At 42.8% G+C, this 142,531-nt stretch overlaps 5 protein-coding genes across 7 annotated transcripts; 2 read left to right on the forward strand and 3 right to left on the reverse strand.

The window, feature by feature from the left end:
- The first annotated feature begins 2,251 nt into the window (after nt 1-2,251).
- Nucleotides 2,252-6,017, forward strand: LOC134417931 (dynein axonemal intermediate chain 7-like). Its single transcript, XM_063155801.1, has 6 exons — nt 2,252-2,760; nt 3,414-3,548; nt 3,841-4,055; nt 4,650-4,817; nt 4,993-5,100; nt 5,673-6,017. The coding sequence occupies exons 1-6, from the start codon at nt 2,541-2,543 to the stop codon at nt 6,015-6,017; spliced, it is 1,191 nt and encodes a 396-aa protein (XP_063011871.1). The 5' UTR covers nt 2,252-2,540.
- IRAG2 (inositol 1,4,5-triphosphate receptor associated 2) lies at nt 5,948-40,191 on the reverse strand. Its single transcript, XM_063155802.1, has 39 exons — nt 39,468-40,191; nt 38,580-38,690; nt 37,794-37,974; nt 37,520-37,596; nt 37,362-37,440; nt 36,188-36,346; nt 35,639-35,756; nt 35,305-35,355; nt 34,145-34,222; nt 33,517-33,573; nt 31,641-31,700; nt 31,496-31,560; nt 31,307-31,406; nt 29,275-29,388; nt 28,915-29,016; nt 26,105-26,268; nt 24,544-24,664; nt 23,931-24,093; nt 22,083-22,144; nt 21,098-21,163; nt 20,208-20,316; nt 18,962-19,109; nt 18,070-18,151; nt 14,581-14,627; nt 14,433-14,497; nt 14,230-14,334; nt 12,707-12,789; nt 12,510-12,582; nt 11,748-11,802; nt 11,635-11,662; nt 10,963-11,103; nt 10,438-10,572; nt 9,573-9,720; nt 8,662-8,705; nt 7,972-8,049; nt 7,799-7,863; nt 7,266-7,367; nt 7,023-7,127; nt 5,948-6,635 (listed from the first exon to the last, which is right to left on the reverse strand). The coding sequence occupies exons 1-39, from the start codon at nt 40,189-40,191 to the stop codon at nt 6,392-6,394; spliced, it is 4,509 nt and encodes a 1,502-aa protein (XP_063011872.1). The 3' UTR covers nt 5,948-6,391.
- A 6,709-nt stretch (nt 40,192-46,900) lies between these two features.
- On the forward strand, nt 46,901-51,935 carry SPX (spexin hormone). The gene is made up of 7 exons (XM_063155803.1): nt 46,901-46,906; nt 47,785-47,865; nt 48,004-48,061; nt 48,951-49,013; nt 49,654-49,737; nt 51,109-51,224; nt 51,676-51,935. The coding sequence occupies exons 1-6, from the start codon at nt 46,901-46,903 to the stop codon at nt 51,165-51,167; spliced, it is 351 nt and encodes a 116-aa protein (XP_063011873.1). The 3' UTR covers nt 51,168-51,224; nt 51,676-51,935.
- A 2,336-nt stretch (nt 51,936-54,271) lies between these two features.
- Nucleotides 54,272-95,396, reverse strand: GYS2 (glycogen synthase 2). Of its 2 annotated transcripts, none has more exons than XM_063154220.1 (17): nt 95,373-95,396; nt 94,739-94,963; nt 86,140-86,321; nt 83,418-83,609; nt 82,773-82,958; nt 74,679-74,823; nt 70,518-70,635; nt 69,992-70,112; nt 67,241-67,347; nt 65,151-65,210; nt 64,436-64,514; nt 63,796-63,909; nt 61,332-61,458; nt 59,968-60,063; nt 58,035-58,198; nt 56,816-56,896; nt 54,272-55,175 (listed from the first exon to the last, which is right to left on the reverse strand). In XM_063154220.1, the coding sequence occupies exons 2-17, from the start codon at nt 94,857-94,859 to the stop codon at nt 54,954-54,956; spliced, it is 2,115 nt and encodes a 704-aa protein (XP_063010290.1). In that variant the 5' UTR covers nt 94,860-94,963; nt 95,373-95,396; the 3' UTR covers nt 54,272-54,953. The 2 variants fall into 2 exon arrangements, with proteins under 2 accessions (XP_063010290.1, XP_063010288.1); XM_063154218.1 differs by lacking the exon at nt 95,373-95,396 and adding an exon at nt 95,104-95,271.
- A 10,013-nt stretch (nt 95,397-105,409) lies between these two features.
- On the reverse strand, nt 105,410-116,038 carry LDHB (lactate dehydrogenase B). Of its 2 annotated transcripts, none has more exons than XM_063154221.1 (8): nt 115,856-116,038; nt 114,290-114,421; nt 111,392-111,509; nt 110,740-110,913; nt 108,778-108,951; nt 107,409-107,526; nt 106,442-106,565; nt 105,410-105,763 (listed from the first exon to the last, which is right to left on the reverse strand). In XM_063154221.1, the coding sequence occupies exons 2-8, from the start codon at nt 114,413-114,415 to the stop codon at nt 105,596-105,598; spliced, it is 1,002 nt and encodes a 333-aa protein (XP_063010291.1). In that variant the 5' UTR covers nt 114,416-114,421; nt 115,856-116,038; the 3' UTR covers nt 105,410-105,595. The 2 variants fall into 2 exon arrangements, with proteins under 2 accessions (XP_063010291.1, XP_063010292.1); XM_063154222.1 differs by lacking the exon at nt 115,856-116,038 and adding an exon at nt 115,215-115,343.
- Between the last annotated feature and the right edge of the window lie 26,493 nt (nt 116,039-142,531).

Consider the following 142,531-nt stretch of genomic DNA (forward strand, 5'->3'; position numbering starts at 1 on the left):
TTGTAAAACCAAATATCCTTTTCCATTCATCAATCAGTGGAATCCTTCAGATTGTTTCTTTTATCTCCCAGTGCTAGTTTTATCTACCAGCAGACCCACAGCTTGTTAGTAAAGACAAATCTGCCATTCCTCTCACCCTGTTGCTCTGTCCTGCTCCCTGTGCCATTGTTTTTCACTGGATCCTTCTGTCCCGTTCCCCATTCCTATTCTTTTTTAACCCCTCTCCATCCTGCTGCCCATCCCAGCGGTTTTTATTTCATCTCCATTCTGCCCCCTGTTCTTCCTTTTCTTCCTGTGTCCTGTCTGATCTCACTCCTGGAGAGTGGTTTGTCTGTCCCCGGCGCTCCCAGGGAGCACCAGACAACAACCAGGCAACAACAGACAGAACAAGAGGACACAGTCTCAAGCCGCACCAAGGGAGATACAGGCTAGAATTAAGGAGGAAGTATTTCACAGAAAGAGTGGTCAAATACTGGAATCATCTACCCAGGGAGGTGGTGGAGTCACCATCCCTCGATGTGTTTAAAAAAAGACTGGATGTGGCACTTGGTGCCATGATCTAGTTGAGGTGTTAGAACATGGGCTGGACTCGATGATCTTAAAGCTCTCTTCCAACCTAGAATTTCTGTGATTCTGTGATCGCACTGCTGGATGGGTCCGTTAGTGCAGGTTGGGATCCTGGGGCTCCAGCCCCGGCGGGGTCCTGCAGTGGCAGGGATGGGAGGATGTCACAGACGTCTTTTATGAAAAATCCTTTCCTTGGGATTTTTTCTCCTGGGAAGCTGGGAGGCCTCAGGAACAAAATGTAAACAATGGTTATCTGCTGCTGTGGAATGCAACAGGTGCATCTGTGATTGGTCTCATGTGGTTGTTTCTAATTAATGGCCAATCACAGTCAACTGGCTCAGACTCTGTCCAAGCCACAAGCCTTTGTTATCGTTTTTTCTTATTCTATTCTTAGCTAGCCTTCTGATGAAATCCTTTCTTCTATTCTTTTAGTATATTTTTAATATAATATATGTAATAAAATAATAAATCAAGCCTTCTGAAACATGGAGTCAGATCCTCATCTCTTCCCTCATCCTGGGACCCCTGTGAGCACGGTCACAGGAGGAGGCAGCTCCAGCTGCTGCCCGAGCACGGGAAGGGAGCGGGAGCCGCGGCCCCAGCCCGGGCACGCTGCCCCCGGGCCAGCCACCATCCTGGGACAGCGACACTGCACCCCAAGGTCCCTTCCAACCCAGGCCATTCCACGATCCATGGAAACACTGCAATACCTCCATGTGCATGGAGCAAAGTTTATAAATACAGGGATGCTTTGATAACACTTGAGGTTTGTTGACATTTGTATTAATGATTGTTAAATCATGAGGGGAGATAACAGGACAGATAAGAAAATGGAGTTTGTCCCTGTACTTATTTTTATTTATTATTTATGCTTATGGACATGTTTATAATATTCCTATAGGTATGGATATTATTATACATACGTTTATGGATGAGACGCACAATCTTTATGAATCTGCCAGGCTCTGGGAGATTTACTTCTTCAGAAAATGATGATTCTGATGTATATCATGGTAGGCATTGGTGTAGTATGGGGTGGTACTGAGTATTACCTGAATGGGTGCTTCAAGTGAGATACCTGCTCTTGCACCTTGTTAAAAGAGGGCCTAATTCTAGGAAATAAAACTGTTTGTCTGTCCCACATGAGTTGCAAATTTCTCCACTGTTGTGGTGTCATTCTTTGGTTTAATAGAGTGACTTGTAGTACTGACTTAAATAAAACAACTGCAAAATACTGACATAATTTAGCTCCACCTCAAAGCATTTTAGAGCTGCCATTTTTTGATTTGGTCTCATTCTCTCAGAGAAAAATTCATAACAATTACAGTAAATGTTTTTACAGTATTGAACACTTTTTTTCTTGATTCCTAACTTCTCCTGTACTATCCCTTGTGATGGTTTATGAGCTGTTTGGCTTTTTTAAAGAAAATATTTACAGCCATTTTCGTCCACAGTGTTTCTGCCTTTCACTAACATTTTCCAATTCATTAAATCTTAAATTTATAATTTTATATGTATGTATTTATGCTTTTCCCTATGCATAATTATCTTTGTTATCTGAAAATTGTATTTCATGTTTAATCCCTCTTGCTCCTCATAATTATCATAGGTTTTTCACCTTCAGCCCATGACCTTTTGGTGCCTTATTTTTATTTATTTTGACATATTATGTGATTTGCTTCATTTCTTTTTGTATCAAAAGAATCTTACTAAACCTGCCTAGAATCTACTGTATTATTGTGCTTGTGAAATTCTTCTGTGGGTAACGATGGACTCATTCTGTCAGTAAAACCTTATTCCCACAGAAAGCATTTGGAACTGCAAATCCAAAAGCTCAGCCCCAGTCCCGAGTGCTTTTCCTTGCCCAGCTCCCGCCGTCCCGGTTCCAGGGATGCTGAGGAGCGCCAGCAGATGGGGCTGGAACGCTGCACAGGGAAGCGCTCCCGGCACGGAGGGAGCATCGGCACCGGGCAATGCCGGTGGGTCCGAGCACCGCTGAGCTCCCGCTGTCTGCTGCACTTCCAGAGGAGGAGGCCCCGCTGCAGGAGGCGCCGGGAGGCGGAGAAGAGGCCCCGCGAGTGGTGGATTTGGAGCAGCTGGTGCCCGTGGGGGGCGTGTTCCACATCTCTGTCCTGCGGCTGCCGCCCCAGGCCCAGGACGTCGGGGACTGGATCATGGTGGAGGTGAGGGAGGACAGGGAGCAGCCCCTGGGGTTTGTCACTGCTGTCACATGCACTGCACACGAGTTCTGAGAGCAAACTGACCAAGCAAGGTTTGCAAATCATCAGTTTTTCACACGCGAAAGGTGGGAGCGCAGTGGTACCAAACCCCACTGCTGGTTCAGCTCCAGGCCCTGCAGGCTGGCTGAGGACTGCGGGCACGGGGTTCTGGTTTCCTCTAGCACCGACCTACCCCACAGAGGGCACTGTGGAGCTGGAAACCTTTAATAAGCACAATTCCCAAAAGGCCAAACCCAGAGGGCAGGGGAAGAGGCCCGGGATGTTCATTCCCAGCCCCTGTGGCCTCCCCTTCCCTCTGGCCCTGTGGGACGGTGCAATCGCAGCTGCCTTTGCCTGCCCTGCTCCCGGTGCCTGGGGCTCTGTGAGGAATGGCCGAGCCCCGCTGGCCCTGCCCTGAGGGCGCCTGCAGCAGCTCAGGAGGGGCCCAGGGCCTCCCAAGGCTGCTCCTCCACTGCCTCCAAAGCTGGGCTTGGACACCTGCAGGGTTAGCAAACCACTTTAAATGGGTCTTAAAAAGCTTTGCAGTGTTAGATGAACTCAAAGAAAAAAACCTGCGTTTTCTGATAAACCCCTTATCTGTCCTTTTCCTCTCTTGCCAAAGCTGCTGGATGTTGGAGGTGTATCCATATTCCCCAGGAAAGGCTGAAGATGGCACACAGGAAGCAGTACAGATCACCCTGAGGCTCCCTGATAATGTGATTTATTTTAAAGTGCCTGTGCTAGCCCGATGGGATCCTGCAGGTCTGAACTTCAGACATAAATTTATTTCAAATTTGAATAGTGGAATTTATACCTGAGTTAGACTCTTGTTACAGTCCAGCTGTAAAGATAAGGGCCAGTTTGGAGCCCAGAAATAGTTTGGGGATGGCAATTTTAACAAAAAAAAAAACAAAAAAACCAAAAAAACCCCAAAAAACCTAAAACCAAAAACCACTAAAAACCCCCAAATAAATTATTACTTTTTTTGGTTTTGTTTACTTCAGCATTACTGCCAGAAGCCTTCCATGTACATCTTTCCATCCTCTTTGTCCAGGCCAATGGTGGAGAACTGATGGCATCAGCAAGATAACCTATGAAGCAGAAAAAAAGAGCATCACCTTCAGCATGGGTGGCTTTTCTACAGTAGCCCTTCTCCAGGATGCTCACCTGAACCTGCCCTATCAGGCCTGGGAATTGCACCCTACTGGTGTGGATGAAGGCCTCTTCACAATTACCGCAGTCTTTGCAACCATTCAGATACAAATTAAGGTACCGTCAATCATTTTTTAATCAAACATTTGCAGATAAAATCCCCCATAATTATTGTCCCTGATTAAGAATTTGGGATGCTTCTACGAGAGCAATTTGAATCTCTCTTCCTTTCCAAGCACTGCACTGGTTATTTAATGTCAGTTATTTACTATGAGAAATAGCACATTTCGCATAGCAGAAACGTGCATTTGCTCTGGAAAGTTTCAGTCAGTGCTTTGCTGCTGGTTTTGCCTTGCTGCATTCAAGCCTGTTCCCCCTCTTAGAGAGCTGAAAAGTTCCTCTCTCCTCCAGCTCTACCAAGAGAAATACAGGGAGTTCTGGCAGCCCATTACCCATGCTCCTTGTTTCTTCCCAAAGTTCAAGCTACTCATGATTATCCATCTGTTCATTGGTGTATAAATCAGTACACCAGGGTCATTTCTGATTCCTACCAAGGCTGGCTTTCTTCAGGATCTGTAAATGAAAGGTCACAGCCCAGAGTAGCAGATGATGTGGGTAATACCCAGCATAGCAAAACTATCAGTATTTGAAGCCTAACCCAGAAAGGAGCTTCCATGACCAGTAAGTTGCTTTCACTGGTTTGTACAACAGGATAATCAGTGTATGTTGTCTGCAGTAGTGGTGGAAGAGGAGGAGGTGCTTTCCCACATCACAGGGAAATGGATGAGTCCTCTTGCCCTCAGAGCAGCTTTGAAAAGAGCTGGAGTGAACATTTTCCCAGCAGAGCACTCTCCCAAGTATGTCCCTGTGCCCAGGAAGGTGAGTGCCAGAGGTTCCTGGTGGCTTTTCCCTGTTTTCACTCAGGTCAGACTTTGCTGCCCTGGGAGCTGCTGTGCTGCCAGCTGAGACAGGGCAGAGTAAAGCAGGCTCTGGCCCTGCTGGAGCACAGGGAGAGGAGAGAGATGTGTTTGTCTGGTTTGTGTTGTCCCTGCAGGGTCCCCTGGCAGAAGTGAGGGCCTATGAACAGATGGCTCTGCTGGCAGCTGCTTTTGCTCACAGCAAGTGGAACGGAGAAGCAGGGCCAGAGCAAGTCCTGTTCAAGGTTTGTGGAGTCCCAAAGTTCCAGGGCAGGCCAGCATTGAGCCCATCCCCAGCTAAAACAATCAACTCACCCTGGTGGCTTCAGCCCCTGCCCCAGTTCAGTGTCACAGGCTGCCCCTGAGAGCTCTCAGGGCCACAAACCTCAGCAGCAAAGACACTTGCTAAGAAAAATGGAACTGAGAAGTCACCAAGGGAGGCTTTAGCCAGAGCTGGGGTGACAGAGCTTCATGCTCTCCAGAGGCCCCTTGAGAATCAGCTTCTGCTCTGCCAGCTTTGTAAAGAACTGCTGGGACTTTGTTCCTGCCTGTAGGGTTTCTTTTGCTCCCTGCTGCAGGGGAGGCAGTGAGCAACCTCTCTGTTGGTTTGTCTCCACCTGTGAACTAAAACACATGGTTAAAACTTCTGCCAGCCAGACAAACAGCCCCAGGTGTGGCTGGAGAAAGGCAGCACACCCCACTGTGAGAGCTGCAGTGGCTGTCTCTCACTCAGGTTAAATGCATGGGACACAAATATTGGAATTTGTGCTCTGACAGTGGCACAGGCTTCACCTCAGTGCATTTCTTCCTGCAATAGGTGAGTGAACATCTGACAGCAGGTTCTGCCAAAGGCAACCACTGGTCTCTTCTGATGTTCGATGGTGAGAAAGTGCAACACCTCAAGCTCACTGAAACCAGTGAAGCTTTTTCAGAAGAGGTGCAAGAAGAGTCTGAATTTCACTCCACACTCTACCATATGGTCAAGGAGTCTGCCAGCAATGAAGCCATGGAAAAAGTGGAAAGAGCTGGCTGCATGTTCATTGATTCTGTGTATCAGCTGCTCCTTGCTACCAGTCTTAGCATACTCTTAGATACTACTGCATGCTTTCCTTCAAAACTTTATTATCAAAAGCTTTCAATAAAGTTACACTTCAAGTCTTAAATACTTTTCTATTCAAAACATTGAAACAGGTTCTGAAATGCAAACATTTTATCTTTGTTCAAGCAAAATAAATTCTTTATTCACTTGTGGCTAGACCACCTAGACATGTTTATTGTTAGCTATGTTCAAAAAATTGCTGTTCTTTTGTAAACCTCAGTAGAGCTGAGATCCTTCTAGCTGCTTTTAAAGAGGACTTTTGCCAGAATAGGAAATTTTTTTTTTTTCAGTTCAAGTCATGCTTTAAAGAAAAAAAACTTCATCTGTCCCCCCAAAAATACCCACAGCCCACCAGAACAAACCCAGACAAGTAACCTTAAATAAGGCCAGCTTCAGCTCCTGTCCTGCAGGGCGCAGCCCCGGCAGCAGAGCCGGGGTTACATCGGGGGAGGGCCGAAGTGCCGCAGTCTGACGTAGGGCCACAGCAGCTGCTGCAGCGTCCTCCAGGCATTCCCACTGCACACGGGGGCTGCATCTGCTGGCCTCTGCAGGGACAGCCCCACCAGGAAGCTGGTGAGAGCAGCCAGCAGGACCAGGAGGGACATGGACGCCCAGAGGGTTTTGTTGGCATTGCAGAAGGAAGCCTTGAGGTGGGACGCCTGCGCTGATATCGAATTGTACCTGGGCAGGGCAGGAAAGCACAGAGCCCTTCAGGCTCTCCCCAAAACCAGCAACTCTTCCCACCCACCCAGCCTTGGAGCAAACTAGATCCCACAAACATCAAGAGTGACGGGTTGTTACTGTTTTGGGAGCTGTGCAGGGGGAGCTAAACTGTTCTGAGTTTAAAATACTGTCAAGGAAGCAAATTCTTGATAAGCTGGCCCAGCTCAGCCATCCACCCATGCTTCCTGTTCCTCACACTGTTCTGCGAAGTATTCACAAAAGCTGCCTTGAAAGAGCAGCATGAAATCTTGCTCCTAGAAAGCACTGAAAGTCCTGGCCTTTTGTTTGAACCCTCTTCTCAAGTGCACCTCCCAAACATGCCTTTAACTTGTGAAAGAAACTTACATTGACTCCAGGGTCCATTTGGGTGGGTGTTTTCCTTTTTCAGAGACACTTTCCTTCCTAGTTGGTTGTTCCTGTACTTCAGCAGGTGATTCCAACTGCTCATTCCTGTAAACAAGAATCAACAGCTCCAAAGCTTTGCCAAATTCACAACAGCTTGGCTTTATAGCCCTGACCAGGTGGTGAATTAAAAGCTCATTAAAAACTAAACCAGCACACCTGGGAGGAGGCTGCTGCTGAACTTACTTGGTTTCAAAAGGCTCCTCTTCATACTCTGCCCAGGAATAGGTGCTGAGGAACCTCTGCAGCGAAGGGCGCTTCTCGTTCGGCTTCACCCCTAGCCTGCCCCTGCCAAGTGTTAAACACATTTGCCTGATTTTCCCCAGCAGATAGAGAGCAGAAAATCAGAAATTTAGCAGCAGCCTACTCATTTGGTTAACCACAAATAACTTACAAATTTATTTGCTTGAAATTAGGACCATTAAAAAGAACCCCAAATGAAATAAAACAAAACTACAGATCCACCTGCTGTAGATATTTAGATTTCACATTTTAGTTCTAAAGCAAGAAAGTTGTGGGATTTTTTTTAAAGCTCTCAATGCTCAATAAATAAAAAAGGTGAGCTCATAAGGCTCATTTACCTATTACAGCACATTAAACTAATGTGAAAGGTGTAGCCTAAACAATATTGTACCCCAAGATGCTCCATAAACTGCTTCCTACAGGCACAGAGTTGAAAAGTATTTGCCCCGTTCAAAGACAAGCCCAGGTGACTTTACCAACTGCTTGATCTCCTGCTGAATCTGTCACTCCGTTCATCCCCATCAGGTTCATGGAACTGGGCCTGGAAGAGAAGTTTGCCACATTTACTGTACTGGCATTCTGATGCTTCATCCCAGCCAGTTTTGGAGAGGTGAAGCACCTCAGCATCCCTCCAGCAGCCCCTACTTACCAGTGGCACCCCAATCCCTGCATTCCCAGCGCTCCTGGGCACTGTTGCAATGCTAACTCTCCGCAGGGCTGACGAGGGCTACACAAATAAGAGGCATTACTGGCTCTTAGCAAGGCACAACTGGGTTACCCACTGAGCACACAAAATACCATCTGGTTTGTGCAGGCTATATTAAAAAAAGAGGTGCTGACACCTAGCGTGAAGCGACACACAAAGAATCCAATCTCAAGTGCAGATCAAATCAGCTCTTTCAAGCAGCATCTTTCCACAGTAAGTGCTTTCTGCCCATCTGAGTGAGGCTGCCTGCACAGCTTCCAGCAAAATACCAACACTGAAGGTAACTAAATTCCCCTAACCTGGCTCACAGGAATTCCTACACTCAGCAGTTTGAACTGCTCCCATATTTTTGTGCTAAACCCTCCTTTAATTCCAAGAGAACCACACATGAACAACATTTCTTAACCAGTGAGTGAGAGCCCAACCACTTCATCTTCTAAGGGGGACCACTTAGAAGGTTGGTGGGGTGCCTGAAAAGTAGATCCTCATGTTTGATGACACCAGCCTATATTTGTGACAGAAAAGCACCAAGTCAAGCATGCAGCAGAGCACCAGCACAAAAAAAAAAAAAAAAAAACCAAAGAAAAACACACATACACTTAAAAAATTGAAATTTCATGTAAGGACCATTACCTTAAAGTTAAAAGGACCTGGTAGCTTCTTATTCATAGATTCATCTGTAAAGAGATCAGACATCAGAGCTTTACAGGAGGATCTTGCTGCTTACAGGAGAGCAGAGTTTAATTTGCAGCCTAAGGTTTGACTTTCTGCTGTGTTTGTTTAAGCAAAGCACTCTCAGAAAGCAGAAATGAGGTCTCAGGAAAAAGCTTCCTATTTCATTAAATAAGTTCATAACATTCACACATTACCCATCCTCTGCAAGCATCAATTTCTGTAATTATCAAATATATTCCATTATTGAGTTCCTGTTACAGGACTGTCTTTCACAGTCAGGACTGCAATCCAAAAGGGTCCTGCAAGGATTTCATGGTGTGGAAGACTTCCCTTTTGGCACTTAAAAAACACATCCTATTTTTCAGAAGAGTTTAATACTGGCAAAGCGACAAGTGCACAACACTGGCTGCAAACCTGGCAGCTTAGAAGGGGAAATAGATGCCCCCTGCACTTAAGGGGTTTGTAATTTCCAATGTAGAAAGTGTGCAGGTGTAGAGAGCAGCCAAAGCTCAGCAACATAGAAATAGCTACTGTGAACAAGCACCTAAACTTACTGCTCACAAGGAAGAAGACTATCACCAGCACATGCCATGCCCTTTGCTGAAAGCCAGGACATAGTTGTGTGCTTGCAGTGATCCCCCACACACACCCTGAGACCCATGACAGTTTAGGTACAAGTTTAATTTCAGAGAGCTGCTTTTAATAGTGTTAATAGATGGCTGCCCCCCCCCCCTTCATTTTTAGAGGAGGTGACAAAACCACTGTATAATTCTGTCACCCAAGATGTGAAGGGATTATAGGACTATTCTGCAGCTATAAGGGCCTGTCTGGCAGCTGCTAGAGAGGGGAAAGAGGCTTTTCCTGGTTACCTCTGTCTCCAAGGGAGCTGAAGGATCTCTCGTTCTGGAGCAGGACCTGCTTGAGCTCCTCGAGCTCGGCGTGCTCTTTGGCGTACATGCGCTTCAGGTTCTCCACGTGCTGGATCATCACCTCCACAGCCTTGCTCACCCGGCTCTCCTGAGGGAGCAGGGAAAGCAGCAGCTCTCAGGAACTGCCTCATGTTTGGAGATTTCCCCCTCAAGCACCTGCTCTCCTCTGCTATCTCACTTTTATCCTCCTTTTCAAAGCTTCAATAAATCCCTGTCCTGACACATGGTACACAGGTTTCATTTCTCTGGAGATCACTCTTGTTGTAAAATCAATCAATCTTCAGTTTGCCAACTCATCATCATCACTTCCTCTGATCTGCAGTCGCAGCTGCCACCATGCATTTGCTGGTATTGCCAAGTCATTTTTATGCTGCCGTGGGGTATTATACACAATTACACCTAACATTTGAGCAGGACTTGGTCATTTGGCTGATTAGCTGCCCTTTCCATAAGGCACAGAACCACCTTTGCAGCATCAAGGCCATTGTTACCACACTGCTTGGTATTCTGTACGTCTCACTGCTGCAAAGTCTTTATTGTTTAGTTTTTTTTCAACCAGAACCTTATTTCTGCTGTGGGTTTTTGCACAATTCTAGTGCAGCATGGCTGCTCTCCGTGCCTTGGCTTCCTTATAAGAACACAGAGAGAAGAGAAGGCCAGGACTAAGGTGTTCTGAGCAGTCTACACTACACACACCAGATTCCCTAATGCAATCTTGGAACCATAAGCCCAGCAAGATGTGGCCATCCCTTTGCAGCTAGAAGCTTTTAGCTTTGTACAAAGTACTTTTGATGGAAAGTGTTACCTGATTAATAGCTCCCAACATCTCTGCTCTGCTGGCAACTCGAGCTGCATATTGGCTAAGGAACTGCAGGCTTTTCTGCAGCTTCTTAATGATCTCCTGTGCCTGGTTATCTTCTTCACACAAAGGAACTAAAGCCTAAGAGCACACATTGGTAAGAAAACTGGTGTGAATTATGAACAGAGAATGAAGTTTGAGCTGATGACACTGAGGAGCTGCATTCAGGCCCACATCAACATCCCTATTCAGTGCAACTTGGATAGAGAGCTCCAATGGGCAGAGACTGGAGCACAACAGCAGCTGAAGCAGGGGTCAGATGTTTGTGCAACAGAAAAATTTCCTGCTGCCTGTGCATGCAATACACTTGGATCAGGGTTACCCTTCATAATCTCTCATATTTCAACTGCATTGCTCCAGAACTTCATATTTGCTCATCATGCATCCCATGCACACACCCCACTTTAAAGAGCTGTTTTAAGAGACACTCACATCTACTTATCCCATCCACCCTACCAGCCCTGGCCTTACCTCTAACATATTCACAGCATTTGTGATCTCCTTTTTCAAGTTTTCTTCAGCCAGGTCTCGGGACCTCTCTTCAAGCTTCACTCTTTTGTCCAAGGTAAACAAGTCACACTTAAAACCTAAAGACAGCCTCAGAAATTCAGCCTGTTGTGGGAGAAAAGATTTCAGAGGAATCCAAGTGATGCAGAAGTTTAGGTAGATTTGGACACTGATATGACATTTGGGGCTATACCCTGTGACCAAAGTTTAGGAGACATACAGAAGAAGTGGTGAACATGACCCACTTCCTTAAAGCAGGTCTTCCCATCTGTAGTGATGGTGGGAACGTTCTGCAGCCAGAAGAGGTGACATCCTGGCAGTACAATGTGCCATCTGTGCCTTTTGACAAAACTGTCTTAAATCAGCACATTCTGCCTGGGAGGAGGTCACAGCTATGCTCCTTCAAGCTTGCAAACAAATGCCACAGTAGTGACAAGTCTTTGTTCAATTTCACAGATCTCTACCTTTCTCCATCCCATCTCCTGCAAAAATTTCCATTAGGCTTGGAAAGAGATTTCAGAAGTTAGACTGCAGGAATACATCCAGTTTAAGCTGGATCATTCTTTTACATACGAGGAGTTTATCTACAAGATCTGATGTCTGAAATACTTCAGGATACAAGCAGTTGAGACTTACCTCCACTTCCTTCTCATTTGGACAGTCACTGTAGGGGAAGAAAAAGAACCATGGAACAGACTGTGGCTTTAAATTCATACCTGCAGGCGATCACTGAAAATCAAAACACTTACGGCTCATTTTGCTTGGTTTTATCTCCTTTAATGCCACCTGCAGTGGGTGAACTCCCTGAGAAGAGACCAAAAAAACCCATTTTCAGACCAAAGTGAATAAATAGTCTTCCCAAACCAACCTGTGAGAGACTTTTAAGCTTCCACAAAACCCCCTGTTCAAGATTTACAGTTTTAAGCTCTCACCACTTAAAAGAACTCATGTGCCTCAGGTTCTGGTTGTTGTGAGGCACCACGGCACTGCCACCTGTACAAGGCCCCAAAAGTCAGTTGTTCAGAGCACTTCAGCTGCTACTTATTATTAGCATAGAAATGGTTAATTGAAGGTTTTTGCTTCAGGATGTGACGCAATTTACTACTTCACCAGCTTCTAATGATCTCCAAAGGCAAAAGAGGAGGTATGCCTAAGGAGAAAAAACATCCTGCTCCTCTATATCATGGACAGCACAGAAATGCTTCTCTTACAAATCTCTGGGGAGAACAGGAGTGCCAAAACTGTTTCAAATATCCCAACTCCTTTGCAGCTAAGTATTTTCCTCCTGTCTAGAGGAATGTGGAGCTGGTTAGATCAGTATCTGCAGAAATCAGAGCAGCACATTCTGCATGACACCACTGTTCTCCTAGTCATTGTGATCTCCAACTGCAGGTACCAAGCCCTAAACATCACACTTGGTGTGGGACAGGCAACTCCCTGCACCTCTCTACACAGCTCTGGACTCAGCTTGTGCTCCAGGAACATGAAGGTGTCCAGCAAAACCCCCTTACCTTTCCTGCTGGGAGCCACAGCTAGTGCTTCCTCACTCCGCTCTTTGTTATTTCTCTTTTCCTGGTCCGCTTCCTAAGGGCACATCAGAGCAGTCAGAGCAAGGGAGCAGCCACACCACCCCTGGAGGGGCCTCTCCCCTCCTTTGCCACTGCTCAGCCAACCCAGCTGGGCTTTGCACTGTCACCAGCACTCTTACCAGGTCTTGCTTCAAAACATTTTGAAATACAGGCTTGTGTTCTTCCGTGGCCAGGGAGGATTCCCTTGTGATCTGACTTGGTCCTGTGAACAACATTCCCAAATCCAAACGTAGCAATTAATAAAGCACACCCAGCTTCCAACATCCACCATTTTCACCATGGGCCAACCGAGCTAAAAAACTGCACCAAATGCTATGAAATACCACTGAGAAAGAGAGGAGGCAGCAAAGAACACAATGAAGACACATAGGAAGAAGTATGATAACTAAGATTGGAAAAAATCCCCGTAAGAAGTGTTATATGTCTACAGCTGAAAATATAATGTACTTCCTGTAGTTAAAGATGCAGGAGTTACAGTAATATTCCCTTGGATAAATAAATTTTATATTTTGCTACAGCATGGAGATTGTTTTGTTGGTGGTGTGTCTGCTGTTTAAAGAGGCAGTTTTTAATTAGTATTTATACCTTAAAACAATCAAGAATATTTTGTTTCCTTCTCTGTTTATGCAGTCACACAGCTGTGAGCCAAAGCAATTGCACAGAGAACAACAAAAAAAAAAAGAAAAAAAGCAAAAAATCCAGAAAAAATCCAGCTTCAAGTTGGAAGCCTGCAAGGGGAGATTTATTAGTTCTAGTATTAGGAACACTTTCTTTTCAGACATGTGCAACAGATAGCTGGACTCTCAGACTTTAAAGCTATTGAGACTTCTTTAAATCTGTTCTGCATATCTGCTTCCTCTTACTAAAGGCACCTGGATGACATATGAAAATTAACAGTAGAGGGAAATTAGTAGAAAGAAAATGCTTTTAAATGATGAGACAGAATAAGATTTCAGGAAGATAGTACTGAGGAAAGAAACAAAGCCAAACAAGAAACTGTAGTCTCATATTGAGGTAAAGATTAAAAAGATATTATAAATACACACAGGTATTCTGCGCTGCTTATTCAGATCAGCTTCACAAAACCAGCTTAAATACAGTGTGCACAGATGCTCCAGTTTTGGTTTGATTTTATAGTTTTTCAGTGGAAGAAAATCACGAGAGTTGGTAAGAATCTGGTGGGTGTTTATGGCTCTAGCAAAGACAGAACAATATTCAAATGCCTCTACCCTCATCTCGCCTCTTGACCCATCCAGCTTCTTGTGCAACAGCCTTGAATGAGAGGAAAGTGCTTAGTGGCACTGTTGAACTAAATAACTGTTTAAACCCACAAAAACATGTTTTCTCTTGTCAAAACGGTCTGGGATTTTGTACCCACTCACTGTTTTACCAGCTGAGCAAGCCCCAAGATCTCACCAAGTTGTTTCATGCTCCCTTGCCTGCAGTGCTGTGGTAAGAGGGGTAAAAAACTTCATTCCTACTCAGCTTCATGGAGGCTTGAGAGCACTGGCAGGTGAAAACACTTGCAAAAGTAGAAATTCTCATGTTGTTGCTCTTACTCAGCTTCCTCACTTCAAAGATGTGCTGGAAGCAAACCGTTTCCTCCGAGGGTGAGCAACAGGCAGTGCAGCCGCCACCGTACCTGCCACGGGAGCAGCTGGCTCCTTGCTGCTGCTTGTCTCCACTGCCACATCTTCCCCTCTCTCATGTAAGCCCTTGGATGAGCTTTCCTCCATAACAAGGCAGCCTGCAACACCAGACAGCGGAAACACAGCTTTCTTTGTTCAGTAAACACACAGACTTGGGCACATCCAAGACTCCCAGTGCCCCAGGTTAAGGACTCACCTGGTACCGGTGCTGCGCTTTCCACTGAGGATGCAAGAGCTTCTTGGGCTGATGGTAAGTGATCACTGCCAAAACAAAACCCTTTCAGATACTCATCCACATGATTCAGATGTTAATAAAGTCTTTTAAATCTTGCATAAGACCTGACCTGGATGCGATCAGCATGGCTGGTGGTGTTGACTCCTCACGGTCAATCTTCAGAGAGAGAGAAAGAAGAGTGAGTATCAGAGGGTTAATGCCAGTATAAAACTTGTATGTCAAAACTTTAACTTTCCCAGCTGTGCCTAAACTATTCCAGCAGTGAAGAACTAGCTGGTAAGTTCACAGAATCACCAACTAGTCTAAAGCCATCTCAGGAGTGTTGTACTTAGAGAGGTGTTTCTGTTCCCAACTCTGTGGTTGGCTCCTAACTCACATCTTCAATGACCAACAAACACGTTACTGCACCACCACTGCTCCATCTTAACTCTGCATCAGAAGAGATCCATTTTTGTGGTCTGGAGCCCAAAACCTACAAATGAGGTACACAGGGCTTCACCTGGCTGTAGAGATTAGCCTCATTAGGTAAAAGTGTCAATAGTCACAGCATGAGCAAGCAGATGGCTCAGAACACTCGTGTGCTGTGCTGTACAACAATGTTATATATGACAATTACCCAGCCCCTTCAGAGGCCTCAAGCCTCCCTGGTGTGCAAGCAGCAGAGGAACAAAGCAATTAAAAGCTGGCAGTTTTGCTCATGTTCCTCTAGTTGCCACAGTGCGGTTTTGGACCTGAGCCTTATCACATCACAGACAAAACCAATATCCTCTTGAGGCTTTGAATTTCGAGGGAGGTGCTATTTGTGCAATGTCCCTCTTCTGCATTTCACCCTGGAGAGCTCCAGCTCGCTCATTCAGTTGTTGGGTTGGTCTCTCTTTATGGCTGAAGATACAGGGGGGAACTGATGAGGTTCAAAGGGTTAAGTTGGTAATGACTTGTGCTGAATTACACCCACTGTTGAAGAAAAGTGCTGAACAGAAAACAAAACCAGCACAAACCCCCCTCCTCTCTCCAAGAGGAGAAGGAAGGAGGGCGAACAGCTCCCTCCACAGCAAGCACCCAAGAGCACTACTGAAGTGTGTGTGGAAAAAGAGCAGAAAAACCACATCAGCAAATGATTGCCTGTGTTCTTTTATCTTTCCTACCCCCTTCAAACACCCTCAGAGGACACAGGAAACCCAGCAAATGAGAGCAGGAGGTATCCAAGGGCCCTGGTCATTCCCAAGAGCGACCAACTGCTCCCAGCATTAGGAAGTGCCTTTTCCCTCCTCCCTGCCCTGGCAGGGCTGCTCTTGCACAGCCCTGGCCCAGCCAGGTGGATGCTTCCCCTAATGCAAATTCAGGCTATTTTTATTATTATTATTTGAATTCTCTCATAAGTTGAGGAAGTGCAGCAATACATTTGCCTTGTTCAGGACATTGTGTCTGCAGAAGTATTAAGGAGGGAGAATACCATCACGTTAGAAAGAAAAGAAATCTAAAGGGCTTTTAAAAGTAACACACAGCACCCAAGCAAACAGAAAAGCCCTTGCATCACCTAGAACTGAAGTGACACATTATGCTACATTACCTGTACCTGCCCAGATGGGCACATGCTCAGTGATTTCTGTTTGCAATGAAGGAAAACCCTCAATTCATTTTTAAACCCCTAAGCTGGCTGCCAGGATTGCACAGTCCCATGGATTCCACATAAAGGAAAAAAAATCTTCCAATTAAAGAGAAACATCACATTCTAGATGTCTTAATAAAATAGAATCACACAATGGCTTGGGTTGGAGGGGACTTTCAAGAGCAAAGTTCCAACACTGATGGCCAAGGGACATCTTCCACTACCCCAGTTTGCTCAGACCAACATCCAACCTGGCCTTAGACACTGCCAGGGATGGGGCAGCTGCAGCTTCTCAGGGCAGCCTGTGCCAGGGCCTCCCCACCCTCACAGTAAAATCTGTTGACAGAGCATTGGAAAATGGCACAGTCCTTTAATGAGGACAAACAGCCAAAGAATATCCTGAAGCCCATCCCTTATCACTTTTCCCACATCCATCCCTCTAGCATAATAATCCAAGGGTTCTCTATCTCAGCCCATGAATTCTGGCCACAGTCTTGTACAACTCTCCCCAAACAATCATTAACATTTGGAAGACCTGTCAGGTTTTCAGGCTGTGGCACAACTTCCACATTTATAAAGCCAAACAAGAACAAAAAGTCCAAGTTTCACTTGGCTCTCAAGTGCTCCTTTATTGAGTAGCCCCTGAGCTTCTATGGTGACAATGATTTGACACAAATAATTTGAGTTACTTACAATCTGCTCAAATACATCTGCAACTGCAGAGTAATAAAACACCAAAGAAAACTAGGGAGACTTTTTGTACTGAATAAGGATATGCAACTTTTCCTACATACCAGTGTTTTGAACAGATACTGGGCACAGCCCATTTGCCTTTTCTCTAGGGCAAGCTTAAACATTTACATTTCCCCCCTTCAGAACATTCATGTGCAAAGCTTGTACTAAAAAGTGATAACAAGGATGGAGAGACACATTTTTGAGCCCAGCTGGAATTACAGAAAGCCCCAGAGCAACAAAGCACAGATGTTTCACACACCTTTGCACAGCTGTGTCTTTCCAGGACTGGATAAGTAGGAACCCTTGAGAGGATCCTCTTTAAGGGCACTTAATAGCAGCCCAAGCTGGGAGTCCACCTGCTCTGCCCCAGTGTGCTGAAACCACAGAGTCCCCAGCACTCTTACTTTCTACCCACACTGCACTTTCTGCTTTGATTTACCACTACAACCAGACCATCCTGTACTCACAGGTACCACACACCAGGCAGGTTCACCCTGAGGCTGGCTGCTCTGTGGTCCCAAAAGGTTATTTCCAGGTTCACAGAAACCACTGATCAATATTCTTCCACCATCCCCACCAATACAGGAGTTGGTAAGCTCATTAGGAGCCCTGTGTGGTGGAGCTGAGGTCTAGACTTCAACAGTGAGGACTGAGGCACAGCTTAGGTGTGCTGAGCTGCAGCTTCTCTTGCTGCTGCCCCAGGGAAACTGCAGCTCAAGCTCTAGATGCAGGATTCAGGACAGCAGTGAAGGCATAGCTGAGTACACCAGCTGAAGGAAAGCTCCCCTACAGCAAAGATGGCATTTTTCAGCTGTTATATGGTGCCTGTGGGAGGAAGTGCAAAGAGAGGCAGTACTCCCAACTGAAGCATCCTGTGGCTCCTTGCAGGTGGAGAAAAGGAGTGAAAACACTCCGTTCTTGCCTGGCAGAACCAATTGTTACTGCAGAACCAGCACGATCTCCACCCTTGAAACCACATTTAAAACACTCCATAGTTAAAAGCATGACCCAGTTTTTGGGTTTTGATGTTCAAGACAAAATATCAAGACATTTCGTTTTATAACCAAGGTATTGCAGAAGCATGCCCAAAGAGAAGGGAACACCCCCCACAGCACCCTGCTGACTGGTGCCAGCTCCATCCACTGAGGAGCAGTGCTGATTTATAGCTGAGCCATCTGCACCTGGGTCTGAGCAAGGCATGAAATGCTCGAGCCTGTTCAAAACCACATCTCGGGCATCAGAGCCAGCACTCACCTCAGCAAGTGAAGAGTCCATCATTGTAATGGAAACAGGAAGGTCTGCATCAGTGTAGTCATCAGCGGAGCATATTTTCCACCTGGCAACACAGGCTTTATTTGCATATTGCCCAAACAACAGAGAGATAGAGCGCCCATTTTCCTTAAGCACACAACAACTGAAGTCACCACTCTCTGTGCAGTCAGTCAGCTGGTCTCTTAGGGAAGGAAAAATTCATCACCGACATCAATCCCTCCTCCCCCAAACAGCAAGAACCACCACCAGCCCTTTTCCCAACCTCCTCCACACTGCACTATTCCACAGAAAACCAGTGGCAAAAGCTTTGAGAGCTGCTGAGTCTCTTGCTGCAGACTGCCTGCTTCTGCACCTTCAGGAACATCCTCATCTTTTAAAATATTCACTGCAATTCACTTCAGCTTTCATAATCTCAAGCAGTTCAATCTCTATTTTAAAGACCTAAGGAGGCAGCTTGATAGGCAAGGACCTCAGAATTCCTGCTCTAAGCTCTGCAGAAGAAGAAAAGTGACTCCTCAAAGCCAATAGGATTTTGGCACCTAACGGCAACACCGATTGTTAAATTGGTGTTAATTGTTAAATTAGAGTTAAATATGGAATATAGACATGATTTTGGCATTCTTGTCTCAGTTCTCCAGCATGAAATAGAAACCCCATCAGGGTATTTGGCTGGTTACCAGCAGTTCTAGTAAAGAATTCTGGTAGCTGTGAACAGAAGCAAAGTGCTGCCCTGGATCCCCATGGGCTGATCACCAGGTGTCCAGTATTCCCTCTAAGGGAGGGCCCTGCAGCTGAACCCAGCACATGCAATCTGCTAGACCCTGTTGACTCTTCCCCCCCCTTACACCCCAAAAAGGTGATTACACCACCTTACCTGCACCCTCCTGAGGTCACATCTGAGCTGGACACATGTCCCACATCATGCCTCTCCAAGGTGCAGCTGCCAGAGCTCTGCCTGCAAGGCTGATCCCAGCTGTGCCCAGGAGGGTTATTTGGGCAGGAGGTCTCCAAGGTCAGAGCATCTGGTGAGAAGGACAAGCATGAAGAGAGGTGGTTCTTGGCAAAGCTGGATTTAGCTACAAGTTTTTTGGTAACTCTAAAATAATCAAGAAGCAGACCAATCAAGCAGAGATTTATAATGAGGCAATTTCTATCTCGGTAAGAAAGGCTTTGGTTGCGTGGCCTCAACTTGTTCTGTAGATGGAGAGTTTGGCAATGTGTAGCAAAGGAAGATTTGCTTCCATTCCCATCAATAGTGCCTGGAATTACACTTGAACATGTATATTCTGTGTGAGAAGAGCCTCTGTGTGGTACCAGCTCACTGCTGGGAGAAACATTTGTGTGTGAAATCCCAAATGCAGCATCCTGCAGCTCTGCAATGCGTGGCTGTCAGTGGCTGCTTTTAATCCTCATAAGGCTTGAGAGTTGCAGGGAAGTTCAAACAACTCAGGAGTGCAGAAAAAAGCAACAAGTACAATCTGCTGGGAAAGGTGGGGTGGTCAGCCTGGAGAAGAGAAGGCTGAGTGGACAGTGGCACAGGCTGCCCCAAGCAGCTGTGGCTGCCCCTGGATCCCTGGCAGTGTCCAAGGCCAGGCTGGATGGGGCTCTGAGCAACCTGGGATAGTGGAAGGTGTCCCTGCCCATGGCAGAGGGGTTGGAATTAGCTGATCTTTCTAGTCCCTCCCCAAACCATTCTCTCACTATGATTTTATTCTCAGTAGCTCTGTTACTGCTCAGGTTGCTAAAGCAGGACTCAGCTCAGCAGCCAAGGAGCAGGACAGTGCAGTCAGAGGGAATGGGAAGAACAGAACTCACACCCTCTGGGCCCAGACTGACAAGCATCCTGTCAGGAATATACTTGGATATATAATTTATCCCAATAGTTCCTGAAGATTTTGGGAGCAGTCTGCCAGGTTGACAGACAGCCACCTCTTCAGGCCTTTCACTGCAAGCACTGTAATCATGGTTCAGACTCCTGGATTACATGCAGAAATAGGTTAAAGCCCACAACAGATTCTCCACATTCCAGCAGCACATTCAGCACTACTGAGACTGTTCTGCCAACTCTTTCTCTATTTCAGGTGAGAGACAGAGAAGTGTCCAACACTACCAGGTCTTACCTAGCAGAGGGGAGTTGTGCCAGCGTGAAGCACTCGAGGGTAGTGCCCAGGGAAAGTCAGAGTACAAGGTGGGTCCCTCATTCCATGGTCTTTTGGAGCAGTGGAGCTGCTAATTGAAAAAATAAGAAGTGCTTCTGTTCCACTGCACTGAATACATTAATGCCACCGACTCCCCCCACACACAGGCATCTGCATAATGTAACACCAACAGTTACACAAATACATCTTTCTGTGGCTTTTTTGTCAAGAAAAGCAGAAGAGCTCATATCTTTAATGGGCAGAACAGTTACAGGAAGAGGCAGGATAATGAAACTTTGCACTTGCAACAAAACGAGTTGGTTCAAGCAAGGTCTGGAAATAAACCCTACAAAAGCAGGCAAGATGAGCCTGAGAGGAGAACCAAAGTAGCCACTCAAATCCTGTGAAGGGAGTAAAAAGAGAAAACAAAGAAAATAATCCAAAACACACTATTTCAGCCAAGCCAAGAGGTGTCATCTGAAGATGGCATCTGAGAAGACTCCTGAAACAACATGTGCAGAGCTGTTTTTGACCTAAGGTTGCTTCAACAAAAAATGGAAAAGAAACTGGAAGAAGTGCTATCTTCAGACTCTGATGCTTCTCAAAAAGCAATTTATCACATGTGTGTGTTGTGCTTCAGAGGAACCCAGCTTTGCAATAAAGTTTGGAATATGTTTTTGTACACCTGTAAACACCTGCATGCACATACACAGATATTGATCTCAAATTATTTTTAAAGAATATTTAACTCAAAGTTTCTCATGAGGAACATTATTTATTCCCCTGAGGTAATGAAGGGAAAAACCCCCACCCAAATAAACCCAGCATCCCATTTTAAGAGGCTCAGCAATGATCACAGCAAGCACACTTACCTTCCCTTTTACGTGTGCAACTACCGTGGGCAGCAGAGCGCACTCAGACTCTGACTCTGCACAGCACTGTTGTAATAGAGAGAGAGTTTAAGGCAGGCAGGTAAGGAAAAAAAAAACCAACAAAAAAAGGAGAAGGAGCACTAGACCACTGATTCTGAGCAAAATGAAACTATCTTCCCAACTGAACTACTTGCAGCTATCAGTTGCAAAACTGCAACTACAAAATGCTGCAGCTGTTTGCCCTTGCCACCTTCAGCCTTTAATTCTGCAGACCCTTATGTACAAATATAAGTTTCATTCATGTGCAGATAGCCCAGCTTTGACTCTGCTCCTCTGATGCTCCTGTCACAGCCTAGGGGACATTCATTTCAGGACCTTCTGTTTGATGTTAAATACCTTGTTGATGTGTGCTGAATCCAGAGTGCTCAGATCCTGAGCTATAGTGTTCCTTACTAGAGCCAGTTGGGAAAAAAGTCTCTCCACAATGTTCCCCCCTCCACCCCCTCCCAAAGTTGAGGCAAGTAATTTTATTCAAAGCAAAGCACTCCAGAGTTATGTAATCTCCAATGTATTTCTCCACAGAGGGCCACAAAGTTAATAACTGTTTCACTGCCTATTCCAGTGTCTGGGTACTGAAAAAAACCTTACATTATGAAATTTTAAACATTTGTTTTCAAGCCTGTCTGCAGAGTGGGACAAAAATCACCAGTGCATCAGGGAAGGTTTCCCTCAGCCCCTTCTGATACAATCACAATTGCTCACAGTGAAGACCAACACCATACCTGTAAGTCCTGACACATTTTTCCCAGAAGGCTGAATAAGGAAAATAACGTGCAGATTTGTACATACAGCTTGTGCACATGTTAGGAAAGAAGATACCAGGTGCTGTCAAACTGTTTGCAGCTGTTCTCAGCTGTGTTGTCCTTCCACCAGAGCCCTTCCTGTGCAAGCCCACCTTTCCTGCTGCCAGCAAAGGGCACCATACCTGGCACACCAATTCACAGAGACGCCTCTGCAGCAGTTCCCATCTCAGGGCATTAGCAGTTGCTATGAAGAGACATTTACAAGTCTAACAGGGCTCCTAACAACTTGATAACAAGCAGTCCGATGTTACAGCATCTCTAACTACTCCTTATCAGAATTTACTAGAGTTTGCATTAGCCTGGTTGAGCCTGCAACAGCGTTTTCAAAGGAAAGAGAAAACACTGGGCATCTTCACCCGCAAATCAAGGGCAAAGCTTCCCCACATCATTAGTGTTAGGATGCCACAGTTCCCTGTGGAAACAGATCCTTCACTTACAGCTTGGGGGAAGAGAAATATTTGTCCTTTCCAGCTGACATCCTGTACAGAAGTTTTAAAATCCATGGGCTTTGTATTTAGAAGCATTTTCCCCTCTTACTGTGCAGGTGGGAGGAAGTAGGGGGTGGAATGGGTAGGTGGGCAGGAGACCACAGCCCAGCCCTTCAGTCAGAAGAGGCACCAGACCTGTCTGCCTTTCTAAAGGAACCAATATAAAGCATTTTTATTATTTTCTTCAGTGCCAGTCTTGTTTGTCAGCCCTGCTCTTCAAAATGCTTTGCAAATTCTCTACACACCTGCCAGTTTATTTATCTACAGAAAGATTTCTGTAAAGTAACTGGAGTAATTTAAAGCCAAGGTCCTAATAATTTTCAGGATGGTGGTTCTTTGGGGGTTGACCTTTTTTTTTTAGGGGGGTGGTTGATTTAGTCACAGTCGCACCAGTCTCACATATGTGGGGTTTTCTCTTGATCTACCCAAGCTCACTTTGCAGGAGAGCATCTATTCAGAGATGGAAAATGACAAACCACTGTCATGCCTCTTGCTAAGAGCAAAATAAAGCAGCTGCATGGTTTGTGGGAAGCATGAAAGCAACATGAGCACACACACGAACACCAAATCACTGGTCAGAGTGGGGCAGGCACGGTTTGGGGCTGTTTCTGCCAATATCAGTGCAAAGTTGTGCCTTAGAGCTAGAGCAAAGGGTCCCAGGGAGTTTTCCTGGTGAGACAAACTGTGGCTTCACACGGAGTTGTTTGCAGTGCACACATATTTGTTGGGCATATATGGTAACTGTGTGCCTGAGGGCAAAACACTCAGAGGGCTTAAATCAGTCAAATCCCTTCTCTCTAGGAAAGTGATCAGACTCCAGGGTTAGGGAAGAAAAAGGCCATGTGTTCTGGATTCAGACCTCTGCATTATTTAAATGCCCAGGTTATTGAGGTGCTGATGTCAGGAAGTGAGTCACAAAGAGGCAATATGAAGTTTCCATGGCTCTGTGGCAGAAGTTGCACATGTACAACGCAGTGACAGGATTGCTTTCCACTGAAGAGAGCAGCCTAACACCACACAGCTAATCAAAAACACAGAGCAAGCACAACCAGCAAACAGAGCACAGAACGTACAAAAATCAAGTCTGGTTCAGGAAGCTCAAGAAATAGGGATGGCTTTGTTAGGTATAAGGTGGGGAACAGCACTTTTGGTAAAGCAGTACCTGTGCCATATGTGGAATTACTAATCCCCCTTCCTAGGACTGGGGGTTTTGTTGGGAGCTTCTGAAGCTTTGGTGGATCCCAACACCCACTCCTTAGGATCCCACCTGCTTCTCAGCTCAGATGGTGGCAGATCTCTTCAAGGAGAAGGAAAAGTAGAAAAAAAGGGGGGGGAAAAAATCCCAAAACAACAAGCAAGACTCCACAGAGCGTTTTACTGGATGACCTGCAGATCAGTCCTATTTTCCCTTGATGTAACTAAACCCTGAAGTACTTGCCCATGCAAAAAGTGAATGCTGGCACATTTCCAGAAGTTACTCACTTTTGTGGTCTTCCACCTTCTCCTGAAGCAGTTGGCAAGTGCTTTCTAAAGCAGCATTCACATCCCTGAGCTTCTGCTGCTCAGAAATGGCTTCCTCCAACTTGCTCTTCAAGGATGCTGCTTCTTCACGAGCAGAGTGAAATGCTTCAGCTTGATCCTCCGCCTAGGCACAAAACAATATTTAGGGAAAAAAGAAAGGAATAAAAAAAATATAAAATAAAGCAGCCTGGCTAGCACAAGAAGGCTCTACAGTTCATGTAAATGAAACCAAACTGCATCTGTTCTTTCTCAGGAAGTGATAAAGCTCCCTCTGAACTTCTGCATTTTTACGTTGGGGTGGACTGTGTATGGAAGCTATTTTTGGGTGCTTTTTTTTTTTCCCCTCTTTTCTCTTTTTTTTTTTTTAAGCCACCACAAATATGCAATGCTGCCTCTTTCATCAGCAAACTGTTGTCACCACCCCCTCAAATTTTACTTCCTCTGCTGGTTCCACTGTTGCAGGGAGGCACAGCATTCGGAACGCGCGATTCCCTTCCCCAGGGCGGCCGCGCGTCGGACGTGGCCCTCGGCATCTCCTGCTGCCCCACACAGAGGGAACCGGGCTGCCCCTTACATGCTTGCTGATGTCCTCCAGCTGCTTGTTGGCTTTTTGCAGCTCTAGACACAGGTCTTCTGCCTGGTCACCTGCCAAAGTTTCTTCTAGTAGCTGTTTGGCAGTTTCGACCCTGCGCTGGCTGCGGAGCGAGAGAGAGCACAAAGCACAACCCATTAATGACATTTCAGGGCAGGCTGGCCTGGGAGGTGACACCCTCTGGCTGCTGGGACACGTACCAAAAGTCAGCTGTCACACACTGCAGCTCCCCAGGACCCAGCACCAGGGAATCAGACATTTTTCATCTTTTTTTTTTTATAGCAGGAAGAAGATGAAGGCTTTCTGTAACATTGCTGGGTACCACAGGAGAAGCGCCAGAGAACTGGCAAGAAGAGTTTAGTGGGCAAGCTTTTGCACTTGGGACAGCAGAATTTTCTTAGGGTTTGGGAGAAATAGTGGTTAGATATAGAGGCAGTAATTCTATAAAAAGATACCCAGGAGCTATTACTGCTTCAATGGATTGATTTCTTCACATTTGAGAGGGAATTTCATTTGACAGCAAGCAGAGGCCATCAGAACTGGTGCTAAAGAGGATGGCTTTCAATAAAGCCCTTCTTTTCCACTGCAGAAACCCTTGCCCATTTCCTCTCTAACTCACCTCAGGGGTTTTTTTGGGTGGGGGAGGGAGGGTTTGGGGTTTGTTGTTATTGCTTTCATCACAATTTTGACACAGAGACAGCTTCAAGAAACCAAGGCATCATTGTTTTTATCAGCTCTTTTCCAGGTAGAGGGAGAGCATGTAATGGGTGGTTCAGTGGAAGGTAAGTCAGGCAAAAGTATGGTACAACTGCTCTGCATCAGGTCTCAGGGCTGCCAAGCCCTAGGAACATCCCAAACCCAGGGATGGGGCTTGGAGCAACTTGGGATAGTGGAAGGTGTCCCTGCCCATGGCAGGGTCTTTGAACTGGATGATCTTTAAGGTCTTTTTCAGCCTAGGCCATTTTATGATCCTATTTCTAAGATCACAAGCCACAGAAGGAACCATATGCCAAAAAAGTCACATTTTCATATTCAATGACAACTCATTGAAGCTACACCCTTGGGGAATTGAGATAATGTCTTCCCTGAGCCTAGCAACTGTATCCCAAAGCAAAAATACCTGCAGAGAGATATTTAGCAGCTCTCCTGCTTCACACAATCCCAGCAGGTTTTTTTAAGGGCTACACCTGCTCAATGGGCAGCGCCCTCGTGCTTTAACTGCTCAGTCTGTGGTCTCCCTGATGTTTTCAAAGGGACCTTCAAGGCTGTACATCAGTTCACTCACAAACCTTAACTCCCACACAGTGCAGACCTTGTGCTAAAACCAGATCTACTCTCCAAAACAGAAGACCATTTCCTCTGTGAAAAAAAACTTAAGAATTCAGTAGACTTTGTTCCACTAAAAAACCCACCCCAAAATAAGATACTAAGCAGCTAAGCAACTATAAAAAAAAAACCCAAAACCAAATCAAACCAAAAGAACCTCCAAGCCAAAACCCAACCTCCCCTCCCCAAAAAAGACAGAGATCCTTTGAAGGAGTACCTAGCAGAGAGCTTTTTCCTCAGGTGAAATTCTTCTGTCTTGGTTCTCCTCAGGTTGTCTGCCACTCGAAGAAAATCCTCCTCTAAGGACTCATTGCATTTTTCCAAAAGTTGGAGTTTCTGGGTCCAAAGATGTCTTTTTTCCCCTAGTTCTTGCTTGAGAGCCTGTGGAATTTTGAAGTTGCCATGTGGTTAGAGGAGGAACAGAACCAGAGAATGAGCCAGAGCCTTAATTTACATGATGAAAATTGAGTTCCCTGCGCCACCAATTAATATCACCTACATCCCACACTACCAGAATAAAGATGAAGCTCCACCAGCAAGGTGCCCAGATACAGCAACAAAACCCATAGCTCCTAAGAGGATATTTTAATAAAGATTATCTTGCAGGAAGCTCTCAAACTGATAATTTCAGCTTCTGCAGCTCTTTCCTCAAAGTACAACTGAGTCCACTGAGTCCAAACTGGGTTTGTATTACAGCAAAATTAATGAAATAACCAAGAACCAATAAAACCTGTTTGCTGTACATGTTTAGCAGATGATCTGTGCCAGAGATGACCCCCACCATGAAGGCTTTTAGATTTACCTCTGGTTTGTTGGAGGGAAAAGGGTAAAAATTAAGTGTTAGGTAAGACTGAACTCTCTATTTCTCTGAAGAGTGACTTTCAGTAAAAAGTCCTGAGAAGAAGAATCCAGTGCTCTCTCTCTGACCTTTCTCAACTGAACACATGAAAGAGTGTCCTCAGCTTTTAAAGAATGCTTAATGAGAGTCAAACAGAGGTCAGGAAAGAATGAAGTTTATATTCCTGGGATTCTGCAGCAATTCCAAGGGGAAAACATCAATCTTAAAAATACAGGCCACATTATCTGCTTGCAAGTTGGAGTCTGATGCTCATGAGCTCCAAATAAATAAAAAAAAAAAAAAGGCAAATCATGCTTAAAAAAAGGAAAAAAAAAAGCAGTTTTTGCTGATAGGGCTCCTAGGATGACATGGGATGTGACCATGTGCAACTGCCCACATCCTGAGGGTCTGTTCCTCAGCCAAGGCAGGCAGCACTCACTTGTAGAAATATCATAATTTGACACTTAAACAGTATAGGCTTTTCAGAGCACATGTACCAGTCTTATTTCACAGTAGAAGAGTGAAAAAGATTCTGATGTCACTATATACTCTTAGATATATGTATATATGCACACTTGAGGTTGGCTTTATATCTAATAGCCTTTAAAATATTTTTGAAAACACTAAACCCCAGCAAAACATGTCCATAATAATTTTTATAGGAAATGGTGGGCAAGGCTTCTGGTGACAACTTTTATTAAGCAGCTAATTAAATCTTGGACCATGCACTTTCTCTGAGGCTGGAAGAAGCTACTTTGAGTCTCCCTCCCTTTTTTTTTTTGATCTACTGGTCTTCAGCTGCATGCCAAAATTTCACACATACCTGGCTTGTTCTGTCTAGGTGGAGATAATTTTTGACATGAAGTCACTTCTCATCCCCTATGGGACCTTTTAATTTTAAAGGATTTTTTTTTCCTTTCTTGATCCTCTGTTAACTCAATTTCCAAATACCTCACTCTTTAGGAGCCAGAGTAGGATTCATTTGCCACAATCAACTCCAACTCCTATACCAAAACATTTTAGCTTCACATGTTTAACAGGAATATGATCCCAATGTGAGTAACTTCACAAGCATTTTTCAGCTCTGACAGCTTTGCAGGAGGAGGTTTCCAGTCAAGATCAGAAAGCTACAGCAATTCACAAGCCAGCAGTTTGCTGGAGTCTACCCAAAGTCACATCTGGTTGAAGAGAGTGAGAGGATTGCACCTTCTCTAAGGAGAAGGTTTCAGGATTGAGCTGAAGTTATAAAAACCCTGGTTCCAGGACTGGATGGCTCCAGGACCGGATGGCTCCCAGTGGTTGCTCCAGCCCTGCCCAGGAAGGCAGAGGAGGCCCAGCTACACCATTGTGTAGCACTAGAGGAAAAAGAAGGGCAGCTTTGTCCCCAGAGAAGCAAAACCTCATGCAGCACATCCCCTGGTGGCATCGGCTGTCACCCAAGGGAGAGGAACTGTGGGCTTTGACATCCATTAGGGAACTGGGAAACAGCATTAATGTCCAGCTTGGGCTTGTTGGAGCATTCCTAACAACAGATCAGCAGAAAGGAGCAGGTCAGAGAGAAAGTCACATCCAATAAGATGCATGGAAATGTCAGAAATTGTGCTGTTACAGGGGAGAGGAGGAGGGAACAAAAGTGTTTAGTTGTGTCCACAGGCACTTTCCACTACATAGGGAAGATGTTTTTACCAGTACCTTGAGCAAAAGTCTGTGCTTGCAGGCCTCACCAGAGGTATGAGGAGTAGGAGAAATACATTATGCAAGATTAAGTTGTAAAACAAGGTTTTGTTGAAATTTTTCCTGCAGGATATACCCAGTAAAACCCGAACTCCTCACCTTTCACAACAAATAAACCCTATGGAGGCTTTGATTTGGAAATTTGATTATAAAGCCTCCTTCGCTTTTTGACCTGGTTTGTCTTCCCTGTCCTTCAAGCAGAGTTTTAACTAAAGGAGCTCTTGCACAAGACAAGCCAGCAAGAGCACAGCATGTTAAGTGAACAGAAATAATCCTCTTCCTCCTCAGAAAACCCCAGTAAAGAAGATATTTCTCTCCATACAGCCATCTTTGGCCCACAGATGGATTCTATCTCCAGTAATAAACACACACAGCATGCAGCAGCAAGATACCCACCTGAAGTTTTTGCACAGCCCCACTGTTTCACTAAATGCTTCAGGGAAACAGTTACTCACCACAAGTTTTCTTTCCCAGGCCTGTTGCATGTCCTCATCGGGATCTTCTACCCATTCTAATGAAGCCATGACAAGTTCCTCTGCTTCAGAGATTTCCTTTTGCTGAAAAAAAAAAAATAAACCCCAAACCAAACTCCCCAAACTCCATGATTTTCAGTGCACATCTACAGCTCTGCCTAGAATTACCCAGGATATAAATTAGTGTTAGCGTAGGTGCCAGGTGATCTTGTGACCCCCTCCAATCTCAAACTATTCTTAGTTTTCCAGAAGGAGCAAACAATCTGATTATCAATGCCTGGAGAATTCCTAATTAAATATCTGATCAAAGACAGCAATATCCACATAAGCTTTGCTACTGACCAGGTTTTTCATGATGGTCTTGAATTTTTCTCCTGTATATTCAGACCCCTGAAGCAAATGCTGCACTTCACGATCCAGTGTTTCATCCAGGGATGCCTGTTCAGTCCTGATAATCTTTGGAGAGATGGAAGAGCCAGCAAGTTTGTTTTGACATCCCCTTATTGCAAACCAGCAGCAGTGACATTTAGACTTTCCTGAAGTACCCCTGCTCTGCATTTACCAGAAGGTCAGAGCTACCAAAACTTGAAGTTCGGAAAAACTTTTCCAAAACCATCACATCAACGAGGATTTAAAAAAAAATGAAAAGAAAGCAAGCCACCTAAGCTGCTGAGTGATCCAGTGTAAATATCCCTCCCAGGGCAGGCAAGAGGAAATCAGTAATTAGTTATCTTGATCCAGAGGAGTCGTTACCAAGTGATGAGCAAGCAGAGCCCTTCCTTACAGTCAACTCCACGGAATCATGTCTCTGCACCTTTGAAGGGCAAACACAATGATTCACTGGGCTCTGGGGAGCTGCAGTATAGGATGATACCTAACTCCTCAGAGCTGCCTAGCCAAGACTACATCTCCTTTCTGGGCCTGAAGTTTTTGTGTATTTGTACATTTTTGTTGTTGTTGCTACATGTGCTAACTCTTTGCAAATGCTCCTTGCACAGAAGTGAGCAGAAATCACTCAGCAGCATCTCTGCTGTCAGCTGTGCTGCACAGCTCATATCTGAAAGGAAAGCAGCACACAGGGAAGGATGGGACTCCATGGATTGTCCAAGGAAATGGGAACAGAATAGCTCACCTTAAGATCAGAACCAAAGCCATAATCGTAGCAGGATGCTCTGCCTAAAGTGGTGTAAAACAGCTTCAGCCACACCCTACTTGCAAAAATCTTCAGTGGTGGATTTATAAGGGGGGGGGATCATGCTGCTGTTGGTGATGGAGAATGCAAAGACCAGCCTGATTCCTTGATCCCAAAATTAAAAATTCTGAGGATGTGAAGAACAACATTTCCTGCCTCCTGGCACCAGTGAGGAAGTGGCAGGAGAAGCTCCTGACAAGGGACCCAACTGAGCTGGCACAGCTGGCCTGGAAAGATCTGACAGTCAATCACTTTCTACCATAAAAACTCAGCCCCACTTTTTAAAGTCAGGGCTTCTGACACACCCCTTCTAGCAGGGTGTGTGGGGAGATCCCTCCCTCAAGTGGGGACACGCCCTCAAAGTTACTCCTCAAAGCTGAACAAAAGATTTGTCCATGATCATCAACATGGGTAAGTAATAACAAACTATTTAACAATTATTAGCTTGGAAATTATTAGTTTAATAGCTAGGGCACTGTGTAAGTAGCCATAAGTAAATAATTCTGATTAAGGTATTTTAGTCTAATAATGGTCTTCTATTTACATAAATAGCTTATTTTATTCATTTAAATATATTTGGTTTGCCATCAGAGATGTTTATCAGAGTTTCTTAACAGTACATTAGATTAAGACCCAACGATTTTATTGAGATGCTCACTCTAATGCTGAATTTCCTTTCGCACTACAGTCAACTTCAAAGAAAAAAGTCTCCTCTTTCACAAGTGAAAAAGAATCATTGTTCATGTCTGGTGTAGGCAGCACAAGAAGCAGACTGTCATTTACTTTCTGCAACATAAAAGCCTTCACATATTGGAAAACTGGTATCTTCTCCCATCTATCTGTTCTTCTGCCAGCTAAATGCATGACCCAAGCTCCTCCAGATTTACTGGGTGGAGCAGAGGGGGGGTGGAACTGGATGATCTTTAAGGTTCCTTCCAACCCAGGCCATTCTAGGATACTATGAGCAAATATTTTATATCTACAAGTGTTTTGTTTGCTATTCTTTGGACTTTCTCCAAGGTGCTTGGAACAATATGGCAACCTTCGCACTCTGTGTTTACATGCTGGGATTAATGGCTTCAAATTCCAGAGTTATCTAATCATATACAGGCAATGAGCTTTGTTCTGCCTCTGCTGATGCAAGACAACTAGGAAGAGATTAAATTAGGGTTTAATCCATACCTCAGAAGACTCTGCAAGCTCCAGTTCACAGTGCAGCGTGCTCATCCCTTCAGGAATATTGCTGTTAAATTTATACAACAATGGTAAACTCAACCCATGCCTAAAAGAAGCAGGGGAAAAAAAATACATATCAGTCTATTTTGGATTTCTGATGAACTGCCTTTCCTGGGATTTGGCCACAGTACTCACGAGATCAGCTCTTGCTGCATGTGTTGGATGTTCTCCAGCAGTTTATTTTTTTCAGCTCTCAGTGTCTGAAATATCCACAGGCTTTGGTGAGAGGCTGACTTTGCCATGCAGAATCAGCACAGGCCAAACCCAACCCAGCCCATACCTCTATGATTGAGGAATACTCCACAATGGTTAACTTGAGTTCCTTGATGTCCTGCTCCTTCTACAGAGATTGTTGAGAAAAGAACAACAAAAAAAATTATATTCCATCCTACATCACAGCAGTAAAATGTACAGTTTAGCTTGAGCAGCAACCTGACCATGACACAAAAATAGCTGTGAATTTAAAAGAATACAACAAGTTACCTTGAATTTTAACTAATAGAAAGCACTCAGATGACCTACCTAAACTCAAATTAAGGAGACAAACCCTCTTCTCCAAATGTTGTACTTTCACATATTACTCAGCTGGTTTCAGGTCCAACAGATTAAACTAGACAGAAATACTCTAGTTTTAACTTAAAATATGACCTATATTACATGCCAGCATGAGTTTTAACCCCAACTGACCCTTCAAGCAAGTTGCAATGTTTCAAGTTCACTTGTTTTTCATTATTAGAGTATGGCACCCCGTAGATTAAACACAACCCAACAGAAAGGCTGAAAAAGAGCCAGCTCTCATGGTAGGACTGAAGAATTAGTAAAAGCATCACCTTTCTTAGCAACTAGCAATTAACTCCAGTCAGGTTATGCCACTCCAATAAAAGACACTGCACAGACAGCAGAGAATTTATAAGAGAAAATAGGAAATTAGAGTAGGAGCTGTTGTCCTCTCTCACTTTTATGAGTTCTTCCTACTCTCTCTTTAAAAATCATTGAGGATTTTGAAAGAGATGAAGTGCACAGAAAGCTAGGCAGGAAAAGTGAGGTTATAGAACCAGATTATCCTAATGACAACAAGTTTCCATGCCAGTTTTTTCAAAATTATTCCAACCACTCACATTTATCCACATGTAATCTAGCAGTCTACTTGCAAAATTTCCATTTAGTCAATAGATTAAGAGAATCTTGTTGAAATAAAATTATACTACAGAGCTCACAAAAGCTTTGAATCATTAAAGTAGGAGAAAGTAAAAGCTACTTAAAAAAAGATTTCAATGAATTTGTGTCCTTAAGCTGTGTCTAGAAAAACAGCCAACCAAACCAAAACTATTAAAGCACTCAGTACAAAGTTATCAGCTGGATCACACTCCAGTTCAGTTCTCTTTTTTACTATTTTAATTCACCTGCAGTCACTTTGCAGGGAGCCCAATAGTCAAATATTTTAGCAGAGCATGGTATAAATTCCTGATAAGTAGAAACTCCACTGGCATAGAAAGCTCTTTGCATAATTCATGAATCCAGAGAATGCCAGCACATTTGTATGGTCTTCTAGCTTTGTTTTCTAGTATAAAATGCATGTTTAAAAACATCTGAAATGTTCACTCCTCAGTAGAGCCTAGATAATTGCACCTCAGCAATAGAATGAAAAATTTCCTTTTCCACTGGGCTCCAAGTCATGATTTCTAACTTGACACAAACAATTTCAATAAAAGACATGAAGGGAAAGGCCTTCTGTAGCTCCCTGCTGAACAAAGTAGCCTTTAGAAGTTTCTGGACATATTGTCTGAAGTTTGCAAGTCTGTTTTAATAGGTTGTGACTAAAAAAAAATAAAAAGAAAAAAAGGCAAGCAAAATTCTGAAACCTTTAATTATGCTGACTCATAGGCAGGTCCTAAATAGAGCTCGCCTACTTTGAAGCCATTTATAGGATCAGGTTCTGCAGTGGGAGAAGAGTAGAAATCAAAGAGCCATAGTGAATACTACTGCCTTGCCTTTTTACAAATCTTCCCATCAGTACAGACCAGAAACCTGGGCCAGGGGAAGCTGTCCCTGCCCAGGGCATGGGGATGGAACAAGGTATCATTAAGGTCTGTTGCAACCCAAATTATTCTGTGATTGTGTGGTTTTCAGTCAGTACTGAAGTAAAAGCAACTAACCTGGATTAGGCTTGCCTCTTTATTTGCCACAGTGGTCTCATAGATACGGGTTTGCATCTGCAGAATGAAAAAATCAAAAGTAAACCCAGCCATCATTACAGACCATAATAAGAATCTGTTCCTATTTCCTACAAGGAAGGGAAAAAGAATATCAATGTTCCTTACTTAGAAAAAACAAATTCTTCTTTGAATACCTTGTGTGGTGTTTGTTTCAAAGTACAGATCTTGTACCCAGCAAAGAGTGAAAGCATTCTTAACTTCCAGTCACTTTTGTTTCCTCTCATCTGTCCAGGCCAATATTTTCAGCAACACCTCTCAAAGCATGACCTTAATGTATTTTCTTGAATAGTGAGGGAAAGGTATCCAAAAAAAGTTTAACTTGGAGGAAATAATGAAACTGTGGATTGTTTCCATCAGCCTAGTTTTTAGCCTCCAGACAGGAACTTCCTTGGTGAAAGCTGTCACACTCTCCAAGCTACTATCTCACTGCAGTCCTTCAACACAGAGGTTCAGGACCGTTTGCCTTCCAGCAGCAGAAACCCCCCCTTTGCTAGACCCAAGTAAAATCCAGGTTGACTTTTTATTCCTCTTGTTTTGAAGTGCTTACTTGAAGCTTTGAAATGCTTACTTGAAGCTCTGCTGCATTTTTAGACAGCTCTGAAATCTTCTTTTGCAGCCCATTGATGTCCATGCTATTCCTAATAATCTAAACAAGACACAGAGTGTTTAGGCACAGCTGAGTGGATTGACAGCTTATTCTTGAAGAAACCAGGCAAAAATGACATCTCCACCCCTAAGCTGCTGCCTACTCTCAAGCAGTACCAGCATTTGTGCACATACATTCCATGTGTTTGCCCCACCAAAACTGCCTCTGCTCCTTTTCCTGCCACCCAGAGCACCAGTAAAAGAGAAAACTCCTCAAAATGTGATTTATACCCACTGCCAGACCCAGAGAGCTAAAGAAAAGTCAGCCCTGCAGCATGAGAATTGTTTTTAGAAAATTGTAGTTTAATAGATATTTGGACTAAGGAAAGACTGATCTGAAGGTGCTGATTTTCTTTACTATCTTTTGTTTAACCTGTTTCTCCATTTCCCCCTGAAAAGTCTGAAATACAGTCTGTAAGCAAGCATTAAAAAACTATCACCTGACAAAAACCGGTTTATAAAATAGTTGCTCTGATGCAGTTAAAAAAAACCAACAACAACAAAACAGAAGGAATGAACAGCTCTTCTCTGAATAAAAAACGAGCATAGGGATTCTCTGCTTATGGAGCTGCATTCCCTAAAAGCCTCCTGTAGGTCCTTGGCCAGTGTCAATGGATCCATCTGTGATGGAAGATCCCATCCACTGCATTTTTAAAATTATTTCTGTTACTTATTTTTGGCATTACAGCTCTATACAAGATTACTCCTTTGGATATAAGGGAGGAAAACAGAAGTGAATATGAAATGATAAAGTGTTGGATGGAGATTGTTTCAATGTAGAGTTTGTCTGTTTATAGCTGTGGGAACCAGAAATACATAGAATTTGCCTATAAATCTTGGAAAAAAGGTGGTGGTGGGGGAGAAGTAGTTTGTCTGTCCCTATGCTTCCCTAACCCCATATCCTTACTCACCCAGCAAGTGGAAAATAAAAAACACAATGCAACCTCAAGATATAAAGTTTTATGACAAATCAGCCTTTTAAAGGGTTAGATATTTTGATAACCTAATTATCATGCAAGGCTTCAAAGTATGACAAACATTTTATTTCTTAATGGCAAGAACATGTCAAATTATTTGTTTTACCTCTTCCTGGAGAGAAGTAACTTTGATGTTGAGAGACCGATTTTCTTTTTCCTGATCAAGTTTATGGGAAAAAACAAACAAACACAGAAAAAGAGAAAAACAGAAGAATTGGTTTCAGCATGTAAGCAGCAGATCACAAACACATTGTGTGGTGTTGAATCCTTTTGTTTTGGAGAACACACAAACAGGGGAGAGCTGAGGCTGGTGCAGCTCATGAGCCTTCACCAAGGCACAGAGAAGGTCTTACTTTTGATTTTTAACAGCCTGAGCAGCCACACCACTGTTACTGCAAGGTGTGAGGTGCTGTACAAGGGAAACAAGGAAGAGCACCTACTAGCTGTCTGTTGTGGCAGAGAATCTGCTTTCTTTCCTCTTCTGACACATTCAGGTTGTTTCTTGCTTCCTCTAGCTCTTCTTCCAGGGATTTGATTTTCAACACAGAGTGTTGGAGGCTGCACAGGGGGAAGCAAATCCACAGAAACTTCAGCCAGGTTATGTTGGTTGTTTAGATAGACTGGAAACAGTATTTTTAGAAGCCACCAGGGACTTATTTTTTGGCATGACACTTAACAGAAGAGCAACAATCAAGCTTAAGCCCATAATTTCTGTCCAGGAAGCAAATCTCATGGTTTTACTTCCTTTTTTTCACCCTCTTCCAGTCTTACAGCAAGGGATGAAACCCCATCCGAGACAGGTGGATGCAAACAAAGCCATGTTAAATATGTTAAAAATTTAGCTCATTACAGTTAAATATAGCAGGTTACCTGAGCACAAATTCATCTTTGCAACACTTCACGGCTTATAGTTGTAGAAACCATTTTAATTCAGTATTCAAGGTCACAGCTCTGCCCATGGCAGGCCTGGGGCCATCAGAGTCCCCTACCTTTTTAATTGTTGACATAGATGCTCATTATCTGCCAGGAGCTTGCTGTTGGTCTCATCCAGACCTTCCAGGGTGAGCTTCAGCTTGTTGTTCTCCTCCTGAAGCTTCTGATTGTTGTACTGCAGGTCCGCAAGGCAGGTTATCAAGTCAGAGGTCTCCCTGTCCCAGTGAAAAAGCCAGGCAAGAGTGAGAAAGGTAATTTCATCTACTTCAGACCTTTAAAGCATCCTAGTGCACTGATTAGAGGGGAGATGAGAGCCCACAGAGGACTTGTGATGCTGCAGTGTCCAGTCATTTGCTCTGCACAGAGATAAGAGGGCAGCTCTAAGTCTGTTCTCCAGTTCTATGGGTATCAAGAACTTTTGGTTTTAAGCATTTTTCTGCTCCCTACAACTGAAGTTTGCTGTCAAAAAGTGCCACAGCTGGATGTCTGCATGAGAGTGCTTTAAGATTTTGCTAATCACCTCATCACTAGTGATGCTTCTGTATTCACTCTGCAATTTCTGGGTCCTTGCTTTTCCCCCAAGCCATCCCCCACCTTATGCTTTCAACCAAAACTTAAATGAGAATCATTCTTTTGAGATCCTGAAAAATTATAGGGAAGCTTTAGAGAGCAGATGTTGGATTTCTGCCTAGGCATAAGCTACAAATGAAACTTCTGCTCCTTGTTAAGTGCTTTGCCATTAACAGTCCAAATCACAGACTTCATTGCTACTAGTAAAAAAAAAAAAAAAAAAAAAACCAAAAAACCACACAGAAAAACCACTCCAACAACAAAAAAACCCACCTCAACAAGCTCCCTGTCATAAGAAAAACAACCCCAAACAGAATGCAAGATCAGACTTTTAGGTCATAATGTCTTATCATCAGACAACTAAGAATTTGGTGGAGGCAAGGAACCTGTTTAAATAGGGAAGGACATGACAAACATCTGACCACAGATTAAAAAGGCAAATGGACACAGAAGCACCAAGATATAGGTAGGATAAAATACTGGCTGTCTTTCAAGTCTGACCAGAAGAAAATGACAGCATCAAGAGCTCCAGCAGACTGAGGTGAGCATTAAAATCCCCAAGGGCTCCAAGGTTCAAAATAAGGGCTCTTAGAATTTCTGTCAAGTAGTCTAAAGCCAGGAGTACTATATTCTGAGAAAGAATTGCTTAAATGGACTCACATGTCTCCTTTAGACACATCACCTCCAAAGGCCTCCAGGCTTCCTGAGGTAACATTCATCTGAGCAAGTGACTTGTCAGCTGAAAGAGGTGAGGGCTTTGGTTATAGAGCAAGAAAGTGGAACTTTCCTGAACAGAAACGGAGTGAAACATTCTGCACCTTTAGAGATGTTTTTAAGTACTTGAGATTCTGGGTCTTCCGTGCTTGATGATGATTTCTCAGCAGCACCTTCTTCCCTGAAGGAAGGGAGCATCAAGGGTCACAAAATCAGCAGGACACCAGGTTGCTTACCAACTTTGTAACACTTACAAAACTTCAGCCAAACCCAATGTTGTGGACATGGTGTCCAAATACCACTTTCTTTCCAGAGCCACAGGGGAAGCTTATAACATCTTAGTTTCCACAGAAGACTTATTTATCAAAGTGCTGTTACCATTTTCTGTTACGGTCTTCAATCCACTCTCCCATGACGGCATGGTAGGTTTCCAGGTCCATGGAGATATCTTTGTGCTCTGGGTCAAGCTTGTTGCAGAGCTCCTCAAGACTACTGTCCTCTGAGTCCCAGCTGGTCGTATGTCTTAAATAATTGATTATCTCAGACACTGCCACTTTCCCTAAGGCAGAAACAGAGGTCAAATGCCAAAGCCTGGCAAGGCACCATAAAAAAACTGTGAGAGGCCATGCTACTGAACTGCATTGGATCCAACCACCCTCAAGAGCTGCAGACAAGCAACTGATTCCTGAACTGAGTTAGAGATCTAGAAAAAAAAAAGCAGTGTAGAGCTCTTCTGTTGGTTGAGATTTTTTTTCCCTGTAGTGGTGGGTTTTTGGTTTTCTTCTGTATAAAAATCCAGTTTACTAGTTTTGTGGACTTCAGTTTAAGAGGAACAAAGTTGACACATGATACTGATCCTTGCTCTCAGGGCCAGGCTGGATGGGGCTCTTGGCAACCTGGGATAAAGGAACATGTCCCTACCCATGGCAGGGGGATGGAATTAGATGATCTTTAAGGTCCCTTCCAACCCAAACCATTCCATGATTCCATGATCAGGTACCATGCAAAAGAGGCACAGACATTTACACATTTATTCTACATCTGCCACAACACAGGCACTTACACATCTCATAGACTGGCATCTCTCAGGGACCAAAACAAGGTCTGAACCTGGGAAATTCATTGAGTGCAGAGCAAAAGAGCAATGAAAAGACCCTGGCAAACCTGTGTGGTGGCTGTCACATGCACAGAAGATGGTGGTCAGCAGGTTCTCGTCACAGATCAAGCTCACGTTGCACATACTGTCACCTTTGTACCACACAGGCTGCTTCTTTCCTGTGAAGAATAAATCTCTTATTGCCCATCTTTATTTGCTCATAGTAACTTTCATTCCAGATGACTGAAACAACAAAACCAGCTAACCATCTTCCCTGCCAATAAAAGCAGAGCTTTTAGCACTAAACAACAGGAACTGGTCATAGCCGGGGCCTCTGAGCTGGGAAATATTCCATGCATCTACTTTTATACATGTACTTTCAGAAAAATTTGGTTATTCTTTCTATGGCATAAACATATGAAACAGGACATTTTAAGAAACCAAGTCTTTCTTCCCTGCCCCTCCAGATACACTGTAGAGAAATCATTAGGTTATTAAGAAAACAATCCCTAAAACAAACAAAAAACCCCTCAAAACCACAGAAAACCCACTCCAAACTAAGAGCAAAACCAAAACTCCCATATCTTCAAAAATCAGTCTGAGAGACAAAGCATAGACTAAATTAAAAGCCAAATAAAATTTGGCTATAAAAAAAAGTTATAGTACTAGTCAAATAGTAGTCTCAATCTCTTAAACTGTTAAAAATCTCTTAAATCAAAAATGAAATAGCAAATTTGAAAATGTGTTTGCCTTATTAATTACTCACTTTTTACACTCACACCTTTTTCAGAGAAAATTTAAGATTTGCCTCAGCTCTTTTTGCAGTCTTATAAGATTTGAGTGCTACTAAAATGCATTTTACCACTTGAAGTTGTAAATAAACGTCATCTACATAGACTGAATGTTCAGATGTCTAGAACCCCAAATTAGGGGGTGTTTTTCTTCAGTATTTTTACCTCTTTCGCTGGAAGGAAATGCCCTTGGCACGGGAAGCTGGACCACAGCACTTCCTGGCTTTTTTTCCGATGTGAAGAAACATAAATTGGGACTTGATGTCAGATACATCTGCTTGGGCCGCACATCCTGGGGCTCAGCGTTTGCTGAGGCGCACGGCGTGCCCTGGGCATTGGCCTCCCTGGCTCCAAAGGGAAACGGAGAAGAGCTGTCCATGGGAGGGGAAGGCACCCAGGAGCTGCTGGATCTCCCACTGGCCTCCAGCATGGAGTAGGTTCTGTTTGCAGTCTGGTGCCTGGAGCAGGCCCCGAGGCCCGGCGAGGGTGCAGAGAAAACGCCACCAGGGCGGGCCAGGGGTGAGCAAGTGCTCCCACCACTACTGCAGCTTCTCCCTTTCAGTATTTCTTCCAGATTTTTTTTAATATTGCTCTGTGGGCTGTCAAAGTTCTGGGACTGAAATTTTGGTATCTGCAAGGCCGGGTTAGAGACGTGGTCCATCATTTGGATGGATTTGATCTTCCTGCAGATGCTTTCCACTGGGTTGTGGCGCTGTTTCTTAGCTCCACGTTTAGAAGACTTCATCACTTCCCTTCTCTTGACAAATATCTGGAAAGAACAGGCACAAGATACGAGAGTCAAGGTGATCAACACACACATATTTATGCCAACTTTTCCATTCAGCAGCCAGCTTGGAGCTTTGGCATCCAGGGGTTTGGAAACCCTCATTCCACTTATCAGCTCCAACAGAAACCTTCAGTCACAACATTTTAGTGTCCAGGGAATAGAAGCTGATTTGGAAATGTTGGGGAAGAAAGACAGAAATACTTCCTGAAATGTCACTGCTTATTCTTAAATACCATAACCGTGGCAGGGAGATAAGGGGGAATGTAAATAAAAATTGAAGAACACCCTGCAAATTAGCAGAGGACTTTTTAAATTAAAAGAAACATTTTAATTGTACTGGGGGTGGCAGGGGTGAGGCAGAAAATGTGAGACCAACAAGACTTTCAGTGTTTCTGTGAGCCTATGAGACCAAAAAACCTCCAAAACCCAGTGTTCCTTTTACTAAGCAGCCACAGCTGTCATGGTGCCACACTGGAAATTACACAAGAAATGTGCCCTACAGAGGCACCTCATCCTGTGTGTATTTTTATTATCTATTCTCCCAGGCAACATTTAAAAGGTATTTCCTACAAGATAAGCATGTTTGCATGTGACTAAGGAATGGGAGGTTCATTTTACAGGGATAAATCCTCATTCCCAGTGAGGTTCCCATGTCTACATTGCAACCACCTGAACTGATCAGCTGGGAGCTATATTATTAAATAATAATAACATACCAAATGAAGCTAGGTGAAGCTCTCAAGAATCAGATTTTAAGTCATCTTTTAACGTAGAAAAATTAATTCCTTTCTCCCAAAACAGCAGCAGGTTTCACTAGCACTTAACACTTACATAATCTTTGAAGCAAAGAATAAAATTTATATATAAGTATTTATTAATATAGATTGAAAAAAACATAAATATTAAATGTTTAATTTAAGCTAGTTTATTACAGGCTGCCTGCATGGCAGCAACTTAGTTTATATAAGCAGAGACAGGATCTCCAAGTTTATTTTTCTAGTACTTCCACAAGTAGTAGCATTTACTCTAATGAGCATGTCCTTAACCTCAGGAATACTTCAAAAATAAGAATAAAAAGAAGCTCAGAACAATTTTAGAGAAGAGACTACTTTTTAACTATGTCTTGCTTAAAAGATTTACTCCTTAAATAAATGCCAGGAAGCAGAAGCATAGTGCATTATTACAGATATATTATCTCTAAAGAGCTAGATTAATTACCTTGAAATTAAAATTTAAATACCCTGCAATTAGTTTAGGACTTTTTTTAAGCACACAAGAGCCCTCAAGCAGATATAAGTAACACTCTATTAAGGGTATTTGATTTTTTTCCCCCGTAATATACCAGTAAAAAAAATAACCAAAACAAACAACAAAAAGCACAGCCCAAGACCTTATACTTTACACTAGCACGTGGAAAAACAACTTCTTTTCCTTCTCTGAAGGAGACAGCACAGCTACTTCAGCTCTTCCTCTGAGGAATAGGAGATGCCTGAACTTCAGTGTTTAAATAAGCAGGAAAATCAGCTTTACAAGGTACAGGTGCTGCCACTCAGCCCTCAGCTGAGAGCGACCACCAGCTGCAACCAGGCTCTAATCAAGCTTCAGGCTCCTGCTTCCTGGCCTTTTTACCTTTTTTCCCCTCACATCTCTCCTGCTGCTGTTAAATTAATTGCCTGTAATTTCAGTGCAACTTGAAGTCTCCCTGCTCTTCTAATTATTGTTCAAAACAGCAAGGAATGTTGTGATACAGGTTATTGCTGTGTCAAAACTCTGGTTCCTGGGGTGTTTCTCACTTCTATTAGCAGTTCTTTCCTGCTTTTCCCACCTACAAAATTTCAAGCAGGAGCAGATCTCTACTAATTTCTGAGAGTTAGAACAGGGAATCTGTATAAATTTCATCACTCTCACCATTTTTGAAAAGAAAGTGTTGAAGTCTCTTGAGCTGATAGTGTATTAAATAGTCTCTCTGTTAACTGTCATCTCTGCCCTTAGTTCTGTGAAAAAAAAAATCATTAAGACCCTTAACTAATTCCTTTTTTTTGTATTAAATTATCAAGACATGCAGTAGAGCCTGCCTGTCTGAAGAGCTCTATGGCTCCTGCTAAATTACCCTGGAAATGCCCATTCTCTGATGGCCATATCTCCTGTCCAGCCTGCAGAATGGAGAGGACTGTTTTTCAGCTGGTCTTTTCACCTGGTGTTTGCCTCAGACTTGTCCATTGCTCAGAAAAAAAAAATATTGTGCCATCCCATCAGTGGTTCCCTGAACTTCAGAAGCAACACCTCTTTCTGAGATGCTTACACCTTTCAAAAATTTGTGGATTTCTACTCTTTCCGGATGCTTTCAAACACCCCTCACCCCACATAATATATTTAAATTCTACTTATAATTATCCCTTGAAGCTGCTTCTCTTTCACAAACACACTTGTGAGAACAGTAGAACCTGGACCTGGCTGCAGCATTGCTCACACTTTAGTCCTCAGCAAAGTCCCTGTTACCTCTCTTGTGTGAGACATTTACATCATCTCTGACGGACTGGGTTTTGTATACCTTGTTCTCTACTTCAAGAGTTTTTAGCTCAGTTCTTCTCATACAGTCTAGAGAAAAAACAAAAAGCTTCTCCAGCAAATCTGCAGTGCTTGAAATGCACCCACAGACACCGTGGTGCTGAATGTGCAACAGAATAGTTAAATAAATTTGGGCCAGCAACTGATGGCCTCTAATGATGCACCTGGCTTACACCAGAGAGCATCTCTTCCCTTCAGAGCTGCACCATGAAAATTCACCTTCCCAGAGAAGTTGAAGACATCCCTACTTATTGTAGGAAGGTGGACTAGATGACTTTTAAAGGTCCCAAACTATTTCATGGTTTTGTAAATTAAGGTCTGTTATGGAAATAAATAACACTGAAAGACATGTTTGTGTGGCATAAAGTGTGTTGATGGATTGCAAATTGGATTGTTTTGGTCAACAGGTTTTACAGGGCAAATATGGACCTTGTACACAAATTTCCCCTTAGTCTGAGTGGGATATATGGGGTTAAAAACCAGAAACAGTTTTGAAAGATTACAGAAACACAAAAAACCAGCCCAAAAAGAAGAGGTCATATGGTTCATAACCATGTGTCTGGGCAGGATCAGTTGGGCAATGACTCCTAAAAAAGGATTGTCTAATCTATTCTCTGAGTTTCTCAGTGATAACAAATCAACATACTTCCAGGGCAATCTATATTTGACTTCGTTTCTGGTAGAAAGCTTGTCTTACTCTGCAACTTACTGCAAATGAAATGCAACATGCTTTGTAATTTCCTACTTTGCAGGCTCTGCCATGACATTTCACAGCCTTTTATGATGCTGCAGTGGCATTTAGGAGCCAGAAGTACACTGTGCTAGGTGCTGCTCAGCTGCCAGACACAAGTGGGATGGATTTCCCAGAGAGTTACCAAACTAACAGGAAAAAAATCCCAAAGGAAATGAGAATAAGCACAAAGCAAAGGTCATAAGTTCTGGGAGATTTATACCTTGACAGCACCAGTGTTTGCTGATGGCCCCAGTGACCATCTACACCCCAGCTGCACCTTCTCCTCAGGAGCAATCCATGGGTCACTGCTGCCCTTACCAGGATACAACACTATCCTATATTTCCAGGGAAATATTTGGGAAGGTGCATGGTCGTGATGCAAGTCAGTGAGGTAAAATTGGTTAAAACTCCAGCACATGAGAACATTTCCCCCTCACCTCAGCGCTGAACTTCAATGCCAGAAATCAGCTTTTTATCACTTACAGCATCAGGATATGCAGCCTGTGCCCTTTAGATCATCTCAAAAAATAAGAATAGGTTATGTTCTTTCTAATAAGGGGTCCTGCTGCTATAGCAAGCTTCCCTCTACTTTTCTCTCTCAGGGTATTGATTACATGCCAGAGGCACTTCCTCCTCCAGGTGAATCAGCTGAGAAATGGCAGCGCTGCCAATGAGTGTTGGGTGCACAGCTCATCATCCCAAAGTGCCACAGCTTTTTGTGTGTTATGATCCATAACCCAATTATAGGCTGCTTCGTCTTTCCAGAGTACAAGCTCACATGTGCCCACACAGAGCCACAGCTCTTCTGTGAGTGCAAACACTCTCAGTACCTGCACAGCTCTTTTGTGAATGCAAAGTGCTTGGATTTCTGGGAAGGGTGAGATGGCCACCTTTTCATAGAATCATGGTAAGAAAAAGCTTTGAAGGGAGAAGCCAATTCTCTTAAATTTTGATCCCTGAAGTAGAATTGACAAACCTGGAGTTCTTTGTTCTGCAAGCAGACTCCTTACAGATTTCCATGGAGAAATACACTTTTGTTTGAAAACCAAAGCAACTTGGAGTCGCTGGTCGTAGAAAAAAATAAATGGATTTAGAACTATAAGTTATAAAGGCACAGACAATTTAAGGGAAAAATAAAAACCATTGGAAAATAAGAAAAACATCCCAAGGCCCCAAACCATTATGAAAATGCAATTTGAGGTTGGGTTCATTTCATCTGATGTGAAAGGTCAAGGTCAATTGTCTCTAGCTACAGTTTATGACTAGACTTCTGACTTTTAGACACCATGGTGGCACTGAGGCATCGGAAGGTACAACAATAAAACCATTTAATTTAAGATTATGCTGTCAAGATACTGCTTTTGTTCTTGAGCTGGTGGCCACCTGTCCCCATAACAAGGCAGTTCAGGTTTTGATCGGCTCAGTTCAGCTCCCTGCTGCCCTCCAGGCAGCTCCAAACAAGCCCAAATCTCTACAAGGATTCCTGTGGGACTCAGAATACAGCCAGGTTTGGAAGAGAGACTGAGACTCCAGCAACACCAAGTCAGTGTCACTTAGATTTTGCCAAATGGTCACAAGAAGAACTGAAGCTGTTTTCCTCCAGCGTGGTAACATCTTTCTCCATGCCTCCTGTTCTCCTCCTCTTCTCCCCAGCTGCGACGGGAGGGGCTGAGCTGGTTTGCCCCCCTGTTGCTTTTGTGTTATCTTGTCTCATTCCAGTGGCAGGAAAAGCAGGGTTTCTTTTCAGTGCCAGACACATTTCCTACCATGAGGAGAACCCTCCTGAAGAGATTATACTACACAGTGCCATCCCCAATGGCAAGGGGTTAATTTTCACAGGCTCAGCTGAAAGTTTTGATTGCAGCCCCGTGGTCTGTGGATAACAGGAAGGTCTGAAGTCACTCCAGAAGGCAATAGGGGAGTAGCTTTACCTTTTCCAAGCTTCTGCATGCTAAATGTCTCCTGAATGAAATGCACAGTCCCCTTCTAAGGCCAGGGGTTAAGCATCGTCAAGAAATGTCTCTGATCTGTCAGAGCACAGGGAAAAGAAACCTCACAAGTGAAGTAGATGCAAGCAGAATCCCTTCTGCTAGGATGCATCAGGGCATGGCCTTTTAAAAAGGGTAACAGCAGCTCCCAGCCACCACAGGAGCTGCTTGAGACCAAAACCTGAACTTCCCCCTGGTTTCTTGCCTCTACACCAGCACGAGCTGCAGCTGATGGCAGTGCTGTATATTCAGTGAGCAGTTCTGGTGGCATGGGCAGGGAACAGAGTGATACCCCCCAAAAGATGGACAGCATTTGCACCTTCACTTAATAATGTGCTTTGGAGCAGTGTTCACAGACACACAGGGAGGAGTTCACAGTGAGCAGCAGCACTGCCTGTCTGCACACTCCTCCTTCAACTCCACATCCATGAGCCAGTGTTTGTCACACGCATGGCCTAACCTGGATTTTTGTCACACCATGGGCTGGCCCTGTTCCTGAGGCTGCTGCAGTAAACTTTCCATTGGCCAATCTTCCAATCAGCAAATTTCTACCTCCTTGTTTTCTTTGCTTCTCCTTCTGCTTCCATCAAGTTTACAAAGGAAAAAGTACAGGAGGAGAGATGAAAACCCTGGCTACAGAGCAAGCAAGGCCAGGCATCCAGTGTGATTAACTCTTTGCCCGAGGACCAAATGAGCCCAACATTCCATGACTGCAATGAGCCCAACAATCATCCAGAAGTAGCTCATGGAAATTACTTCCCTGATCCCTGCCTTTTTTCTGTTCACTGCTCCACTGTTTAACCTATTCAAGCCCATGAGCTGGACTTTTACTCCAGCCAATCCATGGGACAGAAAAGCGTTTCTGACTATTAGGACTTCAGGATTTATAGGGTAATTTGGGTCTTTTTTGTTGCTGTTGTCAAGCTTTATACTTTTACTTGTGTGCAAGAAAACTAGATGCAAAAGATCATCAAAGAATCAAACCACATCCTCTGCATGTATGCAAGGAATAACTTCAGGCTAGTGACACTGGGAAAGTCACTTCTCTCTTGATGCTGGTGAGTAATTTACCAGCTTTTCCAGCTCCCACAATGGATGCTAATCTGATCTATTGTAGATTATCCTGGGTAAACTCTCAGCATCCATATTAATACCCACTCTGGCTGTGATTATTGATCATCCAGCAGGAAGGTGAGCGGTGCAAACGCTCAGGGCTGGTGCTGATGTATTCAGGAGGTGTTCACCTGTTTAATGGGGTGCATCTCCAAGTGCATCCATCCTTCAATCATTTCAATCAGGACTTCCTGCAAGGCTGCAGGTTTCCCTCAGGAGTCATCAGACCTTCTGCTTCTCCATCTACAGGGCTGACAAGAGATCCCTTCAGACTCCTCCACCCCGCCACAGAAGGGGAGGGCATCTCCACTCTGAAGATTTAAAAAGGGACCCCTGGCCATGTAGGAAGGAGATCTTGAGACACATCATTCCAAGGAAAGAGGACTGAAGGTTTGTCACCGAGATAAGTATGAAGGTAAGTGAGAATTTTTTGGTCTGTAGCAAACATTTAGTTTGCAATTAATGCTTTCTTTTTCATGTGAGTGCAATATTTAGGAACTGCAGGGGGACTTAAGAAATTTTCCTTAAAATTAACACAAAATAAATACACACATAGATATATTATAAGTATTTTAAACAACTGTATTAAAAATACACCAATAGTACAACCTCTCAAACCCGGATGAAACAGTTATATTCTCTGGTGCCCATCACTATTACCAATACATGAATAACAACATGGTCTGTGTGAACAAGCAGAGGTGCAACTTGTGCACAGAGGATTCATGCTCAATGCTTCCATTTGCATGTGCTGCATCAGTGAACAACCTCCAAGAATAAAATAAACCTGTCTTGTGACTTGTTTTAATCATGGTTGATATTGATAGGATGCTAAATTTAAAACATTTTTTTCCTTTTTTTTTTTTAACCTGGGGAAGTAGAGATTTTGTTTCTTGGTTGGTTTGTTTTTTGGAATGACAAGCCCCCTACATTTGTTTGTTGTCTATGGTTTGGTAAAATCAAGGTAGATTTTATAGCATCTTTACCCATTAGTTTGTACATTATCCTCATTTCTGGAGGATCTGATGTCCTTGTAAATAGGACCACAAAAGGTGCTTGCCTTGATGGCAGCTCTCACCAGGATGGAAAAGATTTGAGTAAAAAGAATAAAGTTCAATTAAAGGTTAATCCTCTGATCAGATTAGGGTGCACTGAAACCCCCCCTGAGCAAGAGGAGGTTTGGCAGCAAGACAGGGACAAGGCAGCAGCTGGGAACACTTTAGATGTGAAGCTGGGAGGACGTGCAGATGTGAAAGACTCCTCCTGCACCCTGTGGCTCTCTGTTGTGCACAGGGGCTGCAGAAACCCCCAGTGTCTGCCCTGGCACTGCTCCTGGCCGCGTCCTTCGTCACCTTCTCCTGGAGCGCCCCTCAGGTGAGCCCAGCATGGAGCTCATGAAGCTCAGAGCTTGGTGCCATTAAGTATTTGCATTAATTAGCAGTGGCATGGAATGTTGACATGTCTATTTTCCCTCCTTTTTTAAAATTTTTTTTATTTTAATTTGGCATAAAGGCTCATTTCCAAAGGAGAAACTGGACTCCTCAGGCCATGCTCTATTTGAAGGGTGCACGTAAGTCTCGAGCTCTTTTCATTATGAGGAGATAATTTTCCCCACCCCAGATTATTCCTTGGTTCCACACAAGCAGGAGATGCTGAGGATGCTGTGGGGGTGGAAGTTTTGAGGCTTGCAGGGAGGATGTGCTAATTGCATGGTGCTAATTATGTCATGGTCACACCTTTGGTCCCTGTACAGGCCATTCACTTCCCAGATGGACTCAATGCCCCTTGTGGGTCCTTCCCATCAGAATATCCTCAGATTTTGTACTTAGTTAGAGATGTCCTTTGATCCAAATAATCAAATATAACAGAAATATTAATATGAAAATTGTATTCTGAATTGTTGATTTAAAATTAAAAGATATCAGGGAGGGCAGGTATAAAGAGAGGAAGAAAAAAGCTCCCTGTAAACTGGAGAAAAGAAAAAGAAGGTCATAATCCTGAGTGAAATGCAAAAGGGAGACAATATAAATAACTGCAAAATAAAATAAATATAAGCTCCAAACAACTGTAAAGATAACTGAAAGTTTTAGTGACATTAATACAATTATTTCTATTAATAAAAGTGAAGATTTTGGCCCTTTTTGTTATTTTTAAAAAATTCTTCCAACGGAATAATGCATTGTGTTACTTCCCTAGTGAGGTTTTTCTCATTCTTATTGATGCACAGGAAGCAGTGTGATTTTATTTTGTTAGTTTGGGATTTGGGATGGTTTTTTGTTTGTTTGTTTGTTTGTTTTTTAAATAAAAACACAATTTAAAAGCCAATACTTCATAGTCCAGCAAAGAGATTGAAGGTTCTTGACCATATACAAAATTGAAAAGAGTCCTTTAGGGACTATGAAGTAGGAATTACAACAATTTTGGGGGCTGTTTTCACCCTTGTCTCACTGCTTTTGTAGAGGGACGTCGCTTCATCGCAGATGAGAGCCAGAGGAAGGACCTGTATGACAGAGTGCAGCTGGGTGAGTCCATCAGCACGGGGCTGTGGAGCCCACCCACCTCCCCAGCTTATGGAAGAAATCCCTGGAAAGGGAAGGGGATCTGTTTTCCTGGAATCTCAGCCAAGGAAACAACTAAACCCCCTTTTTTCAGTGCCTTCATTCCAGCCAGCACATGACAAAGGCTGACTTCCCTCTCCGGTGCACCTGTGTGATTTCATTTACATAATTTCCAGACTGACCTGGCTGCTAAGTGGGATTTTCATCAGTGCTTTTGACTTTCTTTTTGCACTGGAAAAAAAAAATCAAATCAAGCTATTAATTGTGCTGAAGCAACAAATGACAGACGCAGATGTCATCAATCCACACTAGGCAAGGTTTCTGGAGGGAACAGGATGTTGTTAAAAAGTTAGGAACCTACAAAAAAGGAAAATGTTCTTTTTACCTTCCAAGAGATTTTGAAATAACCTCCCTTTTAAAAAGATTGCTAATCTCTCGTGTTAATTATCAGGCTGGTTTTGAGCAGACAATGCTTTAGAATGAAGGAGACAATATCTTCTTGTCTTTGACTCTCTAGTTATAGAAATAATAAAAAAGCAAAGAACAAAGTAAAGAAATGTCATAAGACACTAACAAACCATGCATCTCTGATTTTTCATTCTAGAAACACGCAGCCATAACAAAAATCCTTTATCCCTTTCTGAAGCTGCTGTGCTGTTCCTTACTTCCTTACAGAAAGCACAGGAAGGTAAATGCATGTTTTGTCTTACTCTGACTTTTTAAAAGTGGTTTTTCAGTATTTCATTTACTAGCAAATTGATCGAGAAGGTCTGTTTTGAACTGAGATATTGTTCAACAGAGAGCCCTGTATTGGAGTGCACATTTACACAGATTACAACATGAGCCACATAATGATAGCAGGTAAATATTTGTGTATTCTGCTTTTAATTTTCTGTTTGGATGTTTTACTGGTTCGGATTCAAGGGAATGGCTATTTTTCAATTGGATTTTTCACCCCAAACCTTTTCTGGGGTAACTTTTCCTATAGCTTACTGTTTGCTTGTGAAAATTTTATTCCCTCACTGGATTTGGTGCAAAGGTTTAAAAGAATCCATAAGAAACCCAGGAGAGGAGCTGCTGGTTTCACATCACCAGGCTGAGACCCTAAACCTTTGCTCTCCACGTCCTCTGCCCTTAAATCCCTCACCTCTTCAGCTACCACAGACTTTTTTCTTTTTTTGGGAAATGGAGATGGGGCTCTGTGCTCAGGCCTCTCTTCCCTGCCCTCGCAGAACTCTGAAAAAAAACAAAAAACAAAAAAAACCCAACCAAACAAAAACCAATCAAACAAAAATCCCACACAAACAAAACAAAAATCCAAACCAAAACAAAACAAAAAACAAACAAAAAAACCCCCCACCACAAACAAAAAAACAACCAAACAACCAAACAAACAAACAAATCAGTGGCATTTTGGAGTGAGAAAAAGGCAGAATAAAAAAATGAGCACAGTGCTTTGGACAAAATATGTGAGCACTTCTAAAGTTAAACCAGTGAAAGTGCCATTTACACGCCCACAAAAGCCTCTGCTGAAGGTGGATTTTTCCAAATTTTAGTGGTATTTTCCAGCCTGTTGTTGCTATAGCAGGGGAGATGGACAGCAACGGAGAAAAAAGGGTGAAATATCTGAGAGAGATAAGCAGAACTGGCAGCTTGTTTGAAAAAAAACTAGGTGGAGTAACATTTCCATCTGTATGGTAGGAAATAACCAGTCAAACCTGGGTAAGCCATGCTCTTTCAGATCAGCTGACTGAGAGCAATGCACAAATGAAGAACAAATCTATTATTTTCTTCAGCATGATTTTTTTTTTTGCCATGTGCTAACTTACCCCTCTGGACACAGTTTGTAGTTTTCTTCTTCAGCAAACAGAAAAATTCCTACATTTAAAAATTAGAGAATACTTGACTGTTTTTAGAGGTGCTGCCTCTGTCTCTCTTAGCTGAGCAGTCACACTGCACTGAATCTGTGCCTAAGGCACATCTGAAAGCTCAAAACTTTGTCTGGTTGAACTTTCCTTCATCTACAACTTACTTCTCCCCATTGTGTTTTGTCTTGTAGTGGAAGAAGAAAACAGTGAACACCCTGGGTACCTGACAGACAGTCTATTAAATTGGTGAAATTATTTCAAATGCCTTTAACATTTGTACAGCTTTGAACCTGAAAGCATAACTTGTGTAAGTAAAATGTTTCATCCATTCTCACTGAAGTTCCCAAAGGGTGAGGTGTTTTCACATTGCAAAATTTTGGATGCAAAGAGAATAAAAGGTACTAGTTCAGATAAGGAAAGCGTCTGTAAAGTTTCTGCTTTCTTTAAAGCACTTTGTATGTCTCATCTGAAATTTAAAATACACGCCATCAGCTCACCTGAAAAGATAATTAAAACTGTCTCTTTGGACAACTTCATTAAGAAGTTTTTCAATTGTCATTGGGAAACCTTTTACCACCTTCCACTCAGCTGAATAGTGAAGCTTTTTGAACCCTGATAAAGACAGATTCCACTACTACTTCACTGATGGCCCTGTAGGCTGCTGATGGTCAATAAATTCAGTGAGATGTAAAAACATTCCAGCTGTCTGTGACTGCAAAACTGGTGATTTGTTTTTCTTTTCAATTTTTATTTGGCAGGTATCAGTCAGCACAGAGAATAGGCAGCAGCACTTATTGCCCCAGTCCACTCCTGCAGAAATACTCTGAAAAATCCTACTGAGCAAGTCCCAGCACATAAAGACAGTTTGGGGACAGGTCTTGCATTATCAAGGCCTCATTAAAGACTGCTTTGTGACTGTATTTTTTGTTCTTTCTTTCTGAGTTGCAGAACTGGAATTATGCATAAATCTGTTAATTATCATTCTGTGCTGATAAGGATGTATTATTTATGTAGTTCTGTGGTCTCACTGGAAAGCCCTCTGTAGTTCTGATGTAATTAAAGAGTAGCCACATGATTTCTGTGTCCAAGCAACTGTTTTATTTTTTTAACCTTCTAGTCAAGATCTTCATCTTTTAATGTTAAATTCTCCTGATCTTTCTCATAATACTGCTCATTTACTCACACTAACTATGGTGCTGCTTTACCTCAACACAAAGACACACAGCTGAAGGAATAGAGGAATTTATTTGTTTCATGGGGTTAGAGGCACTTTCAGTCATTGTTTATAATCTGCATCACTCCACTGATGAGCTGGTGGAAGCTAAGTGTCCTGTTTTGTTCATTTTTAAGCACTGATATATCTTCCAATGGCAGTGTTTGTTGTATGACAGAACATTCATTATGAACTTCACCTCAAGACCAATGGTATCCATTTGAATTCTTTCATTATTTTAGATGCCCTTTGTTTCCAGCATATTTGGAATATCTCAGGTGCATCTAAGTGATTTTCCAGCATGTTTTACAGGATCTGTGCTCAGACAAAAAGTAGCATGGAATCGGAGAACATAATCCTAGAAAGGCCTAGTTTGGAAGGGACCTAAAAGATCATCCAGTTCCAAATGCTGGGACCTTCCACTAGAAAAGTGAAAAGTAGAGGAGTTATCATCCTTTGGTTTATCAGTGTCCTGAAATTTATATTCTTCTGCCTGTCCCAGTGATACAGAAGCTGCACCCACCCTATTCCCAGCTGACTGATTTTATGTGTGCTCCTGATTTAAGGTCTCAAGCTTAAACAATTCTTCACAAATATAATGAAGCAGAGTAGACTTTCTGCCTTGCTGGTGAGCTGTTTGTGAAACCCCAGTGATTTCCATCTGGAAGACAATCCCTTATGTAACAGATAGCTGCTACCAAGTTTGTCAGGTGTTGGGAATGTGTGGCACTTAATTTAGGCAATCTGTTGCTGTGGCTGAATGAGAAGCTGTTCCTCCAATGCTACAAATTCAACATACAGAAGTGTTTAGCTATAGATAAATTGCCTTGTTATTAATCCTGGAATCAAGGCAGAGCTAACACGAGTCCAAGGCGTGGGGCAGAGGTCGCTTTGGCCACTGCAGGACCTGAATCTGAGAATTCAGATTGGTCCTACCTCAAATCTGAGCACTTTCTAACACCAGGAGGGTGCTCAAAGCATGTGAGTGTGCTGAAACACACACAGCCTTCCTGCTCTACAGCAGAGCTTAGAAATACAAGCAATAAGTACAGATTTCTCAATTTATTTATGAAAACATCAACTTTCAGTCAATATGCCCTTCATAAGTTCTTTCTTTGGGACTCTCAGCCATTACATTTTTTGACTCTCTAAGGGAACTCTGATGAGGAACACATTGTGGAAGAAACACAAAATGCAGTTCTCCACATAGTAAACTGTGTGAAAGAAAAGATTTGCAGTATCTTTGCTTTCACCACTTTTATATAAAAAATTACTTAGTGTTGAATTACCTTTTAAATGGCTAAAGAAATAGTGACTCCTTTAAATTTCAAATAAGTTTTCACCATAAAAACTGGAACCTGACTCATGAAAATATTCTTTCAAGTATCCAAATCAGCTCAAGATTATAAATCCAGATTTAAAATGGATTTTAGGTGGTCAAAAATACAAATAAGCACATTGTCACTTTTATTCTAAGTGGCCTATAGTCAGAATCATATCATCAAGCATTGGTTTAGTGTTTGAAAAGTAGGAGCCTAACCAAAGCTGGGCATCCAGGCTCCCCTGGGATTGACAGGAAAGGTAAAAACCTCCAAAGCTTACATTGTCCCACCTGCTGAAGAACAGGCTGCATAAAATTCTGGAAATGTCTTTTCTTGAGCAGCATGAGAAATTTTTGATGCACAAACTTGAAAAACAAGAGATTGATCTCTAACCTCCTCACAACAAGATGTGCTTCTGAAGAGCCCTTTCAGGCACTCTCTGCATCTCTAGGAGCTGAAATACTTCTAAAAGTTTTCTGCAAGGCAAATGAAATGTTTAGCTCTTGTTGTGAGGATCAGTTATCTCCCAAGAACTTTGAAGTCTCAAGTGCTTTTCAAAATTGTATCTTGAAGTTTTTTGGCATTATTTGTTAGGATTAGGTCTCTTCTGGAAGAAGTGAAATAGAGCATGAACTAATGGAAATTACTGATCCTTGAATGTTGTCACACTGTGTGGCTTCTTGTCTGCAGGGGAAGGTGACACTTAAGGAAATTTTGTCATTCCCCTTAGCCAAGTTACATTAATTTCCTCCCAAACCAGTTTGTTAACAAACCTAGAATCTACAACAAGATGAAAATAAAAGAGACATACCAGAGGAATCAGAAAATAAATGGTCTGCTGTTTATTGTGGGTCTAAATGACGTCAGAAAGATGACTTCATTTGTCTCTAAAATTCAAATGCCCACTGCATAAGACATTATATTGTTCCACAGGAAGTATGTTTTACCACTGGATTAAGACACTTCTGTTTGCTGTAAAAAAATGTTATGTAAGCTTACAATAAACAGCATGAGGAAAAAGAAAGACCATTTTCTTTTCAGTGTATCTTTTTAAACTCTTCCAATACTTCTCCAGTGTAACACTCTTTTTTTCCCTCTAATTTTTTGAGCTCTGGTTTAAAGTTCATGTTAGTTTAGGAGGGGAAAAGGGGAAACATAAATGAAGCAGAAATTCCTTTGGGATACCCAAAATGTAGCTATTTGTCTAGACTATGATTAATACAGTTGATTCCACAGACAAAGGTATGATTTGCAGTTGTATAAGCTCCTGAGGGTATTGTCTCATCCTCTAGTTTTATTAAGCCTGAAAAATCTCTTCTACCTCAAAGGGGCACAGAAAAATTGTCATTTAAACTACTTTCAAGGTGAAATAATATTAGGCTTTCCAAAAGTGTAGCTCAAGTAACATTTAAAGTTCCCCTAATTACATCACACTGTCCTTAACGCAAAGCTTGCCAAGCCTACAGGAGAAACTGTTGAGTGGATAGGGAGAGCAACCAGTTCAGTTCCTGTATTCTCCATGCTGCTTCTTCTTTCCTTGTGGCAAGGCTCCAAGGGAAAAGGGGGACTTGATGTTCTGCCTATCCCTTTCAGCTTCCTCATCCTCATCGTATCTCTCATCCTCATCTTCGTCCTCGGCTTCGCTGTGGTGAGGGCTGGAATGCTGGGAGACAGAGGGCGATGGCGGCACCGATGAAGGCCTGGGGAACCTGAAACCTTCCGTCTGCCAGGGACAGAAGCAAGGGGAATGTGTCAGCTGAGCTCCTCCATTGGTTTTATACAGCAATTTAAGGTTATAAGTTATAAATAAGGTTATACCTTATTTAAAGTTAAGGCTATCATCACTTCAGAGGAAGCCAGTGGAAGTCATATGTAAGCTAGACCTGCCCTGCAATCTAAAATTAAGTTTCCCTCAACCCAGATCCTCCTCAGTCCTCCTCTGCCAGTACATACACACTTGTATGACAGAGATGTTTACCCTGTGCCATAAACAACGTCCTGCCCTTCCAGCATTGCTTTTTGCAAAACATGGCTATCTTTACTGAGCTTCAAAACAATCAGCATAGGACAAAATCCTTCTGTACTCTGTAGTCAGAATATGCTTACTGAAATTCAGGTTTCAATCTAAACATTCAAAATGGTTTTCTAGTTATAATGTCAGCATCTGCAAAACCAGCAAAGGGGTTTGGTCTGAACCTCCTCTCTCCTTACTAAAAAAATTAAGAGTTGCTCTTTGAGGTTTGGTTCCAAGTAACATTGTTCTGAGCAGCCTCTCTTCTGAAATTGGTGCTAATCTGGACTAGGCAAGAACTGTTTGAAGGTGTGCCTTTAAAGTGACCCCTTGCAGCTCCAGCCAACATAGCATGTTCAGAGGAAGGCAATACCTTGCCTTGCTTTCCCGAGAACATCCTTTCCCAACTCCCCTCTGTTTGGTTGGTGCAGAACATCTCCATGGCATTTAGCAGAAGCAAAAAGGAGAAGCAGCCACTCTTCCAAGAGGAATTTCAAGGGCCAGTTCGTCAGCTGGTGCAAAGTGTCATGGTCCTATCCAGCTCAGTCTAAATCATCTGAAGACGTGTTCCTGTGTCCCACCTGGTAACCCCTGTGTTTGGATCTGACACCAGTAGGTTGTGGTTTAACCCCAGTCAGCCCCACATGGCCTCAGTGCACTCCCTCCTGGAGAGGCCAAGGAGGGAATCAAAAGGGGAAAGTGGGCAAGCTCATGGGTTACATTAAGACAGTTTAGTAGGGAAAGCAAAAGCTGTGCACACAAGCAAAGCAAATCCAGGAACTCATTCCCCACTTCCCATGGGCAAGGAGGTGTTCAGCCATCCCCAGAAAAGCAGGGCCCCATCACAGGTAGCAGTGACTTGAAAAGACAAATGGCAGCACTCTGAACATCCCCCTTTCCTCCTTCTTCCCCCAGCTTTATATAGTGGGCATGATGCCATAAGGTCTGCAGTGTCCCTTTGGCCATTAAGGGTCAGCTGTCCCAGCTGTGTCCCCTCCCAACTCCCTCTCTACCCCCAGCCCATCACTGACAGGGTGGGTGAGGAGCAGAAAAGTTCCTGGCTCTGTTCAAACCCTGCTCAGCAAGAACTAAACCATCCCTGTGCTACCAGCACTGCTTTCAGCACAAATCCAAAACACAGCCCAGCTACTGGGAGAGAAATTGACTATGTCCCAGCCCAAAACAGCATATTCCTGACTGGAGACTAGGTCTATAACTTGTTAAGCTTTTAAGTAGGAGTTCCTAATTCTCTTTATTTAACCCAAACTTGTTAAATCTCTTCTCCCTCACACTCTTCCTCTCTCTCCTTGTAAAGCAGGCAAAATGAACTCATCTCCAAAAGCAGACCTTACCTTTGGTGGAGCACTTGGTTCCATCTCAAATTTATCTGGGAATGTTCTGCTGAGGGCCAAGTGTCTGGCATGCATGTAATACTGCAACACAACAGAGAAGCCATTACAAGCCATAGAAATCTTGGGTAGACTTAAGCAAGGGGGGAAAGGAACATAAAATGAGTTATTTTCTAAAAGATGGTGCTGAACAAAGGCTAAACATGTTTTCAGATAAGCAGAATCCAGCTGATATCACTGCTTGTACTGTGAAATGATGAGCCATTCATGACAGATTCACACCAAAGAGGCCTGGAGCAGAAGCTGAATAAGGTGTCTGTAAGATGTATTAAAATGGAAACTAGGACTTGTCTTGGTCAGTGTAGCTCCTATTGAGTGACAGGTATTCTTTATCCCTCAGGAAAGAATTGTGGTTTTTTTTAACAAGGAAAAATTACATTTTTAAGTGTGCATATGTATTACACATAAGTTTTAGGCTCATTCAAAGTCACTTTGGACTGCACTGAAGCATGTGTAACAGCAACAGAGAAGTGACATTTATGAGTTCACTGATGCCTGGTATTTAAGAATTTGACAAAAATATTTTTAGATCCACTGTATTCCTGAGTTTGCAGCACATGCACGGAAAAAATAGCTCGTTATGTCTTATGCAGTGTTGGGAACCATATAAATACTAAGGTTCACACACAGGTATCAGAGCAGGAAAAGGTTCAAAACAGTTACAAAACTCATATATGTGCATCCACTTCTTTAGTCCTGCAGAATTGAGAACAATATTTCACTACTGTCTTCTGAATAGGTGGTACTGTAGTGCCCTGTGTCAAATTAAAAACACTACTTTGCATTTAAAGTACAGAGGTACTTGAGGAGTGTTGAGGAGCCATAGAGCCCAGCAACATTTCATGGAGGATGGGAAAGATTTTTGAAAGTGTCCAGATGACTTAGGAACACAAATCCACCTTAGTGTAGGTGTTGCCAACACCGTCAGATTTTTACATTGTGTTTAGCACCAGCAAGAGCTCGGTGGTGTGACTGGATTCTGCTCTAACCTGTTCAGTCTCTCCTTGCCACTGGAGCATGGAAAGAAATGTGCAGGCTTTGCCTTTATCCCCTTGGAGAGGGGAATTTCAGCACGGGGCTGTGTGCTCGCACTGCAGCACCGTGCTGAGGGCTCTGGCCAGGCCTACGAGCCTGGAGTTTTTACTGCCTCTTTCTCACACACCCTGCCCAGGTACTTCCAGTCCAGGAGGTCGGAGAGGCGCTCGGTGCGGTTCCTCTGGATGATCCTCTGGCGCCGGTTCTGCTGGCAGAACCCGTACAGGAACTGGGTCAGCTGGTTGCACGACTCGTCCGGCGAGCGGAACCTCCTGTCCACGATGTAGATCCCTGAGGGACACCAGGGAGGCCGAGGTGAGTGGGACTGAAGATGGGATCTGACCTCCTACACCTCCCATCTACCTTCTGTCAGCTATCAAATGTTACATGCAGTATATTCTTTTTAATGTTAAAAGGCAGCTACAACTGGAACATTTGTTACCATTCTGATGAAATGGAGAGATGCAGAGAAATATGCTGGGTTTTTTTTAAATTTAATTTTTTCTACTTTTCAGGCTGAAATTCAGCAAATTCTTCAAACTCAGAGGCTTTGTTGATGATGTCCAAAAGGGTTCAAGCTTCTGGATAAAGATATATAATTTTTATTTCCCATAATTGTAAAAATACTGACTTCTTAAGGAAAACATAATCCATCTAGTGCTTTCCTAGCTTGCTGTAGAATTCACAAGTGTGGATGGCCAGAATCAGGCTGTAGGAGAGAGGCTGTCTTTTCTGTAGAAATACAAGTGTTTCCATGGAGACAGCTAACTCACATACATCATTCAACAGACAATTCTGGCAGAGAGAGGGCAGAGGTAAATTTGCCTCTACATTGTTGAGATTAATACTTTATTTTTGCCACCCTCCTTAAACCAGAGTGTTGGCAAGAAGAGGGTGCCAGACCTTGCAGCTCTCTCAATGGACATGAGAGATGCAAAACTACCTTAATGAAGTGCTTGGGACCAGCACAGTAATTTATACAACTCACACCTATGTTTTGGCAGAGAAGAGCAGGTGACCTGTGTTCTGTGGTCTCTCTGAAAGGTCCCAAAGACGTGTTCACCCAGGCAGGTTATCTAGATTTTGTACCTGGCTCTAACCCTTGCCTCTAGGTCAGGCAAAGGTGGCACCAGTGTGGGGCTGTCACTGCCTGATTGTGGAAACAAGCCCAAGTACTTGCAAAGAGGCCCTGGTTTGGGAATGTGCTCAATATTCATAGAACCACAGAATTACAGAATGGGTCAGCTTGGAAGGGACCTTAAAGATCATCAAGTTCCAAACCCTGCCATGGGCAGGGACATCTGCCACTATCCCAGGTTGCTCAGAGCTATATTTTGCCTGATCTTGGACACTTCCAGAGATGGGGCTTCCAGTCAGCCCTGGCTAAGCAAGGAGGAAAGGACAGGGAGGGCTGTGCCTTTGCTCTGTACCTTGGGGAGGCCACAGCTTTAGTGAAAACTGCACCAGTTGGAAAACAGGGGAAAACAACCCTAAAAGGAGGAGCTACTGAGGCAGAGGATGACTCAAGAGGCAGAATCATCCTGACATACCAGGCATTGGCACTCCAGTTATGAACCTGAGCAGATCACTATTTATTTGAAGTAGATTCCTTGTATTTCCATGGCTTTATTTTTTTTAAGTGTACATGGTAATTTAATGTTTGTTTGGGGAGGGTCATGTCACTGGTCTTGAATCCCACACTATTAAGAGAAGCCGACTTTCCCAGCTTCTTTGGAAGGCTTAGAGCATTATAACCAGAGGCACTAAAGGGAAATGCTGGGAGACTCCAGACTGATATGAGCAGTGATGAATTTGGAAGAATATGGAAAACAAAAGGTTAAAGGGAGACCGAAAAAAAATAACCCATAAAGGGTTTGGATAAATATGAAAGCTGAAATCACTTGTTCAACTTAACAAGATATTCAGAGCTCTGAATATATTCCCCTAATGCATTTCCTTGTCCTAGAGAAACACAAATTTGAGGGGTAACAGCATGCTTGCTGTACTTTTTGCTTTCCTAACTCAGAGGTGATATTTTGATATGCTGTTAAAGTTATTACCATAAGCTTCTGGGTCAGCAACATGTTCCTGCATGAAACAGCCAAATCCAGAGAGATTTGTGGTTACACTGGGAATGCCCATCACAGTGCACTCAGCTGCAGAAAGAAACAGGCAAAAAGGGTTTCAGGACAATACACCTGCAGTGGTTTCACCTTTATGAGAAAACAAAAACAAAACAGGCAGACAGAAAGTCCCATAACAATAAAGCTGCTCTGAAAATGTCAAGTGAAAACAATAATAATGTTTTGTTGTGGATTATTGGAAAAAATATAAAAAGAAATTTTAAACACAAAATTCACCCTGTGTTTGCAAACATAAGTTTGTGTTTCAGAGCAGCTAAACTGAAAACTTTCTGGGACTGCAGTTTTTAAACAGAGAACCCCAATATCTGGATTTTAAATTGGAGCCTAATGTACACCTATGTTCATTAGTTGTTCACAACTCTTTACAAAGCTGAATCTCTTAGGGGCAGGAGCATATCAAACTTTGGATTTCGATAGTTTGCCAACAGGTCTCTATAGCAGGAAAAAAAAAGCCCTCCAAAATAAAAATCCCATCCCAAAACAACAAACCCCATGATTAACTCAGGACTACATTCACAGCAGATGTAGAGCTAGTTTTATAAAATCAGAATATGTATAGATTTTTTGTAGTTTTTTCTGTCACATCCATGAGTAAGGATAATTGCTTACCCTCCTTAAAAAGTTTTTGCCAAGGAGCCTAAGCCTAACCTAAACCAGCATGCAGACTCTAGTCTTACAAAAGTGCAGAGACATCTACATGGCCTTCACTCATATGACAACAAAACTGGTGTCTGTAAAATAGTTTTAGATATACCTTTAAAAATCAGTCTTTGTTTCTGGGAAATACAAATGAGTATTGACAGAGAGAATATTTTAAGTCAGAATCTATATGCTCTCTGCATTTTTAGAAATTTCCAGTTAATTCAATGAGATTCACTACCACTGCATGTATTTCTGTTAAATAATAGCTATGGCATTACATAATTCTCTCAAACTTGCTATTTTCAATTAAATCCACTAAACTATGTCAGCTGGCAGCATCAGATTTCTTTCCCTGCTTTTTAAAATATTTACATTCCTGCACACCTTTTCTAAAAATCCTTCAACCAAGAATTAAGTTTTAAAAATTATTTCTTGTTCTAAAGCCATAAAAAAATCAAAAGATTACACATTAGAACAGGAAAGAGTAAACTGCAGGGACAGTTTTGCCAGCAGTAAGACCTTTGCATGGCAGAGGAAACAGAGTTTAAAGAGTTTTTGCAGAACTTCAGAAGGAACTGGCTGCAGCAACAGAATGGGTGCTCATCTTTCTATGCTAGTTAAGGGTACAAAATTCCTACCTGGAGTGTAGCCCCAGGGTTCATAGTATGATGGGAATACACCAAGGTGGCAGCCTCTAACAAACTCCTCATAGTCCAAGGGCAGCAAGGGGCTTGTTGAAGAAAGAAACTCTGGATGTAGGATCACCTGGATATTCAAAACTTATGTTAGAGGTAAAAGAAAACCATATTTCAATTATCAATAAACTTAGGCACCTTTATTCATTCTGGTCTTTTTCTAAGTATCTGGACAACATCTCCTTTGGCCACCCATCTGCTATCTACCCCACTGCTCACACTACAACACATCCTGCCTGTGTGCACTCTTGTCCTGAAAATAGGACTGATGATGAATCCCCTTTTCACTGGACAGGTATTTAGCTTTACCCTTCTTCACCAAGGGGGCCCACATGCATTGAGAATTAGGCCTAAGGCTGTGGCATTTAGCAAGATTTGGTCTCTTGTACAAAGGTATGGAGGATTTACAAAGGCCTGGAGTGACAGGACAAGGGGGAATGGCTTTGCACTCTCAGAGAGCAGGTTAAGATTGGATATCAGGAAGAAATTCTCCCCTGTGAGGGTGGTGAGGCCCTGGCACAGGTTGCCCAGAAAAGCTGCGGCTACCACTGGATCCCTGGAAGTGTCCTAGGCCAGGCTGGATGAAGCTGTGAGCAACCTGGGCTAGTGGGAGGTGTCCCTGCCCATGGCAGGGGGAAGGAGCAAAATTATCTCTAAGGCCCTTCCAACACAAATCATTCTATGATTTTACTGGGATGTCTCTTTATGAGGAGGCCTCAGACAGACACAGCACTTCTGAACTTCACAGCATTCCTTGAGATAAAGGAATGTTCACTGTACTCAACAGATCTCCCAAGAATGGATGGAATTTTGAAAGCAGGCACATTATAGCCCTGTCACCACAAACCTGTGCCTAATTAATCTTGCTGAAAGACACCTCTAAGGACCAAAGTTAATTTATCTGCATGACTCTGCAGGGTTTGAGGTTACTGCCCCACATCTGCTGCTTAGTTGAGAAGTGCCTTGTATGTGATGCCCAGTCAGCTTCGGGAGGTTAAAATGTGAGGGAATGGTTTAAACTGCTCTGGGTTTATCTGCCTGCATGAACATACCACAGCTATTATTCCATGCTCAGGATGGGCTTTTATCCCTTCTTAATAAAATTGTCATGCTACTCATTTGAGTAAACAAATGAATGTACTCAACCAGTAAATGGGCTGTAAGCTCATTTTGCAAGCTTACTTGATCCCAGTGATTTCACTGGAATTGCTGAGGGGATTTTTCCCATGCCAGCTGCGTCTGCCTGAATATGTTGTACCTCTCTCAAAATTACTTTCAATTTGAAGTTTACAGAATTTTTAAAAATGGTATGTAGCTCATTAAGTATTAAGCCTGTTCATGCAGGAGGTAATTTTTCAGGGTAAAGACAGATTTCTACAAACTGGACATCTGCTGAGAAGTAGATCATCGTGTCTGCTGTGTTATATCCTATCTGCTCTGTAATGCCTTCAAGCAGTTAATTCTGAGGCATTTTTTACTACATCTGTACACAGTGCATCCTTCTCCCCTACTTTTGTTACATCTTGTGTATTATTACCACATGATGATCCCAGAATTTATTGGGAGTTAATGCTCGTATGTTAAGCCAGGAAGAAGCAACTAGGAAGTATAAGAAAATATTTACTCAGGTATAGCCGTGGGTTTAAAAAGAAACTGAGAATAATTGATATGTCATTGTTAGAGATACTTTGGATCTGGCTTTAAATAAAAGGTTTGGAAGAGGAAGAATTTGCAATTTTAGGTTCAACTTCAACTAGATAGATGTTGAGATAGTCATAGTTAGAATATCAGAGATTGCCAGGAAAAAAACAACTTCGGCAGACCTGTGAAAGCAGAAGCTGATAATTTCTGTGGTTTGACAAAGAAAACATGGAAATAAGGAAAATATTTATTTGCACTAATTTAGTTTCAACAGGTGATGTAAACATGAGCATGGCATGAACAGGAATGCTTTCTGCTCAAAGCCCTGGTTAATCTTTTACAGAAAATGCTGAGTATCAGGGTGTTGCTCTTAAGAGATGAATCAATACTCCAGGAATGTCTGTGCTCAAACCTTGGACCTCCAGTTTTAAGCAAGTGAATCTATGTCAAAGTTTTCTATCTGGGTGCAAATGACCCATGGCACTTTCTTGATTTCAGCAGTTAGCAGCTACTCATTCAGTGCAGGAGGCAGCAATGGAAACAGCTCCCTAACCTCAGATTTCTAACTGGAAATTAGCTTGGCTAAACAGCACCTGAGGATCCCTGTGCAGTGACAAGTTGTAATTCCTGGAAAGGGAGGAAGAGAGAAGTACTCTAGCAGTATAATACCACCTATCAAGAATGTAGCTGCACTCCCCAGTGATGCAGACTGAGAATGTTCAGAGAAATCCCATTTTGGGTCTCAAATGAGGCGGCCAGAACGCACCTTCACGCGGTCTGTGCGGTTGTTGAACAGCCCAATGCGCCGGATGGTGTTGAGGATTGGGTCATTGCTGTCATCAATCATGTTGTGGGTGGTCACTGGAGGCAGAGAGTGTCTCTGAGCACAGAAAAGGCAATCCATAAATCAGACAAACTCTTGGCAAACGGTTCTGTTGCCATTTCCTAAGGCTATTGGAAGACAGCGGCAGATTTTTTCATTGATGTAAATAAGCTTAATTTACCTCAAAATAAATTAATTTGTACTAACTTTAAGAAGGGCTCACCATTTAATTTTGAAGATTGTTAGTCAATGCTGTATCTCCTTAGCATTTGATTTCACATGTTTAATAAAACTGGAAAAATCCAGGCTCAGGAACAACTCCAAGTTTACACTTAGCTCAAAATAAAATAATTAGGAATGCATGTGACTGAAGCAATATCCATGGACTCCCCTAAAGGTCCCTTTGGGTCATACTCTCATTAAAAACAATCAGAGCTGATTTTAAATGTTACTGATAAGAAGAGTATTTGCTGAAAACCTCTCCCAATGCACACATATATTGCTATATGCCATACTCAATCCTTTTACATCATCACATTCATTATTTTGATCAGATGTTTATACAAATAACATATTTTCTGACCTGAGTTGAAAAGATGGCCCTTTTCATAATGCTTATGTCATCTCGGTCAAGAATCTTGTTCAGGTCTGGGATTTCTCCTCTGCAAAGGAAACACACAACCAATTTTACCTGTCCTTTTTGTAAAGAAAATGAAGAAATGGCCAAGAAGGTCTGATCTGAAGTTTGCTAATGTCAACATGAACCTTTCCTTTGTTTTCATGGCCTTTCTATATTCCCTATATTCTGTTCTCCCATATACTTGCTGATCTCCTAATTAACTTTTGAAAAAAGAAAGGAAAAGTATTGCTTTCTTCTGTTTTTCGGACACAGCTTATTTTTACTGCAGTTCCAGTCATCTCACCTGTGCTTTGGGTCATTCACTTCCAACTGTCTTCTGAAACTATATGATTGAATCACTAACACATTATGCTTTGTCTCTGGTGCTTTTTTAAGCTGAAGTAGCTAGTTTTTGACAGTGAATAAGCCTTTGTGTTACTTAGACGTCCCTGTGTCTCTTAAGAGTCTTTCCACCACAAGCTGTTGGAACCTTTATTTTTTTTTCTCTGTGATTTGCCTGTTAAACAAGTATCCTGTTTATGGTCCCATATCTTCCTACCGTGCCTTCCTATGGATGTCAAAATCCCTTACATGAAGAGCAGAAGCACAGAAACAGCACAAGTAAAGCCACCTGAACATGAGGCTCTGCAAGGCAGAGCAAAGAAACTTATTCACTCACTTCAGCAAGGCATTGTAGAGTTTCCTTCCAAACTTTTCTTTCACAGACTGTGCAGTGTCCCTGGAAAGATAAATAAATATACATATAAAACAGGAGAATCCAGGACAAAGACGGCATAAAAGAGATTCCTGCTGCTGGAAATTAAACTGATAGACTGATGGAACCCAGGATGCAGAAGCAGACAGAGGTCTGGTTCTCAAATCTCCTTTCTCCAGCCAGCAGTTGTGCTGATGGATTCCAGCAGAGCTGAGGATTTATCCTGCACCTACAGATGAGTGCACTGGGAAAGCCAGGGGCAGGCTTTACTAGGGATTCCTTCTAGCCCTCTTCTCTGATCAGTGGACCACACGTCAGCTGTGAAAAAAAAGAGCATATATATGACCCTAGGTACTGCAACACGATCATTAATAATGGACAGAGAGAGCTCCAGCTTCTCTTGACCTGGAAGAGACATGCAAGATATAAGAATTAAACAAATAGGAATTTTCAAAGCAAGCTTCCCCCTTCACTTTCTGCCCTTTTTCCCAACTCACAGACTATTGGAAACAAGTGCTATTGGAAACAAGACTTAAAGGTAGTTATCATAGTTTGCAAAACAAAAAACACTTCCTGAAAAACTCAGGCCAAGTTTTAAGCCAATAATGAGGCCTGTGTCAGACAAATGTTATATTTTAGCTAAGGAAGAACTCCACTGAATTCCTGTTCTGCATGCAAAGAGTAATTTTTATTATTCTGCCCGTGGCAAAAAGTTCTGTTGTCAAAACAGCAACTGTACTCTAAATTTGAGTGAATCTACTGATAGTGAAGTTCCACTTCACAGAACTTTTCCTGCCTTTCTGATTTCTAATTATACTTTAGGCAAAACCAAAACTTGTTAAGTGAAATCTTAAACTTTACCAAGCTGGGAATCCACATACCTGTTTTTAGGTGCCTTTTCCCAGCTCACATAGACACAAGAGTGGACAAGTCAATTTTGGCTGAGTTGGAAAGCAGCCAAATGTTAAGCCACACTGATCCAAACCCCAGCAGGATCGTTCCCACATGAGTATACTTTCATAGATTGCCATGCACAATATCTTAAATTTAACCCAGATGGGATAGACTGCTTTTCCAGAAGCAGAGGAAAAGAAGGATTTTATACCCCAAGTCAGCCTTCACATATTAATGTCTAAGTGCTGTATTCCTGTATAAGTGCCAACCTCTTCTTGCCTTTAATTTCTGTGGCATCCTGAGAATCATTTCATATTATTATGAAATACTGCTAGCAGGTGGGTTTATCCTGATTATGATTATGACCATGATGATGCTGCATAGAGTGATGCAGAGGGTCTTCTGCTTTTCACAGAGAAGAACAGCTGAAAGCAGTTTTTTCCTATACAGAATCACACAGCAGTTAAAGTCAGGTGAAGGTTAATCCTGCTCCTGCTTTGCTTTTTTTGTTTGAAAAGTTGAAAAATAAGTAGGACTGTGACAATTTTCCTTTTATAGCTGTAAGTTTCACTGCTTGGTTATGGCCACTGCTTGTTGTAGTCCATATAGACAAGTATAGACAATTATCAATGGCTGATCTGCTGGATCACACAGTGCAACTTCCACATTTCTAAATAAAAGAATATGTGTAATTAATTTATTTTTCCCACAGAGAAGCTCACTGTTAAAAACGAGCAGGCAGTCTTTATTTATTCACTTCTCACAGTGAGAGAAGCTCACTGTGAAAAATGAGCAGGCAGTCTTTATTTTGTGGGAGCTCTGTGGCACATCCAAAGGGTGTACCAGAAACATCCAGAAGACATTCAGAACAATGGATTTTCTAGAGCATTTGACTCTGTTGCTACAAAACAAGTACTATAGTACTATTTGCTAATAGAATGACAACACAAATTAACTAAAAATAACTGTGGATTAAAAAAAAAAAAACAGACCTAAAAGAAGAAATATTTGACCTTATTTATCTTTCCCATCTCTTTCATGCCTGAAATACATTCTAGTTACCCACAATCCTTAGTTGTAGCAAAAAGAGGGAGCATTCTCCAGCTGAGACTTTTGCATGAGTCCCCATCAGACTGCACCAGGGTGGGAATGGCAATTACCAGAGCTGCTTCCGGACTGCTTGTCCTTTCAAGGTTTCCACATTAAAATTGTTGGTTTTTGCTGGCATGATGAAGAACACGATAACTGTAACATCAGCCTTGTGAACCTACGTGACAAGAAATGGAGAGCAATTTAAAATAAAAAAATCTGATACAGAATATCACAGCCAACTTTAAGAATTAGTCACAGGAAATGCCAAATGCACTTTGGTTTTCCAGGAAGGCTCAGATCTTGTAGCTCTTGCTACAAACAAAGTTTTGTCAAATCAGAGATCAAGATGGAGATGTCACCCAGTTTCAATTTGGGCAATCAGATCTTCCTGAGCTCTCATGGTTTAGAGAACATGGCTTTGGCTGAGCACATAAACTGTAGAAAAATAAAAGTCCTACACACTTTCTCACCTGACACAAACTATGCTGGCTCAAAGGAGTGAGTGTTTGGCTTACTATCTGAGGTATGCCTAGCCATGATATGAGGGAAATTCCTCCAGCAGAGAAAGAACAACCATTTTCTACCTGAAACTCTGGCAAAGAACCTGCCAGACATGCAAAAAGCCACAAGTAACTTCTTGCCCATCCAGCTATTTCAAAGGCAGAAAGCACTTGCTGTGAATTCTGACCCTTTATTTCTAGGTGGTTTGACACGCTAGTTTCTCCTGTGCATGAACAAGGTTCAAAATACCAGGTCCATTCATTGCTGCATGAATGAGGTTTTACTCCTCTCATCAGCTGTTTAATGAAAAGCTAAGGGTGAACTCTGTTCAGAGCTGTAAAAATTAAATTACTTTGAATTGCCTCCATTTCAAATTTTAGATACAAACCCATTCAATAGTGTGCCTTCTCTCAGACTGACACAGAGGGAAATGTACAGTGTAAAAAAACCTATGGGAGTCATCTATCATGTTTATGTTAATTAATGTTCTTCCCTTCCCTCTCTTCCAAGTGGGTTCCAAGTCCATTGTGCTATAATCCTAGTATGCATTAACAATGTCTCCCAACATCCATATTTTATTTGCAAAAATTTAGGAAAGTTTTCAAGCAGCAGAGGAAAATGTCTTTGGAAAATGTCTTTGTAAAATAAAACAATTTAATGCAATGGTATGTCCTTTTTAGGTTCAGGCACAATACTGGGAAATTTAGGAAGTACCACCATTTCCAGACTTGTAATTAGTGCAGGTAGTCTACTATTCCCAATGGAATTACATCTTGAATTAATTACAGAGCAGGTGTTGCTACAACAGCTAATCAGATGCCGGCATCCACACTGGAAGAACAATGCAATAAATCCAGGCTCAGCTTCTGGGAGAAGCAACAGTACACTGCTCTATAGAGCCTGGGAAAACTAGCCTGTTTCCTTTAATTTCCATCAGCCTTGTTTACCATGGATGCCATCAGGAAGAACTTTTTCACAGAAAGGGTGATCAGGCAGTGGAAGGGGCTGCCCAGCGAGGTGGTGGAATTCACCCTCCATGGAAGTGTTCAGTAAACAACTGGACATGGCTCTTAGTGCCATGGTCTAATTGACAAATGGGTGATTGGCCAAAGGTTGGACTCAATGATCTTGGAAGTCTTTTGAAGCCCTAAAGATTTTATGATTCTATGATATAAATCATTAGCTGCAATAAGAGATTCCTGCAATAACTGCTCAGGCAATTCTTTCCCTCTTATCGCACAAGACCTTCCACGTTACCAGCACTCACAGGTAACAGCATGAAAATGCCACTAGCAGGTAGCTGATGTTGCACAGCACTGCCAAACAGCTGATTTCTGCTGGGGAAGAAATACTTCAGTTCTGTGAGGTGATCTGTGTGTCTGAAGGGATTAAGAATTTCTAGAAAATCCAGAGTCACTAAATGCCATAATAATAGAAGGTGGCGGTAGAACAATTGTACTTAGGGCTTTGGACATTAGTGATTCTTCCATCCCTGCTGACAGAACAGTATCATAACTTTTATCCAGATTTTCCATATTATTCAACTGTTAAAGGGTACAAAGGACAGAGTCTAGGACAACAGCTAATTGATCCTTGCCAAATGATTGAAAACCAATTAGCATTATTAGCATTTTTCTGGGTTTTATTTTCAATATATTTGTCTTTGGGACACAATGGAGACATTTTCAATTGTATGTAGTAAGGGCTCTGCTCTGTGATTTTTAACAAGGCCTTGCTCTTATCTTCATTGAAGTACTCCATAAAGACATTTAGAAACATTGCACCAATTTTGTTGAGGAAACAGAACCACAGAGACCTGAACGGATTCCCATTGCCTTGCACCACACCACTGTCACTCTATGAATTTTAATGCAACATTCCCATCCAGTGGGGTAGCAGAGATTTAAAAGATCATAAACAGGTCCTAACAAATTAAGCAAAAAGGATGCTTAAAAGGATGTTTTTAAAATGACGCTTTTAACTTTTATTTTCATTATAATACAGAAGCTATCAGGGTAAACTCTAGAATACTATTTTTGTTACTTCTCTCTAAAAACTAGGGAGGCAACCATGGATTAACTTCTTGAACTATGTAATTAATTATTTTCAATTATACAACCAATCTATCAATTAAAACTGTGTGAAATCATCATATATTCTGATGGTTCAGGAGGAGAGCCCTATGAAAACTGTGAATATCCCATAATTACTTCCCTATAAACCAGAGTATTGAAAGGGAATTCTTGTAGGTGACTTCCACAGGATGGTGAGTTTGAGCATAAGCTCTATGCTTTCAACAGCTGTGTAAGCTTTCTTACCCTCAGCAAAAAGTTTAATCTTGATAAGGCTTCTAGAAACATATCAGCTCCTTTGTTGGAAAACTCGTATCTCCCAGCAATGAAGAAAAACAAGGTCTTGTCAAGATCGAAGTCAAGGTGGCTGAAAGCAAAAAAACAGACAAGAACAAAGTATTTCTCAAGATACAATCAAATAAAACACACAACAGCTTTCTATTCTGGAGGAACTTATTATCCCCAGAGAAAAATGAAAGTGAAGCTTTTCTGCTGTGCTTTAAATTGACTACCTTAATCTAACTAATTGCATCTTGGGTAAATAACAAACAGATCAAGATCTGCTGTCTGAAATCACAATCTGTTAAGTTAGAGTCAGATCTGGTGTCTAAAATCCCCTTAGCTTCTGACTGAGAAATCCCAGACAGACATTTGAATAAGCTGGTTTCAAATTTCCACTCCTCTATGAAGTACTTGTTAGTCCTCCTGCTTTGGTTCTTGCTTTAAATAGTGTCGGACAAGCATTGCTAATTTTTGAAAAGTAAAAGCATACCCATAGAAATGACCTCGAATGAACTCTTGGATCCTAGCCTTGTACATGGAATGCAAATTCTGAAACTCATGCATTGCTGAAAATTTCTTAATGTTCAAGCCATTTGGGGTGACAACATCTGGAAAAGCAGAGAAAAGGCAGAGGTAGACATCTTCAGAGTCAGAGAAATCTTTAAGGAAAGAACCAATGTGTCTCTCAGGTTTATGTGAACAGGTTATGTTTTTATGTTATTCAGGGGAGGGAACAGCATTGCCTCCACAAAGCTCTTGCATATGTCTCTGCACATCTGCAGCATCAAAGCAGCTTCACCTGTCCTCAGCACGGGGCAGACCCTGCCCTTTTGTCCTGTCAAGACCCCAGTGACGTCTCCATTGAGCCATACATTTGTTGTGCAACTTGCCCTTTACCTCTTTATCCTTGATATCACTGTTGCCCGCTCAATCACTACAGATTGAGAGCCCTTGGAAGCAGAAATTGTGCTATGGCCGTGTTTACTGCATGGCACAAGAGATACCCATTCTATCAAAACTTCTGAGGAATTATCAAAAAAGGGAGCATATAAGAAATATTTATAAAACAGCCTCTTTCCAGTAATCAGTTGTGTTTCACCTAAAAATATCCATGGAATAGTTCACTTTACATTTTTACTGCTGCTCTCCTCCAAGATTCTAAAGGATCTTACAATTAAAATTTGTTCATTTCCAGCATTTTAAAGGTAGAGTTTTGGGATATACACAGAGGACGGGCACTGAAATCCAGTCACGCTTAGCCTTCCTGGTAGATCACAGCAGCTATTCAAAGGCTTGCCCCAAATCCAGTCCAAGTAAATGGAAAGAATGCCATTTTCTGTCCTTTGAGCTGGGTTATGAATGAAAATGAAAGGGAAGGCCAGTTCCTCAGCAGATGTATTTCATGGCACCACAACTGACTGAAACACACTTATACTACTTTATGATACTTGCCTGACATTATGCAAATGGCACAGCCATTTTTGATTATTTCCTTGAGAATTACAGTCTGCTTTAGCAATATATGTGTTTCCCTGCCATGTAAGTGATCTGTGGTTAAACTTTCACCTGAAAATGTCCTGAAGCACTGTAGGTTAAACTACAAGAGATAAAAATATAACCTTTAGTAGTAACCATGAAATAGCAAAAGTCTTGATGGATCTGTTTCTGGAATACCAATTCTGAAACTAAAGACCAGGAAATCTTTACTTGCTAGGTACTGAAGATTTGGTTTTCAATGGCCAAACAGTCTTGGTGGACATGAGGAGAAAACTTGTGCTTTTACCTTCTCCTGCCCAGCACTTAAGAATTCTCTGAACAAAGGCCTCTGGGGGGAGGTAACAGAGCAGAACCATCCTCCACTGTCTTTACCAACAACACACCTTCTCCTTTCTCTGACCTGTTCCTTGTTCTGTGTGGGAGAACTGGCTCGTGCAGGACAGAGCTTTGAGACTCCAGCCATCTCCAAGACTTCCCAATACAGGAAGAATCCCTTCCCCAGCTATTTCTGGCCAGCTTCTTTCCACACTCACATTCATTTATCAGGGAGTTTTGGAGAGTCTCACCCACCAGCAGCAGCCTGTGCATAACCTACTCCCATGTCCTTTGGCTTAACTGCAGCTTCATTTATCCTTTCATGAGGACTGGGGCTCCATCCATCTCTTGCTTAAGGCTTTGAGATGCATGACAGACATGGTGGCCCAAAGAACCAAGTTCACTATTTCTGCTCAACACACAGGAATATTTTGAACATGTGTGAGGGATGAAGTGATGAAAGAGAGTTTGGTCCCTATGCTGTTTTTTTTTTTGTTTGTTTGTTTGCTTTTGTTGCTGTTCTTATTGTTTAATGAAATAACAATACTTTTGTTTGAGAAATTGTCCCAAGTAGGCCAAACCAGAATGTTTTGACTTCTGTATTTATAGGAAAGAAACTGACATGGTTTAAGTAATATTAGCACAGTTTTCTCTTGATGGATCTCTAACAGTAGAGTTGACTTGTACTTTTTTCAGAGTTTCTATCTATGATTTTGATCAAATACATACAGATAGGTAGCCTAGATCTAGAACTCAATTGATACCTGAATCTCTTGGAATTTTGATTCAAACTCCTCTCTACTGCTAATGAGAAATATGTTCCATATCTGAGTGAAAACATTAGAAATCCTATAACATCAGTTTTCAAACCACAAGAAAATAACTTATGATCACTGACAAAATCCTGCTGGATATGTCAAAGCTTTAGACAAATATGGTTTGATAAATTGTTGATCACATAACAACTGCAGCAAGTGGGATCAGCATAATGCAAGCAGTCATTCTGCCAAGTTTAGACTGGCAAATTGGCCTTTGTCCCACTGCAAAAGTTCTCTATGCAATTGGCTTTATTAAATTTTAAAGGGACCTCTCCAAGTGATGAGATTTATAATTTAAATTATAATCCAAGTTTGATGTTAAAGAGGAGTAGCAGAACACCTCAATTTAGCATATTTCTGAGTTATTTTTAGCTAACTATTTGAAAAATAGTTGAAAAACTATTTTTATCTCAATAAATGCAAATAAAATTTAATTGTGCTAATTCAGCATCCTCCTTTTAAAGGTTTATTTTTAAAGTGGATGGAGAAATGCACACATGCTTTCAGTATTCATGTTCCTTAGCAAGCTCAATGACCTACTGAAGGATTGATGGGTGTTTCAAAAAATCAATGTCTATGCAGATTTCACAACTTCAGAGAGAATAAATAGTGTGAGAATAGGTTCCTGCACAGTTTATTTGTGGTCTTGGATTCAGAGAAACTATTAAAGTACTTATTCTCATCAGACTTCCCACTTAGAGTTGTTTCTTAGGATTTGGGGTGACAATTTCTACTGAATTTCTTTCTAGCTATATCAACATGAAGCATGACATCTCTCAGTAGTTTTTTAACCCAAACATTAAGTATATTTACTTGGTTTCTTCAAAGTTGCAAGAATAATCACAAAAAGCTCAGGCCTGTGAATCTCTGTGCATGGAATTCTCTTCAGCTTCAACTGATGTTTTATCTGTGAGCAGTCTGGAGATTTTCTTCCCCAAATTAAACTGGATTCAGACTCATTTCAGTCTCCTAAAATCCCAAAACACAGACTATGATTTTCAATGGTAGCTGTGGTGGGGAGAAGTGTCATGTCTATATTAAAAAAGCTTTAAAAGTTTGATTTTCAGAGTGCTCTGCACTCTGAAAAATCAAGACCTTTCAGAGGTATCCCAGTTTAAATGACTGAACTTCAGAGACTTTTAAGACATGGCTTTTGTGCTTAAAATAAAATGAAAAAGATAATCTAAATCCATCATCCTATTGACAGCTAGTCAGGAATGAGGCAAAGGACTCCATGAACAGCTCTTTCGTTCAGGTTCAGGAACCCCAATGTGGCTTGAAGCATTGAAGTTAATCAGGATAACAATCCCAAACTATAATCAGCACTGCAAATCAACCAATAACTCTACAAGGAGTAAGCAAAAAAATCCCCCAAATAAACAACTAAACCCCAAAAATAAAACAAAAAACCGAGTTCAAACAAAAATAATAATTTGAGCACTGTTTAATTTTAAATAACCAAGGTACCAACACACCTGCTAAATAGTCTCCAAAACTGTTGTGCAGTTTTCCCTCACACTGCTTACCTGCACGTGGAGTATTGGGATTTATCCCTATAAAGCACTGAGGTGATTTAAAGAGAAATCTGATGACACATCAAACTGGGATCATGACCTTACTCAAAACCCAAGCATGGAACAAGACAAGGTTTCTAAGCTTCATATTTTATGAGCCTAATATCAAGAGGAAAACCAGACAAATTATTGGGCACAGAACTATTTTTCAAACTCTACTTGTTGGCCTAATAGAAAATATTTTATCTATATGAAGCTTATCATGGTTCAGTTCTAAAAGCATGGAAACCCTGCCACAGACAAAATTCCTGAAGCTGAGGAGTCCTGGCAAAAAAAAGCCTAACATCCATGGAAAACTGGTTAATCCCTGTAGCATAGCCAGACACACCTGTGCATATGTTCTGTCTCTTCATGTTTGCATACTGCCTCTATTTTGTTCATTTAGTCTAAGGATATGTGGGCATTCTGAGGAAATAACAGTAAAAAAAAAATTGATTCAGGTCTTACCAGGGCTTTTTTTAAGCATATGTTCTGCTTCTGTAGCTGTGATCTGGGAGACTGTGGTGAACACATGGGCACAATGCACAGATGCCCGTTCCATACAGTACCGATGGTAAATCTGCCTCTCTCCAGCCTCCTTGTCAATGTCAAACTGTTAAATAACAAAACCAACAAAAAAGACACCTGTGTGACATGAGCATCAAACTGTCTCCCTCAGGGAAGGTTTCTCCTGCTAGGCTCCTTTTCCCCAGGGAATGAGAACCACAAGATCCACGTGATTATGCTGCTGTTTTGTCATTCTGATGTTTGAACTGTTTTATCAACTTCAAGGAATCTGAAAGAGCAGGAGAGCTCTCAGATCCTGCTTGTTCCTCAAAGAATGGCAGCTCTGCCATGGAAGGAAATCTAGATTAATGATTCCATGAAAAGTAAGGATCTGTGGAATTTGGCCTGCTGGCTGGCAATGTATCATGTTGCAGCTTTCACGGGCTTGTTGGAAAACTTGGGAGAGCAGGGAGGTTGCTGGTAGCTGAAGGGAAGAGAAGAAAACAGGAATGGGGATGAGGACAGAACCTGGGGACTTGGCAGAATGGTGGGAATCACAGGTAGGCAGGAGAGAAGTGGAGGGCAGGATATAAAGACAAAGTGACAATTCTCAGTGGAAAAAAGAAAACAGAACATGAGATATTTTCTGACACTCAGAGATATTCTTCCTCCAACTCTGCCACTGTCACTTGCTGCTTCTTATATTTCAGTTTGAACTCCCTTAATTTTTAGAGACAGATGCAAGTTAAACTGCTAGATAAGACATTCCAAACACCCAAGTATTTCTAAGTCACCTTTAAATCTTGCAGCTACCCTTTTTTAACTTATGTTATCCTGATGCAAAGAAAATGCACAATTCCCTTGAGTCCACGCTTAAAGGTTCAAATGTTCACTAACGGTGTCCACTGCAAAATCACTACAACATAGTCTATAAAAGGTGTCAATGCTTTCAATTAAATCACAATCCTCTTAGTCTTCCATGATGTTTCACTTCTGGAAACAGAAGTCTTGAGTCCCTAAGGTCAACAGCATGGGCACCCAGTGGCCTGTGTGAGTTTCATGGAGGGTGACAATGACTCTCAGTGAGCTCTGCTATGATCACTGCCTAATGCAGGCTGCACAGCCTGATTCTGATTACATTTGACTGTGTAACTTTGACCATAATAGATTTAACCCCTATCACAGGCAGGGCAGACAGCACTTTCTATAGTTAGGACTGTGTGACCCCTGCCATGGCCAGCTGCTTTTAGAAGCAGTTGTGTCCTCATATATCGTCTTTTCTGCATTCCCCATGAGAATTTTGGAGCATGAAATAGAAAGGACATTTTCTCCAGGACATTCATCTCATTTGCCACAGAAATTGAGTGGTAGAAAGAACACAAAGAGAAAAATAAAGGGGAATTCATTTGGCTCCTTTTAGTGCTACAGGTCTCAGCATCATCCTTGGCTTACACTAAACTGATTCACAAGGAGCTCTTAACTGCATATTTGATTGTCTACACATTCTGTGCAAAAAAAGATACAAAATGGGACAGTTCTTTAGCATGCTAGACAAACACATGAATGGGATGGGCACAACTACACAGTCATAATTATGAAAGTATTTTCAAACACATCTGGCTTTCTATTAAAAATACTTTTGAAATTGCTAGCAAACAAATTGCTGGTCAAACTTCAAAGGCCTTTTGTTCTCTTTTTGCTTTCTCACCAAGAATGGGTTTTAATTACAAAATGTGATTAAAAATTAAATTTGGGACATGCTCACCAACTGTTGATAAAGACTCCCTGTAACACTGCTGGGGCAAAGGTTTATAAAAAGATTGTTAAGCACTCTGACTTATTTCTAGTTAACTTTTATTTCTTTGGTTTCATGAAAAGACTTTACATATTTAACACATATCAGTGCTAATTCCTTCATTGCAATTCATTTTCCCACCTTTCATAAACAGGAAGTATTTTGTGTATGCTTGTGGGGCTTTTGGCATGTTTTTGCAAAGGTACACAATTCCACATCTATTAGGAAGTACGAACAGAGGTCATGGGGTTCTCACATTTCATTTGCTCTCACTCTCCAGCAGCTTCCAGCACCAATCAGTAAAGCAAGACCTTGACTTTTCACCTCAGGGTGGAGTAAGAACTGTGCACTTCTGAGCAGGCTGGACAAGCGACTTCAGAAAAGAGCCTTAGCCAAGTTGAAGGGCAGGTTAAATGAAAATTAATTGATGAGACAGTGCAGGTGACTCATTTAACCCAACTAGTCCTGTGCAAAGCTGAGCCTGCCCCGACAATCTCCAGAGTCAGAGGCACTGTGGGGCATGGGACAACATGCTGAAACCAGCAGGACACCTGGGCAGCTCCTCACCCCCAACCAAAGCTCCTGCTCAACCCTGAGCCCTGCTCTGTGTCCAGCCCAGCTCAGGCACCTGTGAACTCTGCTCCAAACCCCTCGTGCTCAGCCAGAGCAAAGCGAGATTCCCAAGTGCGTCACACCTGCTTTTGTTTGTTTGCTGTTTTCAGCAAATGGGAACACTGGCTATGCCACAGATCACAGCTGCATCAAGAGAAAAAAAAAAAAACCTAAGTCAGATGAACTGTTTACAGAACCCTTTAGGGTAGAAGAAGCTCTTAAGGTCCTTTAGTCCAACTATTTCAGTGATATTTAAAGGCCAACAGCTTCAATATCCACTTCCCTGTAAATTTATTGGAGGATCCTCTCCTTCCCTGACCAGTGGAAAGCAAGCAGATTATTAGAATTTACAAGAGGGCAAGGATTAGAAGGCAAATAACTCCTTTAGAAGGCCACTGATTTCAAAGCAAAAGATGTTCCACAGGTACAATGCTTTGGAGTAAAATTTGCATTTGCTGCAGTGCATTTCTGAGGGAAAATTTTGGTTCATTTCTGTGGATTCTTTGGTTCATTTTCTATGGATCCATGTAATGAGCAAAACATCCCATTGATCTCTTAAAATTCAACATGTTAGGGGGCACAGCAGGTAATCACTGAGCCTCCCAGCATGACATTCTGAACTTTGAGGGAAAAAGAGGAGAATATTAAGCAGTTATGTTTCTTCTGGAAACAGTCACTGAAGTAGTAAATCCAAATCAGCCATTCCTACTTCAAAATTATAAAGATGAATTGCAAAGTATTTCCAAAACACAAGAATCATTTGAGAGTGGAGAAAGAGAAAGGACTATATTAGCCATCTAAATCCTTGTCTGAAAGAAAGACAAATTATTTGTCACAGTCTACAAAGAATCTCTAGATAATGATATTAGCCTATGGTGTCCTAATGAAAAAAAAAAGGATGGTGAAAACCAACAGAAGTTAAACCAATACAAATTCAAACTGGAATTAATATATGTAATTTTCCTAAATAAAACATGACAACATCTTTTCAGAAATAATACAGACTCACCATTTAATACCCTCACCATTTAAACCTTACCTCAAGAGTGGATAACATCACTGTAAATATTTTGTAATTCAAATAAAAGGTACAGGTTTGATGCCTGAGGATTTTAGACAGAGAACAAAATAATCTTTCTTGGTCTTTTAAAAGAGTGGTACACTCAAGTTCAAAGCGATTCTGCAGGACCAAGGAACAGTCAGAGACTGGTTTGAAGTTCAAATTCCTAAGTGACTAAAAGGTAGAATGGAAACATTTTTGCTTCCAGCATAATCTCACTGGCTGCTGCTGTCTAAATTAGGTAAGAACCACTCCCTTAAAATCCAGCTAACATCAAATTTACCTCCAATTGACTGTTGCCTTATGTAAAGAGAGCTTTCATTCTGGTATGGCTCTGCCAGGCCAAAAGAGAATGAAATTTACACTTCCTGGCTTAAATCAGATTTCCATCAGCTGTTCTGTTGACAAAGTGGATTAGCTTTGTGTAACAGTGAGTTCAGTGACAAACTGGACAGTCTAAGTTTGTCACTGAACTAATGTGAGACATTGTCAGCAAAAAAGCTCTTGACTATTCATTTTCATTGGGATTTTTAGTACTTTTCCTTTTAGACTTCTTGGGACAGGATTTTCTACCACTTTGCAAACAGGATTCAGCTGCACCTGCATGAGCTGAATGAAAATGTTCCAAGTTCTAGACAGAAGTGTTACACATCAGCAGGGCAACCTAAGGAAAAAGGCAATGAAGACTATGACTGACCTTTTTTCCCTTCTCCTTTTCCCATCAAACTCCAAGTGTTTTTTTAGTAAGAAGCATCAGAGGCTGAACCACACAAACTTCTTCATGATGCCAGGCCACTGTTCCCAAAAATAATTTCAGATGATGACCTCTCCAGGTTAAATAATTTTCCAAAATTAGCTGTCTATTCACCTAGGAACTTGTTTGGATCATTGTGTCTCAGTTAATTTATGAAAGGTGCTGGTTTATTTGAAACTCTCAAGGCATGAAAGGATACAAAAAAAATCCCCACGCAAAACAAGCAAATAACTAAATCAGTCCCCCAAACAATAGGGAAAACAATAACAGATTAAGAATGTTAATCTTCAACTGAGAAGCCAATTCCTCCTGAAGAGAGAAAGGCTCCACAGACCCTGAGATTTTTTTTCACAGAAATTCCTACCTTTTAGCAATTTTGGTTAGTTATCTTGGCAACAAACATAATCTCACACACCAATGTAAAAGCTGCTCTGGACATGGAGACTATGGGAAAATGCCCTATTGGCTGGACTACTTAGATATACAAAATTTCTTAAACTTCTCTTGGGAATTAAAACTTATAAAAAACCCTGCTTGATATTGAAATTAGGCAGTGTGGAGTTTGGAAGAGTTCAATAACCCATAGGTTTACTGAGCAGCCCCTGACCCAGTCATGTACCCAGGATTCTTCAAATAATTAAAAGCAAATAAAAATAAAGACACTGTCAGTTACTGTACATGTCACCCCATTTTGTTCTTTTGGTTTTCCCTCCCTTCCTTTCTCCAGGATGAGAGTGAATTAAATATGAATCTAGGTACTAACATATGCACTAAATAGTAACACAACAGTGTTACTTCTGGTGGCCACTGTGCTCCTGAGCACCTGCTAAGAGTTTAACACCCAGGTTCTCACTGGAGCAGAGGCAGGTAAATTCCAGCCAGCCCAGATGAACTGAGTTAAAACTGTAAGAATATAAGAATTGTATAAGCTCAAACCTTAACCACCGAATCATTAAGGTTGGAAAAGACCTCTAAGATCAGGGAGTCCAACCTTTGACCAATCACCACCTTGGAAATTAAAGCACAGCCCTGAGTGCCATGTCCATTGCTAAGCTGTAATACTGCCTAAGAACCAGGATCCCATCTCTGAGGGAAAGAGCAGATGGCTCGGGAGGAGGTCAGGACTCACACAACATTACGGTTTTACATCCATATAGCACCCTCCCATCTTCCAGCCATCCACAGCTTCCCTCTACTAGGCTGACTGGGTTTGCAACCCCCCCAGAAAATGTCCTCTTACAGATTACAGGCTGAGATGTGCCCTCAGCTCATGGAACAGGGAGTTCTGGTAGCCCACAGCTCAGGACTCCACTGATCTTGCATCTTCTAGCCCTGCTGATCTATGGGGATGGTTTGACAGTGCAGTGGGAGAGTCCTGCACTGTGTGGGCAGTGCAGAACTGCCTACCAGGCATCCTAACTCAGCATTTTGTGGACTGTGTTGCGGGCTCGAAACAAAGACGTGAGGTTTCCTCTTTTCTCTGTATGAGCTGTACACGCCTGATTGCGTCAGGCACAACAAGGCCACACGCTTTCATTCTGTGCTGCAGCCATTTTTCTGTGACGTCTGGCACAACACATCCTGGCAGCTGCTGCCTGGTGGGAACTGTGTTCTAGCTGTCAAACACCGGTCAAACGTGAGAACTTAATCATACTTCAAAGGAAAACATTTCTGCAATAGCACCGAAACAGGAAACCCAGCTATTTTTGGGGTGGGATGGGGTGAAATGCTCTAAAAAAATATTGCTTCTTCCAAAGATTAAACATTAGGAAGCCCTAAAGAATCTTCTTCACTAAGCAAATTGCTTGCTTGACCTAAATAGTTTGCTGCTAGAAGGCAACAAGAATATGTCTGAAGATCTAGCTGTTATTTAATTATGGTATTCGAGATCAAGCTCTTGTGTCTCAACTGACTTTTGGGCCAAGGTGACCTTTTCACAGCCAAAGAAGCCCTCCCTAAGATAGTTAAATTTTCCAGGAAGAGTTTTAGCATCCTATAGAAATATTAAACAATGTTATAACAGCTTGACATAATTTCCTCTATTAGTACCTTTAATTGTCAACCCACAGAGGGTATAAAGCATTACAGCCTAGAAATCCACAATTTCCTTCCCTTAAATATTATTTACAGCCATTTAGAATGATATATGAAATTGATATTTATGTTTCTTTTCACATATTCTTAGAATAAAATCTGAATAGACATTTCTGTATTTGTGACATAGCTGATGGCCACCAATGGGATTTGTGAGGCTTTGAAGGATGCACAGTGCTTTCACACATAAAGATGTTCATGTCATGTGTGGACAGAAAAAAATTATATTAATACTGTGACTAGTTTATAAATATATTAAAATCTGCAGGTTTAGTCAGATGTAAGATCATTAGAGTACCTTTTGAGTACACAGACAAGGGTGAGGCCCCCCAAAAGTATTCATGAAGAGAAAAAAACCCAGTTGCTTTGAGATAAAAAGGACTACTTTCCAGACTGCTTGCAGCTCTCTCAATAAACCAGAATCAAAACAAACCATTCTGTATTATACACACAGAAAGACTATGAGTGAGCAGGAGTGTCTGGACTCCTACACAGCAGGACTGTGATGTTCATGCTGCCTTATTAATGCACCTAACACCATAACTAACTTAGGAGTCTAGGAGAGATGATTTACAAGGGCTTGGAGGGACAGGACAAGGGGGAATGGCTTCAGAATGACAGAGAGCACGTTTAGATTGGATATAAGGAAGAAATCCTTCCCTGTGAGGATGGTGAGGCCCTGGCACAGGGTGCCCAGAGCAGCTGTGGCTGCCCCTGGATCCAAGGCCAGGTTGGATGGGGCTTGGAGCGACGTGGGATACTGGAAGATGTCCCTGCCCATGGCAGGGTCAGAATGAGACGATGTTTGCCAAAAAAAACCCCAAACCATTCCATGATTCCCTGTTTCTGAGTCAGGCCAGCAATACACAACTGCTTAGGCCTTGTCTTTGGAAGACACAGCTCCCCAACATGTCAAGCTTACAACATCCAACTGAAAATTACCAACTCTGTCATTTTCTTCACTGTTTTTAGCCAAGGAAGTGCATGAACAATGTGGTTCTTTTATGTACCTCTACCTTCACTGAGTGCTGGAATGGAAAAACCTCTTGAATTCAGGTTTGTCTGTGACCATATGAGAAATCCCAGATCAGGCAAGGTACCCTGATGAGGGCAGTGCAAAAAACATTTGGGTCCTTGAAACATTGTTTTGTGTTATGCTTTGAGTGGAAAGAGAACAGTGAAAATCAAATCCAACAGACAGTTTACACACATTCCAAGAAACACCTGTGAGTCTTTTGAACTCAGAAAGTACTTCTACATTTGCCAGTTACAAATTAGGGCTAACCTGAAATGCTTGAAATTAGGACTCATTATGGTTTGTAAAAATTATGAAGCAGGCTGGGGGAAAAAAAAAGTCAAAGCAACCACGATCCCCTTCAATTCTGGGGTATTTTTCGCAAGAGGAGGGCTACTGGTTATTTTTTCTACTGTATTACATTAAGAAAGACTTTTGTGAGGCTCCACCTGAAGGGTCAGATGTTGGCTAGAGCTGAATAGGTTTTACTAGTTTCCACTGAGCCTTCAGACCTGTTAGATGAGACAAAAGCACTCATGCCTAGACACTTCATGATCTTAAAAATGTTGATTCTCATGCTCTGGAATCAACAACCAGCTATGGGTCAGTCATAAGCAAGCACACAAGCCAGAAAATACAATAAATAGTGTAACACCATAAACAGAAAGGGAGCTGGTAGACAATTAGTTAAATAAACAGAAAAGAATGAGAAAAATGTCTCTTACTTGGTCCAGATTGTTGTAAAAGTCAATATTGGCTGCACACAAGTATCTGCCAAGCAGAGTTGCATGGGTAGTAAAAATTGTGGCGACGGGAAGTTTCTGTGATCGAGACAGGATTAAACCCACTCCTGCCTGCCACTCGTGGAAGTGGGCAATTATATTGGGCTTGTCATCAAACTGACAGGAAAGCTGAAAAGAAAAAGAAATACATGAAACATACATTATCATGTCCATCATCCCAGCCCCAGAGAACTTTGCTTTTTCTTTTTTTTGGTGAAGCCTTTTGAACACTTGCTTTCCTTCTTGTGACAAAACAGTACAATTTTAAGAGGACATATGCCTTGATTTCCATCAGCTCTAATCCTTAACCCAAGAAAAATGTGTACCTCTCTAGCTCCTCAGAACAGACCTCTTTCTAGAGTGTCAGAGGGCTCTGGCAAGCACAGTCACTCAGACTCCACACTGGGCAGCCCCACTGCCCTTCTTCTGGAAAAATACAGTTGAATGACCAGTCAACATTTAAGTTTTAAATACAAATTTGATTTACGTTGAGATCAACTTCCTAAAAATCTTGGTTTTCAAACTGGAGAATAGGAACCACATCCCAAGTAGTTTTGGTCTGCAAATCTCTAGATTTAAAAACTGTACCTCTTTCAAAAACCAGGCTGTTAATGATCCAAAAATCACAGCATCATTGGCTTCTCGGTCATGAAAAGGGATCCCTATGTTGCTGACTTCCCAAAATTCACCTTTCCACTTGTCCAGGTTCCAAGCTGCTGATCCTATATCAAACAGTAAGACATAAGGGCTGCCCTCTATCAGCCATCTTCCAAAAAAGACCTATGGAAAAGAGGAAAGGATAAGAAGGATAGAAAGAAAAGGTTAAAGTGAATGTAATGGCCAGTTAGCATAACAATCTTCATCCATCACATCTGAAGTATTTCACACAAACAATGTGTATTCACAGTCCTACAACCCAGGACTTGCAGTTTTCTTTGCAAAATACATAGAGTAATACTGAAGCAAAGGAAACTATAACCTTTAGGAACATTTTATTTTTAAGTCTTTTCTTTTAGATTTTCATTGCAATAGTAACTTCTTTTCTGTGAAAGAAAAAAAAAAAGGTTAGGAAGACTACACTTGCTTGAGAAATGAGGTCTTCTTATTGAAGTATCTGAGCCGGTTCTGTTCTTATTTTAAAATTTTCATTTTCTTTCACTTATATTTGTCTCCAGCCTTTTGCTATCCATGCTAGATTACTGGGAAGAGGTTTTGTAGGACTGATGCTTTGTGCCTGTATCTACCATGACATTTCTTCCTTCTTCCCAAGCAGCACAGAGGGGAAGGATTCCAGTTCCATTTGGAAGAGTGGAAGGATCAATCAGAAGTGGGTGGAAGATCAATAAATCTCAACACCTAAAACCACATGAGGCTAAAAATGCAGCTTTCCTGCTTTGTCTCCATTAGTATAATTAAACATTTCTAAGAGTATTCACAACTTCACTGCCTGCACTGGCTTGCCCAACCCAGCTGGGCCCACACTACAGTCTGCAAAGTCAAATAATTTCACATTAAATCTGCCATCAAAACAGCTCAGATCTCAGGGGTTGAACCCAGCCCTGACGCTGCAATGAGCTGAAGAGAGGTGAGGTCTTGAAAACAAATAAGATAAAAGCTTTTGGCCTGTTTTCACAAAAAGTACAAGGCATAACAAAGGCAGGTTTGCTCCTTTTTGCTCCTCATGTATTTATTTCAGACTGCTCAGATTTGCTAGTCAGAAAAATGAGGTTAAAAAGCAGAGAACCCAGACTTCATCTAAATACAGGGTCAGGTTGTGGCAAGGAAACACACCTGAGCTGAGAAGTCTGGAAGCATTCCTAGGTCCCCTGGTTTAAAACCATCCATTGTGATGCATAAGCAAAACCCAGACATAAATGTTAATAGGATAAGTGCAGCTCCTGGAAACAAGAGCGTCATTATTGGAGATCAAAGCTATATTTGACATCCCTGGGACAGATTTGCTGCTGTATATGAATACTTCAGCAGCACCATGCACGTGTTGGGCTGGCAGAGGTGGCTGATTAAATTGGATGCATTGCTGGAACAACACAAAGCATTGCAATCAATTTGCCCCAGAAGTCTTTAGCTGTTTTTCAGACACAGGAGTGTTACAGAGGCAACACAGAAAACCTGATCAATGACCTATGAAAATCTGATAAAGATAAGAAATGGCAGATTGGACCTTTCAGTTTGAGCCCGTACAATTCAAGCACCATGTCAGTGTCCCCGACACTCCCAAGCTGTGGCACATATTCATCCAACAAAAGACACCTGCACAACAGGGCACTAGATCCTAAGAACAGCACAACTGCTCTTACAGAGGCAGACAACACATTGCCAGTGCCACAGCTAGAGACAACTCAAGAACTTGAGGAATTTCTACACTGAAGTGTGTCAATCCCCTCAGCAACAGTAGGAATCCTTCCCTGCCTCTGATGCTTTCCACATCTGTTCAGCACACAGCAGGAGCAGACAATTTTTCCTCCTGCAAACTGGCATCTCTGAGGGTCTCAACACTGAGCCAGAACACAGGCAAGTTCTACATCTCTGATAAGGACTTCAAGAAAGAAGGTCAAATTTAGCATGAGTTACCTTCCACCCATTTTCAGGTAACCAAAGCTGCTTGCAGCTTAATAACTGCCCATCAACACTGCAGATAATCTATTTCTTTTAGCAGATAACCTTTATAGGAAGAAGTTTATTCCAACTTCATTGTTGGAGAAACAGAGCCTCAGAAAGGCTATGAGATCACACAGAAAACACTGGTGAAAAATCATGTTGGTAAAAGAGAAAATCAATTTCTTGTGTTGTGGTATACCTCTCTTCTCAGGGAACTGACAGCTGGTTGCACTGAAGTGAGGAAGTGGATCCTTTGTCACCTCAGTGCTTTTCTCAAGTCTTTTCTGGTTTTCATCTCAATATTTTTATGCTACATTAGAAAATCTGAGGGCTAAAGGAATGCTCTTCTCACTCCCATGCAAGAATGTGAAATAAGGGCACAAAGTAAGGTCATCTTATATGTACTAAAATCTCATCGTACTTAGAGACCAGATAAATAAGTCATTAATCCAGTTAAGCAGCCTTGCAGATAAATGACTGTTAAAACCCATAATTGGATGAACTGGTTACTCCTCAAAAATAACCTTTAATGAATTGACTCTGCTGTTCTAACAGTGGATTCCGAGCCTTTCCCATTGTGACATTGACCAGGACTGCTGTGTCAAGTGGAACGACAAGAGCATTAACCCAAACTTTAATCTCCTCAGAGTCAGATTTGTTGCCCTGGGAAGCAGCAACACATCTGATTTACCTGACACCCTTGGCTTTTCATGGTGTCCATTGCCTTCTTAACTGCAGGGTTTGGAGGTTCAGTGAATTCCACCTGAGTCTTCACATTCTGCTCAAAATAGGGGCCAATTAGGAAATAGTTTTCACCCCATTCATCTGCTGTAGTTTTGGCTTTTGTCTGGATCACAGTGTAAATGCCTCCCACTGCAAAAGAAGATCACAAAAATACAAAAATTAGAAAAGGGCACAGGCTACAGATCTCTGTACTAAGCTTCAATCCATCTGTGGATCAGATACACTGCTAGTTAAATCCCTTCACATATGTAGGCTTTAAGTGAAACCAGCCTCAATCAAATAAATAGAAGTTCAGTCTCTTAAGTGGTATCAGAGCTCCCCTGTTCAGTTGGGGGATTAAAATCCTGGGCCTCATACTTTCACTCTCCCATGTCTGATCTTGATTCTGCTGCATCCCAAGCACATCCTTCTGCTTTTGTTTTATTGCCTCAGTTATAATTTTCAAACCTATTTTTCATCACGTGGTAAGAACCGAGCTTATTTGTTACAAATCACTAAGAGAATTTGAGAAACTGATGGATTTCATTGACTGGTGCCTATAAAAATGGACTTAACCCAATATCCTCAAAGCATAAGGAGTTTTGTTCCATTATCAGCCTCGAAGAATTTAGTTAAAGTCGGAGGGAATGTAGCCTACACTAACTACATAAATGTCTGTAGCATCTTTCACCGAAATAATGTCTGCTTTAGAGGCAAATGCACCATTCAAATGTGTAAGAGAATCCAGCAGCATCCCTTGCCAAGTCAATACAGATGTATCCAGTCTTGCACACGGTGTGCAAGAGTCCCTTAGCTGCTCTTGCTCAGAGTTGGCCATAGCCTGCCCTGGAATTCACACACTGGCAGGGTAAACCTCTCTTTGCTACAGTGCCCAGGGTGCCAGGCAGTGGAAGTGCACCAACACCAAGTCAGAAGAGCAATAGGGCAGGCTTGAACCCAGCAAGGGGGCAGGATGGTGAGGGAAAGGAAAACCTGAGGACAAGAAGCTGCTGCACACCAGAGACAATGAGCATAGCTCCAGCAAGGTGGGAGAGAGGGAGCACAACAGCTACAAAGAGCAAAAGGAACACCACAGAAGGGATTGGCGCTCCTACATAAATTTTTTCCCCTCCACTGAATGCTGAATCTTTGGAAATGTTGGCAGCACTCTGGGGATGGAGATGGTGCTCCAGCTTCCAGCAGTGACATCAAAATTACCTGTGAAGCCAGCATTGAAAGCTGCCAGGGATTGAGAGCTGGCATGCTAGGCTCACCCTTTTAAAGCTACTGGGATATCCAGAGGTGCCAGTGCACCATATCCAATATAATTAAAAACCTTGAGAAGTTACCTAATTCTCCTTAAAAATCTGCTACTGTTATGTACAATACAGCAGCAGAAGTTGCTCAGCACTTTGGGAGATTAGTTGCCAGATTAATTAAACTGCATCCCCTGACAAACACAGAAAGCCCTCTGCAAAGCCTGCTGTCTTGCAGCCCCGGGGAGCCAAATGGCAGAGCTACAGTTTCAATTCTGCTCCTAGAAAATAAATTATTCACTTAAATGCCTTTTCTCTACAAATATCCCATTTGTTTTGAAGGCTGAAAGGGCCTCTGGTCTCAATATTTTCATGTCTCAGGATTCTAGGTATTTACAAAGAGGAAAAAAAATGCAGTTTCATTCTACCAGCTTGCTAAGTAGAATTAGTACAATAAATTATTACCCTTAATAATTCAAGACCTAAGAAGACAAGAATCTTACAGATGTCTGTTCCTAAATCAAGCTGTCAGTTCAAGAGTTTTACATCATGTAGCCATGGAATTGCAGAAGGAAACCTATGCACAACACTATTATTCTCCCCTTCAGCAGGACCAGAAAGCTTAAGAAACTAATTTATAGTCATCATATTCTTCCATGGCTGCTTTGGACAGGGGTTTAGAGCAATCTTAGATAAATAACACTGTATTTTCTCTCAAAGTTCCTCTTCTCAAGCTGAGATGGTCTATTTGAATAGCTTGGATTCAGATAAACATAAAATTTTAATTATATGAGACAAATCAGAACATTGATCCTAAAAAGCAATAGTTACGATGATACCTCTGTTTTTATGGGGTGGTAAATTCATCATAGGAGCATAAGAGGCCTCAATCCAAAATAAGATAAATATGAAACTTGATAGAAATCTTAGTCATGAAACTGGCTGGTTTGAATTGGCAGGGATACAGAGCTTAGAATGAGGAAGGATTTTAGTGCAGAGAAGCCTGGTGATCCAGGAAAAAGAGAAAACATGACTTGCAAGATGAAAGACACTAAATACCACAATAAAGCTGTATATGCCTAGAGTGAAGGAAAGCTCCTTCCCTCATCCTAGGAGTGTGGATCAGCCTCTTCCACACTGCAAAGGGCTCAGCGCTGGGATTGGCAATGTAGCTGAGTTTCCACATCCATGGAATTGAAGGGAAATGGGGAATCTGCAGCTCAAGGGCAGGGCAGAGCCTGGATCTTTGTTTCACACAGCCAGCATCTGAGTGTTTCTTTCCACAAGGTTATCCTTAGGATCCCTGTGTGTCCTAAAGGGCCAAAGATGTATGGAAGGCCTCTTATGGGGGAAAGAATGAGTGTGCCGTGCTCTGCTGTCATAATCTGTTGCACAGCAAGGTAAAAAATATTTCAGGGCACTGATTTGCCTGAAATGCACTAAAAAGTACTTATGATAAAATCCAAGGAGTACGTTTTACAGGCTGTTAAAACTCCTCAGAAGTTAACTGTGATAAAAGCAGTGCTACCTGGCCCCCAGACCTGCTTTTGTCTTCCCTGTTACTGTGGAAATATGACTCACAAAGCATGTCTGTGCATAAGGTTTAACTGACAGCGGAGGGAAACTGCAAGTGAAACTATGTATGTAGGAAGTGTTGGGTATAACTTAAAAAAGACATCTTGAGAAGAACAGAGCAATGTCTAGAATAATGCATTGAGTTTTGAAATTACACTTCTCCATAGCAAACTCCAGGAACACATTATATATCTTTTAGGAGGTAGTTTCTACATGCTCAGTTGCTTTGAATTCCCTGGAAATACCTGTCCCAGTAAGCAAAACATTACATATCCTACTGAGTAGCAGAGTAAGGGTTTACAAGTTCAGCTCACAGAATTCTCAAATTGCTTCAACAATTTGGTAAGCCTTCTTTTTCTTGTCTAATACAATGTTTTAGGTCATACTATAAACAGAAAACCTTTCCAAACAACAGGGATGTACCAAAATGTTGCAAGTTTCTCCATGCTGCCTCTGAAATTTTGTACTTTGAAACAGGGTTAAAACAAACAAGAAATGACAAAATTAGAAACTGATAGAGCAGCAGAACAAGAGAACTGGTTTGGAATATCACAGACAAGGGGAATTAGCAGTAAAATGTTGATACAGGAACAGTTTAATATTCTGATGTTCAACAAAATGCTTTATTCAAATATATGAAGTTGTAGTAATTTTAAACCATTTTGAAATAAATATATTTTTATTATTTCTTTTTAAAACATGCTTTTAACCTTTCCACCAATAAATGAAATCAACTTTAAAAGGAAATAAAAAAAAAATCTTTCCCCCATCTATCTCCTTTCCATTCTTCCTCTTTTTTTTTTTTTTTTTTTTTTTTTTTTTTTTTTTTTTTTTTTTTTTTTCTTTAAGGGAAAAAATAAACTGGCACAAAAAGGGGAGCTCAGATATTTGGGAAATAAGGATTTTGTTAATTTAAGGGAAGTTTGACATCTTTTTACTAGCATCTTTAAAAAACAGAAGATGAAACCAAAATACTATCTCAAAAAATTCTACAGAATTATTTTAAAAGTCTAAACCTTTTTACCTATGTTAACACTACTAGAATTTGTCTAAAGGAGTTCTCTGCATCACTCCAGCATTTTCTCTTTTCCTTATTTCAAGTCCTGCTGCATTATTTCTTTTGTAGATTTAAAATCCAAGCAGCAGTTAGAGCTTGTCCTCCTACCCACCCCACACTGCAGAAAGACAGAATGAAGGAGCAGCAGAAACCAAAAATGAAGGAGAGAAATAGGAAGTGATCTGTGGAAATGAGACAGAGGTAAGTGGAGATTGTCACTGATCCTTTCTCACACACCTTTGCTACACAGAGAGAGCATCAGGATGATTCCAGGGCTCTGCAGCTTCTCTGCTGTGTCCTGACCAGGCCACTCTGGAGGCATTTAAGCCTCCCTGAAAACCACAAGAGCCGCAGGATCCATGGGAGCAGCGCGAGCCCAGGCTCGGGACTCAAACCGCCACAATCACTCTCACATCAATTGTTTCACCATTCTCCTCAGAACGTGTCTTTGATCTGCACAGCTGTGATAAAAATTTGGATTGAACTTGTTTCTAACATTTCACTGGAATCTGATTGATTGACTGATTGTCTGTTGAATAAAATCAGGCTGTGAAATGTGTCAGGTGGAAAACAACCAGCATCTTCAGCCAACAGATATTTTCCTTGTGGTTTTTGGGCTATGTTTGTGGCCAGGACTCCTCAGAAGACAGATTTCCACAATCTCTGAAATTCTGACATTCCAAACATGTTCTGAAATAATACTGAACCATTGAAACTTATGACAGATGTCCACAATTGAGAAGCTATTTCTGTGTGCATCATCCCCAGTGCACAGGATTTCACTTGGAATTGATTTGACATTGATATTCCAGCCCACTCTATAAATGCACAGAGCTCTGAGGCTGTGCTTATGCCAAGTTTATGCCAGCACATCCCCACTCCCCAAAGGGTGTTACTTCAGCTGTGTCACAAATTACAGTAATCACCTTCTCCCAAGGAAGTTTCATCATGGGAAGACACAGAGGAGGGAAAATGCTGGTCCTACTGACTTCAGTGGATTCAGGATTTAATTTCCAAAAGTCCAGTTTTTCACCAGAGAAGCTGAACTGAGATCTTTGCTCCAGGGACAGCTGAAACAAGTTTTGTTTTTAGCACAGTCTCCATTCCAATGGGGATGGAATAAAAATATTTGAGATTCATCTACCAGTGACTCTTGAGTTAAGCTGTTCACAGCTGAATGATGACACAAGCTGGCTGTTTGCCCAGCATTTTTAAGCATTCTTCTACTTTCTATCTAAAAACTGTGAGTGGTACAGCAGGGGATACTAATCTAAATATCACTGGAATTATTTTCAAGACATCTTTCTAGAGAAAAAGGCAGATCTTGAACATTCTCATCCCTTCTAACCAGTGTGTCAGAAATCCCACCACAGACAACCCAGGCCCAAAATCTTCATAATTTGGTAGCCACTTCTTTTGTGCTCCTGTACTTAAAGCTTTTAATAGTCTTCATGCTATGGAGGAAAGAAACCACTCCTTTTTTCCACAGTTGTATGACCAGACCTCATTTTACTAGAGCATGATGGCCAGGAGAGAAAGAAAGAATAAAAATGCTGATCTCCCCCACAATTACCACCAGATTTGTGGCACTGCAATGGACTGGGACCCTTCATTGCCTGCATTTTTCCCCTTCTGCCACAGAAACACTGTAGATGCACTTCATATAAGGTTTTGCCTATCAGTCAAAAGCCAACTAAAATGAGGGAAATCCCACAAAAAAACCTACTCATTTCTTATTTCTTTGGCAGAGGACTTTCAATGCGAGAGGATTTCAATATTGTTTTTTGTTTAAGTGGCAAGTTCCCTCTCATGACTTGGAGGAAGGGTGAGGGAGAGTGACATTGGCAGATGAGCCTTTTTAATTTCCCATTTTCTCCTTCAGCTTCCTTACTTTTGCTTGCTCAGATAGAGTAGAGTGAGAGGTGTAACTGAGAGGCCAAGGTTTTGTGTCAGAGGATGTTACTTAGCACAGGCTGAAGCCAGGACAGAAAATACAAAAAGGAAATATGGAGAAGTAGAAACTCTTCCTTGTTAGAGCACTTTTAAAATTATCCCTTCTTAAAACAAAAGGGGAGAAAACTCCCCTGTCCCAGCTGCTGACAAAGAAGAGATGAGACTCTGGAAATAATGGATTCTTGTAGATCTCTGAGCCCTGAGTTCATGCAACCATCTTCTTCCCTACAGCTGCACCTCATGCCTCAGTAACAACCAGTAACAACCATCAGGGAAATGCCATGGAATGCTTGCTCCCCCTCGACAGAATCAGATATTCTCTGATTTGCAGGACTCCCTTGCCATCCCTGGCTCTGAAGAGGTTCAGCTCTGCTCCTGTAAAGGTCATTGGTTACAGTGTGGGGGATGGATATCCACCTGTGAGCTCTGCCATCACCTTCCTCACAGAAAGAGGACAATTCAGCCTGATTGTCAGTGCCACGAGAGAAATGGAGGGATTATTAAGCAGCAGCAGTGGCCAAGGAGGAAATGTACCCAAGCACCTGGTGATGCACCAAAATAAAGACTGGGACTCGCTCCTGTGGGCAGCAGCAGCTTTACACCACCTCAGAAATGCAAACCAACTTCAGGCTGAGCTCCTCTGACATACCTTTGCATTGCCAGAAAGGAAGGCAGAAACCTTCACGTTAAATGCTCAAAATTAGCTTCTCAGGCAATAAATCCAGATAATGTTTATCTTGCCCTCTATGTTAGGAACATGTGCAGCAGCACAAACCCTAAAACATGCAGTAGAGCTAAATCTCTGTGTGGTCAGTTTATTTCATCAAACAAACAATTCCTCCTGCTAAAGGAGCTAGGAAATATACATTACAAGCTATTATTTCCTAAGCTTATATATCTTCTGTGATGACTTTCCCTGTATTTTGCTGTCTACTCTCTCTCACAGGGCTGTAACATTTTCCCAGAACTGTTTATAAAAGTTAGGTCACCAGGGAACAGTTCTCACCACGTGACTTAGACATTCAATTGCCTGGGAGATATAGAAAAAAAACCTCCAAACTCTCAGTATCAAGAATTTACCAGAAAAATAGGCTGAAAAGGATTACAAAATTATAATAAATTATAATATATTTTATGTAATATATATCTGTGCATCTATTTTGCACAGATGTTTCTAGTCGAGCTTGGTTAGTGGAAGCTTTGCAGAATGTCAGATTCTAATGAAGAAATTGCTTTTCATTCCATGTTCCTTTAGCCCTGTGTGAATATATAGGCTTGGAAAGTGGTGTAAGCAAAGGCACCTTATTTTTAAACACACTGAATAAAACTGACTTTATTAATATCAATTCTCTCATAAAATGTGTGAATGGTAAATTTTAGCTGTGTCAGTTGATTTGGCTCCAGTGAAGTCAGCCAGAGCTCTATGGATGATTAAATGATTCACTACATTTTGTACATGCTCTGGGAAAATCTAATTGGATTATCTTCTCTTAAAAATCTTGTGTGCTATCTACAACCACTGGGTCCAGATGACTCAGAAAATATGTATGCTGTGGAGTTCAGAGAAGTCAGTGAGAACTCCTGAATTTCCTAGATTTCTGCTGCCATCTGCTTGCCAGAACCTTACTTATTATGCACACTGCAAAAGTGAATGCTGCGTGCTCCAAGTTGTGGCCTTTGTAATTTAACTCTAAAAGCTTGGCTGAAGCTACAAGAAAACAAGCCCACAGGGATTCACACGGCCGAATCTACTCTGTCTCACCTCTAGGTATTGATAAGGATCACCACCCTAAAAAAGCAATGTAAACCAGCAGAAATTATCACAGAACAGTAATTTGAGTTTCCCCATGGGGATAAACCCCAGTACTGCCTGTTCCTCTCACACACATTTCCTCTTTAAAGTTAAATTCTTAACAGTTTACAGATCCCCTCTCCTGATTAAACTCTGTTTATCTGCCAGGACAACAACACATAGGAGGTCAATCATTTACTCATATTAACTCACTTTTGCAGTGGAACTGGAAGCTTGCAGAACTATACCTACCTGAAAGGGGATGATTTGATGAATGAATTAGAAACAGAGGCAGGAGGATTTTTGCCTAATAAGCAGTGTGCCCTTTGCCTGACCAGCAGCAACCAATGAACAAATGAAAAGCCCTGTCTGGCACCACCTGTGTTTGCAAAGAGCAGTCCAGAAGAGTTTTAGCTGGCACACAAAGGCCGCTGGTCATTGACTCCTGGGTTTTGTTCAGTGGTTGTACACAGCTCTATTTATTTATTCCCCTTCCAGGCCTGGCCTCTTCTCCACACTGCTCTGGAAGGCTGAGGGGGGGCTGCTAAAATGCTGTGCATCTGATCTCTGTTGTGCAGCTCATTTCCATGCATGACATTCCTAAGTGAATTTGCATGGAAGGCAAAACCTAAGTATGTGCAAAGCAATTTAGATAGCTGCACACTCAGACTTATCACTTAGATGTTCAAACCCCCCCCTCCCTGGTGGTGGAACACAAAAAGACACAGAGACATCCTGGCTCTGCCCATCCCACACAAGCCCAGGCAGATGCAGCCCGTGCTCAGCATGCGCAACCACACACCTGCACTTCTCCCAATCCAGCAGCTCTGCAGCCCTCTCCAGTCTCCCTGTGAATGCTTTTCTTCTCCAGCCCTTTATCCCTCCCTCCACTCCTGAGAAAACAGCAATACTAACCCCCAAGTGTGGTACAAACCTTTGTTGGTAACCTCCCAAGAAATTTCAAAGAGCAACAAATCCTCCACGGGCAGGTCTTCATCCTCACACTGTAGAAGCCCATTCAGAGATGTCATGGACAGGGATCTCGCCAGTGGCATTTTGTTCAGCCCCTGAGTGCTCACCACGCAGGCCACAGCAGTCAGCAAAGTCCAGGTCCCGTGGCAGTGCTCTGCAGTTCTGGTTAGAGCAGTCTGCCTGTGTGCTGGGATCCCAGGAGAAAATTATTCAGATAGCTGGGAGCTAATGGGTTTAAACTGTCTGACCACCAGCATTAAATTGGCTCAGTGAAATCCTCAGGGCTTGAGAAGCAGCTGCTGGGAGAGGTAAGAATTTAACACTGACCTGAGAAAGGTCTCGACTGTTTTGGGGCCACAGCTCTTTCTTTGTCGTCTCTCAGAAGGAGGTAAAAAAGGATTTTTAGCTCCTGAACGACAGCATTCAGTCTCCACCAGCACCTCAGGAGCAGATGACATTGGAGGGTTGTAAAGTCAGCACCGCCCTGAGCTAACTCCAACAGGGAGGACACTTTGAGTTCACCACCTGATGTGAGTCCAGCCCCTGAGTCCTCCCCTCCAGACACACCCTCCCCTTACACCCTGCAGTTTTCCTACCTGCTGGCCGTCTGCAGGAATTAGAGTACACTCATTTTACACGATGTCTCTCAGGTTCCTTGCCAGGTTAAATGCTGTTAGCTCTTCTTTTTCAGTTCAGCAGTCTGTAAGCCCGAGTTTACCTCATCTCCTATCTCCACAATTATCTCCAGCTCGGCTCCCAGGACTCTGCATCAGCTGTTGGCTGCTTTAGCAGCTCTGCAGCCCTGACAGCTTTTACAGAGCTACAAAGGCTCTACCCCTGTTTTGGCATGCACTCTGCCCCTCCTTGCAGTCCTGATTTTCCACCTGTTTGGATTTTTTTCTATGCCACAGGTCTTTCCTGGCCTCAGGGCCCATGTCCTCCCCGCAGGGAGCTTAGTGAGTACCACGTCAGGGCACAGCATGCCCCTGTCTTTTCCAGCACAGAGCTGGGATGCTGCAAGCACTGAACACACATTGACAGAGATGCTGGTCCCTAACTCACAGCCTGAGATCCTCACAGCTCCCCAGAGCAGCTGCCTGCTTGTTAGATACTTATATTACACATCTGGTTGAGAAGCCAGTGCTTCTGGGACAGCTGTGCCAGCTGGCTCTGTTTCTGAGCTTAGAGCACAACCTGCCCAAAACCCACAATTCAGCAGGGAGAAAATCTCCAGGTGAGCTCCAGGACATCTCTGGCACTGTGGAGAATACCACTGCAGCAGCAGGCGTAGGAAAAAAGGCTCTGAGCTCACCTGGGGCAAAGCAAGTCTGACAATTGGTTTAGGAGACAGGCAGCCCATCAGCATAGAAGTCTCTTAGACATAATACATAATGCATGGCACAGCTGAGCCTGCCTTAAAGAGTACCTACCCCCCACAAGACTTGCTCTTCCACTTCCACACTCTGTGCCCTCTCTGCATTCACAGCAGTCAGACCCGTCCCTGAGCTGGTGGATACAGCTCACTGAAAATACCTAAGGGTGCAGGGAACTTTTTTTGCAAAGTTAAGAACTGGAGCTGTCTCAGAAAAGAGCCTAGTAAGAGGTCAGGGATATTCAGGGGTTTATTGGCTGAATGTCATTTTGTCTCAATGGTTTGAGTTGCCCTATTCACCAGTTTCTAAAAAAAAGGCCTGGCCGAGAACCATTATGTTTGGAGCAGCTGTGGCTTTTACTACTTGCAGTAGGTAGGAAACCAGATCATCCACTACCTAAAAAACCACGGTATTTAAAAGAAAAGCCAGTAATACATTAAGGAATGAAACTGTAACTTGGGCAGATCTTAATTTATGAACATCGGATGTGCCCAAGTTACAGTTTCATTCCTTTCCTGGGACATTCACACTGAGGGTGAGGCCTAAAGCTGCAGGGTGCACAAAGGCCACCTCAGGTGAGGAGTGGCGAACAGAGAACAAACGAGCTGACAGGTTCATCCCCATCCCACAGGTTCTCCTCACCCTGTGGAAGTGAATACACAGCCAAACTCCTCATTTTAAAGGTGACAGGGGTGCAGTGAGCCCCTGGCACCCCTCACTGACCGCACCGAGCGTGATCACCCTCACTGTGAGTAAATCCCAGGAGCTGCAGCTTCCCTGAGGGAACACTGATGGATTTGTGCGTGTGGGGCCCCATCCCCATTGCTCCTGGGGGCCACTGTGCTCTGCAGGTCCTTACACAGCTCTCAAGGTGCTGAACTCAAAACTGTTCACAACACTTACCTCTCCAGGGACCACAGTATCACAGAATGGTCTGGGTTGGAAGAGACCTTAAAGATCTCATTCCACTCCCTGCCATGGCAGGGACACCTTCCACTGTCCCAGCCCCATCCAGCCTGGCCTTGGACTCTGCCAGGGATGCAGGGGCAGCCACAGCTGCTCTGGAAACCTGTGCCAGGGCCTTTCAGCTTAAAGCTATCACCCCTTTTCCTGTCACTCCAGGCCATTGTAAAAAGTCCCTTTGCAGCTCTCTTGTAGTGTCTCTTCCATAATAAAATCACCCCAGAGCCTCCTCCAGGCTGAACAGTCCCAGTTCTCTCAGCCTTTCCTCATAGGAGAGGTGTTCCATCCCTCTAAAAAACCCTCTAGTAGTGATGCCAGATAATCAGTGGCACTGGTTCACTGACATACCTATGTCCCTAAGCATTCAAAAGCTTGAAAAGCATGGAAATAATTTTACAACAATGAACTAAAGTTTAGCATCAAATTTTTCAAGCTCCTCACATAATCTGTGGTTTTCAGGTTCTTGAGTGTCATGTTTTTCCAGCTTCTGTTTGTAATAAGATGATAATTATTTTACTGTTTGAATTTAACCAAAGATTATATAATTCCTTAAACCTTGGCAAAGGAGTTAGAAAGAATGCTCAGATATCATGAGATAATTCCACAAGCACTGGCAATGCCATCCTTGAGTGAACCTGGGAGCAACTCACCTTTGGCAGTTTGGAGATAATCAGTTTTTAACTGATAAAAAGTGCTCAGTAGCACAGTGAACATCAGCATTCCTTCATATTCTGACTACATTTCATTTTATCCAATCTACATGTCTTAAAGAAGGAGGGTTTGTTTTTTTTTTTTCACACAATGCCATCCCAAATTCCTGCTTTTCTGTTAGTGAGGGAAAAGTATTTGAAGTGCCCAGAAAAGGCAAGCTCCAACAGATAGTCCAGAAGCTTGCATCCCTGCAAATGCTCTTAATTGCCAGAGGGCAAAGGGCCCTATTCATTATATTTATGGCCTGCAGGGGTTAACTATGGGATATCTGGGGTGCAGCTGGAGTTATCTGGGTTTAGGGCCATAAAGGAGGCCATGTGTTGCTGTGCACATATAGTAAGACAAAATAAAAGCTATTCAGAAGAAAAGATGTATTCTGACATTAAGAAAAGCAACCTTTAGCTGTCCTCCCTGTGAGGTGCAGTGAGGTACAAGTGCTGAAATGGACACTCTGCTGCCACTAGAACAATGAGTCATTTTTGTCCCAGAGGCAAGGAAAGGTTGTGACTATGATCCTCCAGTTTGCTCCTTTTTCACCAAACAGAGGCCGGATGCTGAAGTGGGGAGATGGAAACATACCAGAAAGACTAGTTTTTAAAATATAACATTGATTAAAATATTTCCCAGAAATCTGGAAGCCAGTGAGACTGGTTTTGATTCCAGCCTAGCTTCTCATATTGTTCTTATCGCAAACTGTACAGATGCCCTTTGGTAATACATTATTCATTGTGTTGCAATTCTGCCAGACACCAGTTGTTACCCCACCAAATTCTTTTTCAGCCCACAGAAGTGAAATAATTTTGTTTGCAAGAATACTGGGCAATAAGAAGGCTGAGTTTGCAAGGTCTTTGGAGAGAATTATACAAAGTGTGTGTATTGTTTTCCCAAATTTCCTAGAGTTCTAGGAGAGAGCAATTCAGGGATGATGGTGTGCATTCTGTTCTACCTAAATCTCATTTTGAAAGTGTAACCTCTAGGCTATTGTCTAGTCTGCACACTTTGATCCAGCTCCTATTTGGGTAGAGCAAAGTTTTCTGCAAAAACTCACTCAGTATATCCCCCCAAGAAGTAAGTTGTGGGTTTTGTCTTCATACCACAGTCTTTACACCAGAACCACTCCAGACAACCTTTTTTTCTTGGAATATCAACCTCAGTCTCCCTGGCTTCAAGTGAGAAGGTGCCTGTAGGGGAAGAGACACTTTCCATGTGTGGAAGTTTAAGAGCTCTGAACACAACTGTGGTTTCCAGGTTTGCCTAAATTAACTGTGGAGAAAAAAATTAGACATGGATGTTAAAAATGCGTAGACATTGAGTCAAATTAGAGAGGAGGGAAGGACTGGGTTTGTAGCTGTCACTGCTGCACACACACTGTACTTGTGACACAGAGCAGTAGGTGGCACTGATGGCATTCACATGAGTTCTCCAGTGTCCCTGTCGTTTTGTCATTGCAGAGTCCAGGGGAGATCAGGGAGGGGCCCAGAAGTGCTCTAGGGACAGCCCTCATTGCCTGCCTGGCAGCAACTTCATCCCATTCCAGCTGAGAAGTGATGCCCTTCACTCCTGCCCTGGCTGTGCAAGGCCTAAAAATGATCCAAATCTCCCACAAGTCGAGAATTTTTCTTCCAGTTAGAGGACAGGCATGTAGAATAATCCTGTGAAACAGCCAGGAGGCAGAAAGGGCTACAAAACATTTGATGGGACACAATGGGTTTTTCTCAGTGACACTTGGTATGTGTTGTCCTTAATTAGGAACTTGGGAGTGCATGGACTTCAGGACACACCAAACCAAAGGCATTCCTATCAGCTGGTCTGAGAGGCTGACATTCCCAGCCCTGCAGAATATTTTGGTCTCTACTGTTTCATCCAGGAGTGACAATGAGAGCCATCCTGCAAATATCAGCATGCCATGGGCAAGTTTAAGGTTAATATTTTTGGAACTGGCTGTGGAAAATTATGCCAGAGTAGCTTGGCCACTAAGCTGGATCCTGCAACTTGGATATAGAGGAGAATACCACCATCCTATTTAAAGTTTAAAATAAATGCAGTGATGAGCAGGTATCCCTCTGAGGGATAGCACTGCTCAATGCATAATCTATGCTACAATTCATGTGTGCCATTTTCCCATGTGAGCAGAGATTTGGGAATGTTCCCTTTTGAAGTCACCTCACCCCAGGTACCTGAAGTGATCTCCTGACAATGGAAGGACATACAGCTCACATTCTTGGAGAGGGAGCAGTGTCCCTGTCTGTATCTCCAGGTGGGCACTAGGCATTAGAGACTAAAAACACCCACTAATTCTACTGGGAAAAAATGCACAGGCACATGCAAACAATTTCTGAGAGACACTAAGATTTTCTGTGTGATGTCTGACATGGCTGCAACTTGAAAAATAAAATGTAAGACTAACACACTCTTTTGCCTCTGTTTGGTGCCAAGCCCCCACCTATAATACAGACTCATGTACAAAGACACAAACACTTTCAAAGATATACACACACGTATTTGCTTTATTAATTATTTATTTCCTGAGGTCAACACAGTGTTTCTATCATATTTATCACAGGAATTTGTCAGTATGTTGGTGTAACTTGTGGTATCATCTCCTTGACTAAAAGTTGTAATCACAGAGAAGCCTTACTAAATATATCATAAAATCACAGAATGATTTGGTTTAGAAGGGACCTTAACAATCACCCAGTTCCACCCCCCCTGCCGTGGGCAGGGATACCTTCCACTATTCCAGGGTGCTCCAAGCCCCATCCAGCCTGGCCTTGGACACTGCCAGGGATCCAGGGGCAGCCACAGCTGCTCTGGGCACCCTGTGCCACGGCCTCAGCACCCTCACAGGGAAGAATTTCTTCTCAATATCCAACCTAAATCTCCTCTCTGTCAGCGTGAAGCCGTTGCCCCTTGTTCTGTCACTATTTGCTCTTGTAAACATATGCTCTGGAAGTTTCTGGTTTTGTCCTGACTCCTTTGCTTCCAATAGTTCTTTTTCCTTTCTGTTACATCAAAGTCAACTCTTCCCAGGTTTGTTTTTTGTTGTGATTTTTTGGGTTATTGTTTTTGTTGGGTTGGCATTTTTTCTCATGTTAAAATGCTCAGACTAGGTATGAATTCTTATTACATCTATTATCTTGAGTGACCTTGGAGGAATTGTTATCAGGGCTGGCAGCAAGTGGCCACTGCATCATTTTACCTCTCTGGCTGCAAACCAAGGCTTCTATGCTTTGAAAGACTGCTGCAAACAGAGGTGCAGTGCTGAAAGAGGCATTTCCATTCATTAAGCTGTGGAAGTACAGTGAGGACTTTATAAAAAACAGATTATGCCATGATAACCCTTAAAATTAAAATTTAACATACTGAAATTTAACTCCATTCAACAAAACAAGCATAAATCCTACTCTGTGCAATAGAGGCTCCTGAGCTAAGGTCAGGATGGGCTTATCATCTTTTCTGCCTCCTTGAGAGCCACTCTACTGACTTGAATGCACTTGAAATATTTAAAAATAAGATATTTCTCCTTATTCTTCTGTCTTTTATCTTTAAAAAACCCAACCAAACAACCCTGCAACACACAGAATCAAACCAGTACAGAAGTAACATTAAAGTTATTTCATTCTGCACAACAATTTGATATGGGAAAAACAAACTCAGAAAAATGAACAGAAGTTCAAAAAATACTCTTCTAGACTGATCTTCGGTCAGAGTATCAGGGACTTCACTGCTGTGGGTAGGAAAATCAAGTTTGGTGTGGTTCTTAGACTGATTCCCAGTGATACTGGGAGAGTATTCCACTATCTGGTACTGGTGGAGACTGCTGAGTGAACAGAGGCTTTGGAAATCATTGCATTTCTGTCTTATTGCCCAAGATACAGAATTAGCATCACAGAGAAAGCTGTATCTCAGGCAAAACTGTTGGGGTTTTTTTGTTTGTTTGTTTCCCTTTGTATATTCATTTAATGTATCTCAGAGAACAATAATCATCAATATTTCCTTCCAAAAATCAGTGTTGGTAGGAATCCACCTTCATGCTATTTTGACAGATTTTCTGGATTTTTTACCTCAGGTATTGAATGTGTAAACATACCTAACAAAGTTGAAGAGAGAGCTATTAAAGAGAAGACCATAAAGAAAAGGGTATTTACTCAGAAGTCTTACTTTGCATAGCCACTGCCTGGTCCTTGTTGCTTATGTTTGCAGGTAAATGATTCATTTCAGATATTGAGCAAATCCAGCCCTCCTGAGCCTGACCTCTCCAACAGAGCATTCTAAGTTAATGATTTGCACAGCTCCCTTGCTGCCAAAAAATAACAGCTCACACAGCAATGGTATCTCAGGAGCAGTTTATAAAAATGTAGAACACCACAGGGACTGGTGTGCATTTTAGGAAGGCCCTGGCTACTGTAGTCAGAAAGGCTTTGGAAGTTTTGCCTTGCATAAGGCTGGATTCACACACATGCATTAGGGGAGAAGTGTTTATAGAAGAAATGCCCAAAATTAGACATTGCCCTGGGAGGCCACAGGAGCACAATGTAAGGATCTGACTCCTAAATGTTTCTGGGCTACTTGTCACACTGACAGCAAGCAGTTCAGCATCCACAGTCCACTGAGAGTTTGTGGCTTAGTTGGTCTGACTGACACCTGTAAATCAGGGGAAATAGCGTTTCTTTGCAGCACAAGGCTAACTAACATGAAGTTTGTAAACACAAGGTAAGAGGAACTCAGTGAGCAACTGAAGTCACCTAACTACCATAAACTACAATTCTAAGTTAGCAGATATGAAAGTCACATCAGCACCACAAGTTTTCAAAATACATTTATGAAACATTTTCATCCCTCTGCAGCTATGTGTTCATTTTAACACTCACTGTTTGAATGTGCCTTCAATTTCCTGTCCCAATTTTACCATTTGATTAATAAAAAAGAACATAATTTAACACTAAAAGTCCCTTGTTGTCTGTCAATATGCACATTTGCAGGGTAGTCAATGTGACTTTCTGCTCTCCAGTAATTGTGCACCTGCAAATGGAAGAGGGTCCAGAGCCTTATGGCAATTAAAATAACATTACTGATCTTGCCCTGTGTGAGTGAACAGAGGAGGCTGTCCTCACTTTTCTGAAGTGTTTTGAAGCATTTCTTCTTGCTAGCTGCACTGATCTGCCCAGCAGCACCACAATGTTCTCTGCTGGGCCAAGGACCTCTTGAGACACAGGAGTGTGGCTAAAAACCACATAAAACAAGCAGAGTTTGTGAATCAATGGCCTGAACAAACAAAGCATACAGAAGAAAACATAAACCTATTATATTTGGATTAAAACCCACAGATATCCTATAGCAATATTGTTATTTAGGAATTTATATGTTTGATACAATACTAAATTATGGATAGACTCCAAGTAACTGGAGGTGATAGGCTGGTATTGTATAAACACACACAGGGAAGCTATTCTACAGCCATGCAGCTGCACTGAAAATAAAAGATTGTGTGTGCTAAGATTCCTAAGAGAAAATAATCACAATATCATTGTGGTCCTTGCATAGGTCTTACAAGCATCAGTGGATGCAAGTAACAGCTGAAGAGCCTATTTGTAAAAGCTTAAAACCCACTAACCCAGGATACTCATTCCTATTTAACAATTTGGAACTAATCCTGCATAACACCCAGAATGGCTATTCACTGCTGCCTAAATTTTTTAGAATGTTTCTTCATGATGTCATTGCCCCAAAAGCAGAAGATGAAAAAAAGGAAAGTAGAAAGAAAAAAGGGTAGTACAGTGAAATTGCTGATGTGCAAGAAAAGTTCTCACCACACAAACCAATTTTTTCTCCATTCCTTCAGTTTCCTCCTTCACCTGTGTCCACTTTGTCTTTAAACAGAACAGATTTTTTCATGAGTTCTCTCTTTGCTTGATGTCTAGGCACTAAAGATCTTGTTAAGTCTGTGATCACTCACAAAAAAAGCCTCCCCTGTGCACCTGGAGGGGATTGAAGCAGCTGACAGACAGCAGGTGACAGAATCCCTCAGCTCAAGCACCAGGACCATGGATGCTCAAAATGTCCCTTTGGTCTCAGTTTGCCAACCACAGAACAAGGTCTGACCCTACATTGTAATGGGTGAGGATGCAGTCAGTGAAAAATCCTGATAACTGTAGCCAGGTGACCTTCAAAAATCAGTATGTAACACCACCAGAAGGGGAAAGGGAGCACTCCCTGTTCCCTGAGACAGCTGATGCCTCTTCATGCACATCACTCAAGAATCCTGCAAGGTCCCGCAACACAACTTTGAATTACTTCACTGCTGAGAAGAGTCTAAGAACAAAGCCAGGAAGGAACTGTGCAAGGTTCCTGTACTAGAAGTGCTCAGGTGAATTTTCCTAACGAGCATGTCCTGAAAAGAGCAGCACCTTGTGCCATTTACCTCCTAAATCCAGCTGATCATGAACAGTTCTTAGCAGGAACTTTAATCCATCCAGGTGTGGAAAGCCTTCCAGTAAGATCTCCACACCAAGCTAGGAAAGCAGAGAATATAATTTCCTCCCCCCTGTTGGCAAAGGAGGCTGGAATTCAGCCTGTAACTAAGAATAAAACATCTCCCGAGGTCTCTGGGATACCCTTTGTAAATAATGCTGCCAGCAGCATGCCACGAATATTTCAGTAACTACATGATCCTTATTGAATCACAGAAGTTAACCTGCAATGTAACAACACTTGCATGACCTTCCCTTTTAAAAGGAACTACAAAAATTAAGCTACCTGCTTGTCAAAGTGTTTTAGTCCAATATCCAAAGCATTTTAATGCAGATAGAAAAGAGCTTTAAATTGCTGCAGCATAGTCTCAGACCATTTGTAATGAAACAAAACTAACAGGCCCCACAAGACACATGGATTTGATGCTGTCTGTCCCCTGGACATTTAGGCTGAGCAGTTCTATTTTATGGTTAATATTTACTCCATAACAGTGATTAAGAAATAAACTATGATATTTTTTTTAATCTGCTCCCCCCCTCCAAGTATATAAAGCCTTTAACAATCATGCTGAAATTTAGAGATTTAAGACCCAACTTGGCTTGTCTAATAAAAAAGACCAAAACCACAACATTCCAGTCTAGGTCCAGAAAAAAAGCCTTGAAATTTGGATAATCAAATATAAAATAATATTGGTTTTTGAATTATAAGAACTAGGCACCATTAACGAGCAAAGAATTTAGTCCAGAAGAGGGAAGGATCTAGGGGACTCTTTCTACGCCAGAGGCATACAGAACCTTATTGCTGGCATAATTTTGGCTGGTGGCACAGAGCCAAATGCTTGTTCCATTTCCCCTACTCATCAGTAAAACTATAAAGTCCTCTATCAGAAACAGGTCTGGGAATGAACTCCACTTACTCAGCACCTGGACTGAGAAAAGTCTCACAGCAAGGTGGTGCTAGCAAAATCCCACCAATTCACTCCTACTACTTTGTTTCCAACATTTTAGAAGGACACATCAAGTCTACAATTGCATGCAGTTGTGGCAAACACTAAAGGAAAATGCCACAGTAAGGCAGATAATTTACATACTGGAAGAGTCACTAAGACAACCAGAGACGCCTGAAAATCGCTTTATTTGTTTGCAAAGTTGTGCGTTACAGCAAGCATAAGCTTAGCTACCATGGACAAAAGTCTGGAAGAACATTTCACGTAGACCATTGAGATACACAGTGAGTAGAACCCCCATCCGCAAACAACGTGCTGTTTTTCTACAACATTGCTGGAACCTAACATTCAGGAGTTACAGATCCTTGACATCCTTCTGGACGTCCCACAGTGTGTCCGCACTCTTCCTCAGCTGGGTCACCTCATCGTCCTTCAGCTTTTGGTTGATGACACACGTCAGGCCAGAGGCACTTAGGACAGAAGGAAGGCTCAAGAAGACCTCATGCTGAATGCCATACATGCCCTGTCACCAAAGAGAAGAGATCAGACACAGGCCTGTCACCACATATCAGTGGTTGGTTTATGTTTCAGAGCTCAAAAACCATTGTTTTACAACCTGCAGAAAAAATTTCAGCCACAATGAATTCAAGAAAATAAATACTATAGAGCTGTTTCAGACCAAATGCCTGGCAATAGCAAACAGCTGATGGCAGAAACCCCACCTTCAAACCTCTCTCTCACTTTAGTTCTATACAGCAAGGAGCTGAAAAGATTCAGACACAGGATTAGGACAGGCCAACAGAGGGAGCTCAGAGCCCTTGCTGCAGCAGAGGCTGTGGAGCTGGTACAGACCACATGCAGCCGGTTACACCAGCTATAAAAGGACAGTGGCTCCTGGAGTCACAGCTGAGCCTCCAAGAACTCTTCCATTTTTACACTGAAAACTTCCTTTCAAGGAATCTGCATATGCTACACATAGCAAAGCTTCACACAAAGGTAGTTCTGCACAAAGAACTTCCTTTTCAGCTCCATACTTGTGACAAGAGGTCAGCCTAGAAGAAACACCAATATTAAGCTGCCATTTGACATTCAAAGTAGTATTTTACAAAGCTTCCTTCATTCAGCACCTTGCTAATAGAGGCTATTTAGCCTGTCCAGAACAAAAAAGAGCCAGAGTGTCCAATCAGCCCCCAATTCTTACCTTCACCAGAGTAGCAACTGAATGAACCCGGTGCAGGTTCTTCAGGATGGTCTCACAGAGGTCAGCCACACTGAAGCCAATAGCCCAGTTTGTGTATCCCTTTAGTTTGATCACCTCGTAGGCGCTAGGAAACATTGAAATACAACTTCATTAACATGTCTTCAAGCAAGTCACTGCAGATTACAAGTCTTAAAACCAGTCAATGTAAGCCATTTAAAAATTTTCAAACTCCTGAAACACGCTGTACTTTTCGGAATTAAAATGTCCAAGTTATGTGTTTCAACATTAGAGGATAAAGCATAAAATCTACATTATCCCCACATTATCCACTATGCATAATAAAGAATCTTGTTGTTCTCACAGGATTAGCTGAAAACAAAATCAGCTCCATCTAGGAAGAGATCCTAGTGTTAAGTAGAAAATGGCACCTATACCTGACAAGCTCTGTTTCAGCCAGGGGCACAATGGAATAGTCAAATATTTAGAGTCAAAGCACCACTACATGCTGAGGTTTTTAGCCAACATCTGCACACACTTTACCCCAGTGAGTGTATACTCATTTCACAAAAGACTTAGCAACACGTAGCCAGCTGTACACAAACTCTCCTGCATCCATGAGCAGCATTTTCCCCAATTCCAACACTCTGCTCACACAAACATGTTCCCTTTTCTTGGGCTTGTGCCCTTTGAACAAAGTTACCCACTGAAGAAACTCCATATGGGAAAACAAGCACTCACAGCTCAAGTGCTTCAGCACTAGAGTGGATTTTTTATGCAACAACCTGTCTCGTGCCAGAGACAAACCTTACCAGCTGAAATCCTTCATTTCTGTGTTTAAAAAAGCAGTCCCACTCACTCAAGCAACCCTCTACCTAAGAGGGCATGAAAACTGCACCAGAAGAGACAGACTGCAGACAAACTGGTGTCAGCATGGTATCCATCCACATTATCCCTCAGATCATCATACCTTGCAACCACTTGCTTGTGGACCTCCTTCCAGTTCTCAGGATCCTTGTCAGTTCCCATGGCAGGGTTCAGCTGCTGGAGGGAAACTCCTGCCACGTTCATTCCACTCCAAACAGCCACTGCAACAGAGGCAGGACATCAGTGCCAGCAGCACCTGGCAACTCCCCCTCCATCTTTCCTAGCCAAAATAATTGAAAACAAAGGAGGAGCAACCAGAACAACAGCAATGGCTGAGGCAGGTTTTACGTTTTTATTTAGCTACAGTTAAATCTGAGAACTCTGGGAGTCAAACATGAGACTGTGTTAGCACTGGCACTTAAACAAGTCACTTGTAACATGTGACAGCAGTCAGAGCCTGGAAGTTTCTGAAGTCAGAAATACCAAATTCTAGTAAAAAGGCATATTTTAGCTACCTGGCCTTTTAGAACTCATTTTACTCAAAATGGCAGCATTTGCAGTTTCACTAATCAGTATTAGGATCAGCCTTCAAGAAATTTGTTCTTATTTACACAAATAAGAGGGCAGCAATATGCAAACTTAAACTATCAAGACAGGAATATGCACCTCTCCCTGCATCCTGGAAGATCAGAGGCAGGTTGAGTATCTGTTTTTGGGAAGTAAGCAGGAATGTGGAGTTACTTCAAAGCAAAAGCAGCTGTGACAATGACACAGGATAAGCTCTGCATGTGCTCAGCCAAACTCTGCTTTCATTAGTATAGAGCTGGCTACAAAAACTGCTGCTGTTGATCAGACGCTGTACTTTGATCAAATGCAATGGGACAATGAAGAGCTGGCTCCTTTAGAAATACACAACATGAAAATATAAAGTATTGACAATGTACATAAATGTTCTGCTGCAGCATTTCAGACTTGGAATACGTGAATTCAATCAGGACAGATAAATTTCTTTTCTTTCATATTTAAAACTATCTTTGCTTTAAACAGCAAGGAGAAAAGTCACAAAACAAGGTAAGGGATAATTTTGTTATCCTGGACATGGACTGCCAGAATAACAAGCTCTGCTATTGTCCTAGCAAGTGCTGATACTGCTTTCAGAGGAGAACTGTGCCAAAGGCTATGGAATGGTACACCAAAAACTGAGGATAAAGAGAAGCAAGCTGCAGCCTTCACAACACAGCCTCACAAAACTGGCCTTCTCAGCTCAGGCTCTAATCGTACAGCCACAATTACACTTATTAAATATGTGTAGGTGGATTTCCTGCACTTCTCTCAACTCTAATCTTCATAAAATTACAGCAAAGTACCAGTTACTTGAGCTCAACTGCAGCTGTTCCTTCAGAATCCTGTAAGAAACCTCAACCTCTGCTATGGTTTGGCTCATTCCCAGGGAGATCAGAACTGCTCCTTACCACTGGAATCACCGTGCTCTCCCAAGATCCAGCCATGGCAGCTGCTTGGATGGATCCCAAGTCTCTCGGACATCAGATAACGGAATCTGGCCGTGTCCAGATTGCAGCCACTTCCAATCACACGGTGTTTTGGCAGCCCACTCAGCTTCCATGTGATATAGGTCATTATATCCACTGAAAGGAAAAGCATGCAGGGCAAATGAAACTCCACTCACACCAAGAATGCTCCAATAATTTCCTTACTGAGCGTAGCAGGGCAATCAGGAGGACTCAAAACACAGTCGTGCTCACTGATCAAGGAAGTTTAGATCTGGCTGTTTGGGGGATTAAAATGGATGCAGTGCTTTAAATTCTAAACAGTAGCTTGATGGGTCCTAAGAAAATTCAAGGAAGGTCTTTAGAGATTAGATTCCTACCAGCTGAAGTTGGACACACTTTTTTTTTGGTCACAGTTAAGGCCCTAGGGCATTCAGAACTGGGACTGATCTCATGTGGCTAAAACATTCCAGCAATTTCCTGAATAATGTTCCCTTCCAGTTCACCATCACAACAACAGGTTAAACAATTTACAACCAAAAGTCTGAGATTTACATACTCTGTGTAGCTGGTAATTCCTTCGGTTTAATTTCTTGATTTGTGCACTAAGCACTTTCTACATCTACCACCTCTGCAGCATGAAAAGCCAGGTGAGCAATGTGCTTTAGCTGCATGTGTTTCTAAAAATACAGTTTTAGGAAAAAACCCAGAGCTAGGTAGGGCAGACAGAAGGATGTGAGCAGAGAGCTCTAATTCACAGCTCAAAGCAACAGCAATAACCAGGCTGCAGGAATTGACTCCAACTCTGAGGAGCCAGGCAGTTCTCAGGAGGGAACACATTTGTGTGCCCAGATCTGAAACCCATCATTTGCTCTGCTCAGGCACCAAAGCACAGCTCACACCTCACCAGTGGCATGTGCCCTACAGCCTCAGCTGGGGCAGGGAAGGGCATCAAACGTTACACATCCAAAGCTCCTTCTCATGGGCTCACAATGACCTTCACTATGTAAGACTAGTGGACAAAACTCCACACACTGAAAAAACAAAAATATAAATTATAAAAATAATTCTGAAAAAGCAACATGCAATTCTCCTCCTGCAGCTGCTCTGCTGGAGAGAAGTCGACAGGCTGAATTCAGATTTGCTAGAACAAGAACAGCCTGATCTTTGAGTCAGTGTGGTTTTCAGGTAAGTGCTTAGAACTGCTGCAAGTCACTCTATTCGCTCAGAACACTGGCTGACTGTACACCAGATAATCACTCAACCCCCAACAGAGCACACAATGGTTCCACTCTGCCAGGTTTTCTTTAAAAGCAGTGTCAACTTCATCACCACAGTTCTTCAGTAGAGGTTTCAGATGTTGAATTAAGCAAGGACAACCCTACAGGGACACCCAACAAAGCACATCAGAATATTTACAGTCACCTTTAGACATCCAGATGTCCAAACTGTCTCAGTGCAATGAGATACTTGCAAGTGAACAAATATGCATAATCTTTACTGTTTTAATTGAACTGTGGAGTACAGACAGCCCTTGTTTCACCATAGGCTTCAGCATGCAAATGCTTTTTTCTGAAAATATAGCCACAACTACAGGGCAAGTTCTTCATGCTGAAAAACAGCCCTATGCTATCCAGACACAAAAGCTTCCATTAGAGAGAAAAAAATTTAAACTTCCTACTGCTTAAGCCAAAGTATGCAAAGACCTTAAGTATTTATCACAAAGTACTCTTTTAAAATGGACATAATGGCAAGTTCTGAATAAAGAGAGCATCAGAAAGTACAGAGTATTTGTCTGTACTCTCAGATGTCCACAAAAAGCTATTAAGTTTCAACAATTTGTAATTGAAGAGATTTTCTGAGAACTAACTAATGTTGTATCTTGTCAAACCAAATCTGTAAGTAATTAGGAGAAGACTGCATTACCTGGGTTGGAAACCACCAGGATGATGCAGTTGGGGCTGTACTTGACGATGTGAGGGACAATGTTTTTGAAGACAGTCACATTCCTCTGCAAGAGGTTGAGGCGACTCTCCCCCTCCTGCTGACGGACTCCTGCAGTCAGCACCACGATCCTGGAGTTGGCAGTGACAGCATAGTCTAACCACAGCACAGGAGAGAAGATACAGAGTGTGTTTAAAATAACTCCACTAATTCCAGTAGCACTGTGTTAATACAGGAGTTAGAGAGAGCTTCTGCATTCAAACCCAAAACCAAGACATCAGTTTAAAAGCCAGCAACATCTCCTGACATTGACCTGATATACCAATACCTGGGTGTTGAGAGTCCATTTAGCCATTCTGACTCTCATTTCCACTATGAAAATAATACTATTTCTTCTACATACAGTTTCACTAAAATCAATTTTACTAAACAAGCCCCAAATTGTTAAGAGATGTAAGAGAGCCCAGCTTAAGAGCCACTCCCATTATGGTGTTCATCTGAACTCACCCCAACTCACACAGTTAACCTTTTTCAATGCCAAATCCTAAGAGTTCTTTAGGACTGCACAACTAATTCTCCACTATGAAGCAAAGTCACAAAATATCAGTGTTAAATCAAAGAAACTGAAGTGCACCTTTGTCTGCCACGATCTTGTGAGTGTGAAGGAACACACTCCCATGCTGCAGGTCCATCATTTCTCCTTTTAGTCTGTCTTCCATAACATCAACCAGAGCAAGCTCATCACAAAGACCCTAAAAACAACAAAATGTGGAGTCAATGAAGCAGTTCACATGCATTTTAAAGTTAACCCAGAGCAGAGCTAAATTACATTTTAAAGTAACACGTTTCACCCATCTGAAAGCATCTCTTCTCCAAATAAACCAGCTCTATCTTGGTGTTCTGATGCATCTCATGAAGTCTGAGGCTACTATAGCACAGATTCACAAAACCCACTCAGACTTTCCAAAAAAGGTATAATTTGTGGAGACCTTGAGTGCACAGCCAACCCTTTGCTAGGAAAGCACTTCTTAATTTAGTTACTATCTTTGGAAAAAAGTTTCATCTTTCAGAGTTGTGGCAAACCCTCTAAATCTATCCAGCAAACAGGCCTGTTTTAAATATTTAAATATCTTTCAACATGCCATCAGTCAATTCATTTCACAAAAATATACAATGGGAACAGACTTCCTCAACACTGAAATTGAGAGAAAAAGGATTCTTTAGCTATTTTTCTCTACAGGAGCTACTGTGTGATATTTATGTTGCAGAACAGATTTAGCTCCCATTTCTAATCAGTATGGTAATATCAATGATTTGTCTCTAACTGAACAGGAACTAAATAAGTAATGTGGAAGTTTTAGAGTCATGCAAATTCATACAGTTAATACCACACCACCAAACTGAAATCAGTACTAGAGCCAAGCATTTTGCACAAGTCAAACCCACATCATATTGGTCGGCAGTGGCTGAACATGAGCCAGCCCAGCTGGCCAAAAAGGCCAAAGGCATTCTGGCTGTATCAGCAACAGACTGGCCAGCAGGACCAGAGCAGTGACTGTCCCTCTGGGCTCAAATCCTGTATTCCCTCACTACAAACATATTGAGGGGCTGGAGCGTGTCCAGAGAAGGGAAGAGAGCTGGAGAATGGAGCTGGAGCATCAAGAGAGGCTGAGGGGGCTCAGCCTGGAGAAAAGGAGGCTCAGGGGAGCCCTACTGCTCTCCACAGCTCCCTGACAGGAGGGGACAGCCAGATGGGGTTGGGCTCTGCTCCAAGGGAACAAGGGACTGAACAGATCCTGTGCCAGGAGAGGTTTAGATTGGATAGCAGGAAAAAACTCATCACCAGAAGGGTGGTCAGGCTGCCCAGAGAAGCTGTTGGGTCACAATCCCTGGATGTGTTTATAGAACTTTTAGATGCGGCACTTGGAGACATGCTGGACTTGGCAGTTCTGGGTTAATAGTTGCTCTCAATGATCTTAAGAGATCTTTTCCAGCCCAAATGATTCTATTACATTATTATAATTCAGTTACAAGAACCAGATGGTTTTATTATGAAAACATTTTATACTGCAGCTTATAGTTGTGAGAGAGTAAAAGCAGAAGCCTGACTCAAATAAACTCCATGTCATCATCCATGCTTGAAGAATTTAAAACCATTTCTTATTCTGGGTTTGGTGCATACTGTTCATAACAGTAAAACTTTGTGCCTAGATATCTGACAAGGCAGTTTGACCCTGCTTAGAGAAGTGCATTAAATGAATGCTGAATTGTGGTTCAATTTGTGGTAACATCACCTGGGCTCCCCCACAGGTTACATCAAAAACAACTGATTTCAGGCCATGACAGGCAGCCATGTGCTTAAAAATCATTATATATAAAAACCCACACGGAACTATCATTTATCATTCATCACTGCTTTTCCATTAAATTTCTTCTTTACTTATTTGTTTTAAAAACTATTTGCCACGTTCACATCAGTTTCGCACTTAGTTTCAATGTGGCCTGTTCCTTCTTTAAATTTTCTTTGCTCACAGGGTTCATGAATATCAGCAAGTGAAAGGCCTTACTTTTTTTTTTTTTAATATAATTAAACATGCATTAAAACATGCATCCTCAGGGTAATACATTGGAGGGTCATCTACAAACAAATTACAGCTGGTTTATTTGTACAAGCAAGATTTGTCATCTGACTGATTTAAGCTAACTGATTTAAGATCTACCCCTGCAAGGGTGCAGGGCATATCTGTTGGTGCCTTCTTTTAAAAACAAAAAAAGTCTGCGGTTTCTATCTGTCTTTTCAAATTTGATGAATTCACAATATTCTCTAAAAACAAAGTGCAAAGTACAAGACATCCTCACTGATTAATAAGGCTTTACTTTGCTCAAAGACTGCGCCATGAGATTTGACAAACATATCCCACAAACCAGCAGCAGGAAAAGTCATAATAATCTCCAAGTTCAGCCCTCTGTTTTTAGTTATTTAAAAACTAGCTAACACCTCTTTGGAAAAAAATAAAGTCATATAAACAAGCGAAAAGGGCTTAAGAGAAATAGGGAAGCTGCTGAAGGGGATAGCAGTATTTTCAGCTACTAGAGCACATATTCTTTAAAAGAATGAAAGCAAACAGTCTTGATTGCTATCCTATATTTCACCCAGATTTTTGCTTTGTCCCCATTCTTTGCCCAGCACAGCACCCTCACCAAGCAAACTCCAGCTTTGTTGGGGAAGAATAAAAAACTAAGAAGAGAATGAGAAGTTTGGTAGGGGCTGTGAAATCATTCCTACCTACATTTTCCCAGCAGCCTGGAAAATCATTCTGCCTAATGAGACATTTACTGCTAAGCACAGACAGAAAAGTGAGAGAACAAGGAGAGGCTGAATGTGGAGGTCAGGCTTGTAGGTCACTGCTTGCTTACCCGAGCTGCTAATGATTCATTCCTGTGCCAACCTCCCAAATGTCCCACCTTTTACTAAGACAGGCAGAGCACGACAGCACGGGGGCTTGGGGAGCACGCTGTCCTTGAGCCGTACCTTTCCAAGGACGCTGACAGCAGCGGCCATCCCAACCATGCCAACCCCGACAACCGTGACCTTGTTGTTGGGGACCTTGGCTTCCTCCGCAATGGGGCTGATCAGCTGGTCCTTGACAGTGGCCATGGTGTTCTGTGAGGAGAGACGGAGAGATGCGGATCAGAGCAGGCCAGAGGGAGCCAACGGCATGTTCTGAAGGGAGAAGTCACCTGCCACAGCCTACGTAAAGCAGCTCCGGGCACGCTGCCCTTGCTCGCAGGGCTCCTTCCCAGCCACGAGTCACCCCTCACCACCCACACAGCTCTAGGTCTCCAGGTGCCTGCCCTCCCTGTGCCGGCCAGCGGCTGGCAGCACACCCCGCCACCGCCGTTCCCAGAGCCACCCGCCGGAGGTGAAATTCCATCAGCGCTGCCGGTTCACCTCTCGGCACACCGGGGCTCCGGGACGGGACTCCACGAGCCAGCCGGGCCGCAGGGAGCGGGCTGGGATTTCCCCGGCTTCCCTCCGAGACTGCCCGAGGCCCAGGGCCGCGCCAGGGCACACAGGGGCCGCGGCGGCACCGGGGCGCCCTGAACCGCCGGGGACCAGCCCGGACCCACCGCCCGACCCCGGCCACCCCAAACCCTCGGGAGCCACAACCCAGCTCGGGCCACCCCAGACCCCAACACTCGGGGGAACCGCAGCCTGGCTCCCCAACCTCCCCAACCCCAAACCTCCGGGAACCGCAGTTCGGCTTCGGCCATTCCAGACCCCAACCTGAACCCTCGGGAGCCCGACCCAGCTCCGGCCACCCCAGGCATCACCCGCTGGCCACGCAGGGATGCTTGGCCCGCGGCAAGGCAGAACCCCAGCGGGGTCAAGGGACGGGCCAGCTGGGCGGCCACCCAGCACCCCGTGTCCCGGAGCGGGATCTCCCCATACGCACCGGGCAGCGGGAGCAGCGCAGAAGCGGCGAGGAGAACGCGGGGCTCAGGCAACGAGCGCTCCGCAACGGGAGGGGCGCGGGGCTCGGGCAACGAGCGCTCCGCAACGGGAGGGGCGCGGGGCTCGGGCAACGAGCGCCCCGCAACGGGAGGGGCGCGGGGCTCGGGCAACGAGCGCCCCGCAACGGGAGGGGCGCGGGGCTCGGGCAACGAGCGCTTCGCAACGGAAGGGGAGCCGGAGCAGCTCAGAGAGAGCGGGGCTTGGGGCTGGGGGCTCAGGCAAAGACCGCTCCGCAGCGGAAGGGGCGGGCCCGGCGGCGCGGCTGGGGGGAGGCGGCGGCCGCGCTCAATCCCCGCCAAGGACGGAGCCTCAAGGATGTCGCTGCTCCGCCCCGGTCCCGCAGTGGCGCAGGGCCCGCGCTGCTGGCCCGTCCCTGGAGCTGTGTCCCCGGGACACCGCTGGGCGCGCCGCCGGGAGCAGCGATGCTGCCGGGGCCCGGGGTGGCCGTGCGACACTGGTGGCCTCGGCAGCTCCACTTTCACAGGGAACAACGGGGCTGTCGGTCCCTGGTGTCACAGAACCACAGGCTTGGCCAGAATCGCTGCAATCGATATAAAATATGGCAAAAGTAAAGCATTTTACCTGATCTTACGGGGAGAACTTGCTCAAGTTGGGGATGTCTCCTCAGTCAGGGGTATATGATTTCCGCGCTCGCTGATTTCTGCCCCGGGCCTGACTCCGGTTGGATTTTTGGTGGTTGGACGAATCCCTCCTGGAGGCACAGAGCGATGCCTCGGCAGGAATAAGGGATGTAACCTGAGGCAGGCCAACAAAGAATGTAACCCGAGTAGAGCCACCGCCACCGCCTCCTCCCTCTCCCTCGGTCTCGGCCAGACCCAGCACCCTCTCTCTTTCGCGGTATCCCAGTAGGGCATCCCTTAAAGATGGTAATAAGCGTGAATGTAGTTCAACGCCTTGTAAAGTAATAAGAAAATCCAACACTGTAAGTAGCAATAAGAGTCAGATGATATTTTCCTTTTCCTCATACACACAGAACACAAAGACTGAAAATCTGGGTGTACAATCGGCCACCGCTGCTGAAGAAAGGGATTTCTTGGAATTCCTTCAGGACCAAAGCAAGCAAAATACAGGATAACAGCAAACACAGTTTGTTTCATCTAGTGATCTAACATTACATCTTCCTGGCTGTAAAGGAAGAAAGTAGAAGCACAACACTGAATTGTATGCAATTAGTTCCAGTGGGGAAGAAATCAGCAAGCTTTAGGTTCCCCATCACACATGATTTAGTCTCTCTCACAAGAGGGAAAACAGAACAGTGGATTCCAGAGTCCTCCCAAATAAGTCACTGGGTTAAATGGGACCAGGCAGAGAGCCTAGCTCTGCCTGCCTATGACTGTGGCTGCCTTTTTTTTTTATTCTGTTGTTGCGGCTCGTTTAAAGTTGTATCGATTTTTTTTTTCCAGATATTTTGCCAGGTTTAGTAATAACTTGATTAATTCCCATGGCTCACCAAGCTGCCAAACAAATGATGCTGTGAGCATGGTGGTGAGCAAAGGATGAAACCTGCTCTTCTGGGCAGCAGATCAGTACAGATCCATGCCGGCTTTAATCACTGTCTAACCATGGCCTGCTTTGCTTCTACACATTTTTTTGCAAAATGTCCCCTGCAGGGAAAGAAATGGGTTAAGCCATCCACATGACACTTCAGGTAGCAGCTTGCTGTAAGAAAATCAATTCAAGACTTTGAAATTACGGCTGCACTGGGACCTGGAGGTAAATAATAATTACACAATGAAATATAAGGGTCAGAAAAGCTGTCTTCTATAATCACAACAGGAACATGCACAGCTGAAATTTAAGGAAATAGGGAGAAAAGGAGATAAAAAGATTCTGGAGATATTAGGGAAGGACCAGAGGAAAGTTTTTTAATTCCTGAACTATAACTAAGGTCCTTGTCCTGCCAGTGCCTGTTGTGAGGAACATTCACCACTGCATTTTGTCTTCTTTGGGCAGGATCCTTCTCTCTCCTTATGAACTTTCAACAGTCACATTAGCATTTGGAATTAGAGAAGGAAATGCCACGTTCCTATCTGCAAGATATTAAAGCTTTAGAAGGCAGACAGTCCATTTACCACAGGTTACAACAGCTCTTCTTATGATCAGGCTTCATTTTGCATGCAGTGCTAAAAGCACAGGGTATTTAATCCCCTACCTGAAGTCCTTTCAATCGAAATAGACAAGGTAGGAGCAAGACAGTGGGTAGAAGAAAGAAGCTTATTCCATTTTCCTGCTCTTAATTATTTACTTACTTACTGTTCCAGATGATGGAGGATTGGGGCACAGAGAGGTGAAAAGATCTCCCCAAGGTCACATGGAAAATCTCCTGGTGACAGGTCACAGTTTCAAAGTTCAGCTCCAGTTTGGCAACATTGGCATTTTTGATGCAGCACAGTTCTCCAGAAAAACAAACCCTAATGTTAAGGGACACAGTGTAAATAAATTTGCCTGGTAACCTTCATACAATTACAACAATTACAACATATATTTTGTGCATACATTTTAATCACTTCAACTTTTGGGTTGTATACAAAGTGTGTCATTAGATAAGTCTGAGATACTTCACTACTTCCATCTGTCCCATCATCTTCCCAAAATGAAAGTAGATAGAATTTCCCTGCCTTTCCCCCCCCCCCCCCCGCCAAACTACCCTTAAACCTGATTTAAAAAAAGAGAGATCTCAGTCAAAAACTCTGTTCATGGGACTGTTTCACACAGCAGGATGCTGATGTTCTGATGGCCATGGTCTGATGATGGCTGTAGCCCTAAGTCATGAAGAGTTTAACCTAGGAAGGGAAGGAACCCTTGCACCACAGGATGGGATGTAGGGCTGATGGCAACGTGAAGATTTTCTCACTGTGCTGGACCTGGTGGATCTGGTCCTTGCCCTACAGGATGGATGTGTTCTAAGCATCATTGCCCGTGGATGTCATGGAGGGGGAAGCATTAGATGTTCAGCTTTGCAGTTACAGAGAACTGATTTAATCTGCTGGAAATTGTTACGCATTGTCACACGCAATGCTGGCAGATGCTGAATTAAAATTCTGGTCCACCTATGTTAATTCTGTGCTTCTTCACCTGGATTTGCCATTTGGAGGAAAAATACATCACACAATAAAGAAAAATTATCTTGTAGTGGCAGCTTTGCAAACTTCTTTTGCCCTGGTTTAGTTTGAAGGAACGGTTCCTTGTTTTTGGCAGCAAGCCAACTTTCTGTTTAATTTTTGTTTAAAGATTAGACAGTGCAAACAGATAACACACTCATAATAAGTTAAGTGCTTTAGAATGGAATTAGTTATAAAAAAAACCCAAACACACACATCATGAGCTTGGGGGCTATAGTACAAAAGGAGTGAAATGTGATTATCTAATTTAATGAATATTTTTGATGCCAGAGGAAATAAATGGTGATAAGTTTTACAATTAGGTAAGTAATAGCACTCAGTTTGTAAGAACTAAACGTTGTTGATTTAATGAGCTCTGGCTCATTAAAAGGTTCAGGAGAAACTATAGCTGCTAAACAAAGTGACAAGACAAATGGGGCAAACAGTGCATATGCAAGCAAAAATATATGAAACTGAAATTACAGACAGAGAATGATTTTTTAATCCATAGATTCGTTTCCATACAATAAGGATGAGGGTTTTTTCCTCTGAACTGGTCAACTGTTCAAGAAACTTAGTAGTCCTAAGATTTTTATGTATGGATTTTGTGGTTTCACTTGTGTGTCTGAAGGAGTGAATATGACCTTGTCAGACTAACACCTCTCCAGACACAGATGCAAGGTCGTGTTCATCCTGGAGAGTTTTTTACATCAGTGCCATCACCCCTGTAACCACAAACAGAGTGGGGCATATCTGCTATGTAGCACTTCAATTGGTCTTTGTACAAAGATTTTTGTAGTAGTCCTGTACAGCACTAGTGTAATAGCAGTGAGGTAATAAGTAAGAATTGCCTCCTGTAATACAATAATACATCGTGTTACGGTAGATTTTTCAGTAGTGCTTCACATAGAAACACATCTTGTGCCTTTAATGACTTCTGAAGTAGTTCCACAGCTGTAGATTTGCTGCCTCTTTAGGAGCTGGTTTCCTTGTATGTGTGTTGTACTGGGAGAAGGAATGTCTGGATATTGCTTACAGTGAATTTTGCTGGAGAACAGATTCACCACTCCCAGTCCCACCTAGACTTTTACTTACATGATCCCACAATTTACCTTGTTAAAAGTAATTCTGGAGACAGACTGAATACATTTTTGCCTGTTACACAGAAACCTGTCTGTGGTTTACATAAACCTCTCCAGAGCAGTCACAACCTTGCAGCCACTGCCTTTGAAGCAGATTGCTGATGTTAAGGGTCAAGGCTCACTGACCACCCTCCTGTTTGGGAAGCATCCAGTGCTATCTGAAGAACCTTTGCCATATTGCACTCTGGACCCTTAGCACTGCCATTCACAGAGCACAAGCTCTGTGGAAAAAGCTGTGGACACAGCTGAGCTTCCAGAAAGCATTATTATTTAACATTTCCCAGTAATGAGGGAGGTTTGTCTCCATTGGTGCATCTGAGTCCTGCATCTAAGGACAAGCTTTGCACTGTACACAGAAGGGACTCATAGTGGCAGAGATTTCTTGATAGAATTTGGCAGACTTCCTTTAATCAGGTGGTTTGAGGGAACATCCCTACCCCTGACGGTGTTGGATTCCTGGGGAGGGGGAAGAGAACTGTTGGCAAACGCAGTGTCAATCTCCATCCGAATGCTGGGAGGCTCCTGAGTGTCCTCAGTCACAGCTTGTTTCACCTGACCCTGCAAATCTGTTCCTCTGGTTAGAGGGACTTAAAGAGGGGAAATCATTGCTGGAAGTGGGGACAGGTGCAAGTTCTCTGTGAAGTGATGAGAGTTATGTTTTCCAGCAGTGTTCCTAAAGGGTGATGCACAAAAGGTGAGGGAATATATCTGTGGACACATTTTGAATCTCCTCCTTCCAACTATAAAACACAGCTCAGTTATTCAACCAATCAAGCTTCCACTTTTGTTTATAATGCTATAGGCAAAGCCAACTGAGACAGGAACTTCAGGATGGCTGCAACAAATATCTTTGTTTTGGATCTAACAGGTGCCCACTTAAAATTTCTCTTCTCAAAGAAAGCAGCCAAGGGTGATGTTTCCCAGCAGCCCTGAGTCGAAAGCTGAGCTCTGTGGGATCAGGCAAGTCTCAAAGGGCTGCCCTCTACCCCTGCTCATCCCTCAGACCCACAAGCTTCTCTAAGCTTTTCCTGAGCCATTTCAGCTCATTAAATCAGCAGGAAATGATCACTTTTATTTCCTTGAAGCAGTTTTTTGTTCATTAGCCAACTGACTGGGCTTGATGAAGTGCCAGCGAATACCAGACACAGCTCAGGACGGTCCAGGACAAAGAAGCACAGGGAGAGTCCCTTCCCTGTGTCATGGCTGGGAAACACTAAATCAGTTCTCTGCCTCTCCTGTAACTTGAGTCTAAATTAAGCTTGTGCTCTGAGCTGCCTTCTAGAGAAGCTTACATTTCCACAGACCGCAGAAGTAGCTGGGGGTGTGAATTGGCTTCACTCAGTCAATTTAGTGTCCATGAATGCCTCTTCTGTGCCCGAGGTGGTAATTCCAACACTTCTTATTAATAGTAACCCATGCAAGTAACCTGTTGTAAATTGCCTTGAATCAGCCCCAGCACTGATATGAGCTACACTGGCTAGATAAGCACCACAGTATTTTTCCTTGACGTGTGCCAGAGATTTACTGTGTAAATTGTACTCCCAAAATCTCCATGTCATTGTAAACTTGCAGGCTAATGCTGAGACACATTCAGAAAGTCACAGGCTTCCTGCAGTTGTTGATTTGCTTTTTAGCACATTAAGGAAAGTAGGCAGAAATTTTTCCTGCCTGGATTTTAGTTTTATTGATCAGTACTTGGACTAGTAATTAAAGTTAATACATTTAAAAGGATGCATGTTAGATTGAAGGGGCTTCCAGCTTCCAAAAGTGCAACTAGAAGTGGTTTATTTTAAAAGTTCTAAAAAATAGTAAAGCATTTTGCATGAAAACTATCCTGTAAGCAGATAAAAACTGCATTTTGTGTGATCGGGAATTGTCTTATTCCTTTATAACTTCACTGTGACTTCTCTGCCTGGCTGGGCTGGATCTATATCTGAAAAATAGGGGCCCTTATCTAAGCTATTTTGAAAAGTTCAGAGAAGTGAAGACAAACCATTAATGAACATTATGGGATAGGTGTCAAACCCCCCATTTTTTCCCAAGTCACCCCCCTAGTTACAGATTGATGCTCTTCTCATCGCTGCCTTCACTGATCATCACACTCATGTATTTCTTCATCAGTGAGTAGATTAAAAGCCCTTTAAAATGATGAGATTTCCTAAACTTATTGTTTACTCTTGCTGATGCACCCTGTAGTCATTCACTTCTGCAAACCTATTCCTCAGTTAAATTGTTGAAAGTGTAATGCTGCTTAATACATTTCAAATTATATTGTGCCTGCCTACATTACATCACAAGTGATGTTCAATACCACTGCAGCTGCTGGAACTGCTTGGGGATGTGGTGCTCACCTTCCAAATCAAATAAACCCACAAAAGTAATTACATTCCATTCTCTCCAGTTGTTCCATTGTTGCACAAACATCATTAAACTGTCTTGCCCTATGATAGGAGGTACACTTAGAGGGCATCTACAGCTCTACATCCTTCATGGAATGAAAGAACTTGACATCTGTCCCTGTTTGTACAAGGTAATTTTAATAACCTTTAATAAAATAAACAAGTCTTTGTTCTCCTGACTTCCAGAGAGCAAGTGAATGAGCTGCACAAGCACGGATGATTTATCCTCATCAAGTGCTTATTCCTGTTCTCTTTGCACTCTCTCTCCCACTAATTCTGCCCATGCTAAAACTCCCTCAGTGCTAGAAAGGGTTTGGCAGTGCAGTTAGACTTTGAAAAGAGTTTCAGCCAGAAAGGCATGTCTTTCAGAGCAAGCTCCTCTTTCTGGGACTGTTTATGTCACCTCTGCATAGAAAACCTGCTGAGATCAGCCCAGCCACCTTGGACACCTGACATGTGTCTTAAGAGAACTGTTCCAATGGTATCATTACATTGCTCCATATATTCAGTGCCACTGGTAACAGTGTGGTATTCTGACAAAATTAAAATTGATTTTAGCTGTAGCAGCAGCCCCTCTAAGAATCAGCCAGGGCTCTGCTTCATTTTTAGTAAATGACCAAAAAATGCAGCCGTGACTTCTGGGCAACGTCTCAGTTGCCTTTTACTGTAGCATTTGTGAATTGTAATATTATCTAAATACCCATTAAAAGATGTTGGCTATTAAAGGGATGCAGAAAGAGCCCTGCCCTCTTCTGTTTGTTTTTGCCATGGAAAATGCCTGTGGGCACTGGCCTTGGGCAGCCTTTGCTCCCATGGATGGTTCCTTGGCAAAGGAAAACACTTCATTGAAAGATCTGCCAGGCATGAGGCTGTGATTCTGAAACCTGATGTGACAGAAACCATCCAGGGCTTGCTCAGCAGTGAACTGTTGATCCAGGAATTTAGCTGGAGAAAACACAGCACCTCACAGACATCTGCCATTCAGTGGCAGAATATCAGCACCTGACATGTGATCTGAGGGCAATATGACTAATCCTAAAATACAGGCTGAGAGGACAAAGTGCCTGCAGGGCTGCTCACCTCCCAGTGGAATTTTAGAGGGTTCTGGTCAGCTGGCTTAGGAAAACTTTTCAATGAGGAATTATGAAAAGATGGAATATACACATTGATGATGGGGTTTTTCTCATCTACCTTTAGATAAACAAAGCATACATTTATAGTTGTCTGGTCATCTTAAGTGAAAGAAAAAAGACAAGTTATTTTGACCCATCTGTTCTAATCCACATCTGCCATGGAGGAAAAATGTGTTGATTCCTAAAAGTGCATTTTCTTTCCCTTCACTCTGAAAGTGAATTGTTGGAGGGAAAAGAAATTAGATTGATTTTCAGTCCGATTCAGTCAGAAAAGTGAGTATGAATGCGTAGCAGGGAGAAAGAGAAGGTGGGGTCGCTGTCTTTGGATTAGTCCTTCTTAGCTGAGCATAAGGCAGCCCCAGAGCTGCACCTTCAGAGCAAGAGGAAGGTCATTCCTTCCAGCTGAGCAGCAGGGGCAGCAGGCATGTGCTCCTCTTGAACCCCTGCCAGCTGCAAAGGAGAAATACTGCAGCCAAAACAACTGCCAAGGTCAAGTGACTGCTGAGTATTTATAGCAGCACCAGTGCCCAGGCTAACAAAGGAAAGGGAGCTGGGCTAGGAATGCCAACTCCAGCTCAGGTTCCCTCTGCTGCCCGCCTGGTCTGCTGCTGGGATGAATCCTGTCATGATCTCCTTAGCAGATATGAAAAATTGAATCAGGTCAGGTTACCACATCAATGGGACTCAGTGATCCCTGCCAAGACTGCTCCGTAATGCTGGGGTTGGCCAGTCCTTAAGGAACTGATGGCACCTCAGGATGCAAAATGACACTAGTGCTACCACAGAAATAGGAAAAGAGAAACTCTAAGTGCTTCTGGCTGTTCAGGGCCTCAGACAGTGGCTCTGGGAGTTTTATTTAGACCAGAGTGCTTCTTCACTGGTGAAATGTCTTATTAGGTGTGATTTGGTGTTGCAAAAGGTTCTGGATATTCCTGTCTTAAGCAGGAAATAACAGCAACATCCCTTATAAAAGTAATTGTGAAGTACTTGAACCACTGAGGCCACTCAGTTATGTGATTAATTATGTGTGTCTCTGATGTTTACATTGTGCTGCCCTCACTGGCTCGGGGATAACCCACACCTATTGCAGGTATCTGGGTCAGGAAATAAAAGGTGCTTTCATTTAAGCCCTTCTTTGCTGCCACTCTTCCTCAGAGCATGCAGAGCCTCCTGATTATTCTTATCCCTTTCCAGCTGGTATGAAGATTGAAAACCACAGTGGAGATGCCCAGCTTGCACTTATCTATGGTTTCCTTCAGGTAGAAAATGAACATCAGAGCCGTACAGTTAGATGGCTTTCTTGGAATCTGTTTTTTTGAGAACTTTCATCCTCATATTTATGCTCTGGTATGATAAATTCTTTAGCTGGCCAGCTCAGAGTGTGCCAGGGTAATGTTTATTCTCCCAACTGGTGTTTTTTACTCTTTGCTCTACTTGTAGCTTCAACTTAAAAGCCAGTCGAAACTCAGACTGGAACAGGAAGTGTTACTGCTGATGAAAATTTAAAGTTTTTTAGGAGAAATTGACATGGCATTTTATGCTGTGGGACCACAGGGTCTGACTCAGGTTTCCAGGCACAATCATGGCACAAGCAATCTTACATCATGGTGTCTCACTGTTACATCTATCTGCACCCTGCCCATCTTCTCCTCCTCCTCAGTTATGCTTTGCCCTGTTCTCAGAGAAATCTACCCTGTCCTGAATTCTGTGTCAGGTAATACTTGTGTGCTGTGCATACCCAGCTCCAAAGTATTTGTAAAGATCACAACTCAACTGATGATTTCTTTTCTGTCATCCAGTTACTCTTTTGACCAGGGAGCAGATTTTTATTTCACTCACAGTGTCAGTAATGTATATGAAAGACCTGCCATATTTAATGATTCCTATAGACTCCAGATTTAAGTTTCCTTTGGTTCACCCTTCAAGCTCATCACTTCTCTGCCTGAAAAAGTCTTTGGAAACCTCAACTAAGCACTGACTGCTCTTTCTTTTCCCTCGTGCTCCAACTATTTTTCTTATCTGAAAGTGTATTTTTAAAAAATCTTTAGACACAAGATTTAAAAAATCCTGTGTCTATCCACTAAGTGCAGAAGAACATAAACCCAGGATGTTTTATAGACTCTATGGTCCAAAATCACAAACTTAAGAGTTGGAGCTTGAGGTTTCTTAAAAAGGGAATAGAGCATTTTACAGCAGGCATATAAACCAACAGCAAATAAATGGCTCCAGATAGGCTTGGCCATCTCTGAGACAGCAGGACCAAGGATCAGTATAAAAGGTTGTGTCAAGGTTTAGGGGTTGATCATTTATATGTAATTGAATTTGCTGTCAAATGAGGAAGAAAGCATATTGTTATCATGAAGCAAAACCCCCTCAGGACCTCTGAAGCATTGAATGCATAATTAGCATTGTGCATGACAGCCTCTGTTACTATTTATTTCCACTGTGTTTCATGGTCTAGCAAGAAAGATAAGTAAGGGAAGGGTGGTAATCATAGAATCAGAGCACAGATAAGCCTCCAGCAGTCAGTAGCTTAGGGATGGAGTTTGCTGCTAAATCTGTCATTTGCTGGAATTCCCAGGGCTGAATTCCTAAAGATTCTCTGACAAGGAGTCCCCAAAGCAACACCAGCTGTAGGATGGGACAGTGGTTAAACCTTGGGAAGATCTGACCACAGTTGTTTCAGAATGAGCTCCAGATCTTAACCAAACACATTTGGATCACTTCAGGCATCCCAGCATGGAAAGTGCCTGGAACATTCAATTCAAGCTTATTCCTCAGAAGGAAAAACCTCATCTCATGTCCACATCTGCTTTGTAGTAATTTTACATTACAGGTAAAGAGAGGTGTATAAAACAACTTGTTTTCAATTTTCTTAACAGGGCATCTCCACTAACACACCTTTGGAAGTAACCATTAGGCAGACCCAAAAGCCCTGCTTAGTACAGTAACTGAAGGGATGTGATCACCGCAGGCATTTGGAACTGCCCACTGACACAAACAAGCAATTCCAGTGCTTGTGTAGCTTCCAGCCCTTCTGGGAGGTAAATCCATGTTCCTTGGCTCACATGACCCCTCACAAAGATCCCATTTCTGCAACCTTGTTGTCTAAGGGGCTTGTAAACTTCTTTACCTTGGGTAGTACTTAGCCTTATTTAGGTCATTTACCTCAGTGGGAATCCTTGCTGTAGTCTTTGCCTGAAATGAATACAAGAAATTCCTTTAGCAGATGAAAAGCATTTCATAGCTAGTCACTCTTGTATTTACTTCCTTAAAACAATTACAGTGTTGTTTAGACAAATATCTGCTAGCTTTCACAATTAGAGTAACTTGCCCCCTAATGTGTCAGTGTTTACATTTTGCCAGGAGCTATTCATTTAGATATTCTGCCAGTCAGGCAGAAATATGCTCTAAGGAATTTAAACCAGGAAATTCAAGAGAAAAAAGTAACTGCAGAAAGCAGTGCACTTCCTCTTCAGAGCCAGGGTTTGATGAATCCAGACAAGGATTTCAAAGCAGCATCTCAAAAAGGAATAGAAATTATCAACAGTGCTTAGAAGACACCACTGTCTACTCATGTATTTTCTTAGTACGATAGAATATCCAAAAGTATTAGTAATCCAGAAATATGTAAATCCAATTATTAAGTGCTTACAACTTACTTCTCTTTCCAACAGATGGTTCCACATACACAGCCACATGGGAATTGTGAGTAGACTCAGTCTTTTGTAACTGCAGTTTCTACAGGGCAGAATGAGAGCCTAAAGTACACATGAAATACAGCAGAGGAAAAAAAAGAAAGTGGCATGTCATCATATTTTAATTTCCCCAATCACTCAGGTCATCTCCCTGGTGTTGACCTGGTGGACTTGGATCTTTTTTCCCCATGTAGAAAGTGAAACTTGGGTAAAAAAAAAAGAAGAAATATATATGTATTTTAAATGTTATGTCTTTTAAATTTTCTTCTTGAGATTTCTTCACATAGATACACATAGAGTTTTCTGCGACAGCAAAGAGCTGGAGAAAGGTTAGGTTAAAATTTTCCCAGGAGCCTTATCAGCATATAGACTCTGAAGAGCCTTTGTGTTTCCCAAAGCCCACAGGGAGTTTGCTTAGCTACTCCTCTCTGTGCACAAGGGCTACCCAGAAGTATCAGCATTTTACTGGAGATAACCTTTATCTCCCATACTTCAGAGGATGGCTGTAATTGCTCTGCTTCTTGGAGTCAACAGAAAACCAGCCTGAAGTTGTTTGCCCCAAGCCCTGTCTCCTCCAGCAAACAGAGCAGGGCACCAACCTCCTCCTTCAGCACTCTGGACTAGAGCTGGGAGGGAAAAAAGCTCCAGTTCTTGTATCCCCCTCTCCAAGGCCGCTTGTTTTATTTTCTACCCTGCCTCCTAAAAGTTATCTCTGCTCCAAATATGATCATTTTTACAGGCCCTGCCTGTGGGTGACTGTCACTCTGCTATCTCTGGAGAACCACCAGTAACTCCTGGGCAGTTCAGTAGCAGATGAGGGAAGAGTTGGGTTCTCAAAACCACTGGCTGTTCACACACTCAGTGAAAAAGCACCAGAAGAGATGGGAATTTTTCATGCTTTCCTCCTGTGTTAAAGTTATGAGTTTGCTTTCTTCATAGCTATCAAAGAGTCCATATGATAGAGATATTTCATAAAACAGACTCCATTCCTTCTACAGCATTTCTCAGCATGCATGGTCCTCAGAACAGGCTGGGATGAAAGAATAGGCAGAATTTGTCACTCCTGTCATCACAGGACAGCAATGGAGACATTGCAGGGATGGAACAGGGAAGGTCTGGGCTGGCACACACAGAGCATATGGTATAAACTGAGCGTCTGGGGAGTACAAAGGAGGAAAAAAACCACAGGGAAAAAAGTTTACTAGTCTGTTGATTAGTAAAAAAGCCAGACACAGCTTTTCTGTTTGTTCTTGAGCCGGGGCAGGGCCCCGGTGCCCCAGGGACGGGCGGATGTGCAGGGTCAGGGGGTCGGGCGGGCTGGGAGCGGAGCATGAGGGCAGGAGGTGTGGCCGCGGTGTGAGGCCTGGCCCGCTCAGCGCCCCGGCGGCGGCGCGTCGAGACCCGGGGAGCCTGAGAGCGAACCGCGAGTGCCCTGTGCCGAGTGAAAGAGCCGGGCACGGGGGCTGTGCCTCCGCTGCTGGCACACGTGCCAGGACAGCCCATGTGCCAGGACAGCCCAGGGCTCCCTGGCATTGTCCCTGCTGAATTCAGCGCCCCCTCCAAGGCGTATTCCTCTGGGCTGCTCCCTCTGCCAGCACACGCTCCCCACCGGTTGGATCAGCGCCTCTCTTTTTCAGACCAAGCCAAATCTTTAGTTTCTGCCTACCAAAGCCATTCCCATTTTTTTCCTCATGTACTGGGTATGATGAATCCACTCAAGGACAGCCTGGCAAAGCTAAAAAAGTTTTAAGGATGGCAAAATGGTTGTCTGTGAAGCAGCTCTGCAGTTTTTGTATGCAAGAGGTTCACCCAGCAAGAAGGAGCCCAGCACAGGCAGCTGAAGAGATGAATGACTCCAGCTAAGAGGGAACATTGGCTGATGGTGCTTGGGACACGTTGGGATCACGTTAGAGGGGTTTCTGCTTGCATCATTTCTGCTCTCATTAAGACTTGATAGACTTTTTCTTCCCCTGTGCATTTAAATTTTTCTCCTCCTGTGTATTTCAAGACAGCAGTGATGAAAAAAGTAGAAAGTGCCGTGCAGTGGAAAACACCGGGGATGATTTAACTCCCACGGTTTCTCAGGACCAGTTTAGAATAGGTTTTGCTACCGGTTACTCTCCTGCTACCTTAAAATTATCAGCCCGAGGGGGTTTTTTGCTCTTCCTGAGAAAGAAAATTTCCTCTCTGCTTTTCAATGAAAAGCATTCAGCCCTTTCTCTGCCCCCAGGCTGTTTCCTGTGCAAACCCTTAGAATTTCATTTTCTTTTTGAACCAGCTACATTTGCATTTCACTGAGCCCTCTGAGGCATCTCTTTTGTCCGGGTGTGAGAGAAGGCTCTGCTGAAGACAGGATGCGCTGGGGTGCACATCTGGAGTTGCCTGATGGGGCCAGGACCCAAGCACAGTGACAACTGAGGCAATGTCAGCCTTTCTCCCAGCCTGTGGCTCCTGTGGCAGCTGTTTTTTCCACGCAGGCCGTGTATGTGCAGGTATGGATGCAGAGGTGATCACACAGGGCTGTTACCCTGGGCTGTGACAGCTATGGAGAACTCAAGCTTGCACTTTCTGCATGAACAAGAACATACTTGGAGCACTCTAATGTTGAAAACCCCCAATCCTGTTTAGGAGGTCAGGATGCCAGAACAACTGGAGTGCCTGATGGACCTGAGCCTGAGTGTGAGGGCCTCCAGCATGAACATATATTTAGCAAGGTGAATTCTGACCAGCATCCCTGACTCAGGTTTTCACTCTACTGTGCCATCTGTCTGTGTGCATTGGATAAGCAGATTTTCTATCCCTCATGCAGCTCTAAGATAGATTGGCTTTCAGAAGTAAATTGAAAAAAAAAAAATAGCTGCCCTTGGTCATTGTGAGGTTTAGTGAGGTAAAATCATATCCATGATTGCCTGTGGTGGAGGAAATTCCTAAGTGGCACAGAGGAGGAAGGAGCAGAAGGAACCTGAGGTCTTTCTTTAATATGTCTGGGTGGCACATGCTGGCATTGTGAAAAGCTTGTTAGTAATTTATATTTGCCTCTAGAGGCTTTATCTTTACTCCATTAGATTTTGATGCTGCTGTGCCAGTTGCAGGTGGATGGTGAGGCCTGCCAAGTGTACAAAAATAATTGGGAGATCAGCACCAAAGCAACCTGCTTTGCATCACAGCAGCCACAGGTGTGCATCCCATCTAACACCATTAGGAGTCATCCTGCCACGAGGGGAGGTGATTTTAGACACTGACCTGGAAGCAGCACCCAGTGCCAGGGGAATGAGGCAGAGCCTGTTTCAGGGGCAGAAGTGGGCTGAGATAAGTGGCAAAGCTGCAGCTGCAGATGTGGGCAGTGCCAAGTGAGGAGCTGGGATTCCACATGTAGGATTCTGGCGTGGCCAGCCAGAGGCAGATTTACCTTGGTCTGTGGACTGAGGACACATGTGAGGTATGGATCGTGCTGATGTCCTCCCTCAGCTCCCTCTGCACAGCCTCTGAAGCTGGCTGGCCCTGCAGTGGTAACTGAGCCTGTTCTGGGAGCAGGTGCTGTGTAAGGCAGGGCTGTGCACCTGACAGAGGCTGGGCTGAATGGAGATGAGCTCAACAAAGCCCTTGTGCCCACTTGGCTCTGCAAACCTCCTGAGCTGCCCCAGGCACAGCCACACCTTTGCTCTGACCCACATGCACAGGAGCTCATGAGTCAGGGCCAGAAAACTTCCCAGGAGGAAAAATCCTGGCATCAGCTGTGTGACACCCACCTTTAACACAGGAGGAGTATCGGGTTGGGAGCCAGCATTTGTCCAGAGAAGGGGATCCTAAACAAGATGATGTAAGACAAGCCCTAGAGATGCAACTGTACCTGGGGCTGGATGAAAAGTTCCCTAATCAGGGATTATTGATAACCTGCTGCTGTGGCTTGAATGTGCCTTTGTATTGTCTGTCAGTGTTGAGTTTGTGAGGTCCCCAGGATGAGGTGAGAGATGAGGAATCTGACTCCATGTTCTCAGAGGGCTGATTTGTTATTTTATGATATTATATTATATAAAAGAATGCTATAGTAAAACTATACTAAAGAAAGAGAAAGGATACATCAGAAGGCTTAACAAGAATGATAATGAAAAACTCGTGACTGACTCCTCTGAGTCTGACCCAGCTGATGGTGATTGGTCATTAAGTAAAAACAATTCACATAGAAGCAATCAAACATGCACCTGTTGGTAAATGATCTCCAGGCCACATTCCAAAGCAGCAAACACAGGAGAAGCAATCAGATAATTATTGTTTTCATTCTTCTCTGAGGTTCCCAGGAGAAGAAATCCTGGTGAAGGGATTTTTCCAGAAAATATGACAGTGACATGTTGGGGGCTCCCCTTCTTCACAGCATCTCTGTTTCCATGTGGGCTCCATGTGCTCATGCAAAAGTGCATATCCTGCAGAAGGATTTGACTCTTTAAATTGTGTTATTCCAGCCAGGCTCTTGTTCAGCCTCCCATAGCAGAAAATGTTTGATGTTACAAAGCGGGGGAAAAAAAGTCAGGAAAGTAACCACCCAGTATCACTGAGGCCAGACATTTTGGAGAGGGATATTTTTTCTAGTCCCTGGCAGGCAGTGGGTTGGTACTCAGCCTGAAGTCACAGCTGGGCTGGGAACAGTGTGGGGTTGGAATGCTAGATGGAGCAATGCTGGCTGTGTTGTCCAGACCTTGTTTGCATTTGGCCACTGAGCCTGACTTAGCTCTTTTCAAACATTTGTTAGACACACTGCAAATCCTTTGATTTCACATCAGGCACGAAGGATTTCATATTCACTCATTTTAACTCAACCAAAATTAAAGACTCCAGTTCTCCAGCATCACTGGTGAGGAGCTGCCTGAGCTGAGCAGTGTGAAACTCAGGATGCAAGGCTCCTTATCCCTGGAGACCTGGCTGCTTTCTCTTGCAGATGCTAATAGCAGCTTCTCCTCTTACAGACATCCTCTCCCAGGAGGGAATTAGGGTTTCCACAGCATGGAAAAAAAAGCCAAACTGCTTAATAGTCTCATTGTCCTGTCCAATTCAGCCCAAGGACTTCTCCAGCCAAGCAAAGCTGGGGTAGAAATACCAGAGGAAAGGTCAATCTTTGGCAGCTTCCCCTTCAGCTTTATTGCTCCGTGAGGCGTGGCTATTTCAAATGACAGAGGTAACTCCAGGCCCAGCCTTGGGAAATGAACCTCAAATTTTGATTCTGCTGTGTAGGGAGGGATGTGCAATGGCACAGCAGAATCTGGGATAACAGCAGCTCCACGAGTTCCATTTGTGGCTTTGAAAAAAATGTTCCACTGAAACAGCTATGGATGCTCATTCCACCACCTGTTTTTGTGCTCTGATGCTGTGCAAAGAGCAGCACTTTGGTAGGATATCTGAGGGTTTATTTTCTCACCTGCTGGTATCAAGTATCTGAGCTAAAAAAAAAAAAAAAAGAGATGTGCTGTTATTTGGGAGCAAAACAGGCTGTTTGAGAGGCAAAAGCAGTGCTTGTGTTTTGCCAACTTTGTCAAGAAATGCCACATTTCCATACCAAGACACACATCAGGTGAGTAAACTGAATAAAAACCCCAGTCATGTTTTGTGATTGAAGTGTGTAATTTTCACAATCGAGATCTATGATATTTAGAAATCTGTAACTCTTCAGAGAGAAGGTTAGAAAGCACCCATGTGAGTTTCCTGTGCAAAAATTATATGCTCTTTCCTGTCAATAACCTGAATTGTTATTGCACATGTAATTAACAAAGTCTTATTCTGCAAATAATTGTGGTGGATATGGTTAATAGGAGAGTTGTTTCAGCTAGTATGCTTCTTTTTTCTCTCTCTGTGCAGAATTAGTTTAGCACTTAAATTGCCTATTCATACATGAAAAAGGATGGAATCATAGATGTAGAAAAAGGAAGAAAACAGTTAAGGCAGTTCTTGCCTACAGCACAAACATGTCTGGACTGCCTCTTGATGAAGTTTCCTAGAGATCATTTATGTTCCTAGGGTTTTATTTTGGTTCCTGTTGCTGCAGCTTTCTAATTTCTATCGTCAATATAGAGTTTTTAATACGTCTCGGAAAATCCACCTGAAAATTCTCCTTGTGGCCGTAATTATTTGACAGAGGCTGCAGCTTGCTTTGATCACACAGAAACCTTTGTTCCAGTGCAGGCAATGAAATGTGGACTAAATCATTGTTCTGGTGGCTTTAATGCTTGACATTTGTTGGTGAAAGTAAAAGAAGCTCTGAGTTGGGAGAAAATCCCTGGGACATCCTGATCTCTAAGAACTGTGTGGATAAAGAACTCCAGGAGTCCTTTACTCTCTTGGACAAAGTTTTATGTTTTGTTTCTAGTTTAAGAAGGGTTTTGTGTGTTATTTATAAACTGGAATTTAAATCCTATCTTATGCACATATGAAATAATGTGGGTTTTAAAGATAATAGAGTTCTATCTCATATTAACTGTCTGATGCCACACAAACAAAGCAGTTCAGTGTTGGTCATGGCTTGCATTAATGGCTGTAACTCCAGCTCTTTGGTGAAACACTGATGGGGAAGCTCCCTTTCCTGCCTTTGGAATCAAAAAGGGAATTAGCAAAGGAACGGGGAGCACATGAGGGAGGAAGCCTTGGCAAAACCAGCCTGTTTTCCTATCAATGCCTCAAACACAATCCGACCATCACTCTGCATGTCCTCCTGGGAAGGTTAGAGGAAAGGGGAATGGGCTGTTATCAAAGCCTCTCCTATCTGCTTGTGGTAGATTGCTTTGCCCTTCAGAAACTGATAATTAAGGCACTGCTAACCTGGGGGCAGTTTAGTGCCCTGGACCAGCCGAGTGGTGGGAGTGGGAGGCATTTTGTTAAGGAAGAGACACAAATGCACCCATCTCACAATCCTAAAGCAACTTTACAGGTAAGAGAGGCCTTGGAAAGACAGACACTTGCTAATGATTCTCTCAGCAAATAAAAACCTCTACCAGTCGCATGGCTTTGTTTGTGCAGTTGTTGAACATTATCTAAATTACAGGTAGGAGAGGGTGCCTGGCTAGAACAGCAATCTTTTGTCCAAATTCTTGTCTCCCTTGAGCCCTCCCTCTGCCCCAGGCAGCCAGGAAAATCCTGGCCACAATTTCACCCCACCATCACTTTGAGTGGTATCAGGGGAGGAAACCACGCCTGAGGTTTGAGGTTTGTCACCTGGAGCTGCTCCAAAGCAGGAAGATTGCTGGGGACACACTGGGAGGGGGACACCTGGTACATTTAGGGGCCTGTTCTTGCAGAGCAAGGTGACTACATTTGACAGCATGTGTTGTAAGACTTCAGATCCCGGGCTTAGCAGTATGGCATGGGGTGGAGAACAGCTGTCTCTTGCCTCACCAGGTTTTTTTTCAATTTACATGTAAGGTTGTGCCTTACCTTGCCTCTTCCTTTACCTCCAGTTTCTTAGTAGAGGACATAGCAATCAGTCAATTTAGTTTTAATTATGTGAAGGAGGGGTAGAAGCAGAGGACTGAACATTCCAGACCACAGAGAACATTTTTTTCCTCATATTACTTATCTGTTGGTAATTACTAACCCTTTACATTGAAGGGCTTTCCAGTCACCTGAATGATTTGCATTCATTAAAACAGTGTAACATTTCCATTCTCCATGAGTGGCTGCCTTTCTGCCATTTTCTGCACTCACATGAACAATCTCTGAAGTATTCCAGGTGACCTAAGGAAAAAAAAAATCAAAACCAAAAATCTGAGAAACCATGAAAAGTCTTATTCTGATTTCCTCATATGCTTTAAATTGCACTGCTGCCATATCACTGAGAGCTGAGTTAGAAACAAAGGTGTCAGAGGGGCTCACAGCTGGTCCTTTTACCTTCAAAGGCATTTGCACCAGCATTTGACCTCCTCCTGAGGGCAAGGGAGGACAGAGGTACCCCTTTCACAGTCTCTTGGCTCTGCTTTTATTTACTGCAGATTTCCTGCTGCTGGGTGGTTTATTTCAGTTGTGCGTTCACAGCTGTGCACACACAAATCACTCTCAACTTTCACCTCACACTGCTCAGACAGACACCAGAGGTCCTGCCGAGTGTCTGGGGCCCTGTCATGGATGGGGTAGAGAAGAGATCCTTCATTCAGAGCCCCCAAGTCTCTCCAGAGGTGTGGGATCTCCCACTGAGCTGTATTCATGGCTGTGGAGCCAGAACAGTGACTGGTTCTCAGTGCAGCCTGTCACTTCCCCTGCCTGAAATGAGCACCATGGGAGTCATTCATCTAAGATTTCCCTTCTTGCAGATCTTTCTTTCACATTGATACTGGTCTCAGAGGTGGGATCAGTTCTGCCCAGGCTCCTGTTTCACTTGTGGTTAAACTTGTCATTTCCCTGTATTTTTCTGAAAACTTTGTTCCATATCATCACCACTTTATATTCCAGTGTTTGCTGTCTTTTAATCATCATAATTTTTTTCCAGCGGTGTCCTAATGACACTTATAAAATACAATTGTTCAGAATAATTATGCTGTTGGGACTGAAGGGAGTGTTGCTCCTGTTTCTGCCTTTGCTACTGGCAGATATGGTGACCTTGTCCTTGGAAGCTTCTCTGTGCATTTCCTCCCCTGTGATGTGTTGGTCTTGATAAGATAAATTGCAGGGAAGTAATTCCAGTGGCCTGTCACAGCCAGCCCAGCCCAGGCTTCCTGCCAGGGTGTTGTGTATTTCCTTATGTTGTGTTTTAACCCCAGGTGGCACCTCAACAACATGCAGCAGCTCCCTCATTCCTCCTCAACACTAGGATGAGGAGCAGAATTGGAGAAAAAAAGAAGTAAAATGTGTTGATGTAAGAGCAGTTTAGTAATAGAAATAAATTAAAATGTAATAATATTATTAATAGTAATGAAAAGAGAGGGAGGAATCAAAGGTAAGCAGAACAAGGGATGCTCAGTGCAGTTTCTCCACTCCTGCTGACCAATGCTCAGCCTGCTCCTGAGCAGGGATGGGCAGCTCCCAGGCAGCTCCCCCCAGTTTTCATACTGAGCATGATGTTCTGTGGTATGGAATGCCCCTTTGGCCAGCTTTGGTCAGCTCTCCTGGCTGTTATCCCCCCCCACCCCAGCTATTTGTCCACCTGATGGCTGACAGAGCCTGGGAAACTGAAAAGTCCTTGATTTACAGTAAGCACCGCTCAGCAGCAACTAAAACAGAATGTTTTAGCAGCAACTAAAATCAGAATGTTATCAGCACTATTCTCATCCTAAATCCAAAACACAGCAATGTACCAGCTGCTAACAAGAAAATTAACTCCATCCCAGACAAAATAGGGCCTCCTTGTCAGTGCTTTCCAAGCAGATTCAGGAGGTGTGTTAGCTGTGGGCTGCCCCTGGCTGCTGGGAGAATTCCTCCCTCTCTTCCTGAGAGCTGCTGGAGCTCTCAGGAAAGCTTGGCCTTTCTGGCTCAGGGAGAACAATTTTGGATGTGACCATCATCAGTTCTGCAGGAGTTTTAACAGCACTCAGAAAAGCACTTTTCCTTCCATAAAGTGCTTTAGCTCCAGACATGAAATCAGCTCCAGAAGAGATTTGCATCAAGAGTCATCATCAAAATATCAGCACAGTGTTACCCACACCAGCAAAAGTAAAATGGGACAAGTGGAAAGAACTTTAAAGGTTGAAAAGAGGAACAGTTATTTTATCCAGTCAGTTTATAGTAATTTTTGTCTCCCTCTATCACCATCTAACACATCAGACATTGCTCTGGCAGGATTTTCTTATGTAGACACATCCTTCCAAATAACTCTAAATGGAGAGCTGGGGTTGCTGAGTAGCTGAGTCTGTAAAGTGCATGGAAGGCTGAAGCAGCTCTATACAGGTGTGACTGCAAGGACTTTAACTGAGTTCATCCCATCTGAGTTGTCATTTGCTCCACAGATGAGCTTCTCTCTCCTTTGCCTGTGCTCCCAATTCACATCTTGGTTGTGTGGGCACAGCTCTGGTTTTTGCCCTCAGTAACTACCTGTCTTCTAATCTTTGATGTGCCTTGATACTCTGCTACCAACAAGGAACTTTTTGATTCTCCTAAGGGAACAGTAGCCATTTGTGGCTCTTAATCACGTGATTTTCTGGGTAACTCTCTCTCGTAGGCTTTTCTCTTTAGCTGTTTCGTGATTCATGTGGGCTATAGCTATTTCATTTGTTATCAAAGGCTCTGTTCTGATGCTCCTAATGGCATTTGTGATGGAAAATGCACACTGCTATCCCAAAGATGATGAGAACTGACAGCTGGTATCCAGATATAACCAGAGCAGAGGTCTCCAGCCTTTCCAATTCTTTTTCCCATGGCATGGACTTCATTTAAGCTTTTGGTGAACTGCTTGTAAGAGGCAAGATCTCATTTGTGAACAGACTCTGCCCTGAAAATGAAAATAAAGGACATGCTGAACTCTATGGAGCTGTAGTTATTCAGTTCTGTGACCAACAAAGGAGGAATTGTGTTTGGAGTGAAATAAAAGATAAAGCCCATAAAGCTTTGTCCTCACATGAAAAGTAGTCCAGGTTCTCCAAATGACAATGATGACAACACAGTTTTCAGGATATACACAGAGATGGATAGATAGATAGATAGATAGATAGATAGATAGATAGATAGATAGATAGATAGATAGATAGATAGATAGATAGATGATAGAATTTTTCTTAAAGTCCATGGCATCTCAGATTTTGTGACTGTATGGGAAAATAATCTCACTTAAAGTTTAGGGAAAGCAAATGTTCCTACTGTGCTCTAAAAAAGACAAGCTGGAAGGCAGACAGGGGCACAGCAGTTAAAATGAAGAGACAAACACTTACTGATTTCTTTTCATATCAGAGTGAGAATGGAGAAACCCACCCAGACTTTCATCCTGGGTCACAGTGGTGGGAATGGCTGCTATTCCTGTAAGGAGTCATTGATTTTGCTGTTGCTATTTGCTGTAGCCTGGGCACATCCCAGGCTGGCAGACTCACCTTGCACCTTGCAGTGGTTCTTTCCCATTTGTCGAGCAGGGACCTGCATCCTCCTCAAGTGCGGAGAAGATTTAAGACAGAAAAAATATTTCAGAACTTTGTTCTTGGTCCTCAAAGAGTTCAGTGTACATAGGAGGGGATTTCCAGCAGTGCCTCCAGGCATTATGAGTATCTTCAGTCTGTGGAGTCGGCTCTGCCTGGTCCTTTTCCCCTGTCTCCTCCTTATTTTCCTCTGAAATACTGGGGGACACAGCAGGACACATATTTCATTTAAAGTCGTGTAATGTAACACATGTGCTCACTACTTCAAATATTTTGGTAAATATGTAGCTGGCATTTTTACCAAACGCAAAGCAGAGCTTAGATATTTTCCTGTCTGAGGCATTGGAAGCTTCACTTAAAACTGGAATGTTGATTTACTGACATACTGTCTGTGGCAGAACAGTTCAGACTTTCCAAGTCACCAAATTTTCATGGTAATTAGTCAATTTATGAAACGGAATTATTGGTTTTTTGTCTTCTTAATTGGCATGTTCTAACCCACCACAGATGAACTGGTCTGTTAGAAAACCAACCCATTAAACTGTGAGTGGTTTTATTAATTTACCCAAAAAGACTATTTTGGGATATGGCAAGTTTGCTTCCCCATACATATACATATATATGTATATATATATGTGTGTGTGTGTGTCTGTGTGTGTGTGTGTGAAGTGTTTACACAGATACAACAAGTTTAAAGAGCACAGAAAACCATGGATGCACAGAAATGCAGCACATTGTCTCCTGTCTGTTGTGTTTTAGTCCAATGCACAAACTCATCTAACTCATCTCAGTCCTGCTGGGTTTTACCATCATTTTGTCATATGAAGAAAGACTGATTCTGATCTATATGCAGCAAGGCTAGGGGCAGTGAATTTGATTTCTTGAAGGAGTCTTGATGTCAGTTTGGGTGGGCTTTGTGCCTACTCGGAGATCTCCTTTGTGGAGGAAAAAAAATCAGAAGGAGGAGGCACAAAGTGCTGGGGTAAACTGAAGAGCTCGTTCTAAAGAGTTGTTCTGGTGCAAGGTGTGTGGTACTTTTCACAAGATGCTGCTGCTCTCAGGGGTTGTGCTCAGCAGGACATACAGACATGACACATGCCTGGCAGAGATAGCAGCCCTGAGATGCAATAAGTGACTCCTGGCACATCATCATGCAGAAACTACTGCTACCAGAGCCAGGCTGCTGTGGAGATCCTGACCCTGCTGGTAGCCAGGTGTGACACTTTCCTGCCTGCTTTCAGTCAAAGTGCCTTGGAGTACTTTACAAACACACATTATTTGTGCCTCACAGCACCTCCTGAGCCACTTCATATCACCTATTGCAAGATAAGCAGTGCCACAAACAGGAAGGAAAAAATTAGCTGTTTCTGCCAGCAAAATTAGCTTCCCAACCCAGAGTAGGAGAAACCTGGTTTTCAATGCTGTGCTGCATTTGTTTGGGTTGGACATCTGCTGCGTCCCCAGACAGGGGCACCACAGATGAGCAGCTGTATCTGCAAGAGCTGGGGTTCTTGCCTCACTTTACCTGAAGTCAAATACCTGCCAAAAAAAAAGCCCCAAACCCTTGCTCAGCTCCCAGCCTCCACAAAGCCTCTGGAGTGGGCCTGGATGTGATGTTCACATAGCTCCATGTGGGTGCTGAGACATCTGTAACAATTTATTTTTGTGGCAAAGCTTGGGCAATTTTCAGCAAACAAGAAAAAGGGAAAAAAACCCAAAAATAAAACCATCTCTTTGTAAAGCTTTTAAAATGACTGTCAAAAGAGAGTAAGATGCATATAATTTACATTCTTTTACAGGATTTCTTTTGTTATGATTTCAGGTGACAGCAATAGATAAAGAAGGACTCAGATGACAAAGGCTGAAAGCTCATCTGGAAATTGGAACGGACAATGGACTGAGTGAACACCAGATATTTCTATAGTTACATGAAAAATTATGGATAAACTAAAGCTGGACAACCTTCCTCTCATACTTAGAGCAGGAGAATCTGACGTTTGCATCGACCTGGACTCCAGGAAGGTCATTTTACCTTGATGCCATTTCATGTTTGGGTTGGCATCTGGGTGAGCCTTGTTTAGAGCAGATTCTGTGGACTGGGATGGAGCAGGACAACTTTCCCAGGGAAGGGAACCTCACCTGTGGTCATGCCAGAGGCTCCTGTCCTTTCAGCATCCTCCTTTCCCTGTGGGACACTGCAGTGTGGGGAGCTATATTGGATTAGCACAACTCCAGCTGTTGGCAGCGCAATTTCCTTTGGAGGGAATGCAAGGAAAATCTCATCTGGAGCAGCCAGCAGTGGACACTGGCTGCTGCTGACTCTGACTTCAGAGGAGGGGGTTTTGGAAGGTGGCATAAGGCTCTGCAAGACAATATTCAGATGAGAATCTGGCAAAGTGTCATTTTCCTCCCTTTCACAATCTAGCCATCCCCAGATGGCAAGATAAACCTACTAAGAAAAGAGAGAACCTGCAGATTTATTTTCTTGCTGCTTATTCTTTTTTTTTTCTTTTTTGGTGGCAAAAACAAAGCAAAACAAAACAACAGTACAAAGACAACATACTATTTCTAAAATGCTTTCAATTGGCCTCTGCTCAGTGCATCAGTCCTTCACACAACCTGATACTGGTTCCTGTGAACATGGGGTCTGGCTCTGCTTGGTGGGAATGCCATAACCACAAATGGAGTGGGGAATTGACAGAAAATTTAGCTGCTCAGGCCAAGGAGTGCACATGTTTTATAACAATTCAGTTTTCCATGTACAGAAAGAAAAAATTCTTATCCCCATGGCTGATGGTCCAACATAAATAGAAAAGGGCAAATACTATAAAAACATAAAAATTCTGAAATATATAGACCATTGATATGGTAATATCAGCATATAAATGCTTACAAAGTTGGTTAGCTGACAGAGTTAAAGATAAAATATTTTGATTAATTGCTCTGTAATTAGCTGCAGCAGGCAAACGTATCATTATCATCAAGATAAAGAACTGCAAGAGTCAAATAGTTTTGGGGAAAAATAAAAGCTGTACCTTTCAATTTGATTGATCTATTGTACTTAGCAGCAATGGTCCTGATTCCTTATGGATCTTCTGTTTATCACTGTATAATTGATATGGAATATGTGCAAAAGATACTCAAGACAGGGAGAAAATACATAGTAATAGAATTAGCACTACAATAACCTGTGAGGGCTAAGCAGGATTAGAAACCCACACAGAATCACAGACTCTCAGAATGTTTGAGTTGGAAAGGACCTTAAATATAATCTCATTCCACTCCCTGCCATGGGCAGGGACACCTTCCACTGTCCCAGGTTGCTCAGAGCCCCATCCAGCCTGGCCTTGGACACTGCCAGGGATGGGGCAGCCACAGCTGCTCTGGGCACCCTGTGCCAGGGCCTCACCACCCTCACAGGAGAAGCCTGACATGAAAGTCAGTTTGCTGTCCTGGAGTTATAAATTGACAGAGAAGGAAGAGAAAAGGGAAATATGCTCCAGATGAAGTCATTCTCTATCCAGGTAAGGATTTTTATAGAACATCTCCCTGCCTCCTTTTTTTCTTTTCTTTTCTTTTTTTTTTTCATTATCCAACTACGCAAGACAGCCACAGCTTTATTTTGAAGAGGTAGTTTCTAGGCTCAGAATTTCTCCCTTCTTCTTAAAGGGAAAGGAATCAAAACTACTAAATGCCCAGATAAATGTTATCAATTGTCAAACTAAGAGCAACAACTGAAAACAGTCTTAATATAATTGCACTATTTCTAGAGCTGTGGACTGCTTAATGACTTGAAACACCAGAAGCTGATGATCAAAATTGAAAATAAAATATCCTGGTGGGGTGTTTTACCCTAACTTACAGCATCTTCCATGCTCAGATACACTTGTTCTAGCACCCTACTGGAAGCACTCCATATCCCTATTTTCTCTAAAAACAAACCCTTCTTTTTATACTGTCTTGGAGTGATTTATTATGATAGTGTCATATAGCAAGGCTGAGCATTCTCCAGGGTGATTTATCTGGCTGCAGCTCTGCTGCTGTGTAAATGTGGGTGCCACGAGAAGAAATCCTGTTAAAAAGGAAAAATTCATATGAAGCAATTAGTTAGGAAAAAAAGGCAAGGGTATAAAAGTCTGACTCATAAGTGCTCCACCTTATTGGTCTGTGCTATAGTTAGAAGGGAGGTTTTAGAGAGGCTGGTTTAAAAAATAGGCAGGAGAGTGGGCTGAGCCCTGACAGCACACCTCTGCAGAGAGCTTGCAGCATGACACTTCCAAATGCACTTCCTTATTCCCCATCCCTGTATGCTCCTCTCTCAGTTTAACAGCTTTGTCCTCCAGGAAGCATTTCCAAGGTGTTCTCAGATTAAGTGCACAAATGAAAAAGGACACAAATGAAAACTCACAGCAAGTCCTCCTGCTGGGCCTGTGCTCAGTCAGCCTGGGAGGAGCTGCTTTTTGTTACTGCAATGTCCAAAAACAAGGCCAGGATGCAAGAGGAGGCTGAAAAAAAGAAAAAGACTTGGTATATAGCTGACTAACATCTACATTTACTCTAACAGATAGAGGCATATGAGAAATATATATTCTTATTTATAAGAATGAGTCATTTTCTAATTGCCTCAGATTAGTAAGAAACATAAGGATATGTCTCATCAAAGTCACCTTTTTTTTATACTACTGAAATGTTTGGCTATGACTGCCTTCAGAAAAAGCTTTCAGGAAAATC

The sequence above is a fragment of the Melospiza melodia genome, chromosome 4, assembly GCF_035770615.1.
Source record: "Melospiza melodia melodia isolate bMelMel2 chromosome 4, bMelMel2.pri, whole genome shotgun sequence".
Classification (NCBI taxonomy): Eukaryota; Metazoa; Chordata; class Aves; order Passeriformes; family Passerellidae; genus Melospiza; species Melospiza melodia.

Coding starts and splice junctions, on each gene's coding strand:
- LOC134417931 (XM_063155801.1), top strand. CDS start 2,541: ATGCCGGTGGGTCCGAGCACCGCTGAGCTCCCGCTGTCTGCTGCACTT. Junction 3,549..3,840: donor AGCCCGATGGGATCCTGCAG/GTCTGAACTTCA, acceptor CTCTTTGTCCAG/GCCAATGGTGGAGAACTGAT. Junction 5,101..5,672: donor CAGAGCAAGTCCTGTTCAAG/GTTTGTGGAGTC, acceptor TTCCTGCAATAG/GTGAGTGAACATCTGACAGC.
- IRAG2 (XM_063155802.1), bottom strand. CDS start 40,191: ATGAGGGTTTCCAAACCCCTGGATGCCAAAGCTCCAAGCTGGCTGCTG. Junction 22,145..23,930: donor GAAGGTGGAAGACCACAAAA/GTGAGTAACTTC, acceptor GTCTCTTCATAG/CAACTGCTAATGCCCTGAGA. Junction 14,498..14,580: donor GCCATGCTGATCGCATCCAG/GTCAGGTCTTAT, acceptor TTGTTTTGGCAG/TGATCACTTACCATCAGCCC.
- SPX (XM_063155803.1), top strand. Junction 48,062..48,950: donor GCTCTATTTGAAGGGTGCAC/GTAAGTCTCGAG, acceptor CTGCTTTTGTAG/AGGGACGTCGCTTCATCGCA. Junction 49,014..49,653: donor GTATGACAGAGTGCAGCTGG/GTGAGTCCATCA, acceptor TTTTCATTCTAG/AAACACGCAGCCATAACAAA.
- GYS2 (XM_063154220.1), bottom strand. CDS start 94,859: ATGCCACTGGCGAGATCCCTGTCCATGACATCTCTGAATGGGCTTCTA. Junction 82,959..83,417: donor CAGCCTGGTTTTTGAAAGAG/GTACAGTTTTTA, acceptor TTTTCTTTTCAG/CTTTCCTGTCAGTTTGATGA. Junction 70,636..74,678: donor TATGCTTAAAAAAAGCCCTG/GTAAGACCTGAA, acceptor CTGCTTTTCCAG/ATGTTGTCACCCCAAATGGC.
- LDHB (XM_063154221.1), bottom strand. CDS start 114,415: ATGGCCACTGTCAAGGACCAGCTGATCAGCCCCATTGCGGAGGAAGCC. Junction 110,914..111,391: donor CAAGATCGTGGCAGACAAAG/GTGCACTTCAGT, acceptor TGCTGTGGTTAG/ACTATGCTGTCACTGCCAAC. Junction 106,566..107,408: donor CACAAGCAAGTGGTTGCAAG/GTATGATGATCT, acceptor AATGTTTCCTAG/CGCCTACGAGGTGATCAAAC.